At 48.1% G+C, this 110227-nt stretch overlaps 4 protein-coding genes and 1 long non-coding RNA gene across 17 annotated transcripts in view; 3 read left to right on the top strand and 2 right to left on the bottom strand.

Annotated features, from left to right (window-relative positions):
- The window catches only part of TCEANC (transcription elongation factor A N-terminal and central domain containing), a 9628-nt gene extending 5975 nt beyond the window's left edge, over positions 1 to 3653 (top strand). For all 4 annotated transcript variants that reach the window (XM_039233893.1, XM_039233891.1, XM_039233890.1 and 1 more), the window contains one exon: positions 2568 to 3653. In XM_039233893.1, coding sequence (XP_039089824.1) covers positions 2576 to 3625 — 1050 coding nt within the window. In that variant the 5' untranslated portion in view covers positions 2568 to 2575 and the 3' untranslated portion in view covers positions 3626 to 3653. The remainder of the gene's footprint in view (positions 1 to 2567) is intronic.
- Positions 3654 to 14992: 11339 nt separating this feature from the next.
- LOC120232901 lies at positions 14993 to 19026 on the bottom strand. The gene is made up of 3 exons (XR_005528673.1): positions 18970 to 19026; positions 16005 to 16207; positions 14993 to 15020 (listed from the first exon to the last, which is right to left on the bottom strand). It is a non-coding gene; the product is annotated as an uncharacterized LOC120232901 (long non-coding RNA).
- Positions 19027 to 19187: 161 nt separating this feature from the next.
- Positions 19188 to 45367, top strand: RAB9A (RAB9A, member RAS oncogene family). Of its 6 annotated transcripts, none has more exons than XM_039233896.1 (5): positions 19188 to 19269; positions 20129 to 20370; positions 39991 to 40085; positions 41089 to 41212; positions 44325 to 45367. In XM_039233896.1, exon 5 carries the CDS (start codon positions 44348 to 44350, stop codon positions 44951 to 44953), a length of 606 nt encoding a protein of 201 aa, XP_039089827.1. In that variant the 5' UTR covers positions 19188 to 19269; positions 20129 to 20370; positions 39991 to 40085; positions 41089 to 41212; positions 44325 to 44347; the 3' UTR covers positions 44954 to 45367. The 6 variants fall into 6 exon arrangements, with proteins under 6 accessions (XP_039089827.1, XP_039089830.1, XP_039089828.1 ...); XM_039233897.1 differs by having other exon boundaries at positions 19191 to 19269; positions 20132 to 20370; XM_039233895.1 differs by lacking the exons at positions 19188 to 19269; positions 20129 to 20370; positions 41089 to 41212 and adding exons at positions 24242 to 24390; positions 41018 to 41048.
- A 3686-nt stretch (positions 45368 to 49053) lies between these two features.
- TRAPPC2 (trafficking protein particle complex 2) lies at positions 49054 to 60687 on the bottom strand. The gene is made up of 5 exons (XM_039233963.1): positions 60585 to 60687; positions 54908 to 55019; positions 52346 to 52490; positions 51603 to 51688; positions 49054 to 50136 (listed from the first exon to the last, which is right to left on the bottom strand). Exons 2-5 carry the CDS (start codon positions 54998 to 55000, stop codon positions 50038 to 50040), a joined length of 423 nt encoding a protein of 140 aa, XP_039089894.1. The 5' UTR covers positions 55001 to 55019; positions 60585 to 60687; the 3' UTR covers positions 49054 to 50037.
- A 181-nt stretch (positions 60688 to 60868) lies between these two features.
- OFD1 (OFD1 centriole and centriolar satellite protein) lies at positions 60869 to 108414 on the top strand. Of its 5 annotated transcripts, none has more exons than XM_039233886.1 (23): positions 60869 to 60945; positions 61345 to 61443; positions 65365 to 65565; positions 67043 to 67111; positions 67194 to 67224; positions 76160 to 76267; positions 78949 to 79085; positions 79636 to 79809; positions 80751 to 80857; positions 82593 to 82712; positions 84329 to 84402; positions 85715 to 85806; positions 87039 to 87228; positions 88396 to 88526; positions 89904 to 90015; positions 91985 to 92584; positions 93080 to 93203; positions 97565 to 97665; positions 98555 to 98671; positions 101440 to 101606; positions 107229 to 107381; positions 107916 to 108063; positions 108270 to 108414. In XM_039233886.1, exons 2-23 carry the CDS (start codon positions 61351 to 61353, stop codon positions 108392 to 108394), a joined length of 3174 nt encoding a protein of 1057 aa, XP_039089817.1. In that variant the 5' UTR covers positions 60869 to 60945; positions 61345 to 61350; the 3' UTR covers positions 108395 to 108414. The 5 variants fall into 5 exon arrangements, with proteins under 5 accessions (XP_039089817.1, XP_039089815.1, XP_039089818.1 ...); XM_039233884.1 differs by lacking the exon at positions 60869 to 60945 and adding an exon at positions 60958 to 61157; XM_039233887.1 differs by lacking the exon at positions 60869 to 60945 and adding an exon at positions 60958 to 61157 and having other exon boundaries at positions 107916 to 107983; positions 108270 to 108403.
- Positions 108415 to 110227: the final 1813 nt, after the last annotated feature.

Consider the following 110227-nt stretch of genomic DNA (forward strand, 5'->3'; position numbering starts at 1 on the left):
ACAGAGCCCGACGCGGGGCTTGAACCCACGAACCGCGAGATCATGACCCAAGCGAAAGTCGGACCCTTAACCGACTAAGCCACCCAGGTGCCCCTCTATATGCTGTTTTTAAACAGCTTTATTCAGGGGGCGCCTGGGTGGCTCACCTGGTTAAGCGTCTGACTTCAGCTCAGGTCATGATCTCGCGGTTCGTGAGTACGAGGCCCGCATTGGGCTCTGTGCTGATAGCTCGGAGCCTGGAACCCGCTTCGGATTCTCTGTCTCCTTCTCTCTCTGCCCCTCTCTTCTCGTACTCTGTCACTCTCTCTCTCAAAAATAAACAGACATTAAAAAAATGTAAAACCCGGGGCACCTGGGTAGCTCAGTAGGTTAAGCATCCAACTTCGGCTCAGGTCATGATCTTGTAGTTCGTGAGTCCGAGCCATGTGTCAGGCTCTGTGCTGCTTCAGATTCTGGATCTCCCTCTCTCCCTGCCCCTCACCAGCTCACATGCTTTCTCGCTCGCTCTCTCGTTCTCTCTCTCTCAAAAATAAACATTAAAAATTTTTTTCAATGTAAAAACCATCTTTAAAAAATTAAAAAATAAACATTACTAAATTTTTAAATAACTTTATTCAGATATAATTGGTACACTGTACAGTTAGCCTACTTAAAGTGTCCACTTCAGTGGTTTTCATTGTATTTGCACTTGGGCAGTTTATTGTCACAATCCACTTTAGAGAAGACTTTCCACTTGTCCCAGGAAAACCTCTACACCCGTTGGGAGCCATCCCCTTTCATCCCACCTCACTGGGTGCCCCCCATCCCTCCACCCCAGCCCTAGTCAGCACTAATCCATTTTCTGTCTCTAGATTTGCCTCTTCTGGGCATTTCATGTAAATGGAATCATATAATACGTGATCTGTGTTTTTAGCTTAGCATAGTGCTTGCCAGGCTCGTCCACATTGTACATTTCAGAATTTCATATTTGTGTTGCCAGATACCATTGCGTTGTTTGGATATGCGGCGTTCTGCTTTTCCATCAGTTGACAGGCATGTGGGTTGTTTCCAACTAGGGGCTATTAAGAATAGGGCTGCTGTGAACATTTGTGTGCGAGCTTAACCATTTGGGACCTTCCAGTTTCTCTGCAGTTTGACAAAACTCTCACATATACAGCCTCCACATCTCTCATTTCCCTAATGTGAACTTGCAGAAGTGCAATCACTGACCACAAGGACGCTGCATTTTACAGACCTTGTCAGACGGTGTCTAAGAAGACGGCACTGCCTCTCTCTGCCCTCGCCTTAGTGTCAGCCTGTGTGCTTGGTGACGGGCGTTTAATACCATGTCCTGTAAAATGGAAGACTGTGAGTTTTTTAAGAGACAGGCCCCTACCATCAAGACGTACGCATCTATACAATGGGCATTGTGTTTAGACACAATGGGCGTACTTCTGCCCATCACAGATGGGCAGATTAGATCCAAGGGTATTAGGTAGCAAGGTTAGGTAGGTACCTTCCGGGAGAGAAAAATAGACTGGTTAGATAAAAGAAACATTTGCCTGCCGGGGATGGGATTCACACAGATACGATCATCAAGCAACTTTTTACACCTCACAGTTAAAAAATTAACAGAACCAGGGGCGCCTGGGTGGCTTAGTCGGTTAAGCGTCCGACTTTTGCTTAGGTCATGATCTTGCGGTTCGTGGGTTCGAGCCCCGCGTCGGGCTCTGTGCTGACTGCCAGCTCAGAGCCTGGAGCCTGTTTCAGAGTCTGTGTCTCCCTCTCTCTCTGACCCTCCCCTGCTCACGCTGTCTCTCTCTCTCCTAGAAATAAAGAAAAATATTAAAAAAAAAAAAAAAGTAACAGAACCCAACTGGCCTAGGGACGAGTTTGGTCCGAAGTCAGAAATTGTCCAGATTGCTTAGTCTGAGCCCTGTTGTTCGGAAGACTCAGATGTCAGCACAGTGCCTGTTGGCTCTTGGGGCCCACCAGCCCTGGCTGCGGCTGCCTGCCAACCTGTACTACCTCACAATTTTGTCCACTGTCCTTGGGACGTCTAAACAGCATCCCCTTATTGCTCTCTCGGTCTTTGATATTCAGAACAGCACCACTGAGAGATGCTAAAGTCAGCAAGTCATCCAGTTCTGTAGCTGAGTAGGCGGGGAGGTAGTTCAGCTCGGCCCAGACTTCCCCGTTGACGCTGACACTGGCAGGATTTCATGCCCAGCGGGACCCCCAGATCCCATCCACAGCAGTTGGCCAGTCTGGACCCGGAAAGACCGTGCGTTTGTACAATTGGAGATGGCAAAAGTTCTAGAGATCTTCCAGCAAGCTTCTTTTAAGCAACTGGGAATGCAGAAGCTGCTTGCAGTGCTGCCTTTTTTTCAACTACCGGGACTCAGACTTTTGAAACTGAACCATGTCACATAGCAGAGGCCATTTTCTAACGTGTCACACCTCTTGTTGTTGCATAACTCTTTCAGAAAACACAACGCAGGTAACTGGCAGAAAGCACTGCTGTTAGGAAGCTGCGATTGGCAAGCACGAGCCTAAAAAAAAAACGGAAACCTCTTTTCTCTTTGCAGCTGTCAAGATGTCTGACAAGAACCAGATCGCCGCCACAGCTTCCCTTATTGAGCAACTGATGTCTAGAAGGAATTTTGAGGATCTTGGCAACCACCTTACTGAGCTAGAAACTTTTCATGTGACTAAAGAGCATCTCCAGGAGACCGTTGTGGTCAGGGCCGTGTACAGAGTCCTCAAAACTTGCCCCATGGTGGCTTTGAAAAAGAAAGCCAAGCGTCTGTTGTCAGAATGGAAAGGGCTCTATAAGGATGTGCACTTCAGACCAACGGACAACCCAGAATCATTCGCCGCGGGTGGAAATGAAGAAAACCCAGGGCTTTCTCATGACCCAAGTCAGGGTGCAACATTGGGTGGCTCCATTTCTAATTCATCATCCCACGACATTGCAGAAGCCATTAAAATGACTGCGCCCGAAAATAGCACTCGGCCAGTGGAACCTGAGGAAAAGCATCTCAGGGGTGGTGACCCTAAATCCGCTGATGAGCGATCCAGTGAGTTGCTGGATCCTACAGTCCCTGTGAGAGCTAAATGCACGGAGCTTCTTTACGAAGCTTTAACGAGTTCTTCCGCAGACCAGCCCAAAGCTGATTTGTGTCGCAACCTGGCAAGAGACATTGAGGAGCACATTTTTACCCTTTATTCCAAGAACCTCAAAAAATACAAAACCTGTGTTAGAAGCAAAGTCGCCAATCTGAAGAACCCCAAAAGCTCTCACTTGCAACAAAGCCTGCTCTTGGGGACCATGTCTCCGAGAGAATTTGCCGCGATGACTGTCATGGAAATGGCACACAAGGGCCTGAAGCAGTTGAGAGCCTCGTACACGGAATCTTGCATACAGGAACACCGCCTTCCGCAAGTGCTGGACGGCACGCACACAAAGAAAATAAAATGCAGACGCTGTGAGAAGTTCAATTGCAAGGTCACCGTAATAGCCAGAGGAGCGCTTTTCCTTCCAAGTTGGGTGCGGCGCTCCAATCCAGACGAAGAAACGATGACCTATGTGATCTGTAACGAGTGCGGGGAGCAGTGGTACCACAGCGGGTGGGTGTGCCTGTAAGTGCAAATACAAGCTCTCTTCTCAAAGACCCGGAGTGATACCTTTTTTTTTTTTTTTTGTACTGCCCTTTTACGCTCCGTCTTAAAATTTTATACACACTATTCTTAAAACAAGCCTCAGAAGAAGGAAGGAAAGTCATTCGTTGAGACTCACACCACTGTCACTTTGAAAGATGACAGCTTGGGAAGAGAGCGGGTGAGTCAGAGTGTGGTTGAGAGCAGCTGTGCACACCCTAGAGCCTGTTAGAAATGCAGAGTCCCAGGCCTCGCACCGCTGAGTCTGACTCTGCATCTCGGAGGATACCCAGGGGCTCCTGTTCAAGAGAGCCTGAGAAGGGTGGCTTTCGCAGTTGGCCTGTCGTTCTCAGCAGCGGCTGCATACGAGAATCATCTGGTGCTCAGGGCCCTCCCTCAAACAATTAAGTCTGTATGGGATCCAGTCCCACCGTCAGCATTTCTTTTTAATTTTTTTCATTTATTTTTGAGAGACAGAGTGCAAGTGGGGGAGGGGAAGAGAGTGAGGGAGACACAGAATCCGAAGCAGGCTCCAGGCTTCGAGCTGTCAGCACAGAGCCCAATGCGGGGCTCAAACCCACAGACTGTGAGATCATGACCTAAGCTGAAGTCGGACGCTTAACCGACTGAGCCACCCAGGCGCCCTGACAGCGTTTCTTTTTTAATTCCTCAAGTTATTTTAAGATGCAGAGTCGAGAACTATTCACACATAGGCTCCCACTTGACTGTCTCACAGCTCTAAGAAAAGAATGTCACTGTATACTTTACAGATGAAGAATCAGGTCCATAGAGGTGCTGTGACTTGCGCACACAGCCTTAACTAGCCCAACTCAGACTGCTCCCACATTGGTCTTCTTCCCGATTCCCTGCCCAAGACCACTTCACCATTAACCTCTGAGAAATGTATTCCTGGAGATGTGTCTTTAGGCTCCAACATGCGATGGCCAGAGCTTTGTTCCTGTCCCCTCTCTTTTCTCACTCTACTGGTCTCTCCCTTGAACCATGGAAGTTATCCTGTAATTAATCCCACAGTTAGAATTTTGTTTCAAGACCTCTTACTTAGAGGAATTGGGTATTTTTTGTCATGTTTTTAAATTTTTTAAGTTCTCGAGAGTCTATAAACTGCTTATGAAATTTGGTTTCTGTTGTTAGGGAGTCTTCATGTTCTCAAGGGCACGTGAGTTTAGATCTGGCGGGGCTGGGGGCACCCGGGGGACTCAGTCTTAAGGTGAAGCATCCGACTCCTGATCTCAGCTCAGGTCTTGATCTCGGGTTTGTGAGTTGGGTTCCGCACTGGGCATGAAACCTACTGGAAAAGAAGAAAAGTAAAAAAAGATCTGTAGGGAGGAAAGAAAGCTCTCCTGGACTCTATAGGTGGAACTCTGCAAATGAACACAACAAAAGACAGATTAAAGAGAAAAACAGTTCGTTAACATGTGCCGCGCAATACCTACTGGAGAAACTCAGTGATGAAGAACTCAAAAGGGTGGTTAGAGCCTGGGCTTGTATAGTAGAATCTTAACAAAGAAGCATATATTTGTAGAGAAATGAGACAAAGGAAAGAGGCTTTAGGCTTTTAGGAGCAGCAAACGACAGGAAGGTAAATATGTGAGGGTGCTGACGGAAGCTAGGTTTATTTAGTAAGATTTGTTTGTGTGGACTCTTCTCCATGCCATCCTGTCTCCAACGATAAGATTGTTACCTGCTTCCTGTACAGAATCCACACGGGGGTTTATGTTCTACTTTCAGGCAGGTGCGTGGAAGGCAGAGAGCTCATTCCATCATTCCGTGTCTGCCTTTCCTCATTTGCTTTCAGCCCAGAACGATCCTTATGCCAGGGTGGCATATCTGGGGACCACACACTCTGAACCTGGTTAGGTCTGAAGGTCCAATTCTGCTTATGTAGAAACAGGCCTTCGTCTGTCACAGGTGGTCCGGTGCCTCAGCCTTTGACTTTACCAACATTTCTCCAATGAATGAATTCTTTTTTTTTGTTTTTTTTAACAAATAGTTTATTGTCGAGTTGGTTTCCATATACCCAGTGCTCATCCCCACAAGTGCCCTCCTCCACGCCCATCTCCCCCCTCCCCCCCACACCCATCAGTCCTCAGTTTGTTCTCAGCATTCAAGAGTCTCTCATGGCTTGCCTCCCTCCCCCTCCCCCACTATTTTCCCCCTTCTTCTCCCCCACAGTCCTCCGTTAAGTTCCTCCTAATCCTCCTATACGTGCAAACATATGATATCTGTCCTTCTCTGCCTGACTTATTTCGCTAAGCATAACACCCTCAAGGTCCATCCATGTTGCTACACATGGCCACATGTCATTCTTTCTCATTGCCATGTAGTCTTCCATGGTATAGATAAACCACATCTTCTTGATCCATTTGTCCGTTGATGGACACTTAGGCTCTTTCCATGTTTTAGCTATTGTTGAGAGTGCTGCTATGAACATTGGGGTACATGTGCTCCTATGCATCAGCATTCCTGTATCCCTTGGGTAAATTCCTAACAGTGCTTCCAATGAATGAATTCTGAAGGGGAAGTCAGTTCTTCAAGGCTTTTGTGCAGCGTTTAGCCAATCTGCAATTGTTTCAGCACAGCCTGCATTCCATATGATCACAGCTGGTTGTGTTCTCTTTTAAGAACTTAGAGGGTGTTCATGGTTAGTTTTGTTGTTGTTGTTCTTGAAAGAGAGAGAGAGAGAATCCCAAGCAGGTTCCATGGTATCAACAAGTGCAGAGCTCGATGCAGGGCTTGAACTCATGAACTGTGAGATCATGAATGACCTGAGACCAAACCAAGAGTCAGACGCTTAACCAACCGAACCACCCAGGTGCCCCAATGGTTACGGTTTTAATAAGTTCACTTGTAAGTTATCTCCAGGCCTACATATTTTCACCAGTTCTTTTCCCCTGCCGCTCCTAACTTCTGAGCCAGAGCTCTAGAGGCCTAACCACACATACAGCCACCTCCTGACAGAATTCCCCAAAAGGGGCATACGACTCAAATATGTTTGCGTATTCACATAGCTTGAGGCCATTGAGTGGCGATTCTATTTTGATATCTTTTCTCCCTGTGGCTTCCCAGGGCGGCTCCTTGTGATATAACACATTAGTCTTTTCAAGAGAAACTTGCAAAGTCACCCAAAATTTCAAGTTTCACAAACTGGCTTCATGTGGCCTGGAGTGATCTTAAAAGCTATTCAGTGGTTATAAAAGAGCACGTCACATGAAAACCAAGTGTTCATGTCAGGGTTTGTTTTTGTGTGTGGGGTTTTTTTTTTTTTTTTTTTACTGGAATTGTGCAAACTTAATTTGCAGACAGAAGCATTTGAAATGGCAATTCCTTTACTCTCCTAAAATGTAAAAACCTGGGCAGTCTTTCTCAGTGGCTTTTGGAACAAGAGATAAGCAAATAATAATGTGGGTTTTTTTCTTTTAGCCAATGAGACAGCATTACATTTTTAAGTATAATCATTCTTTCATATTCTCTGTCTTAGCTGCTAAAAAAAAAAAAGTCTTTTTCTTTAAAATTGCTTGTGGGAGAAAGGAGCTTTCATTTTTTTTTTAATATTTATTTTTGAGAGAGCGCGTGTGCATGGGGGAGGGGCAGAGAGAGAGGGAGATGAGACTCCCAAGCAGGCTCTGAGCTGTCAGCATAGAGCCCAATGCAGGGCTTGAACTCAGGAACCGTGAGATCATGACCTGAGCCGAAATCAAAAGTCGGACACTTAAGCGACTGAGCCACCCAGGCGCCCCAAGGAGCTTTCGTTTAATTTGAAATCACGTTTACAGGAGCAGCAAGTGCAATGGCCCCAAGGTGGGGGGTGGGGGGGGGTGGCTGGCACGGACCAGGTAGAACAGGAGCTGTGGCAAGAGGAAGAAGGATGAGAGGTGATGTCGTAAGAGCCATTGGGTTCATTAGGGCCCTTGTCAATCATGACAAGGACTTTGGGTTTTTTCCAAGCCGGATGGGAAGCCATTGAAGCCAGGGAGCTGGTAGTGACACCGTTGGAACGGCCTTTGGGAGGGGCCCCTCTGACTGCTTTGTCAAGTTGAATGGGGAGGGCGGCAAGGATGGGTGCAGACACCCAGTTAGGTGGCGTTAGCACTGATCCAAATGTCATGGATCCAAAATACGGCACCCTGGCGCATTGAGTAAGCTGAAGGAGTGTGAGTGACCAGCGTCAGAGGACCCTCTGTCCCCTCCCTTCTCCTCTGAGGCAAGTCCTAAGAGCCTCCAGGGAGGGGCCGGAAAGAGCAGAGGCAGGGACGCCGAGGGCAATCTGAACGAAGAGGCCTTTCCAGCTTCCCCCTTAGCTCGTACCCTTTTGTCCCGTGACCTCTCCGTGGCGGGGCACTCTTCGTCAAGCCTAGCGTAAAAGCACCCCCCAGAAAGCAACACCAAATCCCGGCGCCTTAACCGCCGTAACCGTGTCTTTGGGGCTCCATTTCCTTCCGAAGGCTCCTGCGTCCTGTGAAAGCTCTACGAGACACACGTGACTGCTTCCCTCCTGTGAATCTGCCTGTTGTTACAGAGCCCCAGCCGAGAACCGCGAGGGGGTGGAAGAAAAAAGACCTCTTTTCCTTCCTTCTGTTGGCAGTTTGGCAGAAGGACGTTTCGTCGAATCCCACCAACCCCACGCCCCCTGCCCCTAATACAGAGCAGCTAACCGCACAGAGACCCAGCCCCACACGCCGCCCAGAGCCTGCATCCCGGTTGCCGGGGCTCTGAGGGGTCCCTGCGTGGGCCTGAGCGCGGAAGGGCTCTCTGGGACCTGCCCCGCACTCTCCCTTTGTCCCCGTGACTTGTTTTAGTTTAAAAAGTTGGATACAATGGCAGCTGGGTGTCTCCTCCCCAGCACTTCCCGGGCCGAGAGGCCCCTTTCACTCCCGATTACCATTTCTAAACACCGGCCTGGAAGCCAAAGCCTCTTCATCTCTCAGGTCAGATCGCTTTCTTTATGACTTTGCAGTAAATGCAAAATAGTTCACAAAAATACTTTCATATCTCGCACGGCTCTTTGTTGTAAGGACCTAGATTACAGGAGGCGTCCGACGTCTTGCTTTCCGAACGGCCCACAAATCCAAAGGAGAGGAGAGGACAGCTTCATACAGTCCCATCTGCACGATCCTCCGCGGTGAGGTTACCAGAGATGTTGCCGAACGTTATCGGAAACGCCGTGCAGTAGTGATTGCACACCTCGCTTCATTGCCAGGTGCTGGGGGCAACGAGACGGTCAGGAGCCATCCCGGGCCTCGGGGACCCACAGCATGATGTAGCTGGCTATCATTTTACATTTTAAGAGCCATGAGAGAGGCATGGACTGACTGACGGACGAGGCAGGGCTGCAGGGTACCCAGAAGAATCAGGGAGAACTTCACGGAGGCTGTGACCCTTAGGGTAAATCTGGAGAAGTTGGACAGGCAGAGGAAGGGGGAAGGGTATCCTATCGCCATATTTGCTCGATTTCTGACCCTTAGATACAGCATCTCGTTTAATCTTCACGACTACCCCGCCGGCATTTTAGAGGTGAGGAAACTGAGGCAGAGAGAGATTAATTTACTTCCACGGAAGGTATACAGAGACAAAGCCAGGTGGGGTGTTGTCTGGGTGGGTTTTTGTTTTGTTTTCTTTTTGCATATCTGTTCACTTCCAGAAACATCCTGACTTCCTGTTAATTCCACCCAAGGTACAACTGTTTTTTTAAGTTGTGGTTTGTTTTTTCAGTGACAAGAGTGTGTGGTTTTTAGACTCCACCTTGCTCCAGTGCTGTGCGTCCCTCCTACTGATGGAGAGATGAGCCAGGGGCACCGGCAACCCACGCTGGCGCGCCTGACGCGGGACCCTTCCCAACCTTGTGGCATCCATGTGGTTTATCCGGTTTTCTGAAAAGCAAGTGATTTTTAAAATACATACATTTTAAAACAGAAAAACATGTAGCTTTTAGGGGCGCCTGGGTGGCTCAGTAGGTTAAGTGTCTGACTTGTGCTCAAGTCATGATCTCAAGGTTTGTGAGTTTGAGCCCCACACCGGGCTCTCTGCTGTCAGCTCAGAGCCTGCTTTGGATCCTCTGTCTCCCTCTCTTTCTGCCCCTCCCTCACTCGTGCACATGCATTTTCCCTCTCTCTCTCTCTCTCAAAAATAAATAAACATTAAAAAAAGGGGGGGGGCGCCTGGGTGGCTCAGTTGGTTAAGCATCCGACTTCGTCTCAGGTCATGATCTCAGTGCTCGTGGGTTCGAGCCCCGCGTCAGGCTCTGTGCTGACAGCTCAGAGCCTGGAGCCTGCTTCCGATTCTGTGTCTCCTTCTTTCTCTGCCCCTCCCCCACTCACACTTTATCTCTCTCAAAAATGAATAAATGTTAAAAAAAATTATAATGTAGAAAAACAGAAAAACATGTAGCTTTTAAAAGGACATTTATGTTTATATCTTTTTTTTTAATTTGAAGACTGTAAGTGTATAAATGCAGCTTCAAATATCATTTCCTCTAAAACATAGCAGCCTTTATATCTTCATTCTCTGTGTGACCTAGGGAAACTATATAACAAAGATAACAATCAATTATGACAAACTAACCAAGCTGTTTTGTATCCTTTGTTAAATTGTTGCAGGCATCCTGGGGCGCCTGGGTGGCTTAGTCGGTTGAGCGTCGACTTTCGCTTAGGTCATGATCTCGCGGTTCGTGGGTTCGAGCCCCGCGTCGGGCTCTGTGCTGACTGCCAGCTCAGAGCCTGGAGCCTGTTTCAGTCTGTGACTCCCTCTCTCTCTGACCCTCCCCTGCTCACGCTGTCTCTCTCTCTCTCCTAGAAATAAATAAAACATAAAAAAATAAAATAAAATAAATTGTTGCAGGCATCCTGCAGGACAATTTTAAAAAAATAAAATTTGTTGGACTTATTTGCTTTCTTTTAAAATACAAACAAGGTAAGGGGCACCCGGGTGACTTAGTCGGTTAAGCGTCCGACTTTCGCTCAGGTCATGATCTCGCAGTTCGTGGGTTCGAGCCCCGCGTCAGGCTCTGTGCTGACTGCCAGCTCAGAGCCTGGAGCCTGTTTCAGTCTGTGATTCCCTCACTCTCTGGCCCTCCACTGCTCACGCTGTCTCTCTCTCTCTCCTAAAAGTAAATAAAAATATTAAAAAAAAAATAAAATAAAATACAAACAAGGTACAAATAGGAGTCATTAATCTTTTTCAAGCGATGGCACATATGTTTTTAAAAAAATCTAAAACGGCCCTAGGAAAGTTACAGATCCGAGGAATAAACAAAATGTTGCGCATTCAAAATCTTCCCTATTTTTAGACTGTGTTCACTTTCAAAAGGTGTAATAAACATGGAGAGAGCGCCCCAGCAGCTGCTTTTAAATCGTCGGAATGGCAACGTAATTTGCTAAATTCACCTTTGTGGATGGAAACAAGTCGTTTCCAAGTTTGCCGCATGGGGGCCTCCGGCTGGGTCCCTCCTATCCAATCCCTAAAGGACTGAGGTCACGGGGCTGCAAACCCCTTTCCATTTTCCATCCCCAGCCGCAGCGTAGCCACAGCTTGCTTGCCCACGCCCTGCTCCCTTGGCTCTTGCCCATGGCAGGGGACCCAAGCGCACATCCGTCGGGCCAGCTGAAGGAGCCGGTCACCCACATCTGACCGGAATGAACCCCCTGGTTTGAGTGGCTTGTGTGTTGGCATCTGTTGAGTCCACCAGGGGATCTCGCCTGTCGTGTCTTCTCACGCCGAGGACCGCCGTCTCCACGGCTCTGTTGCCATGCAACAGATGTATTCCCCACCCCCGCTTTGTGAAATCTCACAAGTTGCTGAGCAGAAAGTTTCCAGGCATCATAGTGAATTTCAGTATCACTTCACATTGAGAAGGTGGCTCAAGGGCCTGGGGGTTACTTTTGAGGGTGATGAGGATGGTCAGAAGTCGATGGTGGGGATGCTGCTTGAGGCAAATGTGCTAAGTACCATCGAATCATACACTTGAAATGGGCGAACTGTGTGGTCTGGACTGAGATCTCAGTAAATAAAGTTGTTGGGGAAAAAAAATCAAACGAGCTGAGGGAGGGAATTCGAAATAGGACCTCTATTGGATATTTATCTCAGCAAGTCGTTGTGAACCTTCAGTACATTCATGCATGTAATGGAGAAATAATGGCAGTCTTCCTCAAAGGGGCCTTGCGGGAGGCGCCTCGGCCAGTTCGCACTGACAGAGAAAGAGAAAGAGAGAGGCCTCTGTCCAGGCAGTTGGCCGGGCCCCAGCTTTTGCATTTCTGCAGAGAAGGCCCCGCCCTCTTTCAGTCACAAAACAAACAGGGCTAAAGTTTCCACCCACCGTCATTGCTCCTCACGTTTCTTCCCTGCTTGTCAGGCCACAGACTTGAGCTACACTGTATCAATGACATCAGGCCCCTAGGACACAGAAAATCTTAGAGCAGTGCCATTTACGTGCCTGGTTAGATCTGCCCTTAGAAAAGAAACTGCGGATGAATTCAGTGCTCCACTCTGGCGACCGCACAGTGAGGCCCTGGGATCAGGGGCTGCAGCCAGGCCTGGGAGCGGATACAAAGCCGGGGGGCCCATCTTGGACCTGTTGAATCGGAACGTATGTTTTCACAAAGCCCTCAGTGACTCCTCGCAGTGCACAGTACAGTCTGCGAACGCTCTCCTGGCCGCAGCGACGGGGCCCGGGACTCTGCCTCCCCGCTTCTGCGTTGGGATGAAATGCCCCAGTTTCTAGCTAACCCTGGTCTCTCAACTCCCAACTCGTCTTGCTCACGACCCACCACCACCGTCCACACCGCTAAATGCAAGGGACAATTTTCAGCCCCATTCAACACGCTCGCTTCCTTCTTCACGCTTTTCACGTGCCTTGCCGTGGGTTGGCTCTCCCGGGTTTCCCCTCTTACTGGCCGCTCTGTCTCAGTATTGTTTGCTGCTTCCTCATTATTTTCCTAACCTCTTAACTTCGGAGCGTCCAGAGTTTAGTCGTCGGATACCTTCTGTATCTACACCCACTCCTTTGTTGATTTATCTAGTTCTGTGGTCTCTGTATCATCTATGTGCTAATGACTCCCCCTCTTTATCTTTGGGCTTGCATCTCCCCTCTGAATTCTAGGCCCCCAAATCTAACAGCCTCCTTGAGAACTCTACTTGGATGCCTAAAGCATCTCAAACTTGGTTTATTTTTTTAAGTTTATTTATTTTTGAGAGATACAGAGACAGCGTAAGTGGGGGAGGGCAGAGAGAGAGAGAGAGAGAGAGAGAGAGAATCCCAAGCAGGCTCCATGCTGTCAGCACAGAGCCCAGTGCGAGGCTTGAACTCATAAAACCATGAGATCATGACCTGAGCTGAAACCAAGAGTTGGATGCTCGACTGACTGAGCCACCCAGGCGCCCCAGACTTTGTCTGTTTAAGCTCAGGCTTCTGATCTTTTCTCCAATGCTACTTTTCCACTTAGTAGCAGCCCCATACTTGCAAAACTTAAGCTAGAAACTCTGGAAGTATGACCGACTCCTTTCTTTCTCTCGTTTCGAACTTCCAACCAATCAGCAAATCCTCTTGGCTCTATTCCAAAGAATAAGAAGCCCAACTTAAAAATGGGCAAAAGAGGGGTGCCTGGGTGGCTCAGTCGGTTGGGTGTCCAACTTAAGCTCAGGTCATGATCTCACGGCCTGTGAGTTTGAGCCCCACACCAGGCTCTGTGCTGACAGCTCAGAGCCTGGAGCCTGTTTCAGATTCTGTGTTTCCCTCTTTCTCTGCCCCTCCCCTGGTCATGCTCTGTCTCTGTCTCTCTCAAAAATAAATAAACATTTTAAACAATTGTTTTTAAAAATGGGCAAAAGATTTGGGGCATCTGGGTGGTTGAGCATCCAACTTTTGATTTTGGCTCAGATCATGATCCCAGGGTCGTGGGATCGAGTCCCACGTCAGGTTCACACCAACGGTGTGGAGCCTCCTTGGGATTCTCTACCCCTCTCTCTCTGCCTTTCCCCCATTTATGCACGTGCACGTTCTCTCTCTTTCTCTAAAAATAAATAAGTAAACCTAAAAAAAATTTTCTCTCTCTCTTTCCCCTCTCCTCTGCTTACAGTGTCTTAAATAAATAAATAAATAAATAAATAAAGTGAGCAAAAGATTCAAATAGACATTCCACCAAAGAAGATCAAAGAAATACAGGCATGTCCACTAAGCACATGAAAAGATGCTCAACAGCATTAGTCACGGGGAAAGGCAAATCAAGACCACCATGAGATACTACTTCATGCGCACTACGGTGGCTATCATCAAAACACCAGAAAATATCAAGTGTTGGCGAGGATGTAGAGAAATTGGAACCCTGTACTTTGATGCTGCGAATGTAAAATAGTGCAGCCACTTTGGAAGACAGTTTGGCAGTTTCTTAAGAAGTCAAATACAATTTTACTCTACAGCCCACTAGTCTCACCCCTTGGTACATACTCGAGTGAAAACATAAGCCCACGCAAAGACATGTATATGAATGTTCACAGCAACAGCATTCGCAATAGGCAAAAAGTATAACAACCCAGACGTTCATCAACTGGTGAATGGATAGACAAATCATGGTCTATCCATTAAAAGAAATACTATTCAGCGATATAAAGGAATGAAGTAGTGATATTATGCTCTAACGTGGACAAGTTTTGGAAACATTTGCTACGTGCAAGAAGCCAGTCATAAAAGACCAACATTCTCTGACTCCAGTTATATGAAATGCCCAGAAGAGGCAAATCCGTCATGACAGAGGTAGATGTGTAGTTGCCGGGGGTTGGGGGGTGGCCTGGGGAATGAGTGCTGATGGGCACGAGGGACCCTGCTGGGGTGATGGCTGTATAACTCTGGAAAACTCTGCACAGATTCTCTAATAATCATTGAATTGTGTACTTGAAATGAGCGAATGTTGGTGTATGTAAATTACACCTCAGTAAAGCTGTTATCAACATCTAGAATCTGACTGTATTATGTTCTCTGCTGCCGTATCTAGTGTATCCATAATTGTCCAGTTGGCTTTTACCTTTCCCTTTTTTGTACGTTGTTTTCTACTTTAGTGTTCAATAGCATTGTCATCAGAAATAAATAAGGAAAAGGAGATTAAAAAAAATTCTGTGTGTTCATTGTTTTACTTCCCAGAAGACCCCACCAGTCTTAGGCAAGGAACACTGTTGAAAGAGTTATGGGGCGCTTGGGTGGCTCAGTCGGTTGGGTGTCTGACTCTTGATATCGGCTCAGGTTGTGATCCCAGGGTGGTGGGATCAAGCCCCGCGTCGCGCTCCATGCTCAGCGTGGAGCCCGCTTAAGATTTTCTCTCTCTGCCTCTGCCCCTCTTGCTCTGCACCTCTCCACTGCTCACATGTACTCTCTCTCTCTAAAAGAAAAAAAGAAAAAGAGCCGCTTGGTGATTTTGTTGCTGTTGATTTTTTTTCTCTGTATTACAGAATGTGCCTGGTTATATGTCAATAATTCTCAAAGTGCCTCTTTGAAAATATCCCCAAATCACATATATGAACAGTATTTGCCACTTACGAGGTTTTCATTGTTTCTAGTATATTCACAAGATTGTACAACCATCACCATCATCTAATTCCAGAAATTTCTATCACTGCCCCCGAAAAACACCGTTTAGCAATCACTTCCCATTCTTCCCTCCCTCCAGCTCCTGGGAACCACTATCTCCGTTCTGTCTCTTACGGATTTGCCTACCCTGGACATTTCATACCAGTGGAATTGTGTAATATGGGGCCTTTGTGTCTGGCTTCTTTCACATGTGTGCTTTTTGTGGGGGGGGGGGTTTGTTTGTTGTTTTTTTTTTTTTTTTAAAGAATGAAGTTTTTTTTTTTTTAATGTTTTTTATTTATTTCTAAGAGAGAGAGAGAGAGAGAGACAGCGTGAGCAGGGGAGGGTCAGAGAGAGAGGGAGTCACAGAATGAAACAGGCTCCAGGCTCTGAGCTGGCAGTCAGCACAGAGCCCGACGCGGGGCCCGAACCCACGAACCGCGAGATCATGACCCAAGCGAAAGTCGGATGCTTAACCGACTAAGCCACCCAGGTGCCCCGGGGGGGGGGTTTGTTTTTTTAACCCAAGAAGTAAACCATATTTTACTAACCAAAGGAACTGTGCTGGCCTTTATTTCAGGTGCAGCTTTAACTGAATTTACATAAATAAATTCATATTTACATCTGTCATAATTGCACTTCTTCACATTTTTAAGTCAATAATTTTTGGTAATCACATGTTAACACTTGACATTTTGAAAGACAACCCCCCCCACTTATCTACAAGATAAAGGTCACAAGATTTTTTTTTTCTTTAAGAAAAGGGAAATAAGGATATTTTCCTGTAGTCACTTACTGTAGTTGGCCAAGTTGAGTTCAGTCCGATTTCACAACTGTAACCATTGTCTTTAATGAAGGCTTGCAGCCGTTGTGTAGTAAGGAGCAAGGTCAGGGGTTCTCAGCAATGTCTTGGATCAGTTTTTCCTCCCCTGCATGCCTTCTTCCAGACACGCATACCGTGTGGTATAAAATTATTGTGCATTTGCAATATATGGCTTCCTAAAAAAAAGAAAAAAAGAACTCTGTGGCTGGCTATAGAGTCATGTGTCTGTTCCTCACACAATTCCACTGTATCTCCAGGCTGAGAGATTTCACACTTCGCTCATCCCGTGAATTTTCTCCATCCTAGCTCTCCTCTGTTTTATCACTGTGTTGTGTTATCACTGGGCCTGTTTTCCCCCCTTTAACTGTCCATGAAATTCCTGTGCACATCTTAGTGATGTTTGTATCCCTCAAAGCCCCAAGATTAACTCTGGGTGTGGTCAGTGGCTTAATTCGATTTTGGAAGATAGGTTTTTACTCAGAGTGGGATCTCAGTGAGTTCATACGTATCTCTGTTCTACCTACCCCACCCTGTGCTTTGGAAGGCCGCATCTCAGCTTTAGAAACTGGATCAAATGTCATAAACTGGATCAAATGTTACTGTTGTTAGTGTTAGTTTCCAACCCAATCTCCAGCAAAAAAATGTATTCAAAATAAGTTTACTTCATTCACGTTATGGCATTTGAAACTGACCAAATTCATAAAACAGAGCCCTGAGTCACAAGAGCATGGTTTGTGAGTTGATGACCTTCCCAGGGAGACAATTCTAGAATGCCATACCACTGAGCTCAGATTTGCCACGTGACTTGCAGTGCCCCTCCCTTCAGCAGGATTGTATATCCTAATGAGTGGCTTGCTTTGGCCAAGGACATATGGATGGCAATGATGCGTGTCATTTCCAGATAGAAGCTTTAAGAGCCAGCAGCTCTAGTACTTTGGTCTCTTTTCTCTCAACCAGTGAGACCTACAGAATGTGTGACAGGGGCTTCTCCATTAGCTCAAGTTCATCAGCTTGGGTCCAGAGGGAGCATGGCCTAGAATAAGCCATAAGAGTTGGTGGGGGTGGGGGAGGTCATCTTTTCTACCACAGTGTGGCTGAGCCTAAGCTGATCGATACAAAAGTGGGAAGAGAGGTATATAGTTCCAATTACCTGAATTTATGTTATGAATCACAGTAAATTTGTACTGGATGATCTATAAGATACATCCGAACTTGGTACCACTCAGAATTTGTACAGTTGACCCTTGAACAACACAAATTTGAATGGCTCATGTCCATATATATGTGGACATTAAATATATATATATATATATATATATATATCCACACACATATACATACATCTATTGTATGACTTTATAGGACAGTGATACTATTGGTAAGGCCTCCAGTCAACAGTGGGCTATTAGTAGTTAAGTTTGGGGGGAGCCAAAATTTATGTACAGATTTTTGACTGCATGGGAGTTAGTGTTCCCAACCCCCACGTTGTTCAAGTATCAACTGTAGTTTTAAAGACATCGACTCCTTCTGACTTAGAAAAGGAATTTCTCAGGGAGGTATGGAGTAGTTCTTAGAGGCCAGGCTGGAAAATTGAGTTTGGACAGTGGACAGGAACAATGAGAAGCCACAACACAACACGAATGGCTTGATGAAGATGCTGTCCCTGCTAGGCAGGAGGCACTGCCACTGGCATCATCACCACTGGCGCCACCTGTGCTCACTGGATACCGGAGGCCACCACTACCTGTGCCGGAATGAACTTTGAGCTATTCCAGCATCTCTGTGTTCCTTGCCTAAGAGTCAGATCTTCAAAGAAAGTAAGTATCTGATGGGCCAGTAGAGGGTCTCATGCCTGTATTCTTCATTGCCAGGGTTCTGGAAGAGCAAGTATCGAAGTATCTGACCTTTAGAGCTTCTATAGTGAAAAGACTCACAAAATAGTTGGCTCCCTGGGGCGCCTGGGTGGCTCAGTCGCTTGAGCGTCCGACCTCCGCTCAGGTCATGATCTCATGGTTTGTGAGTTGGGGCCCCGCCTCGGGCTCTGTGCTGACACGCTCCATGCCTGGAGCCTGCTTCGGATTGTGTCTCCCTCTCTCTCTGCCCTCCCCTACTCGCGCTCTGTCTTCTCTCTCTCGACAATAAAATAAAACATTAAAAAAATTAAAAAAATAGTTGGCTCCCTAACAGTAGGGCCTTCAGGTGCTAAGAAAACCCTTCCCCCCGCAACCCCCCAAGACTCTGAGAAGATAAGAAAACTTTTACAACTCCTAATCTGTGTTGTTTTTTTTAGTAATTCGCGCTTCCCTTTATGTGGGTATAACATAAGCAGTGTAGTATAAATGACTATATTGTAACTGAATATTGAATGCTATGATTTTAATTGATTTATACGTCATCGTAAGTAACCCCATGTAGCTAGTGGCTACTGTATTAGGCGGCATGGTTCTGGTCCTATCAGACACCACACCTACTTTTCTCCACTAAGATCTTCACTTTTTCCGTTATATTTCTTTTTTTTTTTAAATATATTTTTAAATTTTATTTATTTGTTTTAAGAGAGAGAGACAGAGCGAGCAGGGAGCAGAGTGAGACGGAGAGAGAGAATCCCAGGCAGGCTCTGCATTCTCGGTGTACAACCTGATGCAGAGCTCAAACTCACAAACCGTGAGATCACAACCTGAGCCAAAACCAAGAGTCGGATCCTTAACCAGCGGAGCCCCCCAGGTGCCCCTGTTATATTTATTTCTAAATGTTTTATAATTTTGCTATTGAAAATGGTATCTGCTTTGATTTGTATTTCTGGGATTGGTTGGTTGTATAAACGGAATTTATTTTTGTTGAACATTTTTAATCTAGTCACTGTCTTGGTCCCTTTGGGCTGCTGTTACAAAATGCCATCAGATGGGTGGCTTATAAGCCACAGAAACCGATTTCTCACAGTTCTGGAGGCTGGAGGTCCAAGAGCTTCCAGCAGACTCGGTGTCTGTTGAGAGCCCACATTCAGGTTCATGGATGCCCTATTTTCACAGTGGCCTCAGATAGTGAAGGGATGAGGGAGCTTTATGAGGTCTTATAATGACACTGATTTCATCACAAAGGCTCCACCCTCACCCAGTCACCTCCCAAAGTCCCCACCTCCTGATACCATTATGTTGGAGATTAGGATTTCAACCTGTAGATTTTGAGGGGACACAAGCATCTAGTCTACAGCAGGCCGCCTGCCTTGTTAACCTCTTTGGTAAGTTTTTTATAGAGTCCTTTTGAATTTCCAAGCATATTGTCTGTGTTCAGTACAGTTTCTGTTTGGGTGTCATATAAAGTATTTCTAAAGGTTGCTTAAAGTTGCTTCATTAGAAAAATTTCTGGGGCGCCTGGGTAACTCAGTGGGTTAAGCCTCCAACTCTTGGTTTCCACTCAGGTCACCATCTCACGGTTGTGAGATCGAGCCCCTCCTCGTGCTGGGCATGGAGCCTGCTTAAGATTCTCTCTTCCTCTCCCTTTGTCCCTTACCCCCCCTCAAAAATTTTTTTAAAATTCTACTTATTGCTCATAAAAGTACTGTAACATGGAATTCAAAATTTAAATAAAAACTACGCGGAATCCTGCTGCCCCAGTGATCAACTGTTTTGATTGTTCTTGTTGTTTGCCATTTTTTTAAAATAAACACTCAAATGCAGAAACACCCACACCCACACCCACACACAAATATACTTTTTATATAAGGTAGCCATGGCGTGCCTGGAATTTCCCTTCAACTGCCTTTAAAGGCAAAGTTCATTTATGACTCACGTTCATCAGGCAATCAGCAAAGGGATCAGATTCCCCCCTACATTCCAGAATCATAATGCCTGTTCCATTCTGCCACCTGTAATTACCTGAGTTAAGCTATGTTTAGAATGTGGTAGGAGAAGGAAGATCCCTATTCAAAATGCGCTTAATATTTTTTTAAGAGAATACATTAGAGCTAGAGAAACAACTATAATTTCGGCTTTTCCATCAATTATGAGGATTTTTCTCATAGTTTTCGTCTTTTCTTTATTTAGTATTTTGTTGTGTGCTACCGTGTGCTAGGTTCTTAATGGACTGTGTTCTCTCAGCAGGTACCACCTGTTCACACCCTGCTCGCTGCCCTTTGCTTGTCTTTACGGCTCAGCACGCGTCACCTCGTTCATGCCTTCTCTGATACCACCCCCCTGCATTCCCACCGACTGCACCTTGTTTACTTCCTTCGAGGCCCTTCATCCAGTTTGCTGCACATTTGCTGAGTTGCTTATTGAATGTCTCTTTCACTCTTCTGAGCTCTCCGAAGGAAGGGACTGAATCTATTTCCTTCACCGAGGTAAGGCCGTATGATATAAACGCAGCTGGGAGACAGGAGCGAAAATGCAGGGGGTGCTTGGGGACACCCCCTGAATTCTTCCTACATCTTGGGGGCTCTTGATTCCCAGGTAGCCATTCAACAGGGACCACTGTACGGAGCTCACGGGACCCATGAGAGAATATCCGTTCTATCATGGTTGCGCCTCAGGCTTTCCATTTGATCGCGTCGATCTGAAGATCGCAAACTCTGAAAATTTCTCACTAATGATATACAGATTAAGGACGATGCTACCATCTGTCTTTTGATTTAGTACTCCTTTGTAAGCTAAGTAGTGAAGAAATCAGATTCTGGTATTTTCTCATATTGAAATTTTATCCAACTTGAGGATCAGGAGAAAAAGTTTGCATTCGTGTAAGAAACATGCTGAATTTAGTTTCTAGGCAAATTGGAAGGGTGTGACATTGGTTTGAAATATTGAAAATGTATATATTAGGTAAATATATACATATAAATACATAATTATTAGATAAATCTTTCAATATTTATTGAAGTTCTATAAGAAATGTTTCTTCCACCAAAGTGGGATTTTTCCTTCATATATTTTTTTAATGTTTTTTATTTCTGAGAGAGAGAGAGAGACATACAGCATGAGCAGGGAAGGGGCAGAGAGGGAGACACAGAATCCGAAGTAGGCTCCAGGCTCTGAGCTGCCAGCACAGAGCCCAACTTGGGGCTTGAACCCGTGAACTGTGAGATCATGACCTGAGCCGAAGTCGGACGCTTAACCGACTGAGCCACCCAGGCGCCCCCTTCCTATAATATTTGATAATATTCTTTTTTATTTATTGTTTGTTGTTGCTTATTTTCACTCTCACTTTACTTGAAAGCCAAATAAAATGGATTTCAACTTACTTTTTATGTCTTTCTCTCTTCTCAGTACAGCTATACAAGTATATCTATGTAATATTGAGAACAAATCTCTTACTTTGGTTATGGTTTAGGGAAAATAGAAAATTTCTAATTAGTTAGATATGTCATTTAATGGTCGGATCGCCTACCATCGAGTTCTGTGTTTTTCCTTGCATGTGAAAAGTACAGTCAGTTTAATTATATCAGTGTTTATGATACCCGAGTCTGGGGACCACTTATTTGTAGCTTTCCATCAGAGATACCAGAGATGATTTTTTTCAGACTCCAGCTGGAAATGGGGTGTTAACTCCCAGTGCTCACAGTAATAAGTAGGTGTCATTTAACGAAAGAAATCATTAACGCTCAGCAGCCTTGACCTCTTTTTCCTCGGGAGTGACACAATAGATGTTGAGAGAACAGAAAGACAAAACTCTTAATTAGATGAAGTGAGTCAAGTGAGGTCAACTTTTAAATGGTTTTCGTCAGTAAACACGGTCATGGAACAAGAGAAATAGAGACCATATATGTAACGTGTGTCGGCTTACCAGCCACACACACAAAAAACCAACAAAAATCCCCCAAACTTGCCCTTCAAGGAAAAATCTTTAGACCCACCCTACTCTTGCACTGTCGAATCAATTAGGTAAAGAAGTGAATGGTGGGAGAGATCAGAATATGAGTATTCTTTTTGTTTTAATGTTTATTTTTTGAGAGAGAGCCAGTGCACACACATGGGGGGCGCGGGCACACAGAGAGGGGGACAGAGCAGAGGCTCTGAAGTGTGAGCTCTGTGAAGCAGCAAGCCCGATGCGGGCTCAGACTCCTAAGTTCGGGGCCTGAGCCAAAGTCGGGTGCTCAACTGACTGAGCCACCCCGGTGCCCCAGAATATATGAATATTCCTAAGCGTCAGTGGTCCAGTGTCTAAGTAGTAGTTATTTCAGAAAAAGTGACTCATTCTTTCTTCAGGTGCTGACTGTAAGCTACACTCTGATGTCTGTATGCCTTGCTTACATTTACAGCCTAAGAATCACTTGTAGAACCTTCTTAGAACTCTTTTTTTTGAAAACTCTTGGATTTCACAAGGCTTACTTTATTTTTTAAAAAATGTTTATTGATTTATTGTTTTGAGAGAGAACCAGCTGGGCGGGGAGCGGGCAGAGAGGGAGAGAGAAATCCCAAGCAGGCTCTGTGCTGTCTGCGTCAAGCCGGACCTGGGGCTCGAACATCACGAATGGTGAGATCATGCACGACCTGATCCGAAACCAAGAGTCAGACGTTAAACTGACTGAGCCACCCTGGCGCCCCTCCCAAGGCTAACTTTAAATCGAGATATAATACTTCCCTTCCGTAGGAGCACTTGTTAACAGCCGGTGTGTATTAGCAGTTGCAGAGATAAAGTGCATCATCACCCCCTGTGATTACGGCAGACAGTTTTCAGACAGCATTTCCTTAGTGGTTCTGTAGATTGCTTGTTGCACTTTCGTTCAATATACATGACACTAGTACTTTTTCTTGGGGAAAACCAATTCTAAAGTTCTTACATGTTTTATTGTGTAGGTGGTTTTATTTTCTTAAAAAGGTCCTCAGGTTAAAGAAAATTTTTTAAATGTTTATCTATTTTTGAGAGAGACAGAGCATGAGTGGAGGAAGGAGAGAGAGGGAGACACAGAATCCGAAGCAGGCTCCAGGCTCTGAGCTGTCCGCACAGAGCCCGAGGCGGGGCCTGAACTCACAAACCATGAGATCACGCCCTGAGCCAAAGTCCAAAGCTCAACCAGCTGCGCTACCCAGGTGCCCCTATTTTGTAGCTTTAATTATTTTGTGTTTAAAATAAGATAATAAGTATCTCTTTCCCCTCCCTACTTTCAACAGATTTGTATTTTGTAAACCTTTAATTGAATTTCCTTGGGGAAATATTCTGCATGGATAAAAAATAGATTAAAAATTTTTTTTTATTTGAGAGAGAGCGAGCGAGCGAGCGCACACAGGCTAGCAGTGGAAAAGGGCAGAGGGAGAGAGAGGGAGTATCTTAAGTGGGCCCCATGCTAAGCATGGAGCTCAATCCCACACCCTAGGATTATGACCTGGGCTGAAATCAAGAGTTGGATGCTCAATCAAAGGGGCCACCCAGGCGCCCCAAATAGATTTTTTAATATAAGAAAAATTCAATTAAGCTCAAACTAGAACTCCGTCTTTATTGCATCTTCACGGGTATTCTAAAATTGTGTTTTATACTTGCGAGAAACTCTCCTAAACATACTTTTTCTAATGCTGAATATAAAGACTACATTAGATCCTTTACCTGAAAAGACTCCCTAAAAAGCCTGAGGTTATTTAATGACTGTGGGCCCAGCAAATCATAAAGTGAGATCCTTCTCTTGCGATACAAACAAACTAAATCTACGCCGCGAGAGAGGTCACCGAAAGTCCCTCTGGTCTCCAGGGACATGTATCTTAAGAGCGATGCACTTAACTCCATATATAAAGTGAGGAACTGAGAAGAGCTTTTCCAATGCAGCCTTTCCCCACCACTGCTCTATATTTAGAGCGAACAGAGGCAGGAGTTTAACAAGATTACGGAACAGTTTTAAATTTAATGTTAACAATGCCTGTAACGCTACAGTATCACCGCTGTTACCATTTTCCATCTACCCGTTTGCATACTAGTGTTCTTATGGTGATCACAAAAGCCCGGTTGTGCCGTTGCGATCTGTTTATTTCCACGTTAGTAAACTTCTAAAGATAACAGATTTCGTGCCCTCTCTCTCTCTCTCTCTCGCTGGAGCGCCGCCGAGGACACGAGGCGCGGCCGACCCCGGTGGTGGTGCTGGTGGGGTTAGTGGGGGGGGGGGACCACGATTTAGCCAGAGGGCCGGCGGGCGAGGAGCGGAGGGGACAGAAGGTGAGGGCGGGGCGTCCGGCGGCCCCGAGGCCCCGCCCCCCCGGGCCCCGCCGCCGGAGCTCTCGTCCCCGGGCCCCGCCCCGGCCGGCCGCCATGTTGTTCCCTCGGCGCTGGACGTGAGCTGCCCGAGTCGGACCCGGGCGCCGCCGCCTCCCGCGCGCCCGTCCCCGGCTTTCCCTGCACGCGCCGGCCGGGAGCTTCCGGGCGTCCTCTGCGCGGCCACGAGGTGAGCGGAGCGCGGACGCCCCTCGGGGCTGGGCGGGGGCCGGGGGCGCCGGCGACACAGTCCAAGTTTGGGGGGGGGGAGCGTGCGCCCCGGCCTTCGGGCGGCTGGGGCGCGCGCTGAGCGGAGCCGCGGGGCCGTCGTCGGTCCCGGGACGGGGACGGCTGGGCTTTTTTGTTTTTTGTATTTTGTTTTTTTTGCCTCCTGGCTCCTACCGACTGACGCAGGAGCAAAGAGGAGTTCCCACACCCACACAAACCCGGGGAGAGGGACCCACACCCAAGCCCGGGGACACACGGAGAGACGCCCAAACATCTGGAAGACACGGGGACACACGCACATACCCACACACCCGGGGAAAGGGCGATCCACAGACACCCGGGACACACACACACACACAAACAGCCAGGGAGAGAGACACGTACACACGTACCCGGGCGGGGGCCCGGGGGGGGCGACAGAGAGGCGCAGACACAACCCGCGGGGAAACGCAGACACTCGGGAGACACACAGACCCGGCCGGGGAGGGAGACACGTACCCACGTACCCGCGGGGGAGGGAGAAGCGCGCGCACACAACCCGCGGGGAAACGCGCGCGCGCGCGGAGAAAGACGCCCAGTCCCCCGGGGGCGCATACAGAACGCCAGCCTTTGCCCCGATCCTTCGGGGACACCCACCCACACACCGCAGACCACGCAAACCAAACGATTTATGGAGACGAAGCAAAGGCGCTCGCACGGTTTGATTTGGCGACCCCCGCCGTGCCGCCTCGGTGACCATTTGCCCGGGTGTTAGGACCCCAGGGCGAGGGGGTTGGAATGTTTCTAAGGCCAGTTCTGGGGGCTGGAGGCAGTGTGGGGCCTTATCTGATGGCGACTCTGAGCTAAGGTTTCACCGGCCTGTTCCTTTCTTCCAACTTCGTACTTAACGTTACGGGGCGAGACGAGGATGTGAAGCGCTGGCCTGGCCGTCGCGGAGGTGTTAGTCGTCCATTTGTTGTTGGCTTTCTTTTTTAAGTGACGGGACATCCCGTGACCGCGGTTCTTTTGAGGAAAGACTTTTCTGCCAGTTTCCAAACTGTCATGTGACCACGGGCCTTTTTTCATAATATTTCAGCGACCTGAGAAAAATCAGGAGAATTTGATTGCCTTTTTCTTTCTTTCTTTCTTTTTTTTTTTTTTAGAGGAAAGAAAATGTTTTTACAGGTTTGTCTTTCTGCGTCTGGCCCCTTTGGGATGGAAAATCCCGAAGTTGGATGTGATCTCAAAACCTGTTCGGTGGAGCCAGACTGTAGAAGATGAAGGAAACCGAGAACTGTTCAGTCAGGGACTTTTAAGAAGGGTGTGCGTAGTTTCTCTTTCAGAAGCTCATGTTGAAATGATCATCACTCCTCGTCTGTAAGTCGCGGTTTCTTCTGTCGATTTCCAAAGTGAAGACCATGGTGTGACGGTTGCCGCTTTCAGTATTTCTGTGCAGGCACTGTAGCAAATTCCTCTTTATCCTCAAAACTTTCTGGCTTGGTGACTTGTTGTGGAGAGTGTTCCGATTTGGGGCTATTTTGGGTTCGTCATTTGTGAGGAGAGAGAGAGTGGACCCAAGGAAACTAAGGAGAACATGATTGGCCTCGACTGTCTTGGAAGCTGGGGACGTACTTCACTGCTCTTCCTGTTCTTCCTCGCGTGGCTTTTCCGTCTCTTCCTTCCCATACTTGCCACTCCTTCCACGGGGGCCCCAGTGCAGTGGAGGCCCAGAGCCAAGTTCCTTTGGTTCTAGAAGCTGATTTTTAGCCTCCCCTCGTTTCTTGCCGTTTCTCGGGCAGTCACTCTGGCACTGGGTGTTACGTGCGTATGAATCGTGTTCACACTTCATTTCATGGGATTCTCCCAACATTTCTGCCGTGCTAGCTCCGTTTTACTGATGGGGAATTTGCTGGGGGCGTAGGAGGGTTCGGTCTGTTTCCCCGGCCATGGTCACATAGGTGGTGAGAGGGCAGGGCTAGGATTCAGAGCAAGCCTTCGGGTGAGTTCTAACCCTTGTGTGGGGGGGGAGACATTTGACGGTGCCTGCAGGCATTTGTGGTCCTCCGCCCCCCCCCCCCACCCCCAACGGAGAGCAGCTGGCATCCAGTGGGAAGAGGCCCGGAGGCTGCCCAGTGTCCTACAGCCCTCGGCGACACGACAGTCTGGCCCCAACTGTCACTAGTGCCAGGGGTGAGGACCCCTGCTTTCCAGCAGTGTCTGTAACTCCGGGCTCACGTGTCAGCGTTTCTGTTGTTCTTCTAGTGCACTGTCATCTTCCTGTTGAGACCTCCTCGTCATTGTAAGAAAGAGCAGTGGGGAAACTGAGAACTTGGAGAGATTTTTCCCTTGACCAAGAGGCATAGTCATTCATTTGAAAGATGATGGAGCGAGCAAATAATTTTTTTTTAATAATTTTTTTAGTGTTTATTTTGTGTGTGAGAGAGAGAGAGAGAGATGGAGAGAGAATGAGCAGGGCAGCTGCAGTGGGAGGGAGACACAGAATCCGAAGCAGGCTCTTAGGCCCGGAGCGGTCGGCACAGAGCCTGAAGTGGGGCTCGAACCCACGAACCGTGAGATCATGCCCTGAGCCGGTGTCAGACACTTAATCGACTGAGCCACATGGGTGCCCCCCTCCGTTTTTGTTTTTTTTTTTTTTTTTTATAAAAAGTTTTTTTTTTCTTAAGTTTATTTTTGCGAGAGAGACAGCGAGCAGGGGAGGGGCAGAGAGAGAGAGAGAGAGAGAGAGAGAGAGAGAGAGAATCTCAAGCAGGCTCCGCACTGTCATCACAGAACCCAATGTGGGGCTCAAACTCACAACCTTAGTCGAAACCAAGAGTTGGACACCTAACCGACTGAGGCACCCAGGCGCCCCAACCCTCCCCCGCACCCCCTTTTTTTTTAATGTTTACTTATTTATTTTGAAAGAGCTAGGGGCGCCTGGGTGGCTTAGTCGGTTAAGCGTCCGACTTTCGCTTAGGTCATGATCTCGCGGTTCGTGGGTTCGGGCCCCGCGTCGGGCTCTGTGCTGACTGCCAGCTCAGAGCCTGGAGCCTGTTTCAGTCTGTGACTCCCTCTCTCTCTGACCCTCCCCTGCTCACGCTGTCTCTCTCTCTCTCTCTTAGCAATAAATAAAACATTAAAAAAAAAAGAGAGAGAGAGAGAGCTCACCAATGCCACGGGGGCATGGCAGGAAGAGAGACAATCCGAGGCAGGTCCATGCTCTAGCTCACCCTGGGCTCTATCTAACCGCCAGATCATGACCTGAGCTGTTATCAAGAGTCAGACGCTTAACCAACTGAGCCACCCAGGCACCCCGTGAGCAAAGAATTTCTGATAACAGAATCTTTTTCTTTTTAAGGCAAAAGTGTCAAAAAGGACTTGCGACCCATTCCGAGCTGTTGAAATAGACCGAGGGGTTAGCTTCCGGTATTACTGCAATTGTTGGTGAACAGTCTGTTGGACACTGATAGAAGGTGCTGGAGACATGAAGAGCTGTAGGCAGCCCCCAACTCAGCGGAGCTTACAGGCCAATCACAGGCGTAAGAGCGGATGCTGCCTTTGTTCTAGAACATAGTTTATTGCCTGGGCTCCTTGTTATGCCGAGAGACACAGAGCATCCAACCGAGAGCACTGAAGTCAAATTCAGGGAGTCTTTATTACCGGCCGGGAGCGCACAGAGTTAACACAGAACTCTCCAAATGTGCGGCCCCGAGTCCAAGGACTCAGGGCTTTTTATGATGAGCAAGCAGGCAAGCGGGCAGCATGGAAGCAGAATTGAGCGGTTATTGTAAAAAGGCTACAAAGTGGTAAAGAGGGCGGCCCTTATGCTGGTGTGTAGGACAACATTTGTCATTCTGAAGGTGAGGTGTGGGGCCGTAGGGGGGGTCTCAAAGGATAGTTACTACCTCAAGGACAGAGTATGCCAGCCCTGTCATAAATAACCGTGAACAGGGACCATTAACCCTTATCCTTCAGTTGTTTGGTGGTTTTTTCCTTGCACCTGAGGCTAGTTATGTAACCCTCTAAGTGTAGACCCAGAAGGTAAAACTCTGGGTCAAGATGGAAGAACTGAGGCTGAATTCATGTGCAGCACTCCTCAGGGTCAGGGGCAAGGTGTCAGTAACACACCCACACGTTAGGTGCCTGTAGGGCATTTATCGTGGGTGCACTTATGTGAAACGGGGCAGAGTTGGTGTGTTTTTGATAGCTTTTTTTAGGTTGACCACGTGTGACTATTTACAAGCATCAAATCGAGAAGCCATTCTTGTTGAGCATAAAATTCCGCCTTAGCCTCAGTGGACAATAGTTATACGTGCCTTTTTATCATTGAAATCGAGAAATATATGATGAGGTTTTTAAAAACAGCTTTTGCATCGTTTTCTTTCTGGTGTCATCCAGCCATTTTCACCGTACGTGTCTAAGGCCGGGCCCTGCAGTGTAGGTGGATTTTGGAGGTGGATGTAGCTGTCAGGTGAACCTCGGGGGTAAGTGATCGAGAGGAGGAGTGGAATGGGTCGGGCTCTCTTTTTGGGAATTACCGCGAGAGTGTCACTCACGTGGTCCGGTCCGCACGGATCTCGGATCTCGTGCGCGTCGCTTTGCCTTGGACCCCTGCTGGCGAACCCTGCCTGCGAACCGGAGCTGTCTCCGGTGGGGTGGAGGGGTGCTGCGTCGTGCCCCTAAAAGTGGTTGCTGTCAACACGGGCTCTGTCTCTCCTCGTCGCGGGGGCCTTATTCTGGGAAGGATCCGGAGGAATCGGTGCAGGAGGAACGTCCGCTGGCTTCCGACGAGCCTTGCTCGCTCCGGAGTTGGCTTGCTGCTCTGCCCGAGCTAGGTCACCACGTGCCCTTCCCTGTAAAATGAGATGCTTGTGCTTTATAATCTCTGTGAGATTATAGGACACCGAGCGGAGACCTCACGTTATCGGCTTCCAGGTAGTTCGCTTCCGGCAGTTTGCTAGTTAAGCAGCAGGAGGAAGTAAGGCAAATGCAGGCGCGCGTGTGTGAGAGCTGCGTCTCGCTTGCAAGCCAGCGAGGTAATAAATTGGTTAGGCAAACCCGAGGCCCGGAAAACAGGGCTTGTGACTAAGTAGGTCATCAGGAGAGAACATTTATTTGGGATTTGGGGGGTGGGGTGTGAAGTCATAAGATGCCTCCGGGAGTTTGGAAAGCTGTGTTGCCAACGTAAGGTCAGGCTACCTGGGGGAGGGGGTCTGGGGGACGGGGCCCATGTGAGGAGGCAGAGGCCTGACTGCCTTTTGCTGGCAGGGGTGAGGCCCCGGGGTAGGCCCAGAGAAATCTCTGTTTCCCAGAGTGAATCTTGATAGTGTACGTGTTGTGAACGTTGGGCCCTGGGTGTGTCCACGTTCTGTATTCTTCCATTGCTGTTAGCTAATTTGTAGCCGTGGTGGACCCAGGGTTTAGGATGCTGTTGCTTTGGGGCGCCTGGGTGACTCGGTCGGTTAAGTGTCTGACTTCAGCTCAGGTCGTGGTCGCGCAGTCTGTGAGGTCAAGCCCCACATTGGGCTCTGCTGACAGCTCAGAGCCTGGAGCCTGCTTCGGATTCTGTGTCTGCCTCTCTCTCTCTGCCCCTCCCCCACTCATACTCTGTCTCTCTTGCTCTCAAACATAAATAAAAACACACAAAAAATTTTTAGAATGCTGTTGCTTGTCACGAACATAGAGAGGACAGCCAGAAGTAAAGGAACATAAGGATGGCGGCCACGCGACAAAGATGGCTTCGGGTTTTAAAAGAAACAGAACTGAAGCAGGCGTCCGAGGCTTCACATCCTGGCCTCGGCGAAGCCGGCTCATTTCAGGGTGGCGAGTCTGGGCACAGACTCCACTTTTCTCTACGGCCCAATGCCTGACAAGTCCATGCTATTGTTTGACCCCGCGGCCGGAGAACCGGTGTGTGGAACAACTTGACGTATGCGTTCCGTGGCCGCATTCATCATCCAAGTGTGGAGGCTGGCAGAGCGGTGCGAGCCAACAAGCTGAACCGGCGGCTCAGCGAAAACTCACCTCTTTCAGTCCCAAGTTCTTGTGAATTGGACCTGGTCTGTGGGTACAGAGTCCAAGGTAGTTTTCAGAACGTAGTTTTCCGAAGAGTGGTTGTATCATCTGTGCTACAGAAGCCTGAAAAGAGCGTTACAGAGTTCCCTTTCCAGAACTCGCTGGGTAGAACTCTTAGAGGAGCACCGACGACTTAACAGGTTGAGAAAAGTCCGACCTCGCTGGGCTGCCTTGTGCAGCCAGGCGACAGCTATGGCCTGTGCAGTTTCACACACGTGTATTTCTTTTTTTTTTTTTTTAATGTTTTTATTTCTGAGAGAGAGAGAGACCGAGAGAGACACGGCGTGAGCAGGGGAGGGTCAGAGAGAGAGGCAGACATAATCTGAAACAGGCTCCAGGCTCCGAGCTGTGAGCATAGAGCCTGACACTGGGCTTGAACCCACAAACCGCGAGATCATGACCTGAGGTGCCCAGGTGCCCCTGAGTTCTAGTATTCTTATAAAAAATTTCATAAATGATTGTTTTGGAGCAAACAGATGCCACCCTCATGTCCTGTTCCACATTAATATTTAAGCAGTACTTGAATTTTATCACACCAGCCCTGGAAAATCCCGCTTTGCAAAGATAGTGTCATCGACGGGAATGTGGTCTGATCTAACATGGAAACCGTGAACTCCCTTGGATGCCGGTTTGTGTGGTGCCGTATAGACGCCCAGCTCCTCTGTGGTTCCTTTAGAAATTGAAAAGAGCCTGCCCTGGGGTGCCTGGATGGCTCAGTCGGTTGAGCTCCGACTCCGGCTCAGGTCACAATCTCCACAGCTCGTGGGGTCGAGCCCCGCGTCGGGCTCTGTGCTGACAGCTCAGAGCCTGAAGCCTGTCTTCAGATTCTGTGTCTCCCTCTCTTTGCCCCTCTCATGTGCATGCTCGGTCTTTCTCTGTCTCTCAATAATAAAAACGTTAAAAAAAAAAAAAAAAAGCCTGCCCTGCCCGTCGCCTATGTGAAGTAGTGCCCCTTGGCCCTCCCTCTCTTGTTGTCCGTCCGCCTTCATCCCCATTTTCCGCTGGCCACGCTGCTCCAGTGGCGAAGGGAGCCGCCAGGTACGGCGCGGGTGGCCTTTCAGGAGAAAGCCTGTGGGCCAGCCCGGCCCGTCCGTCTGCGGAAGTGTCCGGAGCCGCCGGTGTGCTGCTCGCGGCCTGGTGCCTCTCAGAGTCTGCCCTGGAATGGGCTTTCTCCTTGCTGGATGCTTCTCCCGGAGTTGGGGTTCCTCGTCTCTTCAGTTTGTCATTGACTGGAACATTTTTCCATCTCAACTTCATCTACAGTTGTTCCCTCTTGTCCTTTTGGGGTTTGTATGTTTTCTAGATGTTTTCTGTCATTTGATGGGTGTGAAGGGAGCATGTTCAGGTAGACTGGGGGAGGTTATTTAATCTTTGTGAAGTTGTGTTTATTGATACATAAAACATTGATTTAAAAAAATCAACTTGTAGGTGATCTGAAGGCGCTGTACACCAGGTACCTAGTAGATATTCGGTAAATAGTGGTGGCTGACGATATTATGGTCGGAGCGTTTGTTATTTGAGCAAACAAGACAAGGGCAGGAGGGAGGGAAGTAGACACCTTCTTGTGTCCGTGAACGGATAAGACAGAAGAAGGAGGCAGTTTTCGAAATGGTGGAAATAATTAGCTTGCTTTTGTATATGTTGAATTGGAACTGCCATCAGAGTACCAGGTGAACACGTTATAAAAGGGGCTGCCGAGGAGAGGGGGAGGGTGGATGTGGACTTCAGGAATCACTGGGTGTTATATCCTGGGAAGAGGTAAGGGCTTAGCTACTTTAGAGCTACTTTAAGAGCTTGTTAGGAGAGGGAGCCATCTAAGCTGGAGAAAGCTAAGGGGAGTTTTATGGACCATTAAATAGGAAGTATTTTCAAGGTCACTGCCAGGCTGTTTAGACCTTCTAGAGGCAGTCACGGAGTCCTGGTGAGCACTACTTGCGGGTCCCCCCTGTGCCTCCAGCTAGAGCTGTGATACTTCCTAAGGCCCTTTCCCACTTGGGCCTCTGTTCCCTTGTTTGTTGAAAACAAATGTCATGAGGGCCCTTTGAGATTTTACGTCACGTACATCCGGACAAATGGCTACATCGAAGAGAATTCACTGTTTACTAGGGCTTCCCGTGGGAACGCTGGCCAACCTTGAAGGTGTTTTCTGGAAGCGTACACAGCCAGTTCCTAAGAGAAGCACTTTTCTCTTGGCTTTAGGGCTGTGTGTACCGTAGGGCGTTTAGAGGAGGACCGAGGAGAAGCCCTTGGAGTGGCATTTAGGTGGTGGCACTCACGGGGTAGAGGAGTTGGGAGCCAGTGTGGGGGGAGCGGAGTCGACGGGTGATCGGGCATGGGGGTGAATCAGGTAGCGACGGCAGAGTAAGTTTGGGCTCGGGAAGCTTTTCGTAAGCGAGGTCCGCCTCACCACCTTGGTCGGGGCAAGCTGAGGCCCCGTTGATGGAGAAGCGGGATGAAGTGAACTTTCCCGAAAGCCACCTGCAGTGCTCTTCCGTTTCTTCTTTTGACCTGGTAACAAGTTCCCCGCAGAATGGGAGCCTCCAGTCTAGCTGAGCCCTGCGTGCCAGACGCGTGTCTGTCCTCCCGAAACACATCTCGGGAGATCCCCACTCCTCTGACTTCATTTCTCAGCAGCCAGGAAGGTCTGCTTTGCTGTGGCTTCACGTCTCGTGGGCAGCGTTTGTGTACTGACTTCGCTGGGCGTCCGGGCAAGCTGGCCGGCCCTTGTCCTTTGCTGCTCCAGGGGAAAGGCCCCGGGGTTCTTCCCTGACTCAAGGAGGCAGGATCGGTGTTCTCTTAAGTCTCAGCAGATCATTGCGGGTCCTGTTTAATTTGTGTTTTGCCGCTTTAATGCATTTTCCTGACTTGCGTATTTAAGCTCATTTCTTTCACAGTGCAGTCCCCTTCCTGAAATACCTAGCCGGAGTTTCCAGTATTTCTATCTTGCGCCCTTTATCAATTTCTTTGTCTTTGAATTCTGTCCCTCACAGTGCAACCTTTAACTATCCCTACTTATTTCTTAATATGTTATTAAGCATTTTAAGTGCCTTTCACAGGTGAATGTCTTATTCCGGGTAGATTTATCCGTGTTCCTTTTAAGGACCTCATTAAACAGAACAGAGAACAAAAGAGTATCCTCACTTCCAGGATTAGCAGGTTCCCATGAGTAAATCTGTTCACTGAACTGTCACAGTTCATGGTCAGAGTGTAATATTAATAAAGTCTCACAGGTGAGGGGGGCATGGGGAAATAGCAGTGCCAAGTAAAGATGAAAGTCTGGAGGGTGTTATGAATTACACAAATGGATCACACGTGATATACAAATGATGTAGGGGTGTCTGGCCGGCTCAGTCAGTAGAGAGTGTGACTCTTGATCTCAGGGTTGTGAATTTATGCCCCACACTGAGGGTAGAGTTGACCTTAAAAAGAAATATGTGTGTGTGTCTGTCTGTCTGTCGATACACACACACACACACACACACACACAATGTATAGGCACACACAAATGATCTGGACCTGTATTGATCATTCCAGATCCCTTTAAGAATCCGATGGGACCTGGGGCGCCTGGGTGGCTCAGTCGGTTAAGCGTCCAGCTTCAGCTCAGGTCATGATCTCACGGTTCGTGGGTTCGAGCCCCGCCTTGGCATCCGTGCTGACAGCCAGCTCAGAGCCTGGAGCCTGTTTCGGATTCTGTATCTCCCTCTCTCTCTGACCCTCCCCTGTTCAGGCTGTCTCTCTCTCTCAGAAGTAAATAAAACATTTTAAAAAAATTACAAAAAAAAAAAAAAAAAAAGAATCAGATGGGACCCTTTGTACCCCTTCCGGACAAAAGCTGAAGCACAGGCTTCCCTCCATCACGTGTCATTCTAGGAGGTGCGTTTTCCCCCTGCAGCTCCTCCGTGGGCTCCCAGTTAAGCATTCTATACCCACACTGTCCAGTACTCATGTAGCAATTTCAGTTTAAACTAATTAAAAGTAAATAAAATGAAAAGTTCAGTTCCTCAGACCGGTCCCATTTCACGTGCCCAGGAGCCGTGTGTGCTTAATGATTACCCGAGTAGACCCGTCATTGTGGAAAGTTATGTCCCGTCGCGGTGCTCGGTGTTCTCAGGGTGGTTTAAGAGACTTAGTTCCTTAACCTCTCTTTCCCCTTCACTTTCTCCACCACTCTTTTTTTTTTTTTTTTTTAACAAATAGTTTATTGTCAAGTTAGTTTCCACATAACACCCAGTGCTCATCCCCACAAGTGCCCTCCTCCGTGCCCCTCCCCCCTCCCCCCCCATCCATCAGTCCTCAGTTTTTGTCAGCATTCAAGAGTCTCTCGTGGTTTGCCTCTCTCCCTTTCTCCCACCATTTCCCCCTTCTTCTCCCCCTTGTTCCTCCGTCAGGTTCCTCCTAATCCTCCTGTACGTGCAAACATATGATATTTGTCCTTCTCTGCCTGACTTATTTCGCTCAGCATAACACCCTCAAGGTCCATCCATGTTGCTACGCATGGCCAGATTTCATTGTTTCTCATTGCCATGTAGTATTCCATGGTATAGATAAACCACATCTTCTTGATCCATTCGTCCGTGGATGGACACTTAGGCTCTTTCCATGTTTTAGCTATTGTCTCCACCACTCTTAATGATTAGTTTGTATACCTACCTACAGGGGTGCCTTCTTTTAAACAAAATTTTGAGTATATATTTCTGAAAAGTTTGATTAGAGGACTTACCTTCCGAAAAGAGCACTTCTTGAAACGAGTTCATTAAACAGGGTGTGCTGCTCTGGCATCGCCATAGTGTCCTCTGCTATACAGTTTTTCCCTTCTCGCTTTCTCTGTGCTCAGTGGCCGACTGGATACTCTGTTGCATTTGGGCAAGTTACGCCTCCCAGTTGGTCTCTTCCCGCTGGCATTTTGCTTAATTCTCCTGTGTGTGTGTGTGTGTGTGTGTGTGTGTGTGTGTACACCTCTTGCTGTGGAGAGAGCGTCCCTAGACTGGTGACGTCCCTGGCTGGCTTCTTGCTCACGCGTTTCAGTAAGGCGACCCAAGAAGACTGGGAACGGAGTTGATTAGGCTGTTAGGGAGACACCCGACATTAAAGCCCGGGGGATGGTACAGCCCGCGGCGACCGGAGGAGTCCTTCAGAGAGTATCCATCCCTGCTTTTGTTTCCTGGGTCGGTTCCTTTGGCCTCAGAATAAGCGGTACGGGTCTAACTGGGACGTTCCGGGTTAGTGCACAAGGAGTGTGTGATTTTTGAGGGGAAAAAATGTTCCTAACTTTGAACCAAGAGTGATAAATTCAATTTAAGTGTTTGGAAGTGAGGACCAGTCAAGGGGTTACAGAGCACGTGTGCTGTGGTCCAAATGTGACATTCTGAGAAGAGCACAAGCCGGGCCTACTCTCCCTCTGGCCGCGCGCTGGCGGGACGCTGGCCTTACTGTCCAGCACCCTGTCGCAGTCAGAAGCACTCACTTTCTTTTTTTTTTTTTTTTAGTTTTTTTTTTTAATGTTTTATTTATTTCTAGGAGACAGAGAGAGAGAAAGATAGCGTGAGCAGGGGAGGGTCAGAGAGAGAGGGAGTCACAGGCTGAAACAGGCTACAGGCTCCGAGCTGGCAGTCAGCACAGAGCCCGACGCGGGGCTCGAACCCACGAACCGCAGGATCATGACCCAAGCGAAAGTCGGACGCTTAACCGACTAAGCCACCCAGGCGCCCCGAGAAGCACTCAATTTCAAGCGGCGGTTTTGTTACACTTGCGAGTAAGACTCAGTTCTTTGGTCCCTTTCCACACAGCGTAACAGACTCCAAAAATAGAATGGGGGAAGAACGGATTGAATAGAGAAACAAAGAGCTATAAGCGTGGAAAGTACAAATAGAAGAATAAGAATAGAGTGACGAGAATAGAGGAGGAAGTCATTTACTCTGTGTTCTCGGTTTTGCCTTTGTTTGCGGTCTCACCGTATGTGAGGTTCTGTACAAGGCGCTGCAGAAGCAAGAGAGGTGCTGGGTGTCCCTCCCAGGGAGCCGAGGTGGTGGTTAGGAAAGAGACAGGGACACACCTGACCGTGGTCAGGGCCTGAGTGAGCGACAGCTGTCGTCAGGTGGAGACGACCGCGAGCGCGGAGAAGAGAACCAGCGGGCTCCTTGTGTGAGGTGACCTGAAGGAAGCGTGCGGGACTAGGGTCTTCGGAGCCGTCCAGGGTCCCGGCGTAGGGAGGGGACTCCCAGGCCCGCCAGGGGCGGCCGCAGGGCCTGGACTCTGAATGCCTGCGAGGGGCGTGGGGACGGTGACTTGTAGGGGTGCAGCCGGGACGTGCTTGTAAGTGAGGTTGGATGGCGCTGTGAATGCCATGCTCAAAACCTTTATTTAATAAAAAATAATGAGGAAATAAATGGGGTTAGTTATCTGTTAAGAATGGAGGCAGATCTCTAAACAATAAAAAAAAAAAAAAAAGCCTGCCTTTACTCCGTACAAGCGTTCTCCCTGGAGATGCGTCCGCCCCCCGCGCTCGCACCCGGCCCCCCGCGCTGTCGTGTAGGCCGAGGCTTTGGAAACCAGAGTGGGGATGGGACGGGCCAGAGAAAACGGTACTGCCAGTAAATTGTCCGTAAACAACTGCTAGGGGAGATAAAGACACAGCCGAAAAATGGGAAAAACGGTGTTGGAAAAAGAAAAGGGCTGACATACAAAGCGCTCTTTTTATCTTTAGTGTTGAGGTCTCTTCTGAAAACACGGTTCATTTTCTTTCTTGCCAGTGACCTACTTCTCTTTCCCATTCAGACTGATGCGTGCTGTGTACACCGTGTGTTGGTGCCACTACATGGTAGTGTAGTCGTAAGGTACCTATTGTGTGTCTAACTGGTTTATTTAAAAGGACACTGCTGAAGTGACAAGGAGATCATTTGTGGCTTTGCATAAATCTAATTTTAGGGCCTTAGTGCTAACTCTTAGGCCATATACCTATTATAGTCTTTTTTTTCTTCCAAATTTTTATTTAAATTCTAGTAAGTTACCTAATTTAAAAAAATTTTTTTAATGGTTACTCATTTTTGAGAGAAAGACACAGAGCGCTAGCCGGGGAGAGGCAGAGAGAGAGGGAGACCCAGAATTGGAAGCAGGCTCCAGGCTCTGAGCTGTCAGCATAGGGCCTGATGCGGGCTTGAACTCACGAACCGTGAGATCATGACCTGAGCTAAACAAAGTCAGATGCTCAACTTACTGAGCCATCCAGGTGCCCCAGTTAACTCTTCTTTAGATATAACTCATGTAGCAGAAAACTCACCCTTTTAATGTACACAATTCAATGGTTTTTAGTGTATTCACAAAGTTGTGCAACTATAACCACTAATTCCAGAATATCCCCCCCCCCCCGAAAAAAAAAGAATCCCCGTACCGTTAGCAATGACTCCCCGTTTACCTCTCCACTCCCATTTCCTGGAACCACGTATCTGCTTTCTGTCCATGGATTTACCCGTTCTGAATATTACATATAAATGGAATTATGTAATGTGTGGCCTTTTGTGTCTGGCTTCTTTCACTTAAAATGTTTTTGAGGTTCATCCACGTTGTATGTATCAGTACTTCGTTTTTATGGCTGACGAATCTTCCATTGTATGAATATGCCACATTTTATTATCCATTCAGCTGATGGACGTGTGAGTAGTTTCCACTTTTTGGCTATTACGAATAATGCTACCGTAAACATTCCTGTACAGGTTTTTGTGTGGACTGTGTTTCCATTTTGCTGGCTCACATGGTAACTTTATGTTTGGCTTAAAAATTTTTTTTTAATGTTCATTTATTTTTGAGAAAGAGAGAGGCAGATTTCGAGCAGTGGAGGGGCAGAGAGAGAGGGAGACACAGCGTCCGAAGCAGGCTCCAGGCTCCGCGCTGTCAGCACAGAGCCTGACGCAGGGCTCGAACTCACGAACCAGGAGATCATGACCTGAGCCAAAGTTGGACGCTCAACTGATGGAGCCACCCAGGTGCCCTGCTTCATGTTTGGCTTTTGGAGGAACTGCCGGTCTGTCTCCCGTTATTGCACGTTTGACATCCCCCCAGCAGTGTGTGAGGGTTCCCGTTCCTCCACATCCTCACCAGCACTTGCTCTTGTCTGTCTGTCTGTCTGTCTGTCTGGGGTAGCTGTCCGGGTGGTGTGAAGCACTGTCTCACTGTAGTTTTGATTTGCATTTCCCTGCTGACTGATGAGGTGGACCATTTGCTCATTAAAAAAAAAAAAAAAAATTTTTTTTCGATGAGTTTTAAGAGTTCTTTATATATTCTGGATTCAAGTCCCTTATAAGGTACATGGTTTGCAAATATTTCCTCCCGTTCTGTGGGTTGTCTTCACTTTCTGGATAATGTCCTTTAAAGCACAAAAATGTTTAATTTTGAGGGGCACCTGGGTGGCTCAGTCAGTTAAGCGTCCGACTCTCCATCTCAGTTCAGGTCTTGATCTCAAGCTTGTGAGTTCGAGCCCTGTTTTGGGCTCCACGCTGGTCATAAAGCCTACTTTAAAAAATAAAAATAAAAAGCTTTAATTTTTATGAAGTTCAGTTTATCTTTTTTCCTTTTGTTTCTTGTGTTCTTTGTGTCATCGAGTTAATTTAAAAAAATTTTTTTAATGTTTTATTTACTTCTGAGAGAGAGACAGCGTGAGCAGGGGAGGGGCAGAGAGAGAGGGAGACACAGCATCTGAAGCAGGCACCAGACTCCAAGCTGTCAGCACAGAGCCTGATGCGGGGCCTGATCCCACAAACCGTGAGATGGTGACCTGAGCCACCCGGGCACCCAGGTTCACTTGGTTTTGTGCCGCTCTTGAAATAAAGCAGGCAGTGGAAAGACCCTTAGCATTGCACCTGCTTATTTTCCTTCCTTCTGCACCCGCTGACCGGGACACCCTCGGAAGTAAATGCACGGGCAGCGGAACCTAATGGGTGAGGTGACGGGCTTTGGAATAAGTCGGCTGCGTTGAGGTCTCCCGCCTCACCCTCTCCTAGCTGTGTGCCGTCAAGCAAGGTGGCCGACCTCTCTGAGTCAGGGTCCTCATCTGCGGCATAGGGGTAGGGAGACACTTGGGGAGAGTGGATGCAGTGAAGCAGAGCGAGTGGCTGACGGGGCTCGGTCTGTGGTAGCTGTCGTACTTGTTGTCGTTATTGTATCTTTAACCCCAGATGTCAACGTTTATTCGTCAATTGCATTCATAAGTTAGGAGCTGGTGTATGTAGGTTCCACAGAGATGCCCTGTGCTTAAAAGGGGGGGGGGGGCGCATAAAACTTGCGGTTTAGATCAAGAGAGGCCGCTAGGCTAGCCCAGCCTTGCATAATCCGCCGCCGCGATCCCTTCACGGGGAGTTTGGTGTCTGGGGCTCGCACCGTTGGGCTTCTGCGTCACCCTCTTGCCGGGCCTGCCCGCGTCACCTGCTGAGATTTGACTTGACAGGTGGTCCTGAAAGAAACAGCCATTCCTCAAAACCGCCTGTGAAGACTTCTCCGTGTGTTCGTTCCACAGAAACTTCCTGCGCTTCTGTCGCGAGCCTGACGCTGTGGTGAAACGCCTTTCCCTGTTGTCCACGTCCCAGTGACTCTTGCCAGCGGCCCTAGGAGGTAGGTGCTGTCGTGACCGTTGTCGTGGCCAATGTCCGGCGAGCTGCAGGAGGACACGGCTTGGCCCGGGCTCTGCGCTCCTGGCCTCTGTCCCAGGAACCGTTCTCCGTTCCGACGCTGGGCTAGGATTCTGTCGCGGGAAAGTTTGCCCCTCTGCCTTGGCCGCCCGGAAGCTTCTGGACACAGCGCTGCCTTAGCCGTAGCCCAGCACTGCCCGTGTCCCATCGGTGCGCCTCCCTCTCGACACCGTTCTTTTTTCCTTCTTTGCATTAGCTTTATTTAATCCTTTGGAACGGCAGGGTTGTTCTAAGCCCCTCAGAATTTGGGCAAGTTTTGAAGAATGAGTGAAATATTTTACATTTTTATCCTAATAAAATTTTACAGTTGTCTGAGTGTGAAACTTTGAAAAGAAGGGTGGGCAGGCGAAACACTTGGTGAAAAAATGATGATTGAAGTGTAGTATTTCATTCTAGGATATTTTTTAGGCCGAGAAAGGTCATGGACAGCTTTTAGGTGTGGTTTTCTTTTCCTTTTACTTCATTTATTTTAGGATGTAGGCTCCTTTAAAAGAAATTTTTTTTTTTTTACGTTTGTTTATTTTGTAGAGAGAGAGAGAGAGACAGAGTGCGAGCAGGGAGGGGTAAAGAGAGAGGGAGACACAGAATCCGAAGCAGGCTCTGAGCTGTCAGCCCGGAGCCCAACGCGGGGCTCAGACACACAGACTATGAGATCATGACCTGAGCCAAAGTCAGACACCTAAGCAGCTGACCCACCCAGGCGCCCTGCACTGGTTTTCCTTTTAAATGAAAACTCTGGGTGCTAATACAAGCCAGATATTTATTCACATTTTAGTTTTTGTTTTCACTTTTAAAACTATGAAAGCAAATTGAAAGTGCATTGCTAAGGTGAGCTTTCTAATTTTTTCTTTGCAGATAATGATGCTGCTTGAACTGAACAATTAAGGTAATATTTATGACCGATGTAATATGCTTTTTTTATTCAGGTTTCTTTATCCAATTTAGCTGAATTGTTAAAGTCATGTTTTAACCTTGGTGAGGATTATTACTACTGCCCTGGGGCAGTCATCCCAAGCTGGGGAGTACAAACGACTTCACGTTCGTTAGAAGGTGAGTTCTGGAATAGCATAACCGTATGCCTTTATGCATTCGGCTTATACTGAAGTTTCAAAGCATTTTACTGTTTTTGGAAAAGCAAAAGGGAACCTTGTTACTGTCTGTGGGCCGGTGCTGGTTATGTTCGTGTGCGGATTGCCCGACGCCAGCTTTTGTTGGATCCAGTGGGAAAGAAGATAGTTAGTGGTTACCTGTATCACCATGTGTGCTTGTACACAGCTCTGCAGGGAAAATCAGAGAGACGGTTGTATACGTCTTAGCAGCCTCACAAATAGGATGCCCAGCAGGCCCCAGATTACATGTGGGAAATGAACAGAACTGTACCCTACTTCCTGGTGCACGGGTCTAGCATACCCCAGATTTGTTTAATCGGAAAAATGGCACAAACTAGGAGATCCTACGTCATTACGAAAAAAGAAAAGAACCATGTCAGAGTATCCTGATAACACTGTAAACAGCAAATCTCAAGGAATTCCTAAGTCTTCATTTGGTAGATCCGGGCAGCCAGTCGCCGGGGTGGAGGTTGTCACATTGCACGCTCTGGTTTATAATTGGACGTGGGGACCCTAACCGCTCCATGCCGGGCAGTGCAGCTTTGTGTCCGGTACTCAGACGCCGGGACGAATGGTCTGTTGGGATCACGCACACCTCTTACACCCTCATAGCCCAGCGTGGGACTTTGGTGTTCGCGGATCTTGAAAATCGTGCGAAAGGAACAGCCTCAGGATGGGGGCCGCCAGGGGAAGGCCCCTGGTGTCGGTGTCGGTGTCGGTGAGCGCGGTGAGGGGGTGACGTGGGGCAGGACGGCCGCGGAGGCAGCGGTGCGGGGCCAGGCCCAGAGCAGGGGTGGACCCGGCAGCCGGGCACGTGGCATCGGGGCTCCGTCCCACCTGACCACGCGCTTCCAAGGGACCCGAGCCGAGGAAGGCGAGCCGGGCCGCCAGGCCGGGGTCCGGAGAACCGCTGACCGACGTTAAGCGTGGGGCGTCAGGCCGGCGCTTTCCCCGGGTCGGAGTAGCCGGGGTGCCTTTTTGGTTTTGTTAGTCTTTTTCCGATAAATGGGAATCGTCGGGGCAGGACTGCAAAGAATTAGACCGGGGGGCGCGTCCCACACGGTTCCCTGCGTGAGGCGAGGGAGGGCCTGTTTCGGTTCCTCTCTGGCCCGCGCCTCGCCGGGCCGTTGCGCGGAGCGACCCCCGGAAGCGAGAAACGTCCCCACGAGGCACGTACTTCGATTGCCTCACGGTTTCGTTGGCCGGTTTAAATTGTGCCAGCTGCGGTGGTGGCTAGTAGCAACATCAGTGGGCCGGCCGGAGGGGCCGGTTGCCACAGGTTTTACCAGACTAGTGCAACATGCAGTTGGAAACGCAGAATTCTTACACGTTACAGGAAGTGTTGAATTTCATAATACTGGCTCATGTTTGCATGTAACCAGGAGAGCGCCAGATGGTGTTTACTGCAGTGATTTTGCAAATTCATCCTGGTCAAGTTAACCATTCCTGTTCATGTCTTCGTTACCTTCCCAAAGAGGGATTCACAGTATCCGCTTTCATGTTAAAGTTCAGGACCATTTTTGCTCCAGAACTGCGCTGGCCACTACAGTCATTGCCTCTTTAAATGTGGCTATTCAATTCAGTTACAACTTAAAAATAATTAAAAATCGGGGCGCCTGGGTGGCTCAGTCGGTTAGGCGTCCAACTTTGGCTCAGGTCATGATCTCATGGTTCGTGGGTTCAAGCCCCGCGTCGGGCTCTGTGCTGACAGCTCAGAGCCTGGAGCCTGCTTCAGACTGACTGACTCTCACTCTCTCTCTCTCCTTCCTCACCCCTCTCTCCCCTTCCCTCACTCCCCCCCTTGAAAAATAAACAAACATTAAAAAAAATTTTTTTAATAAAAACATTAACATCGAGTTCTCATTCCCTTCGGCCACATGTCACGTGCTCAGTGGCCACATGTGGCTGGTGGCTGCCATAATACTGGATGGTGCAGATGGAAGAAGATTTTGGTAGTGCTGCTTCAAAGCTCGTCTTCTTTTACAAATTTTAATATACTTAAAAGCCATGGGGCTCCTGGGAGTGGCTCAGTTGGTTGAGAGTCGGACTTTGGCTCAGGTCACAATCCCGCGGTTTGTGGGTTCGAGCCCCACATTGGGTGAGCTCGAGCCCCGTTTCTCTCCCTGTCTCTCTCTGCCTTCGTGGGATTCTCTCTTTCTCCCGCCTTCCCTCCCTCTTTCTCTGCCTCTCCCTCACTTGCTCCCTCTCTTTCTCTCTCCAAAGAAAAATTCTATTGCTGCAGGGGCGCCTGGGTGGCTCGGTCAATTAAGCATCCAAGTCTTCGTTTCTAAGTTCATGATCTTACAGTTTTGTGAGCTCGGGCCCTACGTCAGGCTCTTGGCTGGCAGTGAGGAGCCTGCTAGGGATTCCCTCTTTGTCCCTCTCTCTGCCCTTCTCCTACTTGCATTCTCTCTCTCAAAGTAAAAAACTTTTAAAAAAGTCCCACTGACGTAAATTTCAGCCAACTCCGGACAGCGTCCCTGATGAAGAGAATGGGGTCCGTTTACTCCGTCGTTGGCCTGGTTTTGTCCACGGCCGGATCAGCCGGCTCCTGTCTCTGCTTTCCTGGTCACGCACGGGCTCCTGCGGTGATAGAGCGGGGAGAGAGAAGTGGGGGTCAGCGAGCGAAGCCCTGGCACGGGACGAGAGCCGGTGGCAGAGCTGTCGCCATGCCAGCCAAGGGCTGTTTGAAGTTGTTACAGGCACCTGCCTGCTCCGGTCGCCTCCTGCCTCTGACGGATAGGGGCAGGGCTTGTCGTGAGGACGCGGGGCGGGGGGCGGGGGGGAGCCAGGCCTTGGGCGGAGGGCTGGCGCTGAGTGCCCGCCGCGCTCCGCTGTGCCCTGAGGGGGAGGGCACGAGTGCGCCCGCCCCGCTGCCTCCGGGAACAGCGGTGGGGAGGTGCCTGGCACGCGCTCACCTGCCCAGTACGGCCGCCCTGGCCCCGGGCCGCTCTCCGCGCCGAAGGAGCGGGGCCGCCGCGTGCCGGTCCCGGGGCCCGCGGGGGGCAGCCGGGCGGTGTGAAGGGACATAACGGTGCCTTCTTCTTTTCCAGGGTTCTGAGGTCTGAGAGTGACAATGGCGGGAAAGTCGTCGCTTTTTAAAGTGATTCTCCTCGGAGATGGCGGAGTGGGGAAGAGCTCGCTGATGAACAGATACGTGACCAACAAATTTGACACCCAGCTTTTCCATACCATAGGTGTGGAATTTTTAAATAAAGATCTGGAGGTGGATGGACATTTTGTTACCATGCAGATTTGGGACACGGCCGGCCAGGAGCGGTTCAGAAGCCTGAGGACGCCCTTTTACAGGGGTTCTGACTGTTGCCTGCTCACTTTCAGTGTCGACGATTCTCAGAGCTTCCAGAACTTGAGTAACTGGAAGAAAGAATTCATCTATTACGCAGACGTGAAAGAGCCCGAAAGCTTTCCCTTTGTGATCTTGGGTAACAAGATTGATGTCAGCGAACGGCAGGTGTCCGCGGAGGAAGCCCAGGCCTGGTGCAAGGACAACGGCGACTATCCTTACTTTGAAACGAGTGCAAAAGATGCCACCAACGTCGCGGCGGCCTTCGAGGAGGCAGTTCGAAGAGTGCTCGCCAGCGAGGATCGGTCGGATCACCTGATCCAGACGGACACCGTCAGCCTGCACCGGAAGCCCAAGGCCAGCCCGGCCTGCTGCTGACCGCTCGAGAGGCCGTCCCCCGCGCCTGCGCACAGCAGCAACGGAGAGTCCACTTCTACAATTAACCGTGTTGCTGCTTCGTTAGTGGGTGGGAGGAGGGGTGCATCCGCTCTGGAAGAATCCGTGTCCCCGGTAGTGGCACCTTACATCTGTAATCGGTAATGGTTGTCTAATAACGTTTAATTTAAACATGTAAGTTACAGAGCTAATAAATGAGATGATCAAGACTTTAATAATGATTAAAACAAAACACTTGAATATTCTAGAAGTTACTGGTTTTTTGTTCCCCTGGGAAAATGGAGAACTACTTTTTATATGTGCATATTTTTATGTCATTAGCCGTCAATTCCTGGTTGAGGGAAAACTATTCCCTGAAGCGATAATGTTAAATATTAAAGATTAAAATTGAATGCATTTTCCGTCGCAGTTATTTGATCACTTCTTCTCTTTAAAATCGCTGAGGTGTTCCTATGCTTTTTAAAAATTTTAAGTCCAAGTCAGTTCACATCTAGCATGGCAGCGGTCCACTGTTCACGTTCGCCTTCTCCATGTCGGAACTGAAGTTGGCGGGCCACACGTGTGACCCCCACCCCCACCCCCCGGCCCAGAAGCCCACTTTAGGACTCTTGGAGGAAATCCTAAGGATTGTGCTTTGTGTGAGGGTACGCGCAGCTGGCTGTGTTGGGTCACGCGTTCGGTGCCCTCTCTAGCAGCGAACGTTGCTCTGGGATTGGCTTTCCGGGAGGTTTTGCATCCTCGGACTTCCTGAGCGAGCAGCTCGAGGTCTTCCTGGGTAAAGTTCACGTGCTGTGCCATGTGTGTCCCTGCCGTCCCCCAGAGGCCCACTAATCCGCTGGGGGGCATCGAAGGGCCTGCCGGGGCGGGGTCATCATGCCCTACTCCTCGGGAGCCACTGAAAGAGGGTATCCTCATCATTCAGTAAGCTGAAGTTTTGAAAGTCTATTTCCTAACAGTTTGGTTATTGGCAAAACAGTTTAACATTTTGAATTTGGGCAGATAGTTTTCTCAGGTTAGAGAGAGTTGCAGTTTCTTTATTTACAAAAAAGATGCCCCCCCCCGCCCCGGGGTGCCCAGGTGGCCCAATCGGTTAAGCGCCTCGACTTGGGCTCAGGTCATGGGCTGAAGAACTCAGGGTTCATGAGTTAAAACCCCGCATCGGGCTCTGTGCTGACAGCTCGGCGCCTGGAGCCTGCTCTGGATCCTGTGTCCCCTCTCTCTGCCCCTCCCCTGCTCACGCTCTGGCTCTCTCAAAAATAAACATTAAAAAGAAATAGGAATCCACCATTAATAAATTGGTGTATATATTCTCTTCCCCTTTTTTTCCTCTAGGGGAATTGGGTTTTTTTTTTCAGTTAAAAGTGTACCCGTTGTTTTGTGATTTGCTGTTTTCTCTCCATATATGTGGACATATTTCCATTATAGTGTATCTACCTCATTTATCAGCTGTACAGATGTTTAAGTTCATTCAAACCATTCTCTATTGATAGATACCTAGTATCTGTCACTATCACTTGTTCAGCAGGGGGTGTTAGGAGTAAGTTTTTTCGTTCATTTTGTTAAAGATTTTATTTTTCAGTAGTCTCTACACCCAATGTGGGGCTTGAACTTATAACCCCAAGATCAAGAGTCGCATGCTCTACCGACTGAGCCCGCCAGGCACCCCTTGTTCGTTTTCTGAATAGATGAGTCACATGTTTCAAAATCATAAGGCACAAGGGTTTCAAGATCACAAGGCCTAAGGGGCCGAGATCTCTACCCTTTTGCCACCGGTTCCCGTCCTTGGAGGCAGCACCGTCAGTGTCTGGGGTGTCAAGCTGGGTGTTTAGTACTGCGGGAGAGCATATTGTATTCGTTCGGTGGCGCTGCGTGAACAAAGTGCATCCTGGGGGCCTAAACGCTGGGAATTTTTCTCACAGTTCTGCGGGCTGCAAGTCCAAGATCAAGGTGTTGATAGGTTTAGTTTCTCCTCGTGTGTCGGTGGCTTGCAGATAACCTTGCTCTGTGTGCAGTGCCGCTCTCCCCACCCCCCCCCCATGTCTCTCTGTCCAAGTTTCCTCCTCTTACAGGGACACCAGTCAAATTGGATGTAGGGCCCACCCTGATGGGCTCATTTTCACTTAATCGCCTCTTTAAAGGCCCCGTCTCCAAATTCGGTCACATTCTGAGGAACTGGGGCTGCACATAGTTTTGAGCCCAGAGCACGTGTGTGTGTGTGTGTGTGTGTGTGTTGGTAGTTAGTGTACAGTTTTGATACTCATATTGAACACTTTGCTGGTTTTTTAAAACCTCAGCAGCTTTTCAGTAACCGTTTTTCAGCTGAACATTCGGGGATTCGTCGGTCAAGAGGCCTAGAGCAGGGAAGCAAACAATGGGCAAGGGAACACATCTCCCCGTGGGTAAAGACAGGCGCGTGGGAAGGGAGAGTAACTCAGTTTAACACCGTGACTTAAAGGGATCCGGGGGCCAGCTGACCGAGCAGGTGCTGACTGACCTGTGACAATTAAGAGCAGGAACGAAACCTGACCGAATGGCTTCGGTCTTCAAACAGAAATCGAAGGAGCTGATGGAAAAGCTCTTCAATGAGCAGCAAAAGGTAGCTGCGGATCGGATCGGATCGGATCCTTTCGCGTTTGAGGAAAGGAGAAGGTCCTTTGATTGGCTGGCGTTGCCTACACGGAGACAGCAAATGCTGCAGCGGGGCTGTGCGGGAACCCGGCGCCGGCACGGCGAGCCCCGGGCCGGCGGGAGCGGGGGGCGGGGGGGGGGGGCCGCGCGGGCCTGGGGAGGGGCCCGGGCGCTGCAGTCCCGCCGCTCGCCACACGGCGGCGGGCGCCATCCCGCGCTTCTGAGCCCACGCCTGGAAACGGGCACAGGTACATCTGAAACCGGTGTAGCAAATAACACTGTGCGCTGTGGAAGCTGGAAAAGCGCCCTTCCATCGATGGGGTACCGTGTTTGCCGCCTTGTGAAAAATTCCCTAGTTGAAGTTAAAACATGCTAGATGTTCATTTTTTAAAAAGTTGATTTGGTAGAGGGAACGGGGAAGGGGCAGAGGGAGAGACTCCCGAGCAGGTTCTGCACTGTCAGCACCGCCCGGTGCGGGGCTGGAACCCATGAACCCGTGAGATGATGACCTGAGCGGAAATCGAGTCGGACGCTTGACAGACTGAGCCCCCCAGGCGCCCCTAGATGGTCCTGGTCTTAAGCGAAAACCTTGAGCGTGACATTTCCGTGAACGGTGTGTAAGCTTTCCCGGTAGTAGCGTGACGCCGTGACACCAGTTCTGTCACAGTCCCAGTGGCCCGTGGGGCGGTGCCGTGAGGTGGGAAAGCGGCCCTGAGAAGCCCCCGCCCGTGGAGCGGCCGCCGGAAGGGTGGGAGGGTGGAACAGGGCCGCGCGGCGGCGCAGGGACAGCCCGCGGGCGGAGCCCAGACGAGCCCCTCGATCGTGCGTGGGAACGCGGGCTCCGGGGAAGGGGCCCAGGGCACGACAGGCCATCGGGCTCGCGGGGTGTCTTCGGGGCGCCCCGGGGGCGCTAACGTACACGACAGGCCTGGTGCCCAACCGGCTTCTGCTCGCTGGAGCCTGACGCCCGGGGGGCCATTCGTGTCACCCCACTGCTCTTGTGTCCCTGAACACTCAGGGACGTCCCCCACCGCCAATCTGAGCTTTGCTGGCGCCGCGGCTTCCCTGGCCGGGCCCACCCGCCGCCGCTCTGTGGCCCCCTGCGCTCGCGCCCCACGTCCCAGCCGCTCGCGCCCTCGAAGCGGGCTCCTTCAGGGACAAGTCGCGGGCACAGCCTGACACCGGACTGCGGCCGCGCCCCCACGCGGGGCCCCGCTCCTCCGTGCTCCTCACAGCCTGGTGCTCCGCCCCCCCGCCCCCCCCCCACGCGGCCCCCGCTGCCTAAGGTCCCGACCAGGGTGTCCCGGGTGAGCACGGCAGAGAGGCCCCCGCAGCGCCGGCACCTCGTTCGAGGCCGTCTGAGTTCTGTAAAATGGGTGCGCAGCCTTTGAAGGGGGGGGCAGGAGGCGCAGGACAGGAGCAGTGGCCGGAGCAGCACTTACGAGACCCCACACTCTTGGACAAACAGCTTTATTTGAGAAGCCAAGTAGACAGACGGGGTAAAAATTACGGCACCGGCTTCCCACAAGGGCAGGAGCCCAAAGGCAAGCACCGGCCCAGGTTACTCAGGATGGGACAAAGTGCCGGAAGTGCTCCCACGCTGCGCGGGACAGACGTGGTCACAGTGCTCGTATTTAAATGGGCACTGACCCGTTTACAGTAGGCGCCCACTTAGGGCAGCAGGGCGCTCCCACCCCCGGGGTGGACAGCCTAAAAAGCACAGAATGCAAACGTCCGTGTGATACAAACTCTTCTTTCTTAACAATTTGACAATTACAACGTTTCGCTCGTCTATCAACTGGCTCACTTAACTCTTCAGTTTACTGTCTGAGGGAAAGGCGAGGTAAGAACGTTCCTGCCACTCTGGTCGCGGCCTCCCGGCTTGGACACGGCCGCAGGACTCGGGGCGCACAGCACAACCGCCCAGCCCAGGCCCCGACGGCGGCGCGCACGGGGCACCTGGCGCCGGAGAGCTGCTGGCGCGGCTTCCCGGGAAGTGCCACGGTCGCCGCCTCTACGTTTCGTCACAACATCTCTACAGCCCACGGACAGGCTGGCCACTTCATTCCCTACTGCAGAAACTTCGTTTTAAACCTACCGAATCTTGACAGTGACATTTGGTTCTGGACTGTGACATCAAGGTGAAGCTATCTGAATAAGTAAAGTCACAAGCCCCTTCTTACTTTTTAGAACAAAGATATTTTCAAGGTTATAAAGAGTTTATAAATAACACTGTTCACAAGCAAATACCGATCTATTGCTAATCCTGAGAAACCGAATGTACTGTCTTGAAATATATAAGGATTTCCATTAGGTTTAGATAAATGCAGACTACAGGTAAGACTTTTCTAGGCTCTTTACTGAACTCACTTACAATGTACACATTCCTGAGAATACCCCATTGTAGTGACATTGTTTATTTCCAAATTTTTCTGCATTCAACTCAAAAGGTGTTTCTTCCCAAGGAACTGAACTTTTCTGTCAAAGGCGCTCGATCGGATAGGAGAATTGGGTTCATAAAATGGATTCATCGCGAACTAGGAGAGAAGAAGGTTATTAGTGAGCTTGTCAAAGTAAAAAGGCTGACAAATCATGGATCTCTAGAAGGAAATTACTGTAACATTTTAAGTTAAATCATCAAAGACATCCAAAACAAAAGTCTGAAGATCACGTTAAATTGCAACGAAAATGTTCCGCTGGTAAACAGTAACACCCTCTTGAAGAAATTTTTGTTGTGGAGTTTTAGTTTTGAGAAGTACTTATGGCAGAACTAACGGTGGTATGATAAGTGCTGCCTATATAAGCCAAACACGGTTTCAGGATTCGCCCTGTGTGTGAAATACTAATCCTCTCACGTTAATTATAAATATGTGGCTTAATCTGTAAGGCCCTTTGGCTACATAAAACTAAAAATCTACCATATGCTCATAGTGAAAAAAAAAAAAAAAAGTTATACCACATTGCTATTAGGTTACTCTTACGTAGTAATTTTTTTTTAATGTTTGTTTATTTTTGAGAGATAGAGACTGAGCACGAGTGGGGGAAGAACAGAGAGAGGAGAGGGAGACACAGGAGAGGGAGACACAGAATGCGAAGCAGGCTCCAGGCTCCAAGCTGTCAGCACAGAGCCCGACGTGGGACTCGAACTCACATACCGGGAGATCATGCCCTGAGCCGAAGTCGGACGCTTAACTGACTGAGCCACCCAGGTGCCCCTATGGAGTAATTTTTTTAACCAGCTGGTTTTTAATACTCTCCTTTAACTCACGGCTAAGTGATCAGATTCTCGACCAATGTAATGAATATACCACAATATATGTGAGAAAAGTGTTAAATGAAATCACTAATAAGGAAAAGGAGTTAACCAGTTTTTGCTTAATTCACTTGATGTGGTCCTTCTTAAGAGGACTAAATATTCTTATTTGCTACTTCTGACTAGGAGTATTAACTCTGCTGATATGCAAAAAATCCTGTCCAAGTACAGAACATTTAAATTACTAAGAACATACTGTTAGCGCTGCAGTTTGCTAACATCCTATTAGTATTTTATTTTTTCTAAGTAAGCCTCAAGAAATGCGAGTGGCCTCATTCTTGAGTGACTGTTTGGTAAACTTCCCGACAGTTTATCACGTATAGTCACTGCATTGTAACTTACTTGTAAGGTAGATGGAAAAGATTTTAGATTAAAATTATGAGGCAATTTCCCTTCCGTAGCCGGCTTCCTTCTCTTTTTAGGGTCCCCGAATAAAGTCAACACTATGTGCCAAAAGGGGGAAACAAACCAATTTAAAAATAACTGGCACGAGTTCTGTGCTAGGTACATGTCGCCCTGGCGGGGAAGAGCCGCCCGCCGGGGGAGGGACCAGGGCCACTTCGGATGGGGACAGAGCTGGTGTGGCAGAAGAACGCAGTACGGACGGGGTTACCGCCACAGGCCCGCTTCCGGTCACGGCTGCGATCCCTTTCTACGATCAGGTGTGCAGACAAATAGAACATAGCGTACCTTTATGTATAAATCATAGACATCAGTAAAGAAGTTCTTTATCCCATCTTCTTGCCTTATGTCATGCAGCATGATGAATCTCATATGTAAGATAATTAAGGTAGAAACTTAGAAATGAAAATGAAAAGAATTCAGGTGATAGGATACCTTTCCAGTTCGTCACATGCACTGTATTTTGTGATGGAGAAGCAAAACACATAACCTGGGTTTGACATTAGGTTAGTTTTATCCTAAAAGAACACATAATTTTTAAAGTTCGAAAATAACTACAAAATAAAGTAAAATCAACCTTATAGTTCAGGTTAACCTTCATGTTATAGGAGACTTGGTTTTAAAATTATCTGTTAAACAAAATGTTTTTTTTTTCTGTTAAAACAAATAAAAGTAGCCCCCTAAATGGCAATTTCTCCCTGACACTGTGCAGTCCCCAGGCTCGCAGTCTGCCATCTATGTCCCATGTTTTGTTTCATTTAAATTTTTTTTTATGTCTTTATTTTGAGAGACAGAGAGCGAGCAGGGGAGGGGCAGAGAGAGAGGGAGACACAGAATCTGAAGCAGGCTCCAGGCTCCGCGCTGTCAGCTCAGCACAGAGCCCGACGCGGGGCTCGAACCCACCAACCGTGAGATCATGACCTGAGCCGAAGCTGGACGCTTCACCGACTGAGCCCCCCAGGCGCCCTGTCCCATGTTGTTCTAGTTTGTCACCTGAACTTGAGCGATCTTCCATAAAAAGGTAAGGATATGACCTGCAGTAACAAATGCTGAAACAAACCACTCGTTGAACTTGTCCACGGTTTTCAAGTACATGTTGTTCGACAGCCACATGTTCTCATCTACAAGGTCGAGAGCAGCATGAGCGATGAACTGGTTCAGGTGACGATGATCGTCCTAGACGACAGCGTAAGCCACACATTAGCATCTGCAGACAGCATCGAGAACGCCACCGTTGCGTTCCACAAATTCAACGCACGGTTTTCAGTTTCAGGCCGGGTGGGGGCGGGGGGGGGGAAGGGTGGCATTTCCTGCTTTTACTGCATCTCGTGCTGTCTGGGGACTTAACAAAAGAGCTTACGTGTTTCTACATCATAGTCTGCCTCTTAACTTGGTATCTAAAAGTCGACAAATAGAAATGGCTGACTAATAAATGAAATGTGCTCAACAAATTATACAGATTATTTCTTTAATTTCCCAAGAAGTTAACAAATTCAGTAACCACTGAACCATGAAAAATGAATTGGTTAAGAAAAGAGAGATCTTACTTTAAAGACCTTTACGTCTTTTTAGAGGAAGCTGTGAAAAAATGCATGCGGTTATGGATAAAGGACAGCAACTGAGGTAGGCTGGAGCTGAGGAGGTGAAGGAGAGCTACAGGGAGGCGACCTTGGCGTGGGTCTCGGTCAGAGGGAGGCAGGGGACACAGGGCGAGCCAGGGACACGAGACAGCTGAGGAGGGGGCACTCCTGAAGGCCTGGCACAGGCCTCTCAGGGAAGGGAGCTCACGCACCAGGGGGCCTGGGAGTGGCAGGAGGCCACGCTCAGCCCCGGCTGCGATCGGTCACCTGTGTCCGCGGCAGGACACAGCCCTGTCATAGCGGTGTCCCTCTCACGGGCTTCACCGGAGGCGGCGGGGCTGTCCCACCACGGTGCGGAGCGGGAACTCCCCACCTGGAATGGTCTTACTCCTGTGGAATTCTCTATTTCCAAAGAGATTTTTCAAAGAACAGTTCTGTCCTGGGAGGAACTGGACTCTTGGGCTGAAGTCCGAGCCCCGCACCCCCAGGTCCCCAGAATGGGGCCTCGTCTGGAACGAGGGTCACTGCAGATGCGGTCAGCAGGCTAGAGCACGACAGCCCCGAAGCGGGACCCCCGGCGTATTTCTAAAGGCGGGTGAGCAGACAGACACGCACACAGGGAGCGGGCCGCGTGAAGACCGGACTCGTGCGGCCACAAGCCGAGGAAGCTGGGACAGAGGCCTGGAGTGGGGCTTCCCTAGCACGTTCGGAGGGGCCGGCCCCGCCCCCGCCTCGTTCCCGGACTTCTGGGCTCGGACCTGTGGGGCCCCCCCGGGTCGGGGTGCTGTGGACGGCGGCCCTGGGAGAGGCAACCTCCGCTGCCGCCGCTGGGCTGGAGGCCGCCGACGGCCTCGGAACGCCCCGCGCCGCTCGGGCCCGTCTACACCGCGCACGTCACCACGACCACGCGCATTTACTCCTGACAGAAAGAGACTATGTTGTGTCTGGCTTACAGCCGTGTTTCCTGTCACTTCACTCGGATGGTCAATCAGAAGATTAGAAGAAAAATGCAGAACTGCTTTAAGGTGAGTGCTAACAGAAGAGCCAAGGGCAAGTCAGACAACAAAGCGCTTAGAGGGCCACTGCTCTGCCTGGCGCAAGGCCGGGAGCAGGGCTACAGACGCCCCAGCGCAAAGCTGCAGTGCGCGCTGTGCTCGTGCGGCCATCACGGGCCGACAAGCCAGCCGGCAGAGGACACAACCGTCTACGTGTTTCAGTGGCAAGACTTAAGTGGTAGAAAGCACTATACGCTGGACATTACGCGCTACAACTCGTTTCAAAACTCAATCCTTGTCTGAAAGGACACGACAGCTTATTCTGGAAGCTGGGAGAAGCTCAGCGTGGCGTGCCAGCAGTTTACTAGCGACATGGGCGAGTGCGGAGATGAGCGGGGCCCGGGGTTCCCAAGGCCCCACGTTTACTCCACCCGGCAGCACGGCCCCCAAGCGGGCTTGCTCCTCTGGGGCCATGCGTGGCGTCACCCGGTCAGTAGGTGGTGCGGAAGGTCCCTGAAAAGCGCTCCAGTCTCAGGGCCAGCAGGCCACGGAGGCAAGGGTCCTTCAACGCCCCGGGTGCAAATGGATCTACCCCGTAAGTCCCGGTGGGAATGTCACGTGGACAGAGGGGGCTGCCGCGGGATTTCCAATCAGTAGCGGCTGATCTTCCGGCCCCAGAGAAGCTGAAGTGTGTCTGTGACCTCGAGGAGCAGCGTGTCAGAACGTGGGGACACAGGGAAGGACGTATCAGAGAAAAGGCCCGGGGCATCCTGCTAGTCCGTGCCAGGCATGTGCTGAATTTAAGGGGGGGCATAAACTACCCGGAGGACGGTCCCCGGCTGGCTTCCATCATCAGCCTCTGGGACTGGAGAGCAAGCCCCAGTTAACCGTGGCGGACTCCACCCACCTCATGCGGCCAGGTCTCCCCCCCAGCTGCCAAACCACACCACACCCTCACCCTTACTGCAGGGCAGCAAGGTAGCCATGCTTACGCAATTGTTTACGTTTCCGTACGCACTTTGGACTCCGCTTTTCCAGCCGGCAGAAACTCCATTTCAAAAACAGGATTATCATGGTGGCCAACAATTACAAAGTAGAAGCTTCCGGACATGGTCTTCAATATACAGCTCCTAATTAAATGAAAATAGCACACATTTTTAGTACTACATACTGAAAACCAAAACTGTTTAACAGAAAGTCTAGAATTCAAGTTTTTACTTAAACCCGACAGTGTAGAAGAGGAGAGACCACTAAGCTCGTCATGTTTTCCTGTACGCTGCCATAGACATTTGGCTTCGGGCCTATAGAAATCACATGTCGGTGGCATGTCCTGTAGAATCCAGTACTTTAATTTTTATACAGAAACTTGAAGACCTCGAATACAAAATCATAATGATATCCTCATGACCTGAAAGTTTGGAATATTCAGAAGCAGCTGGGCCAAACCTGGACTGGACCGGCTAGTACTGTTAGCACTAACAACGGGAAACATTCATAACGGATGCTGCAGTATGTACGCTACAAATGTAAGTGCTGCAAACGCAGGGGCCTATGCTATACCTCCGCAAGCGATAGTAATAAGAAAGGAAGACATGGGGCCCCTGGCTGGCTCAGCCCGTGGAGCTTGCGACTCCTGATGTCGGGGTCGTGAGTTCAAGCCCCATGTTGGGTGTAGAGATTACTTAAAAATAACATCTTTAAAAAAAAATAAGGAAGATATAATTTTGTATTCTAGAAAAGATGGAAGAAATCATAATCCAAAGAGAAAGACATCGGAGGCATTAATAAGTCTTAGAACTATGGCTAACAGGTTTGCTAAAGAAATAAAATGAAGAAAAAGTTGGGGGCAGCAGTCTCAGGGGAGGATCCGTGCTTCTGTGGCTTTTAGCACAATCAAAATCCGCGTGGATGGACAGGTGGGCGGAAGGATTTCTGTTTGTATTTTTAGCACAGGGTCTCTGGAATCGGACAACGCGACGTTCAGGTCTTACTCTGCCACAAACTAATAATGTGACCACAGGCACGGTCCTTAACCTCCCAAAGTCTGTTTCCTCCTGGTGGAAGGGAGAGAACGATGATAGACCCCTTTACAGCACCTCAAGGATCACACAACCCAACCCGTGAGAAGCACCGGGCGTGTCTGGCTCACGGAGGCGCTCACACATGTGATCTCGAACATGCAGGAGCAGATGCACACGGAGGTGTGCTGACTCCTGCGGCCTCCACACGCAGCAGGGATCTGCTTACCCGAGTAATACTGCCTCACGGAGTGCACAGTGACACGGGTCAGAGCCCAGGGCTCATCGAGCCACGCTGGGACTTCTGCTCATTCACACAGAACATCAGAAAATCTGAAACGTATTTCCTAATGAGTACAACCTTTTGTTAAGGAAATCAAGGCACAGCTGGCACTTTTAACCCTGGACTTGGAAGGCCCATGACGGAAGACAAGGCAGATGGGACATTCTTTTGGCACGATGAGCTCAATAGGATGTCAGACGTCATTTGGGGCAGCTGCTGGCACAGTACAGCCCGCAAACCAAATCTGGCCTTGTCCATCCTTTCGTCAATGTCTAAGGCTGCCTGTGCCCGACAGCGGAATGGCAGAGTGGGGCAGCTGCGACAGACCATCTGACCCTTTACAGAAAAAGTCTTAGGGGGAAGATGAGAAAGAGGCCCAAACAGTAAAACCGAGTAACAAACCCAAGCAGGAATGGCAGGAAAGCTCTGCAGAGCCACGAGAATCAGCAGTGATTCTCAAAAGAAAGAAATTCTCAAGGGGAAGGGGGCTGGGTGCTGGAAATGTCAACAACGCGACAATGATCTCATTAATTGCAACAGGGGTCACAGCTAGTGGGTGCCAGGGGCTTGATTTCTTCCCTGCAAACGTTGAAGCAGCAGCAGCAAACTACACACACAGAAGGAAGCTACCCCTCGCTCCTGCAGCTGCAGAGTCAGTACAGGGTGGGGAGAAACGGAAAGGGGACCGAAGAACCATAACCACATCAAGGTTATGTCACAAACTCTCCCGCTGGGCAGGACTTGAACTGCCAAGAACTTGATTTCACAGCAGCTGGAGGAACGACGGGATTCTACAGGAAAAACTGGACAGTGACTCATTTAATATTTGAGGCAAAGGGGAGAGAGACGCACTTCAGAATTCTGTGCTGTCGGATACACTCAAGTTTTGGGGGGAGGGGATGCTCTGCGTCTGCACTGCCCACTGGTGGCTGCTGTGTCTGCAAGCCGGAATCTGCAACTTCATTTAATTATAACGGCAACAGCCCCGTGCGGTTAGGGCTACCGTATTGGGCGGTGCGGCTCTCGAACAGCGATTTGAAACTTTTTTTAAGCTTTGCAACCTCTTCCCCCTTCCCTCCGTCCACAAAGCAAGTCGTACTTAGAACCACAGTATATAATACAAATAAAGCAACTGCTGTGTGTGTGTGTGTGTGTGTGTGTGTGTGTGTGTGTGCGCGCGCTCACTTTTCCCATCACCCACAACAGGGGCCCTTCAGCATCTCCAAGGACGGCTGGGTCTCCAGGTGTGGAGGCCGTGGCTACACGGAACTTGGCAATGGAGTAAACTGGGGACGGAGGAAGCGGCGAGAATCAAGGATGTTCCTGAATGCCTGACTGAGGTGACCAAGCAGAATGTCAAGGTGAGTCTATTCGCCAGGAAAGGAAATAAGGGAAGAGAGGGGGTGAAACACGTCAATTGTGAACACGTGGGGGAGGTCAGAACAGCACCCCCCCCCGACTCCCCCCCACCGCGGCCGCACCCAAACCTGGAACACCTGCGCGCTAACGTGCAGGCAGGGGGGAATTGCAGCTGCAGATACAACCGAGGGTGCTCGGTGCGCAAGACAGGGAGGGGATCCTGCACTAGCCAGGTGGGCCCAATGTCATTACCGTGATCTTTAAAAGTGGGAGGGAGGGGGCCCAAGAGAAAGGCCAGAAGGAAACACAGCTGCGGAGGGAAGGTCACGAAGATGCCACTCTGCCGGCGCGGAAGCTGCGAGAAAGGGCCAGGAGCCAGGACCGGGAGCGGCCTGCACAAATTGGAGAACACAGAGAAAGCCACTGGGCCTGGCGGCCTCCAGAAGGGGCCCGGCCCTGCGGATACCTGGATTCCCACCCCGGGAGGCCTGTGCTGGACGCTGGTGCTGCGGAGCCGTTAAGGCAATAAATGCACACCCCTCAGCTGCTGAGGATTTGCTACAGTCGCAGGAAACACGTCAAAGCTGACAAGCCCGCAGGAATGAGAAAAAAGGCAATACCCGACTGCTAGCCAAAGGTAGGTGCATCCTGGAGGGAGACTGCCGACAGGGAGCCCCTTTACACGGGACGAAGCTTGCACCGTGGAAAAGGCCCAAGGGAAGGGAGTGGGGGACCGGGTGCGGCATGGGGAGCTGCCTGGGGCAACTCGGGGATAAGAATGTAGAGAAGAACAGGGGCACCTGGGTGGCTCAGTCGGTTGAGCGTCCGACTTTGGCTCAGGTCATGATCTCACGGTTCGTGGGTTCGAGCCCCGCGTCGGGCTCTGTGCTGACAGCTCAGAGCCTGGAGCCTGTTTGAGATTCTGTGTCTCCCTCTCTCTCTCTGACCCTCCCCTCTTCACGCTGTCTCTCTCTCAGAAATAAATAAAAACATTAAAAAAAAAAAAAAAGAATGTAGAAAAGAACAGAGGCTGTGTTCTGCCCGCCCAGCATCCACCCCTAACGCGCTCACTACGGAGCGGGGCACATAGTAAGCGCTCCAGGCTTGCGGGGCGGGTGAAGCTGAAACACAGGAATGAGAGGCATGCTGCGGCTAACTAGCCTCAACGCAGATAAGAACCTTCTGAGTGTTCGAGTGCTGAGGCCCCCCTGGTCCCAGAGGCCTGACTGGAGTCTCTGGTCAGGTGATGAACCGCACCTTAGGGAGAAGCCGCAGCTGAGGCACTCGTGAAGAAACCCTCCGTGACAGGAGACTGGACTCTCACCTGGGGTAGAAACAGCAGCTGGCCCTGAGCAGCTGTTGGGACAGACCACTAAAGAAATCCACGTAGTGCTAACAAGGAGCTCTGGGCAACCTAGAACTGAAAGAGGGCGTGTATGCGATGTAAGAACTAGGGCACTAACGGGGCGCCCGGCTGGCTCAGTCGGAGGAGCGAGCGACTCTTGATATCAGGTCGTGAGTTCAAGTGCCGCACTGGGTGTAGCGATGACTTAAACCTTACTAGTTAGTGCCCCCCCAACCCCTTTTATTAGGCACATAAAAATGAGACTACAAATCTGTGAGGCTGGCATCAGAAGAGCAAAAGGGCAAAATGAATGGAAATGTGTCAAATAAGAAAAACAAAAGCCGCCTTACACTGCAATCAGGAAAAGGCAGGGGAGAAAGGTCACCGGGTACATGAGTAACAGAAGATGCAGATCTGAACTTCAATTTTCTTCGCATGATTTTCAACATTTTTTTTTTTTTGAGTGTGCCTGCACACAGGGGAGAGGCACAAGGAGAATCTTAAGCTCCCCGCCCCGTGCAGAGCCCGACCTCCAGCGTGGGGCTCGATCTCACGACCCTGGGATGATGACCTGCACCTAAAATCAAAGTCGGTCGCTGAATTGACTGAGTCACCCGGGCGTCCCCAAGAGCATGAATTTTTTTTTTTTTTTAAATAAACATTGTTTTTAGAGGTTGCCGGGTGGCTCAGTGGGTTAAGCCTCTAACTCTTGATTTGTGGCTCAGGTCACGATCTCCTGTTTTCACAGGTTCAAGCCCTGCTTCGGGCTCTGTGCTGACGGTGCAGAGCATGCTTGGGATTTTGTCTCCCTCTCTCTGCCCCTCTCCACTTGCGCTGTCTCCCTCTAAAATTAAGAACTGTGAACTGGGTTGGAAGGAATGCTCTGGAAAAAGCTGGTGGAGGAACTGAGGATCTGTAAGCTGAGGAGGGAGGGGAAGACCTTTCTGGAGGTGGGGAGTGAGAAACAGGAGCTTCCCATCAAATATAAAATAATGCACGCTGAAAAAAAAAAATGTATGCTAACAGAAAAGGGATTTGACCGGGGTGGCAAATGGCTAACCGCTGGTGAGCCGTTCTAAGTAACCGGTAGTGAGTGCCAGGATCTGGTGCTGATGTAACATGCACACAAGAAAGCTCTAGCAGGAGAGACGGCTGTGATCGATCAATCATCGAAGATCTGCGGGTTTGGGAAAGAGCAGGATACTACGTGAGTGCCACGTACTTCACTCGGGACTAGACAGACCTTCCAAATGGCTCCAGAGGCCAAACCCAGGGCTGCTCCTCTGAGGTTACATGGAAACTCCTTTGGATCAATGTTACTGAGCACTGTCTAATAGTTAAGACCGAGCTACCAGGCTGCCTGGGAGAGGACTAAACGCTTCCTAGCACAGGACGGCGCCCACGATGAATTTGCCAGCTGCAAGTGACAATAGTACTGTCGTTAACCAAACAAAACCAAACCCGGTTAGGAGAATGACCTAGTGAACGGCAAGACGAAGCACAGCCCCTGAGCTGGCCGACGCCTGCAGGCTGAAACGCGGTGTGCCCTGGCCCGGTGGCCTGTGATAAACTCAGCCGACCCGGGATTGACCAGGTCCGGCCCGGCTGCCCCTGGGGCCGGGTGGAGAGACTGGGCCGGGACCCGAAACGTCCTCTGGGGCTCCCGCCCCCTCCTCACTCTGTCTCCTACCTGCTGGGAGAAGCCCCAACGTAAACAGCTACTCAGTTCCCACCGCAGACCCGCGCTCGGCAGCCTCTATGGGAACTCCCTGGGCAATCCTCGCGAGACTCCGCGGTTGAGATCTCACGAGAAGTGGGAGGAACTTCCGGCCAGAGGACTGGGCAGCAGTGCGCGTGCGCCGTAGCTCTCCAGGCAACGGCGGTTTGGGTTGGCGGCGTCGTTGAGGGGCGGGATCAGCGCGGAGCCTGGCGAACTCTGGTCGTTCTGTTTTCTCTTGTTACCTCACTACCGGTCCCCGCCCTCCAGCTGCGTGGGAAAGTCGCGCGTGGACCGCGACCCCGCCCACCCGTGAGAACCGCAGAGGGAGGAAGTGCGTCTCTGCTAAAGTTCCTGGTTCAGAGTGAGAGGCAACGGAAAGCGTTCAGCTGTCTTGTTCTTCCCGACTGCCGCCCAGGCAGAATGGGCTCTGAAGGCAGGGATTCCCCTCTTCCTGAGCCTGCAGCTCGGGCCGACTGTGAACTCGGGCCGAGGCAGCACGGGCTGAGGGGGGCTTCGGGGAAAAGCCGGCACCCGGTGTCTCAGGTACACACACTAGCTTCCCCTCGGGGCCCGGCGGAAACTTGGCCTCTTGTTTGTTTTCGTTACAGCTCCTTCTCTCCCCCTCCTCCCTGCTTGGCCTCGTAAAGTTTCCCCGGAGGCCACTGGTCTCATTTCAGAAACTCCTGGTTCATTTGCCCACCAGGTAACCTGTAACCATTCTTTGTTCCAGTCCGCCATGCCCCCCACATTTGACGTGATGAGTCAGGATGAACTGCGAAAAAAGCTATACCAGACGTTTAAGGATCGAGGTATACTGGACACGCTCAAGGTACCCATTTTAGGCATGTCTGTTAAGTAACTTTATCTGTAACGGGAAGTCCCCTTTTAAATACATCCACGTCTTAGGTTTTAAAAATACTAGGACATAGATTGTATTGGTGAATTACATTTTTATGTTCCTGTAAAACTCTTTGTTCTGGAGCCAGGAGTCTTGAAAAACGGTTGAGTTGGAGTCCTCTTGAAAGAGCATACTCAAATAATAGGTTTACTAGGCTGACATTAAGGTAGTAGCCGGTAACTTTATAAAATGAACACATTTTAGTAAAGTTGGACTTGGTTCATAAATCTAATTTGCAAGTCCTGAATTAAGACGTGGTTTTGTAATAGTACTCACTTTTGAATGAGAGATATTGACACCATACGGGAAACATCTAAGTGTACTGAGTACCAAAGAATAATTTGGGGAATGAGAAACTTCTTCCTTGAAATGGATTGAAATGTATCAATATTTGGGCAGCAAATATTATTACACACTCTATAAACAGGGAGGAGTAAGGTTAGCTCAAATGTTTTCATTGTGTGCGTTTCAAAAGTATATTTTTTATTTAAAATGTCAAATTACGGAAAGATGAGCTTTCTGAAACATTTTCCTCCCTCGTTGTTGTGGTAACTTCAACCTTCAGATTCATCTGAAAATTAAAGAAAAACAGAGAAACGTCATCTGTGATGCAACCACTAATTAGCATAATTGTGTATCTTTTTTTTTTTCCTTAGGATTTTATTTTTAAGTAATCTCCATACCCGATGCAGGGCTCGAAACCACAAACCAGAGACCCAGAGTCCCACGCTCCAACTGAGCCAGCCAGGCACCCCTCCTTTCTAATATTACATAGTGAACATTTTCCTGTGTCCTTTAAAGTTCCTTGAAATCCTCATTGTCAGTGACCCCAGGCTTGTTTTGAACGTGTGGGTAATTTATGTAGTAGGCCCTTGTTGAAGATTTATGTTCTACCCAGGTGTGGAACATTCCTTCAATTTGTAGCTCTCATTGTTTGGCCTAGGATAGGTTAAGTGGCATTACTGACCCAAAAGCATGAGCATTTTTAAAGCTCTTGGTATATGGGTCTCTTTCTGGAATAGAAAGATTGTAATAGTGTATGTTCTACCAGCAGTTTGATACTGCTTATTTCTTCATTGTTATGATGATACTTTTTTAAACCTTGGAAAACCTTTATTTTTAAAATTTCTTTAAACATTTATTTTTGAGAGAGCAAGAGACCGTGTGAGTGGGGTGGGGGGAGAGACAGACACGGAATCCGAAACAGGCTCCAGGCTGATTTGGGGCTCAAACCCGGAAACAGCGAGATCGTGACCTGAACCGAAGTTTGACGCCCAACCACGTGAGCCACTCAGGTGCCCCAGAAAACCCTTATTTTAATATTCCTTTGATTATTAATGAGGTTGCACATATTTTCTGGATATTCCTATATTTTCTGTGGATTGGCAACTCCTGTTCCTTGCCCATTTTTCCCCCCCAGGGGTGTTTTCTTAACATATAAGAGGTCTTTTAATAGAAACTCAACCTCTGTTCCATTTTTTTTTTTTTTGCAGCAATACTTTATTTCTGTGTTCAATTTTAATTTGGTTCTAAAAATCTTGATGTTAAAATTTTAATATGGCCACATCTATTGGTAATTTCTTTTGTTGCTGATTCTCGGTTCTCCGTTCTTATTCATTAAAAGAACGAATATACACTTTTTATTTTTAAAAAGGCTTTTTTTTTTTTTTTTTTTTTACAGTTAATTCTTTGACCTACTTGGTATTAACTATAGTATATAGTGCATTAGGGTACTTTCTAATGTGGAATGGTCCTTAGAGTCTTGGCCATGACCTATTTTCTTTAATTGTACTTCTGGATTCAATTTGAGGGTGTTTTATTTTATATCTATGGTCACCATTCACTGATCTTTCCTTACCCCTAAGCACTCCTTGTTTGGGTTTTATATCAGCATTATGCTAGCCTTGTTCACTTTACAAACGTAGTATAGAAATACGGTTTCCTTTTTTGCAGCTGGCTGTTAGGTTCTGTTATTCTGTTAGTCTTACCAGTGGGAAGACAGATTTTTACTTGCTCAGTTCAGTGACTGGGGCCTGAGTGAGTTTTAATTCTTAAAATCCATTGAAATTTTTTAGTGGCCTCATTTACATACCGCTTGGGTGTTTGAAAAGAATCTGTATTTGTGGTGAAGTAGAAAGTCAATCCATTGAAATTTTTTAGTGGCCTCATTTACATACCGCTTGGGTGTTTGAAAAGAATCTGTATTTGTGGTGAAGTAGAAAGTCCGATCTCTTAAATGGAGTTTTTCAAATCTTTTTCCTTACTTTGAGCCTGCTGTGTTAACTTCTGAGGGAGTGGTACTGAGGATCCGCAAGTCTCTTCTTTCTTCCCCATCCACAGTAATTGTACTTCTATTGTAGGAACATTAACTGTGAATGGATTACCCTCTTCGCATGGGGTGCTGAAAAGCCCCCAGCCAGTTTGGGGATTCCTTCAAGCAAGTGCTGGATGGCCTGCTTTTGTGTTGGTTGAGCTGGGGATTCATCTGTAGTGCCTTTTTTTTTTTCCCCCCATCCTAATTTTACTTTCTGCTTCCATCTCTCCTCCAGATTTGATCCTATTTCAGTACTTGTGTGCAAGACACCCTAAGCCATTGTATTAATCAAGCTGGATCTAAATCTGTTAGTCAGTAGGTTACAAATCTAATGAAATCACCTCTAGATTTTACTGGTGGAGGATGCGACAGTTTCTCTCGTCCTGTCTCCATTCGTGAGTGGTGCCAGGTGGGGTGGGCATGTGTATCCTGTTCAGGATAAATGTCTGGTCTGACTGTGGGACCTGGGATGTATACTAAGTCCTGTTCTATAACGGGTAATGACATACTATTCTACCCTCAAGCTCAAGAATAGAAGTAGTACAAGAACTCCATTTGTTTCTTGTATTCTAGTCTATGAATTCATTAGGTAATATGTACTGCTGAACCTCAGGAGTCTAGATGGCACATACTTTTTTTTTTTCTTACTGTCTGTTTTGTTTTGAGAGGGATAGTACACGACTAGGGGACAGGCAGAGAGAGAGAGAGAGAGGGAGACACCGAATCTGAAGCAGGCTCCAGGCTCTGAGCTGTCAGCACAGAGCCCGACTGGGGCTCGAATCCACGAACCATGAGATCATTACCTGAGCGGAAGTCCATTGCCTAACCCACTGAGGCACCCAGGCGCCCCAAGGCGGCTTACTCTTAAGCTCAGCCCAATTGTATGTTTCCAGATGCTCTGCAAAATATAGGAGAACAAACACCCAGTAGCCTGAGTAATTTAGGGAATTTTGTTTAAACCCAAATAAATGTTAGTGTTAAAACCTTGAGAAAATGACCTACTTGAACCCTGATTTTCTCACTTAAAAAATGTGAGAAAATTCCTGTACTTTAGTGTCTTGATGTATTTACATCTGTATGCAGAAGGACATCTTAATAAGTTTTGGGGTTTACTCATTTGTCTCTTGCATATGTGATTCCCTTTGGGGAACTTTAGCCAATTTATCCAATATGTTCATATTCTCCAACAGTCCACAGAGAGGTGAGAAAGGGGCAGAATGGTCTCCTCTACTTGATAGCCTGGTAACAAACTGCTGACCTGGGCTCTGGGGGAAGTGAGGTTAGAATCTGCATGCGTTCAGGCTATCAACCAGTTTAGCTTGGAAGCTGGTGAAAAAACAAGCTTGTTTATCCAGAACCCCGTGGGCTACTTGAGTCACAGGGTAAGACCACGTATAGGGGAAGGTTTCTAACCTTGGGTCCTGGATCTAGAACTGTTCTGGAAATGAGGATTCTAATTCACGTGTCAAACCTGTATACCTGCAGCGCAGCGATTCTGCTGAAAATGTTTTTTCTCGTTTCATTTTTGTTTGAGCTAGACGCAACTCCGAAAGCAGCTGATTCAGGAATTGATGCACCCTGTCTTGAAAGGAGAGCTGCAGCCCCGGTCCGTTTCCATGGAAGGGAGCTCCCTCTTAATAGGCGCCTCTAACTCTCTAGTGGCAGATCACTTGAAGAGATGTGGCTATGAGTATTCACTTTCTGTTTTCTTCCCGGAAACTGGGTTAGCCACAGAAAAGGTAAAGTGTTAACTCTTCTGTTTTTGATTTTTCTGTTACCAGCTGCTTTCTGAGCTAATACTAAGTGCCGCATAATAGTTGAGTATTCTTTGGCTAGCTAGGTCCATTTCTTCTCCATCTTGGAGTTCACATCCTACATTCGTTCTGTAACGAAACAAAGTACTAAATTTGATGGTTTATCGTTAACCCACTCCACGGAAGCTCCATTAGTCTTGGGTAAAGTGGTGATGTGCGGAATCACTAAGTGTTTTGGAGCTGGAGTTGGTCTTCTGATCCACGAAGTCCGCTAACCCTTTTTATTTATTTATTCTTGAGAGAGAGAGAGACAGAGTGTGAGCTGGGGAGGGGCAGAGCGAGAAGGAGACACAGAATCTGAAGCAGGCCCCAGGCTCTGAGCTGGCTGTCCGCACAGAGCCCGACGCGGAGCTCCAACCCATGAACCGTGAGATCATGACCTGAGCTGAAGTCGGACGCTTAACCGACTGAGCCACCCAGGCGCCCCTGTTCTTTTTTACTTAAAGTTTATTTTTGAGAGGGAGAGAGGGTGCACATATGCACACATAGGGGAGGGACAGACCGAGAGGAAGACCGAGAATCCCAAGCAGGCTCTGTGCTGTCAGCACAAAGCCAGACATGGGGCTCAAACCCAGGAATCAAATCGTGAAATCATGACAGGAGCTGAAGTCGGATGTTAAACCAACTGAGCCACTCAGGTGCCTCTGTTTTTTTGTTTTTTTGTTTTTGTTTTTGTTTAAGCTCTGTGCCTAACATGAGGCTTGATGTCCCCACCCCAAGAACAGGAGTCACATGTTCTACAGACTGAGCCAGCTTGGTGCCCTTAGGTTTCTAATTACATTTCACCATTTTGCTGATTGCATGAGTAATGGTCAGTTACGTAGTTGTTGCAGCAATAGTTAACCCAGCTCGTATACTTAAAGATTTTTACTACAAAAATGCTGTGCAGGATATTTTCTTTTAAGGAAAACGAATTGAAAACCAATCCTACTAGTGTGCTGAAGGAAGTCCTACTAAATGTAGTAAATTGTAGTAGAAGTACAGATTAAGAATAGCTGCCCAAAATGTTTGTTTAAAACTATTTTAGGTATGCTTTTGTTAGTCATTGATGTAAAGACAGTAAAACTTGACATTTTGAAGCAGTAGTATTTTAAAAACTTGACTGCAATTGAAAGACCCTGGAATTCACGCATGTATTCGTTGCTTTATCAGATACGAGTGCTTGTAATCTGTAAGGCCTTAACCATTTCTGTTAGACCCATTATCTTTTGATGTGAAGTATTTGGAGGTTATATGTGATTGAGAAAAATATTTTATCCTTGGGACTTGAATAGGTTATCAACAGTATAAGAAAGTCCTTCAATTTTACATTGTTAGCATGATTCTTACACTACAGGAATGTCCTAATTTATCATTTAAACATCAGTGTAAAAACATGTCTACTAAATTTTTTTTCCCTAAGGTATTTACTATACAAGATCTATTACAACTCCTCAAAATCAACCCTGAATCCAGTCTCTACAAATCACTGGTAGGATTGTTTAGTTTTTATAACCTGCTTTGTCGATTATAACTGAACAGTTGAATTAAAGTAAAATATTTTGTTTTAACAGATTTCAGGATTTGATAACGAAAACAAAAAAGGTAGGAGCCTTCATATATGTAGAAAACAGGAACATTTTTGTCATGTACTTTCTCCTGTAAAACTCTGAAAGTAATCCTCTTGAGGGTTAAGAGTAAGGAATTTAATTTGAATTTGATTTTATGTGCTGTGACAATACCTCTTATTTTTTAAGATTTTCTTTCTTTCTTTTTTTTTCCCCCCTAAGTAATCTCTACACCTGACATGGGGCTTGAGCTTAAAACCCAGATATCAGGAGTGGCACCCTCCCACCAACTGAGCCAGCCTGGTGCCACCATATCTTAGCTTTTTTTTTTAAATATATTTTTAATGTTTATTTTTGAGACAGAGTGTGCACAAGCAGGGGAGGGGCAGAGAGAGGAGGAGACCCAGAATCTGAAGCAGGCTCCAGTCTCTGAGCTGTCAGCACAGAGCCCGACATGGAGCTTGAACTCCCGAACTGTGAGATCATGACCTGAGCTGAAGTCTGGTGCTTAACCAACTGAGCCACCCAGGCACCCCTCTCAGCTTTTATTATTTTTTTTTTTAATGTTTTTTTTTTTATTTATTTCTAGGAGAGAGAGAGAGAGACAGCGTGAGCAGGGGAGGGTCAGAGAGAGAGGGAGTCATAGACTGAAACAGGCTCCAGGCTCCGAGCTGGCAGTCAGCACAGAGCCCGACGCGGGGCTCGAACCCACGAACCGCGAGATCATGACCTAAGCGAAAGTCGGACGCTTAACCGACTAAGCCACCCAGGCGCCCCTCAGCTTTTAAATAAATAAAATGATGTGTCTATTTTGACCAATGTGGATCACTTCTCCACATTTCAGTCATCTTAATTGCTCTTAGATACTCAAAAAAAACCCAAACCAAAACAAACACTACAGACAGTAGCTGATAAAACCCTACAGATGATCTGAAAGCCGCTTTCTGTAGAGATCCCCACTGTTGGGAACATTTCCACACACCCAAACTAACAATGTTAAGGCTAGGTATCTTTTGTATCCTGTATCTCCCCCTGTATAAAGTACAAATCTATGAAGTACAATTTACAGATCATTAACATTTGCTTAGAAAGTGAAATACCTGGTTGGAAATAAGTATTACATAAATATTTTTAAGTGTGTATATGGGCCTGGTAAATCGCTCTAATTTTGACCCTGATAATAAGTGTCATAGAGGCCATTCCGTAACTGCATCGGGTACAGACCCTGGGCTAGACTTGACTACGGACTTTGTAACATGAAGTTGAGCTGGCAGATTGCCTGTAATATGTGTTATTCAGGTCTCCCGAATACCCTGTAATGGGACGTAACGGCCCTTTTGTGTTGGTGTGCCTCTGGAGTTTGTCTCTTGGCAGCATTGCTACCATCCCCAGCCGGGCATCCATTTAGAACTTGGCATTCAGCAAACATTTGAGTGTTTTCTCTGCCAACCATCAGACTATGACTGAATTGCCCAGTCTCTTGAGGGTCCTGTTAGCAGAGGAGGCCTAGATCGGGTCACAAGGCACTCGAGTGCCTGCGCAGTGGGCCGTCCGTACTGAAGGGCAGTGTGGTGAGTGACCCTGTATGACGTATGCCGAGGCAGTACTGTTGAATGTAAATCTCCCATAGCGACGGGAATGTCTATACTTGTGCTGTCTGATAAGGTAGCCACTAGCCATGTGTGGTATCGGACATAGGAAATGTGGCTAGTGGGACTAAAGAACTGAATTTTAAACTCCCATGGCCACACATGAAGAGTGGTCGTATCGGACAGCACACGCCTCCAGTATATGGCGGGTATCTGTAGCTTAACTTTTTTGGAAGGAAACTTGGGGCCTGCAGGGATGTTAAGAAATGGCATAACCACTTTGAGAGATGGGTGGTTGCTCCCAAAGCTAAGCAGAGTCTTACCATCCAACAGGATGCTCCTAGGTTTTTACCCAACTGATTTGAAAACTTCGGTCCCCACAGATACCCAGATAGGAATGTTTGTAGCAGCTTTATTGTGACTGCCAGAAATTGGGAGCAATCAAAATGTCCTTGAGTAAGAGAATAGGTAACCAAGCTGTAGTACATCCAGAGAGGGGAACAGTAATGAGTATTTTGATGACGGTATTCTGCACTGTCCATGCAAAAATACAAATTACCTTTAAATGTATATTCTTAGTGAAGGGGCTGGTCTGTATCATATACTAGATTTCCTGTATACAATGTTCTGAAGAAGGCAGAACTGTAGAGCCGCTGAGTGTATCAGTGGTTGCCAGGGATTGGGAGGGATGGGGGTGTGTAAGGTTGAATAGGTGAAGCACGGGGAATGTTTCAGGTGAATGTGTTTTGTGTGATAGTGGTAGGATCTATAGCACTAGATACTGGTCAGAGCCTGTAGAACCTCCTGGCACAAAGGGTGAAGCTTACCGATGCAAATTTGGGAGGTCAGGTGGCCCGGGATGGACTGCAGACAGTGACAAAACAGCCTGTTCTAAGCTCCCTGGAGGGGACGGGGAAGAAAAAACGCTGAGCTCACCGACCTCGAAAATGAAGACGGTAAGACTGAAGGCAGAAGAAACTGCACGTAGGCACTGTATTCGCAGTGATAGCTATTTCTCCTGGGGGTACTGGTTAGCAGCTCTGAAACCATTCTACATGGATGCTGGAATTGGACCATTAACAAATGGATAGGAGAGGGGAGAGCCAAGTTTCTCCCTGTTTGAGTGCGATTTTACAGATGAATGAGGTGGGGAGGCTTGAATGATCCATGTGGTAATGGTTGTTGGAGCCCTCAGTATGAGCTCAGGTTTAGCTTAATATAGTTGCAGAGGATACAGAGAGAGCTCGATAGAGCTGTGTGTCTGCACAGGTTAGTAGAACACCCACATTTCCTGGGCCTAGAGGGCCCAGAAGCCAGGACCCCCCAGTCACAGTGTGCACACCTAGTGCCCACTTTGGAACACTAAGACTTGGTTTCCAAGGCCATTCCACAGTAAGAGGAACCAGGGCTCCCTGGAGCAATGGCTGATTTTAGGACTGGGCAGGGAGTACGCAAGAGGAGCCTGGAGCGCCATCTAATGCCAGACGTGAGGAAATGCTTAATAAAGGGAAAAAAGGCGCTGTGAAGGAGCTCCCAAGGGCCAAAGCTCGAACAGTTGAACAAAGGAGACCGAAGCAGTCCTTTCCAGAGGGATATGTGCGTGAGGAGGGGACGGGAGAAGTCCTGCAGACCTGGGAACCGGTGCCCTCGTGACCCCTAGGGGGGAGGGCACCTCGCAAAAGATGATCTGCAGCGTCTCCGAGAACATTCCTGTGGCCTCTACCTTGTCCGTAGAGGCAGAGCAGATGTGCTTGAGCAGAACAGTATCGGAACGTGTGCAGAGAGAAGATGCTGGCTAGGAGAAAGGTCAGGAGACGATCAGCGGCTAAGCCAGAGAGGATGGCAAGCAAGGAATGAAAGAGCAGAGTGTACGTCTAATTAGAGGAAATAAAAACCAGATCTTAAAATCTTCAGAAAAACCGGTGGGGGGAGGGGGAGACCTTTAACTTGGTTCATGCAGAAGCTGAGTCCTTTCAACTGTGGGAAGACCCTAAAGCTTCTGACTTCTTAAAGTGTATTTATTTTTGAGAGAGAGAGACTGACACACTGAGCCTGAGCAGGAGAGGGGCAGGGAGGGAGGGAGACCCAGAATCCAAAGCAGGCTCCAGGCTCTGAGTTGTCGGTGCAGAGCCCGACGCGGGGCTGGAACTCGAGAACCTTCGAGCTACTGGAGCTGAAGTCGGTCGCCTAACCGACTGAGTTACTCATGCCCCAAACACTAAAAACTTCTAAAATAATTTATATTCCTGGTTAAAAAGAGTTTTGAGCTATTCGGAAAGATAGGGTGGAAGGAAGGAGAAGATTGCTGCCCATGTTCTCTGATCTCCATTTCCACTGATAACTACGATAAATACTTTGTTTGCCCTACCTGAATTTAGTTTGTGAATGTGCAGGTCTGTGTATAGGAGTAAAGCATGTCTACTCCTAAAATGGCATCCTGTTGTAGATCCTATTTTGCAGTGTACTTTATTCATCAACGTATCTTTTATAACTGTGGCCTCAATCTAATTATTTTAAAGACAGTGTTTAACCCCCATTGGTGGAGATTTCCTTGTTTGACTGTGTTTTGCTGGTGGACGCCGTTGGTGGGCGGAGTCCGCTGCGTGTGCCTGTGCAAGTCTAGCTGTGCACACTTACGGAGGTGGAATGACTAGGCCGGGGGTGGGCAGGTGTGTTGGGACATTAGCAAACCCCGGCGAGCCCTGCCCGGTGAAGGGGCGTGCATTTCCCCCCACTCCCCTGGCAGCACTGACCGTGCAGATGGGCCTCATTTTCTCCCGCTTCACTTGCTTGCACTTGGCAGCTACTGCGGGTTTTACAAATGGAAGGTTTGTGGCAACCCTGGGTCCAGCAAGTCCATCGGTGCCACTTTTCCAACTGTGTCACGTTTTGGTAATTCTTGCAACATTTCAAACTTGTTCATTTTATCTTTACGCGTGGGGGTCTGTGGTAGGAATCTTTGACGTCAGTAGGGTAATGGTTTTAGGGCACCGTGAACCACACCCGTATTAGATGAAGAACTTCATTGGAAATTGCTGTGTGTGCTCTCTGCTGTACCAGGTGGCTGTTGCACCCACCCACCCCCTTCCCTAGCCTCTGATGGTGTGGAATGTCGATATTTTTCAGTACATTTGTAATTGAGATAGAATAATACACAATGCAGAAATCAGAAATGCATAGCTTGATAAACTGTCAAAAAAAAAAAATACACCCAGGAAATCCCTCCCACCACCAGAACTAGAACCATACAGCGTCCCAGAAACTCCCCTTGTCTCCCGCCCGATCACCACACCTTCCCTATTACCTAGTCACAATCCCTGTTCTCCTGTCTGGCCCCGTAGATTGTTGTCTGTTTTTTACACTTTATGTACAGTGGAGTCCTACAGTGTAATTCTGAGTATGGCTTCTTTCAACATTGAGATTGATTCACACTATATTAGCATCGGTTTGTTCATATTAACTGCTATGTATTCCATTAAATGAGTGTTTGGTTACTTTTTATTCAAGCGTGATTAATGTGGTGTTCTGTTAGTTTCTCATCCATCTCCTGCCACCTCCTCTCTGGCAGCCACCAGGTCTCTGTATTTGAGTCTGTGCCTTTTTTCTGTTTCTCCATTTGTTTCTTAAATCCCACATGTCAGTTAAGTCCTGTGATAATTGTCTTTCTCTGACACAGTGCTTCGTGTTATGCCCTGCAGTTCCATCTGTGTTATTGCAAATGGCAAGATTTCATTCTTTTTTTATTTTTATTTTTAATTTTTTAAAAGTTTATTTTTGAAGGAGAGAGTGTGAGCAGGGGAGGGGCAGAGAGAGAGGCAGACACAGCATCTGAAGCAGGCTTTAGGCTCTGAGCTGTCAGCACAGAGCCTGATGCGGGGCTTGAACTCACAAACTCTGAGATCATGAGCTGAAGTCACTTAGCCACCCAGGTTTCCCGTTTTCATTCTTTTATGGCCGAGTGATCATTCCATTGTGTGTGTGTCCATGCGTGCACACACAAATACCACATATCCTTTATCCTGTCATCTTTTGACGGACACTTCCATTACTGCCATACCTTGCCCGTTGTAAATAATGCTGCTGTAAAATATAGGGGTTCATATGTCTTTTCAAATTAGTGTTTTTGTTTTCTTTGCATAAATACCCAGTAGTGGAATTCCTGGATCATATGGTAATTCCAAATCTTTTTTGAGAGTGAGCATGCGAGTACATGTGAGCAGGGGAGGGACAGAGGGAGAGAGAGAATCCCAAGCAGGCTCCCTCCACACCGAGTGTGGAGCCCAGTGGGAGGCTCGATCTCACAACTGTGAGATCATGGCCTGAGCCAAAATCAACTGAGCTACACAGGCGCTCCTAGTTTAATTTTTTGAGGAACCTCCATACTGTTTTCCACAGTGGCTGCACCAGTTTGCATTCCCACCAGCAGTGCCTGTTTCTCCACATCCTCGCCAGCATTAGTTTCTGATGTTTTTGATTTTAGCCATTCTGACAGGTGTGAGGGGATGCCTCCTTGTGGTTTTGATATGCATTTCCTTAATGAGGAGTGATGTTCAGCCTCTTTCGTGGGCTTGTTGACATTTGAATGTCTTTGGAAAAAATGTGTATTCGGGTTCTTAGCTCATTTATCAGGTTGGTTTTTTGTGTTGTATATGTCCTTTTGCTTTTGTTGACGATTTTTTTTTTTTCCTGTGCAACAGCTCTTTATTTTGTAGTTCTGATAGTTTTTGTTTTGGTTTCCTTCGGAGGTCTCCTGAGGAGACCAATCTAGAAAAATGTATTGATAGTTATGTCAGCGATATTACTGTCTATGTTTTCTTCTAGGATTTTTATGGTTTCAGTGCTCAGATTTAGGACTTTATTTCATGTTGAGCGTTTTTTTTTTTTTTTTTTTTTTTTTTTTTTTTTTTTTTTTTTTTTTTTTTTTTTTTTTTTTTTTTTTTTTTTTTTTTTTTTTTTTTTTGTATAGGGTAAGAAAAGTGGTCAGTTTTATTGTTTTGCATGTAACGGTCCAGTTTGCCCAACCCCATTTGCTGAAGAGACTGCTTTATCCCCCTGATGTGTATTCTTGCCTCCTTTGTTGTAGATTAATTGACCCCATACGCGTGGGTGTGTTTCTGGGCTAGCTCTCCTCTTCCACTCATCTGTGTGTCTGGTGTCATGTCAGCACCTTACTGTTTTGATTACGACAGCTTTGTAGCGCATCTTGCAGTCAGGAGTTGGGGTTCCTCCAGCTTTGTTCTTCCTCAAGGTGGTTTTGGCTCCTTGGGGGTCTTTTGTGGTTCCGGATGAATTTTAGTAGAGTCTTAGTTCCGTGGGAAGTGCTGTTGGTATTTTGATGGAGATTGCATTGAGGCTGTAGGGTACTTAGGGTAGTAGGGACATGTTACCCCTACTGGTTCTCTCTGTCCACGAGCACAGAATATTCTCTGCTTGTGTCGTCTTCAGTTTCTTTCATCAGTGTTGTAGAGTTTTCACAGTATAGGTCTTTCAGCTCCTTGGATGAGTTTATTTCTAGGTGTGTTGTTTTTGGTGCAGTGGTAAATGGCTTTCTTTGGCTACTTCATTATTGCTGTATTGACATGCAGCAGATTTTTGTAGGTTAATTTTGTATCTTGTGACTTTACTGAACTCATTTATCAGTGCTAGTGGGTTTTTGGTTTTTTTTTGTTTTGTTTTTTTTGGTGGCGTCTTTGGAGTTTTCTGTACATACTGTCATGTTACCTGCAAACAGTGATGGTTTTACTTCTTCGTTCCCAATTGGGATGGGTTTTTTGTCCGCTGGCTGTGGCAAGGACTGCCAGTGCCATGTCGAGTAAAAGTGGTGAGAGGGGACACCTTGTCTGTCCTCATCTTGAGGAGAAGCTCTCAGGTTTTTACCGTTGAGTAAGATCTTACTGTTTTTTTAATATGGCCTTTATTTTTAAAACTTTATTTATTTAAATTGAAGTTAGTTAACATAGTTTGTAGTATTGATTTCAGGAGTAGAACCCAGTGATTCATCGCTTGCATATGACACCTAGTGCTCATCCCAACAAGTGCCCTCCTTAATGCCCATCCCCCATTTAGCCCATCCCGCCACTCCTCTCCCCTCCAGCAACCTTCAATTCTCCGTCTTTAAGAGTCTCTTATGGTGGGGCACTTGGTGGCTCAGTCGGTTAAGCGTCCCACGCTGGATTTTGGCTAAGGTCAGGACCTTCCTGTTGTGAGATCAAGCCCCACGTTGGGCTCTGTGCTGAAGGTATGGAGCCCGCTTGGAATTCTGTCTCCCTCTCTCTGCCCCTTGCCCTGCTTGAGCCATGTCTCTCTCAAAAATAAACATTAAAAAAAAGTCTTGGGGTGCCTGGGTGGCTCGGTCAGTCGGTTGGTTAAGCATCTGACTCTTGGTTTCAGCTCCGGTCATCATCTCACAGTTTGTGAATTCGAGCCCTACATCTGGCTCTGCACTGACAGTGTGCAGCCCGCTGGGGATATTCTCTCTCTGCCCCGCTCACACTTTCTCTCTCAACATAAACTTTTAAAAAAAAGTCTCTTAAGGTTCGTCTCCCTCTGTTTTTATCTTCTTTTTCCTTCCCTTCTCCAATGTTCATTTGTTGTGTTTCTTAAATTCCACGAGTGAAATCATATGATATTTGACTCTGACTCCTTGTGCTTAGTATAATACACTCTAGTTCCATCCATGTTGTTGCACATGGCAAGATTTCATTCTTTTTGATCTCCAAGTAATATTCCATCTTAATCCATTTTATCAGTTGATGGATATATGGGCTCTTTGCATAATTTGGCTGTCGTTGAAAGCACTGCTATAAACATTGGGGTGCATGTCCCTCTATGCATCAGCATTTTTGTATCCTTTGAATAAATACCTAGTAGTGCAATTACTGGGCCATAGGGTAGTTTAATTTTTAGTTTTTTTGAGGAACCTCCCCACTGTTTTCCAGAGTGGCTGCACCAGTTTGCATTCCCACCAACATGTTTATATCCTGTTTATTTGACAGACAATTTTTTTGTGTAAACTTTGTCCATGTGTTGTCTGATTTTTCCATTTCTTTCTGACATGTAAGAGCTCTCTGATATTAGGAAAATTACTCCTCTGTCTCCATATCCTCGCAAGTATTTTTGTCTCAGTGTATCACTTGTGTTTTGACTTCATTTCATGCCATATAGGTTTCTAATTCTTAGGTTGTTAGATTGATTAATCTCCTTATGGCTTCTAGGTTTTGTGCCATGTTAGCAAAGGCCGTTCCTTAGAAATTATTCTTAAAAGATGTAGAATGTAAAAAAGGGTAATATTTGAAGACCAAGATCCTAGTAACAGGGTTGATGCAATGGTTTAAGGAAAAAAGTTACGTGGCAAAACTATATTACACGCTTTGTGTCTCGTAGGTTTTCTCCTGCAGTTTTTAAGGGAAGTGGCCGAATATCACCAGTCCCGAGCCAGCTGTGATGTGGAAACGCAGACAAGTTCAGCGTTTCCTGGCAAAGACTCACTTGGTACGTGTAGCTTTCTTTCAGAATTTTAATTGTTTCGTCTTCTCCCAAAATGAAGGAAATGAACTGACTGGCTGTGTGTGCTCCCTGCCTGGGAGGGGTGGGACCTGCGGGTGGCACAGGTGCCCGCCGCCTCCGGAAGCCTTGCAGGATGCGACCTGAGCCGCTCACTGCGCTGCGCGCTCCCCTCTCCGCAGGCCTGCGCTCTGCTCTGTGTGTGGGGTTCAACCTCTCGTACCTGGGAGGTTCTTCCCTGTGTCTCCTCTCACTTGAGTTCACAGCCACTGAGTGAGGAGATCCTTGACCACTTGCACGGCAGAGAACTAGAGAAGTCAGCGGCGTAGCGGTTGTTTAGAGTGGGGCAGACGAGGGTGCCCAGAGGCAGCACAACTTGGAAACAGTCTGGGTCAGAAGTGGTGGTGGACTCCACGTTTTGTTTTTTTAATTAAAAAAAAAAATGTTTTTGTCTGAGAGCCAGAGCATGAGCAGGGGAGAGGCAGAGAGACAGAGGGAGACACAGTCCAAAGCAGGCTCCAGGCTCCCAGCTGTCCACACAGAACCCGACACGGGGCTTAAACTCACAAACCGGTAGATCACGACCTAAGCTGAAGTCAGATGTCTAACCGCCTGAGCCACCCAGGCGCCCCTAGAGTCCAGATTTTCTAAAATTATGTGATGAATCCATTTCTTTGGCCCCTCCGGAGTCTTTTTTTTTTTTTTTTTTTTTTTTTTCTTTTGGGGATTTTTTTTTTTTTTTTTTTTTTTTGCCTTTTGGAAATTTTTTTTTTTTTTTTTTTACAAATAGTTTATTGTCAAATTAGTTTCCACATAACACCCAGTGCTCATCCCCACAAGTGCCCTCCTCCATGCCCATCCTCCCTCCCCCCCACATCCATCAGTCCTCAGTTTTTGTCAGCATTCAAGAGTCTCTCATGGTTTGCCTCTCTCCCTCTCCCCCACCATTTCCCCCTTCTTCTCCCCCTTGTTCCTCCGTCAAGTTCCTCCTAATCCTCCTGTACGTGCAAACATATGATATTTGTCCTTCTCTGCCTGACTTATTTTGCTCAGCATAACACCCTCAAGGTCCATCCATGTTGCTACACGTGGCCAGATTTCATTGTTTCTCATTGCCATGGAGTATTCCATGGTATAGATAAACCACATCCTCTTGATCCATTCGTCCGTGGATGGACACTTAGGCTCTTTCCATGTTTTAGCTATTGTTGAGAGTGCTGCTATGAACTGGCCCCTCCTGAGTCTTAAGGAGTAATAGTACTTCTAACCTGTAAGAAGAGAAGTCTATAATTTTTAGCCCTTTCTTTTGGCCTAGGTTTTATTCCATTGGGAACACGGTATATGTTTGCTCTAGAGAGGTGCTGTCTGGTACTAGGAGCCACGTGTGTAATTGTTAAGTTTCTAGTAGCCATGGGATGGGGGAGGGAAGGTGAATTTAATATATTTAACCCACTAGGTCCAAAATATGCCAACATGTAATCAATATAAAAAACATTAATGAGGTTGTTTTACGTAAAATTTCTATACTCGGTCCTTGAAACCTGGTGTGTCTTTTACACTTAGAGCACCTCTCTGTTCAAACTGATCCCATTTCATCTCCTCAGTGGCCACCTGTGGCCAGAGAGTCCTGTAGTGGACAGCATTTAGAAAATCCAGAAAAGTACATGGAAAACCTGTTGAAAGTGCTCCGAAGAGATGGACACAGCCGCTGTTTCCAGGGCATCCTTCCTGGTGGCGTTGGTGCTCCCGGTGACGGTGCTCCCGGTGACTGAGCTGCTCCTGAAGGTCCAGCTGTGCAGGGGGCCTCACGGGTCACATTGCTGCGCGGCTATTAGGGGACTGGGGGCCTGCTGGAGAGAGCCCTGGAGAGAGATGCCGTCAGCACACCTGCCTGCAATTCCAGCCGGGCCCTTACACGCTTGCTCAGCCCTCTGGGACTCCCTTGAACTGTATGGGCTTCTGCTTCCTTCTCTGTAAAGCAGAGGAGTTGAAATACGTGATCTGTGATTTATTTTCAGGTCTGTGTTTTGAACGTATGAGTGGACTTGAACCAAAGTCCGATAAAAAGCACTCTCTGCCTTGGCACTTCGGGACTGGCAAGAGAGGCCAGTGTTTTCTGACTTAAATTGCGCTCTTTGCTTTCTTTTCCCCTGACGCTGGATGATGAAAATCTCCAACGTAAGGAAGGGTTGAAACCATTGTACAGTGAACACTCGTATCCCCAGACTTTCCCGGGAAATTTGTATTCTACTTGCCTGATCGCTTATCGGTCCTATCCATGAATCCATCATCATTTTATGGTGTTTCAGAGTAAATTGCAGATGTCCCTACTGTGTCCCCTAAATATACTCTTGGCTTTTGAACAGAACTCCGGCCTCTTGCTCACCTGACTGCAGTTCCCTATCCTAATTCCCTGTGTTTTTTTTGTTTTTTGTTTTACAAATAGTTTGTCAAATTAGTTTCCACATAACACCCAGTGCTCATCCCCACAAGTGCCCTCCTCCATGCCCATCCCCCCACCCCCCCACATCCATCAGTCCTCAGTTTTTGTCAGCATTCAAGAGTCTCTCATGGTTTGCCTCTCTCCCTTTCCCCCACCATTTCCCCCCTTCTTCTCCCGATTGGTCCTCTGTTAAGTTCCTCTCCCTGTGTTTTTTTTTTTTTAACAGCAGAGAAGCTTCAGCTTATTGACGATCAATTTGCAGGTGCTTATCCTCAGCGTCCAAAATTAGAATCCTTAGAAATAAAGTTAAGTGAATATAAGAGAGAAATCGAACAGCAGTTAAGGGCAGAAATGTGTCAAAAGGTAAGCTGTATCTTGTTGCTGTGCTTGTCTTGAATGTCTTTTTTTATTTTGAGAGTGACTATAAGCAGGGGAGGGGCAGAGAGAGGGTGAGAGAGAATCCGAAGCAGGCTCCAGGCTGTCAGCACAGAGCCTGACTCGGGGCTTGAGCTCACGAACCCTGAGATCATGAACTGGGCCAAAATCAAGAGGCAGATGTTTAACCAATTGAGCCACCCACACATCCCAGGATGTCCTACTCTTCGGTATAAGGGGGAAATCTATAGAATCTTTACTAATGAATGTGATAATCCTACTCTTCGGTATAAGGGGGAAATCTATAGAATCTTTACTAATGAATGTGATAAACTGTTGCACGTGTGATTTTTTTCTTTGTAACCAATGTCATTTTTTATGCCTTTCAAGTGAATCCTGAGGTACAGGAATGAGACGAAACTAAAGAGGAGTTAAACTAAATCTGTTTCGAGCATTAGTGTTAAACCTAACCATGAAGAGAAAAGTTATTTTTTTAATATAGTTTTGGTATTTACAAGAATTGCTGTTCAATTGGCAGCTCAAGTATTTTAAAGATACTGAAATAGCAAAAATTAAAATGGAAGAGAAAACAAAGTTGGAGAGGGAATTCGCTGCATTCCGGAACGAATTGGAGAGAGCCTGTCAAGCAAAATCTGAATCCCTCATTTCTCGGGAAAAGTTGGCTCTTGAGAGAATTCAGAAGCACCAAGAGGTAAGATTTTAAAACTACTTATTGGGTGTCTGTTTCCTTTGGCTGTTGGTAGATGGGCTCCAGGCCCTAGAGTGGGTTGGGACAGTCAGGAAGCCAAGACCAAGCCCTACGTTAACTAGCATATTCATTTAGTTCACTGGTCCTCAGAAGGCTCTGGAGAAGGTGGCCGTCCTCATGCCAAGCATCATGTCGTTATTCCACCACCTGCAGTGCCCTCCTTGGACCCCTGATGAAACCCTCTTGGCCTTAAAAATCCAGCTTGTGGGTTCCTGCCCTGTGATGGCTTCCCTGACTGTCACTTACTCAGGTGCTGTTCCTGCTACAGAGCCTTGATGTATTTTGGTTATAAAATCATCATGTCGTAGGGTGGTCATTTCTTTCTCCCTGACTAAACTGCGGTTTGTAAAGATGGAAACCATAGCTGATTCTCTTTCTCGCGCCCCGAGTGTGCTCTGGCATAGGCCAGGTACTCCCTGAATCCTTGCCCAGCGACCACTCGGATCGAGGTGTGGCCCGTTCATTCAGCTTGCTCATGCTGAGTCAGAATGACTGGTGAACTGAGACTTTCAGACAGGCACAGAACCAGGGGAATTGTATTCTTTTGAAGTTCTGTTGCTACATGCGCATTTTGTGTCCTTTTCTTCTTGCTGAAGCACCTGTCCAAGTGTTAAGTCTCTGAGAGATGTCCATTAGGTAGAATAAATAGACCTGGGATGCTAGGAATATAGGGTAATGGAGTTGAGCAATTATTGAAGGAGGGAATGTGTGTTTGGGTAACTAAATAGGCAAAAAGAGTACCTTGAATCAGAAGTTCTTGAAAGTGATGTTGTAACCCTAAATGTCTGTAGTTTGCTCTCTGGAGGTGAGGAAACAGTATGCTAGTTCAGATCTGTTGTGTCGTCTTGAGCTTGCTTGCTGAAAACCAATGCTTTCGTACACAGATGGAAACCAAAGAGATTTATGCGCAGAGACAGCTTCTACTAAAAGATATAGATGTGCTAAGAGGCAGAGAAGCAGAGCTGAAGCAAAGAATCGAAGCTTTTGAATTGTGAGTAACGGGTATTCATTTTGGATATTTAGAATGAAGAAGATGCAAAAGAACTAAATAGGGGTCTTAATAGTCTGATGTCAGTTGCCAAGCCGAGTTTTCGGTTGTAAAGGTGATAACACCTAGTTTTAAAAGGCACAAGTCAAGAGAAAGACCAGGGTTTCACTTATGAAATATTAGGCATTAGGATGAGAAGCAGAACGAGATTGCCATCATCAGGCTCCAGTAAGACCAGACACCTGATTTGAAGAAGATGCTAATGCTTGGACAAGTCCCATGTTTCTCATTTACTTCCAGTCGTTCAGATCTAGTAGCTGCACGTGCGTATCATTCACTGAATTCCAGATACCCAGAACTGCTGCCCTCACCTGCTTTGCTGTCAGAAGAGAGGAAGGAGGGTGGCTCCAACTTGACTCATACTGGGTGAAACTTTGAGAGAGCACGAGTTGGGGAGGGGCAGAGAGAGAAGGAGACCCAGAATCTGAAGCAGGCTCCAGGCTCCGAGCTGTCAGCCCAGAGCCCGACGTGGGGCTGGAACTCGTGAACTGCACGATGATGACTTGAGCTGAAGTCAGACGCTTAACCGACTGAACCCCCCAGGCGCCCCTGGGTGAAACTGCTTCTCCTGGGGGTGGGGGTGGGGTGTGTGTATGTGTGTGTGTGTGTGTGTGTGTGTGTGTGTTCCTTTCACCAAGTGCTCACAGGTGTATCGTCCTTCAAATCTTGCCTGGGATTAAGAGCAAGCTCACCAGTCTATAGTTGGTGGAATTCAGCTTTCTTTCCCATTTGGGATCTTGACACTCGTAGATGCTCCAGGAATTCTATTTAAGAGTTTGTCTCTGTATTAATGTGGTTTTTTGTTTTTTTTTTTTCATTTATGTAGGTTCTGTTCATTTGATTTCTTCTGCCTACCTTTGATAATGTGAGAGAAAAGGGACAAAATTTGGGCAGATTCTGGATTATGTAATCACTTCTTTACCTCCACTTGCCCTGCTTCTCCCTTCTAAGTGTATTAAACGAAGGAAATGTACATACTCCTCCTTGGCTTTACAGATGAGACAGCAGAGGGAGCTCTGAACAAAGCCTCTATCGTTGGCTGGAACCCTCACATCCCTGTGCTTTGGTCTAAGTTGCCTGTGAACCTGATTCCTGGCTCTGGAATTGGTTTTGTAGGTGATTGAAGGTATCCCCATGAAAAGCATGCCATTCTTGGGATTTGGAAGTTCTGATGGACCCATCTTTTGTTGTAGGCATCTTTAGTTGATGGATTATTAAATGCCGAAAATGAATCTTCTAATTCTTAGGGGCTGATCAGTTAGGTCTCACAGTTAGAAATAGTGTTCTAGAAGAAACAAACACTTAAGTTACACTAACGTTGGCTTTGTAGCTTTGTAACTAAAACCATTCTTTCACCCCTCAATTGATTATGGCTGTTTCTCCCCTGTACCCCTTGCTTGGTTGTGGGTTCTCTTCCGTAAATGTAGAAAAGTCAGAAACCGCTTTGGTCTTGATACAGTCACACTCCCCTGAGCCAGGTACCGCCATAGAAGGCTAGTCGATGAACTGAGTTGGTTCATAAAGTCGATGGGCTTCTGGCTCCTTCGGTTCACTTCTCAGCAGTGAAGCCCTGTTACTCTGTGGAGCTAAAACACATGGTGTTTTTTCCCTCTAAATTTGTTACTTCCATGTTATGATTTTCTTATGTGCTTTCTTTCCCTTTTTTCGCCAATTTCAGGGCTCAGAGGCTACAAGAAGAAAAAAATAAAAGCACAACTGACGCACTTAGGAAACGGGAGCTGAATGTCAAGAGTATTGAGGAGACCTATGACCAAAGGCTCAAGAATGAGCTTCTCAAGTAATTGATTGCTTGTCATTGTTAATTAATCGTGTGTTTGAATTAAGTTGCTAGAAACATGGCAACACTGAGGAAGTAGATAGGGCTAACAGTTGAAGGCAAAATTGGGTGTTGAAAAAAATCTGTTTTCATTGGTTGTCCAGCCTTTCCCGTGCGTATTTAAGATGGGTTTAAAAAGGCACATACAGAGAATAGCATCCTGTGCTCATTTAAAAAAAAAATTTTTTTTAATTTATTTTTGAGAGAGGGAGACCGAGCACAAGCAGGAGGAGGAGCAGAGAGAGAGGGAGACACAGAATCCGAAGCAGCTCCAGGGTCCGAGCTGTCAGCACAGGGCTCGAGCGCACGAACAGTGAGATCATGACCTGAGTCGAAGTCGGACGCTTAACCGACTGAGCCACCCAGGCGCTCTCATTCTTTCTTGTAGCTTTTCTGACACTTCCTGAAGGCCTGTGGTTTGCTTTAATTTGTAGGGCACTTTATAACTTGTCAGTTTGCACATTTGAGAAGTTATAACATTGAAATTAAAATCACTTTCATTTTTTAAAAATACTACTTTTCAGAGAGAGAGACAGTGTGAGCAGGGGAGGGGCACAGGGAGAGGGAGACACAGAATCCGAAGCAGGCTCCAGGCTCTGTCAGCAGAGCCAGACACAGGGCTCAAACTCGTGAACCACGAGACCATGACGTGGGCTAAAGTCAGACGCTCAACCACCTGAGCCACCCAGGCACCCCTGGAGGTTATTGTTTAAACAAAATCTGTTAAAAAAAGAAAAGTAGCACCGTTGTCATTGTATCAGTTTTGAAATGATGGATTTTGTGTACATATCTTACGTCCACTCCTCTGTCTATTGGCCATACTAGTGAACACTGAAGGAGCTCTAGTTAAACGGTGAGGAATAAATGAAAAATGTGTATGTGAACTTGGCACAGCCATGGATACAGCGAACTGTTGGGTATCTTTGGTCTGGCTTTGGGCGTCCTCACGTGGCTTCAAGTGTTGAAGGTGGGAGGACCTCCCGGGAGTGCCTCTCTCTGCTTTCTCTGCCCTCTGAACCGGAAGGTCAGCTGGTAGCGGCCGACGGGGGTGCCTGAAGCCCCACGAGATGTGCCTTCGGGCGTCCCTCGTCGAGACCGGATGCTATGGGCAGTTGGCTCTCAGGACGGTTCCTAGCCCCTAAGGGCCAAAGTTCTCCCCTTAGGGAGGGGAGGAGGGACAGGTGAATTGCAAGTGACCGGCTTGATCATCAAGTTTAGAGTTTAGGTTTAGAGTTTGTCGTGCACACTGGAAGTTTCTCTTCATTTCCTTCCTTGTGTCGGTCGAGACCAACGGAGAAATAGTTAACTCTCGGTGACCTCACAACATCAGGACCCTTCGTTTTGTGTGATTGAGTCTGGGGCCCGAATTCGCAGGATCGCAGCAAAATTTTACGGACCTTTCACGTTCAGAATTCAGATCGCTGGCTTTTGTCTTGAGGGAGCCTGAGGTTTCCGCGTGGTCACGTTCGGTGCCGTTCGATGCCCCGGCAGCACAGCGGCATAGATAAGCTCTTGTACTGACAGCAGTCCGTCCGGGAGAGTGACAGGAGCTCAGGTTTCGTTTTTCTGACTTGCAGGTATCAACTGGAGCTCAAGGACGACTATATCGCTAGAGCTAACAAGCTGATAGAAGATGAGAGGAAGAATAAAGGTGACTCTGGGGGCAAGCCTTATTCCACACTGACGTAGCCCGTTAGCTTCCTAGTTCCTGTTCCATATTCTAAAAAAGCCATCACTTAATCTTCGTGTTACTGCAGAAAGTAGACGTTTTTTGTTAATTTTACAAAATAAAAAAATACTGTTTTTTACTACATTTTTGTGAACCTTCACGTTTAACCTTTTGTATATTCGCGAAGGTTAATGATTTATCAGCAGGATTTTATCCAACTTGATTTCAGCGTATTTTGATAGATGTGATTGTCAAGAAGGTTGCAGCCACTTTCTGTCATCCGGTAAATACTACTCTTAATCATGAGACACTTCATTTTTTACTTCAGGAAAATTTTAACTTCTCTGTCCCTATGATTTAGTTTACTTCTTTTACTTCTAATGTATTTTCATGCTTCGTGATAATTTCACTTGACACAGAATCTTTTTTTTTTTTTTTTTTTAAGTTTTTTATTTTGAGAGAGAGAGAGGAGAGGGAGAGAGAATCCCAAGTAGGGTCCACACCATCAGTGTAGAGACCGCTGTGGGAATCAAACTCCTGGAACTGTGAGATCATGATCTGACCGGAAACCACGAGTCAGAGGCTTAACCACCTGAGTGACCCAGGCGCCCCTCCTTGACATATCATCTCTTAAACTCTTATGTACATTAGCCTGAGAGTAGGAAAGTTGGATAATTTTTTTAGTCTTTGAGATATTTGACACTTTAATATAGTTCTAGGAAGTTGTTGATGAGATGAAGTTAAACTTGTGTTGGCATTTTCACACGGTCTCTCAGGAGGGAACCAGGGCTAGGGACTGGATGCTGACTGGCCAGGTCACCCAGGGTATGTCTGCTCCTCGGTAGCTAGCTCGTGGAGGCTGATAACTTCTTATGTGTCCGTACTGTCACGTATCCAGCAGGTTAGGGTTTCGATGATCCGTCTCCATAGACCATGGTGGATGTAGTGAAAATGACAAAAGAGTAAGTACAGAATTGCAACAGACAAATCTCTGTCTTTAAGGACATTCCGACCTGTCAGTGTGCAGGCCCTGTGCTCAGAGTCGATGTGTAAGTGGTGACTGGTGGGCAGCAGGATGAGGCTTGCCACCTATTTGACCATTACAGTGACTTCCCATCACGTGATGAGTGACGGGGCTAATTTCCTACTTGCCTGCCGGTCTGTTTTGACCTTGACATCTGCTGTTTAGATAATGAAATAATGGTCATAAGGCTGACATACTGGCCATAAATTATTAAATGACTTGTGTATTCACTAGGAAGACTCCATGATGCTAATTGGTTGACTCTTTCAGAAAAAACTATCCATTTGCAAGAGGAGCTCAGAGCTATTAATTCAAAAAAAGAAGAACTCAGTCAGTCTGTAAATCGCATCAAAGAGCTTGAGGTAAGTCTGAAGTCTTGTGTTTTGAAATTGACCTTAGACCGTATCTGCGACTTGCGCTCTGGTCTGACTCGATTTACCCTGCATTACCTTCTGGATGTGTTGGGACTTGTTACCGTGTGACTAACGGGGACAGCTGCGCTTGCGTTCGCTTGGTAGTTCTTCCTTTCCATCTCGGTCTCCTGGGGAAGCACAGGAAGAGGAGGTGTGTTGGGGCCCAGATTCCTGCCTGAGTCATGTGTCTCTCCCTTCCTGCCTGTGTGCCTCTGGGCAAGCTCTGTGACCCCACACTCATCCGTAGACCCTGGGACGTTGCCGCTGTGCCATGGCTGTGGAGGGAGTTTGGTGAGCTGAGGCCTGTGCGTAGCACGCGGCTTGTACACACTAGCTTCTCCCTCAGCCTCTTCCTTCCCATCGAGGGCAGGTAAAAATTCCTCTCATGGTGTCAGGATCTCACAGCCTAAAACAAGATGAGACGCACTTTGCACATGCCACTGTCACTTGACTTGTATTAATTTGTTCGCGGGGCGCCTGGGTGGCTCAGTCGGTTGAGCGTCCAACTTTGTGTCAGGTCATGATCTCATGGTTCATGTGTTCGAGCCCCACATCGGGCTCTGTGCGGACAGCTTGGAACCTGGAGCCTCCTTCCGATTCTGTGTGTCCTTTTCTCTCTCAAAATAAAATAAACGTTAAAAAAAGAAACTTGCGTGCTATCTGAAGGATAGAGCTGGAACGTTAGGTACTAAAATTTTATGCACAGAACATATTTTTGTAGCATATTTTTGTAGCATTTTATGCACGGAACATGTTTTGTAAGGACTGACTTAGAGAACTCTGTAGGCTTCTGTAACCACACTTGAGCTATATTTGTACTAAGAAGAGGAAAGCGCCCCACAGCGCGTTAGTGAGATCTCCCCCTTTTATATTTAAGAAATGCTGCAATCTGGGGTCGCTTTTTTGGGCCTTTAGTTGCGTCTGGAAAATGGGGCTCCTCAGAAGCACCAGCTCGGTAGGGGCGGCCTGTGCACAGGTGCAGCCGGATGCGCTCCCTCCTGCCCCAGCACTCGGGCCAAGGGTGACTTCTGTTGTTGTGGTTCAGGTCTCCTTGCAGAGAAACAGACTTGGGTCAGAGGACCGTCATTAAATCGTGGCGCCCAGCCTCAGGCCACCTGGCGGCCTTTACCTAGGGCTGTAAAGTCCCCGCGCGCACACCGGTGTTTCTGTTCCATTTCCAGCTTGAGTTAGAGTCGGTCAGAGCCCAGTCTTTGGCAATAACCAAGCAAAACCGCCTGCTGAACGAAAAGGTGAAAGAGATGAGTGACTATTCACTACTGAAAGAAGGGAAACTGGAGCTTCAGGCGCAAAATAAGTTACTTAAGCAACACCTGGACGAGATCAGAAACCAGAACTTGCGTCTCCTAAGCCGTAAGTCTTTTTGTTTTATTTCCTGATTGGCCTGGCTTTGTGATGGATGCTGGCTCAGTATTCAGGAACTGCTTGTTCTGTAAGGGAGGCTTCAATTGGGAAGATTTGATAAAATTATGATTCTTGGGTTGAAGGTACTTTCTTTTCACTTGCTACCGTGAAATCGTGTCACCGAGAAGAGGAAGTTTTAAACTGTATAAATGTGCCTCTCTGGCCAGTCCTTGGCTCCCCTTCCCTCACTGCGGGGCGGGTTTGGCCAGTGGGGACACACTTCAGGGAGTGTGTGGAGGGAGGGAAGAGTGAGGTCCGGGAGGCTGTGATCCTTCCCCAGCTCCTCTCAACGCGGTAGCCGGGCCCGGGCCTCTCAGCACTCTGCGTGCTGACGCTCCCCACGTGTGGGAGTCGCTCCCTGCCTGTGCCTCCAGGCCCGGGCCCGAGGAACGGTGACAGCAGGGCGCCGGTGCTAGCCTGGGGAACTGCACCATCCGTTGTGGCTACCCGATGTGAGTTTCTTTATAAAGGGTCTTCTGATGACCCAAATTGGGGACACCATCTGCTTTCTACTTGGACACCCTGAGTGCTGCCAACACATGCACAGGTCGAATTGCACCTCAGGACGGTTGTTGGCAGGGTCAGACACGGGTTTGTCCTGTGCCTTCTGTGCAGGGCGGTGGCCTTTCACGTTAATTTCCGGATTTGAAAGAATTTTTACTGGGAGTAGAAGCCTGGAGAGTCATAAACCGTACGATCACGTCTATTAGATTTTTTTGTTCTGAAGCGCCTGGGTGGCTCAGTCGGTTAAGCGACTCTTGATTTCAGCTCAGGTCACGATCTTGTAGTTCGTGAGTTCGAGCCCCACATCAGGCTCTGTGGTGACAGTGCGGAGCCTGTTTGGCATTCTCAGTTTCTCCCTCCCATGCATGTGCATGCGTGCTCTCGCTGTCTCGTGCTCTCAAAATAAGTAAAATAAACTTTAAAAATTTTTTAAAAAGTAATCCTTCGGTTCTGAAGTTAGTCAAGATTGCCCTTAGTCCACTTAATACATTTAATATTAATTGTGTAAAAGAAAGGGGAAAACAACGTAAAGCGTCTTGAGCCACTCTCATTAGGTGAACTGAGAAAATGTAACGTTGATGACGAGCAGGCTCCCCCCCCCCACTGTCACAGACCTGTCTCAGCCATCTCCAGAGCTGGCGGCTTTTCAGAAAGAACTAAAGAAAGCAGAAAACGTTATCGCGTTCGAGCACAAGGAGTTCGAGGCGCACAAGCAGGCCCTGCAGAAGCAGCTGCAAAGCGAGGTGAGTGTTGCCCTGCACTGCCCGCACCCCCTGGGCGGCAGGGCAGGTGGCTCCGTGGGCCTGGAGAGACTGGGTGTTCGCCACGGCGGCATCAATCCAACAGGACGGCGTCAGAAACGGGCCCCCGGTGTGCTCATTCCTCCCCCGTGTTCCTTCTCCTCTGAGAAGGCTCTCGAGCGATCGTGTGGCCTTAGATCCTGATAGTAATAAAACCGAGAGGAAAGTCACCTCCCCTGAACACAAAAGGTCCGAGTCCTGGCCGTGCCCACCGGTCACAGTAGCTCTTGATTCTCCCCCCTGTGACTCAACAATGACGACTCTCTCTTTCTGATGCCTGCCTCCTGCCAGTTGTGCGAGACCAGAGACAGAGGAGCTGGAGAACGTGTTAGTGGGTTCTGTCGTTGTTGCGTGGGCGCCCCGGGGGTGGTGGGTGTCAGGCTGCTGGGAGTTGGCAGAACCGACCAAGAAAATGAGCCGGTGAGAGAATTGTTGCTTTTGAAGTAAGCCGTGTGATTTTTCTTTTTTTTTGGACATAAATTTTTAATACCTTTGGGTAGTAAATACCAAAGAGTGCAATGACTGGGTCATATGGTGACAGGATGTTAGGCTTTGTAAGGAAGTGCCAAAGTGTTTTCCAATGTGGCTGCACTGCTTTACACCCACACCAGCAAGGAAGGAGAGGGTTCCTGTTGCTCCACAAGCTCAACATTTGGTGGTGTGTTATGAATGTTAGTTGTTCTAATAGGTGCGCACTGGTATCTCGTTTTAATTTGCAATTCTCTAAGGATAAATTAGGAGCATCTTTTCCTGTATGCACCTGCTTTCTGAATTGTGCATTTGATGAGGTATCTTTCCAGATCTTCTCCCTTTCCTCCCCAGTTTTTATTTATTTTATTTATTTTACAAATAGTTTATTGTCAAATTAGTTTCCACATAACACTCAGTGCTCATCCCCACAAGTGCCCTCCTCCATGCCCATCCCCCCCCCCCCACATCCATCAGTCCTCAGTTTTTGTCAGCATTCAAGAGACTCTCATGGTTTGCCTCTCTCCCTTTCCCCCACCATTTCTGCCCTTCTTCTCCCCCTTGTTCTTCCGTCAAGTTCCTCCTAATCCTCCTGTACGTGCAAACATATGATATTTGTCCTTCTCTGCCTGACTTATTTCGCTCAGCATAACACCCTCAAGGTCCATCCATGTTGCTACGCATGGCCAGATTTCATTGTTTCTCATTGCCATGTAGTATTCCATGGTATAGATAAACCACATCTTCTTGATCCATTCATCTGTTGATGGACACTTATGCTCTTTCCATGTTTTAGCTATTCCGTGTGATTTGTTTTTCATTGATTTATTTTCTTCCTCTGAATCTTTGCAGATTGAACATTCTGCACAGCTGAAGGCCCAGATACTTGACTACGACGACTCAGTAAAGAGGTTAACTATACAGGTTGCTGACTTGAAATTGCAGCTGAAACAAACCCAGACAGGTTAGACACATTCTGAACCTGTGTGTGTGTGTGTGTGTGTGTGAGAGAGAGAGAGAGAGAGAGAGAGAGAGACTGCAAGAGAGCAGTTTCTGATGGTTATGAAAACGTCATGATGACTATTGAGTGAAGTTGAAGTTCTCATAGTAGGAAAAGCTATAGAAATAGGTGTCCCCTTAGAAAGGAAAACTCCTGTCTTGGGCATCTGGGGGGCTCAGTTGGTTTAGTGTTTGACTTCAGCTCGGCTCATGGTCTTGCGGTTCTTGGGTTTGAGCCTCACATCGGGCTCTGTGCTGACAGCTAGCTCAGAGCCTGGACCCTGCTTCAGCTTCTGTGTCTCCCTCTCTCTCTGCCCCTCCCCAACTTGTGCTCGCTCGCTCTCTCAAAAATCGATAAACTTTAAAAAATTTTTTAAAAAAGTAAAACTGTTTTAGGAATACCAACGAGGCCATCAGCTCAGGTGACCTGCTCTCATGGATGCCCCACAGCTTGGGGACAGCCTCCTGCCCCGAGTAGGAAAGGAGTGGTAGTGACACAGGAGTCCCCACATTCACCCTGAACCGAGGCTGTCCTTTTTGTTCCCCTGATACTAAGACCAGCTGATGCTTCAGTGGGTTGACATGTTCCCTGGCAGTGAGCGTGTGCGACAAGCAGGGGGCCAAGCAAACAGCACTGCTGCTAGCGGGATCGGAAAACGGTCTCGGTTTTCGGCTCCCAGTTTTGAACTTGTCCTTTGACCTTGGGCACAGTCCTTCAAACTTCCCTGGGCCTCAGTTGCCGCCTCCATAACAGGGCCTATAATACCTGCCGTATCTCGTGACTGGAGGGGACAGTGCCTGGGACACCGCACGCTGCAGGAATGGTGACTGCCTTCGTCGTGTTCCTCGGTGTCACTGCCACACTGCTGTGTGCCCCTTCCTACCTCCTGATGCCTCCTAACAAGGGCACCGCAGCTTACCTTCCTTCTTGAGCTACTTTGCAGCACCAAGCCGGTTTCTCCGTGTTGGCGGCTGACGTGGGTTCTCGGTTCCTGGTTCTGAACCTTCCTCAGTTCTGCCTGCGCTCTGTCCTTTCTGGCCCTTGTCCCTTCTCCGCACCCTGGTTCCCTGTGGGCGCACTTCTGCCCTCCTCGGTCCTCAGCTTCTCTCGGGAGTTCTGTCAGCCGAACACCCCAGCGGGACTTCCTGTGACTTCCTATCCCGGAAAATAGTTGAAGAAGGCGGAACCTTTTGAACATGGGCACCGCCCGTGGCCAGCCCCTGCCATACAGGGGGCAGCGTCCCCGGCTGGCAGCATGGTGCTGGGAAATATGGGTGGCGCCAGGCCATGCTCCCCGCGTGCGCCAGACTGTAAGTGTACGCCCCCCCCCCCCCCGCCGTCCCCTCCTATCATCACCCCCGCCACCACCATAGTAGGACGGGAGCAGTGCATGAGCGCCGCCTGCAGCCCTGTACTGACTGTGGCTCCTCGTTCCCTGATGGGAAACTCGGGCTGTGCGCCAGGGCTTCTGGGTTTCGCCGCTACCCTGGAGGTTCTGGGTGGCGTCCCGCAGCGACGCTCCTTCGCGATTTTGTGATCGGATGTCAGAATTTCCACGCCAGGTGGAATAAAGATTGTAGATGGGTCGATGTCCGCGCACGCCAAGTTCCACAACCAGATGAATGGAGGCCTGGTTGGGCTTTGCCGGCCTATAAATGAAGAGTGCGCTTTCTGTTTTCAGAGCTTTTTAGATTTCAGGGTTGTGCATCACGGACTGTGAGACAACCCGGGTTAGGAAAGAAAGCCCGTGAAGCCGCAGCGGTACAGGCAGGCTCTCCCTAAACGTTAGCTGGGACTGCACCTTCAGAAACCGTTGAACGTGCACGTTTGCCCTTCGGGTTTTCATCTGTGCGAAGTACTGCTCTCGGTCTCCTCTAACTCTTTCGTCCACCTTTTCCCGCCCTTTCTCACACGGTCGTTTTGTAATCCGCAGCTCTCGAGAACGAGGTGTACCGCAACCCAAAGCATTCTCTGCTCGATCGTTCCATCAGCGGATTAATGGGTGGCAACGTGGCGGTGCCTCGCGATGGTGACTGCAGCGGGGATTCTTTGAAAACCGCTTTTGGACAGGAAAGGCTGACGGTGGGCACGGTGGTGTCAAGGATCGCAAGTTACCTAAACCCGAGCGCCGAGAGTAGTTCCCCCGATTCTGACCTTGAGTTTGTAGCCAACACCAAGGCCAGGGTGAACGAGCTAGAGCAAGAGGCCAAACGTTTGGAGAAAGCTTTCCAAAGCTACCATCTAAGAGTTACTCCACACCTCCCGGGAAGCCGTTCAGCAGCCAAGAGCCCGCCGCCCCTGCCCCCCCTGCACTCGACAGGAACGCTCCAGAACGCCTCTTCCAGTTGCCCCGGAAGACGTGCTTCTGCGGAGGACGTGGCTGTCGCTGAGCAGCCCGCGGCGGGCGCGCCCGAGGAGGACGGGAGCAGCGGTGCGCGCGCGCGGCCACGCAGGGGCGCTCCCTCCCGGCGCCTCTCCTCCACTCCCCTGCCCAAGGCGAAGAAGAGCCTCCTTCGTAAAATGTGTCTGGAAGGTGAGCTGCTGCCAAGAGGGTTGCAGGATGCTCCACGAGCGGAAGCTTCTGGTCCTCAGAGGGCCTCCGAACGGAGCTGGAGCGCGGCCCGGGATGGCAGGGAGGGCAGGACCGCGCCTGGCGGATCCCGCGCTCCGGCAGCCTGTCCTCTCGCTCACGCTGCCTTTCCTGGCCAACGGTGGCGTCTCCCTCACGTGGCGGGGGTGCCCAGGGAGGGTGTGGGGTAGTGTCCCATTCTAGCATTGTCCTCGGCACGCCGACCCGAGCAGAGAGCGACAGTGGCTTTCCCTTTACCTTTGGGGAGTCACCTACGTTTTGTTATCGCTACTGCAGTTACGTGCAAGCACCGTTAGGTGTGTGCATCGTTTACGTGTCCTGCCTAACTGTTCACAGGGATAATGGAGTTCGTTTTCAAGGTGATGGAACGTTTTAGAAACCGTGTTGCTGGCTTCTCCTTGCAGTTTGTCACAGTCAAGCCTTCTGCCCCTTACTCAGGTGTGGACATACCCCATGCTGCGGGCTGCAGCCCCGGTCCTGACAGAACGTCCCGGCCATCACCGCCCGGGTCCAGGCACGGCCCTTCCGTCCACACGCCACCCAGCCCTCCAGAGCAGGCCAGGTAACCCCCGCCTTCGCTCGCCCGCGCCGCGTCCAGGAAGCCGCACGCGGTCTCAGCTGGACTTGTTGGGGGCTTGGGGATAGAAAGACCACGTGGCGGTATAGAATTTGTAGTCTGGTTGGAAGGTGATGTATGATCTTTGAGAATCCTCTAAATTACCTGCATGGAGAAAATCTTCCCTTTTCGCAAATAAGTAATTACTACTGGTTTGCTAAGCTTGGTATATAGAGAAAACACTACAGTATCAATAAACATCTTCATAGTTCCAAGAGTAGACTGGGTTTATAAAAAGAAAACAAATGTACAAAATCTGCAAAAACAAATTCAGTTTAAATTTAAAACAATTTGGGGACTCCTTGGTGGCTCAGTCGGTTAAGCGTCCCACTTTGGCTCAGGTCATGATCTTGAAGTTCGTGAGTTCAAGCCCCACATTGGGCTCCATGTGGACAGCTTGAAGCCTGGAGCCTGCTTTGGATTCCGTGTCTCCCTCTAACTCCGCCCCTCCCCCACTCATGCTCTGTGTCTCTCTCTCTCTCTAAACTAAATATTAAAATAAAAAATTTTCACACATCGTTACAAAGTCATTTGAAAATATGTTGGCATTTAAAATATAAACAACGTTGATTTTTTTTTTTTGGGCCTGAGTATAGTTGACACGCGATGTTTGACTAGTTTCAGGTGTACAGCATAGTGATTTGACTGTACGTGATGCTGTGCTCCCCACAAGTGTCACTGCCATCTGTCACCATGCAGCACCACGACACTCCCACTGCCCCTATTCCTTGTGCCACACCTCTCATTCCCGTGGCTTACTCGTTTCCTAAGTGGAAACCTGTACCTCCCACCCACTTTCACTGATTTTGCCCACCCCTCCTCTCCCTCTCAAGACCGTCAGCTGGTGGTCTGTATTTACAGGTCTCATTCCGTTTCTTTATTCATTTGTTTTTTAGATTCCACATATAAGTGAAATCATAGGGTATTTGTCCTTCTCAGTCTGACTTCTTTCACTTAGCATAGTACTCTCTAGGTTCATGCAAGTTGTTGGCAGCAGCAAAAATCTCATCGATTATTAGGGCTGAATACTATCCCGTTACGTATATGCGTGTGTATACACACCTAGGCACCACGTTTTCTTTATCCCTGTGTCAGTCACTAGATATTTGGGTTGCTTCTGTATCTTGGCTATTGTAAATAATGCCGGTATAAATACAGGGGCGCGTATGTCTTTTCAAAATAGTATTTTCGTCTTCTTTGTGTAAATACCCAACGGTGGAATTGCTGGAGGATATGCTGATTTGATTTTTAGTTTTTTGAGGAAGCTGCATACTGCTTTCCACGGTGGCTGCACCAGTTTGCTTTCCTGCCAACGGCGCTGGAGGGTTCCTTTCTCCACGTCCTCACCCACACTTGCTACTTCTTGTCTATGTGATTCTAGCCACTGACGTGTGGCACATGATATCTCCTTGTAGTTTTGATTTGCGTTTTGCTGATGATGAGTGATGTTGGTCGTCTTTTCATGGGCCTGTTGGCCATCTGGATGCCGCCTTTGGGAGCTGTCTCTTCAGGTACTCTGGCCATTTCAGTCAGATTATTTGGATTACTGGTGTTGAGTTGTCTAAGGTCTTGACATATTTTGGTTTTTTCTTTTTTGCAAGAGCAGGGGAGGGGCAGAGGAAGAGGGAGAGGGACTCTTAAGCAGGGTCCATGCCCAGTGCAGAGCCTTCAAAGGACTTTGTCTCATGACTGTGAGATCATGACCTGAGCCAAAAGCAACAGTCTGACCCTTAACGGACTGAGCCATGCAGGCTCCCCTACGTATTTTGGATATTGTTATCGGATACATCATTTCCAGATCTTGTCTCCTGTTCAGTAGGTTGCCTTTTTGTTTGCCGATGGTTTCTTTTAGCTGTGCAGAAGCTTTTTATTTTGGTGTAGTCCTAATAGTTTATTTTTTATTTTGTTTCTTTTGCCTCAGGAGACCTATCTAGAAAAATATTGCTAAGGCTGATGTCATAGAAATTACCATCTGTGCTCTCTTCTAGGATTTCTGTGGGTTCAGCTCTCCTGTTTAGGTTTTTAACCCCTTTTGAGTGTATTTCTGTGTTTGGTGTAAGAAAATGGTCCAGTTTCATTGTCGGACACGTAGCTATCCCGTTTGCCCCGCACCATTTTTTGAAGAGACTGTCTTTTCTGCATTGTACTCTAGCCACCTATGTCGTAGATTATTCTGCCATATTAGTGTTTCTTTCTAGACTCTCTGTTGTGTTTCGTGGATGTATGTGTCTATTTTTGATGTATGGTTTTGATTACTACAGCTTTCTAGCATATCTTGAAATCTGATATTAGGATACCTCCATCTTTGCTTTTTTTTTCAAAATTGCTTTGGCTCTTTGGGGTCTTTTGGGGCTCCATACAAATTTTAGTATTATTTTAGTTCTGTTAAAAATACTGTTGGAGGGCACCTGGGTGGCTCAGAGGGTTGAGCATCCAACTTTGGCTCAGGTCATGATCTCAGAGTTTATGGGTTGGAGCCCTATGTCGGGCTCTGCACACAGCTCAGAGCCTGGAGCCTGCTTTGGAGTGTGTGTGTGAGCGCGCACCTCTCTCTCTCAAAAGTAAATATTAAAAAATTAAAATTTTGATAGGGATTGCATTCAATCTGTAGACTCCTTTGCGTAGCTGGGGCATTTCAACAATATTACTTCTAACAATCCATGAGCATGGACTGGCTTTCTACTTGTGTCCTCTTAGATTTCTTTTACCAGTGCTTTGTAGTTTGCTGAGTACAGGTCTTTCAGCTCCTTGGTTAAACTTATTTCTTTTTTTTTTTTTTTTTAATTTTTTTTTAATGTTTTTATTTATTTCTAGGAGAGAGAGAGAGAGAGAGAGAGACAGCATGAGCAGGGGAGGGTCAGAGAGAGAGGGAGTCACAGACTGAAACAGGCTCCAGGCTCTGAGCTGGCAGTCAGCACAGAGCCCGACGCGGGGCCCGAACCCACGAACCGCGAGATCATGACCTAAGCGAAAGTCGGACGCTTAACCGACTAAGCCACCCAGGCGCCCCTGGTTAAACTTATTTCTAAGCATTTTATTATTTTTGGTGCCATTGTAAGTGGAATTATTAATCTTTTCTGCTACTTCATTAATAGTATGAATAAATGCAACTGATTTCTGGATATTTTTCTATCCTGCAAGTTCACTGAATCAATTTATTCTAACAGTTTTTTGGTGGAGTCTTCAGTGTTTTCTATGTACAGGATCATATAATCTGCGGAGAGTGACCATTGACTTCTTCTTTTCTAATGTGGATGCCTTTGTTTTTGAGAGAGCGAGCGAGCACAAGTGGGGGAGAGACAGAGACAGGGAGACAGAGAAGCCAAAGCAGGCTCCAGGCTCTGAGCTGTTGGCACAGAGCCTGACACGGGGCTCCAACTCACAAACCATGAGCTCATGACCTGAGCCAAAGTCGGACACTTAACTGACTGAGCCACCCAGGTGCCCCATGGGTGCCTTTTTTTCTTACCTGATTGCTGTTCTAGGACTTCCAGTACTGTGTTGAATCATGGTGGGAAGAGTGGACAACCTTGTCTTGTTCCTGATCTTAGGAAGTTCCTATTTGTATATAATCAAAACAAAATCTACGTTGGTAGTGGGTCCTGGGATACACTGGCTAAAGCAGGAGTGGGTGGGTGTGTTTAGGGTACAGTGGTAGGTGCTCAGTCTGGGATTCGGGTCTCATGTGGGACCCCTGTTGGTGCCTGGTCCCCGTGACAGGAGATTCTGACTCCTGAGTTCTGGGCTCCAGCCTGGGCCTCTGAGTGTGGATCCCATTTTACTGTACAGCACCGAAAACTGCTGTACGATTGTGAAAACACAGGTTTTGCATGCCCCCCGCATGTGCCTATTATGATCCTAAAGCATGTAGTAGTTTTTTATATACCTCTTCATTGTAATAAAAGGCAAGAAGAAAGACAAGACAGGTGTGCTGAGTGAGGGCCCGTCAGTGCACGGGAGGGTAGCATCTTCAGCCGGCACGTGCGGGGGGGCGTGCACAATTTGTGTTTTTCAAAAACGCTTTCTGGTTCTTGAAATAAACTCTGCCCAGGAACAGCATGGTAATGGTGGTAGCACCTGCTTCACAGCGTGAGGGGGGTTCTGAAGAGTGACCGTTAATGGCTCCGAGGGACGCCTGGTGCACGGAGGGTGCCCGCTGCAGCGTGTAGCCCTTGTTCTCCGTGAGCCCAAGAAAAACGGCTTTTCTGCAATAGTTTCTTGAGTCCCAAAGAGTTTTTGTCCTGCTGTGCTCTTGGGTTTTACGTTCCTTCAACGTTACATCCTTGAATTTTATTCTTCCAATCCAGTCTTCATCAAAGTCAGATGGAACTTGAGGACAAAAGAGAATTTTCAGATCCGGACAAGCTACCTTTTAAGGACAATGAGGAATTTGGACCATCTTTTGAATGTAAGTTCAAATAAGAGTCCTGGTTTTTAGTTCGGAATGTAGAAGGCTTAGTTTTGGTGAAACCTGTCCATTATCATGAAAAGTGAAGCACTTACAGATTAAGACATTTTGATTTTGTGATAAAACCACAAATACAGATGTGTTGTCTCATTTTTAAATCGCGAAGATTTTCAAGGGGGTGTTCAGAGTTACATTCATTAAATATTTATGGATAGCTCACAATTTTACAGTTGGAGCTAAGCCTCTGCCTGAATCCTTAATTCAGTTTACCATGCTTGGGATTGCCTCAGATTTAAAGTAAATGATTTTTTAAAATTTAATTCCCCTTTTATGAAACATGAACACGCTAAGTTACTTTTGGTTTGACTTCCACTGATTCCAGACTGCCTCAGATCTGGAAAGCCCATTTTTTAATTAAAGAATGGAGGTAAATACTACAAGCTTCAGAGTCTAGTAATGGTGTCCCGGCCATGGCCCCGCTCAGAGAGTCTTTGTATTTGTGTATAAGCCGTCATCCTGTTTCATGAACTTCACCACTACGTGCGGAAGTAGGTTTGGAACGTTTAAATGGGAAGCTTGGCAAAGTTAGCAGCATCCCCGTGATTCCCTTTGTTAGGCTTGTTAAGTCCTTGACTTCAAGTAGAATTCAGACGATTATCAGCAAGCCAGGTGAGTTCTTGGACTCGGTCCATTTTCCTGTTGGGCGACACATTGATTTTCTGAGGGATGTAATTCTCGAAACCCTAAGAACCCTTGGAGATGGGAACACACGGCAGGCGGCCGTGGTGCAGACCGTAGAGCCGCCCGGCTTCTCCCCCGCCGCGCTGCACCCCCTCCCGTCGCCGTGGTGCCCGAGGACCCGGGGGACGCTTGTTCGCTCCTCTTGTAGATGCAGGGAGCACGCCGAGGCAGCGCGAAGTGGACAGCCTCCACCCCGCTGGCGACATGCCTCACACGGGTGCCGCCGCCGCCGCGTCTGCCAGACCTGTCTCCTGTCGCCACCCGAGTAAGTTTTGCTCTCTTTGAATTAACAAAATACATTAACGAATGACTAAGGGTTAATGTTATTTCATTTTCTATTCATTTGCTGCTGCTTCTGTATAAAGTAGGACGAGAAAACCCTTTCTAGGGCGCCTGGGGGTCTCCATCAGTTGAGCGTCGTTTTCTCCTCGGGCCGCAGGTTTCAGCCTCCGAGTTGGAGGGAAGCGCCCCACGCAGAGCCACCTGTAGGTCCGCTCCAGCCTGGGGGGGCCGCGTCCCTGACCCTTGCGCCGCCTCTTGAAAGCGGTCTGTTGGTTTGAGGCGCAGTTGGCAATGCGAGGAATCACTGAAAGGAGCCAGAGGCCGGGGAGAGGGCGGTTTTTGCTGATTGCAGAGGAAGTCCTTTCTGGAAAGCGCTCATTCAGTGAGACTCGGTCAAGAGCCTCTTTCTGTGCCGGGCGCTCCTGGCAGCCGGGCACCCGCAGTGAACCGACGCGGGGCCCCCGCTTCACGCGGCTTCCAGCGGCAGACTGGGACCGTCGGCCCGCCAGCGCTCACGGCCTCCGACGGGCGAGATGTGACCAGGACGGTGGCGCCCTGGAGCGGCCCTGGTGGGCAGAGACCTCCGCCACCTAGGGGATAAAAATCCTGCAGTAGGGTAGGATAAGGGACACCAACTGAGTGCTCTACGTTACAGTAGCTTCTTAAATACTATAAATGGTGGGGTTACGTTTTGATCGTTGAGAAACTCTCACATTTGTTTCACCTCTTCATCTGGGTGCGGAGGGAAGTGAAAAAGCCCAGAACTTGCTACCTTTCTGCCAGTGGAAACACTGCTGTTCTTTGCTCTTCCGTCCGAAGAGGTTCCACAGTGCCACTCAGCAGCCACCGCGTACACCTCGCGGCGAACGGGGGGCCCTTCCCCTGTCGTCTGTTGAAACCCGCACCCAAACAGCGTCCTTTCCCGCAGGCCGCTGCGCCGCGTGAGCGCGTGACCCATGTCCGGGTGACCTGCTTCCGGCGCAGGCAGGAGTGCAGCGTCCTGGCACGTGGCCGGCGGCCGCCTCTGGCGTTGGACTTGGTGGCCACGGTTGAGCGGAGGCCGTGCCACTGCTCTCCTGTGGGCGAAGCTGACTCCGTGCTAGTGACGGGCCGGAAGAGCCGCGGTCGGCCTGTGCTTGCGTCTGTGTGGCAGCATTGCGGCCACAGCCGAGGCTCCGGGCCAGAGCTGGGGGACAGAGGTCAGCATAGTCCTCCGTGGAACCGAGATCGAGTTAAACGTGTGAGGCGTGGGGACCTGGGTTGCCAGCTTAGGGAACAAATGATTGAAACGCGGTCCTTGGCCAGAAGGGACTGAATTAGGGAGACAGATGTGAATGGCCTTAGACAAGGCAGGTACGAGGTACTGTGTGAAGTGGCCGGTTGTCACTGTAGGAATAAGGAGCTCACGCAGGAGGTGGCATTTAAGTGAGGGCTGGCATAGTGGGGGGAAGGGAGCACGTCGGGTAGAGGAGCGCCGGCAAGCACGGCGTGGAGCAGGGAGGACGGTGCTGTCCTCGGGTACCCGCGTGTGTGATGGCTTCAACCGTGAACACTCTGCTGATGCAGGAAGTTGGGCAGGAAGGAGAAAGGCAGATTGCCGCCTAGCCCACCACGGGTTTGGATTCCACCAGGGTGTACACACGCCTCCCGGAGGTGACTGGTGCTCCCGCAGGTGCGGGTGGGCAGCCTGAAGGCAGAGACACACGGTCGTGGAGACCCTTGGCCAGGCGATTCGGGCCGCCCAGGGGAACGGTGATGAGGAAGGCGCGGGAGGAAGAGGAGCAAAGTGTAAGCCCCGGTGGGGCGGCCGAGTGGCCATGGTGTGGAGGGAGCATGAGGCGAGGGGCCAGAGTGAGGAGTTGAGCTGTGAAGCCACGGCTGGGGGATCTCCTGTGCTGATGGCAGGGAGCCCGGGGGAAAGATGGGCGTGAGCAAACACGGGGAGAGGCCAGGACCGGAGAAGGGGGGTGGGAAAGCTCGGGGATCAGCCTGGAGGAGGGGAGCAGCGGCAGCTACCTGGCTAGACCCGGGGAGGGGGGAGTCCCAGGGGGTGCTGCCGGGGGCAGGAGAGACCGCAGCACCTTCCCGGGAGCAAGGGGAGGACTTGGGAAAGGGCTGGGTCAGGGCGCCTGGGTGGCTCAGGTAAGTATTACTCTTGGTTTCTGCTCAGGTTGTGATCATATTTGAGGGTTTGAGCCCACATGGGGCTCTGCACTAACAGCGTGGAGCCTGCCTGGGATTCTCTCTGTCCCCCTCTCTCTCTGCCCCTTCCCCTCTCATGCACACGTGCATGTTCGCTCTCTCGCTCTCTTGCTCTCTCGCAAGTATGCTTTAAAAAAAAAAAAAACTTCAGTGTGTAAAAAGAAAAAGGGGAGGGTGGCTGTGTAATAAATAGGGACTAACGGTTAAGTGTGAATCCTAAAGATGGGGGGAGGCTCCACACCAAAGGCAGAGGTGGAAATGTAGGGCTTGACTGGGGAAGCAGGGAGGAGGTGGGCAGAGAGGGGGAGAGGTTGTGATTGGGGGGGTTGCGTGGGAGGCAGCTACAGTCATTGTGGTAAGGGTGACTTACCTGCATCTCAGCAAAGTAAGATGGGGGCGCAGTGCCGGGAGTGGGTTTGGGGGCTCAAAGATGGAGCAGGCCGAGAGTCGTAGGACCCCGCAAGCTCTTCCTGGTGGTGGGAGCCGGTCCCGCACTCCGTGGAGAAAGCGGACGCTGCAGACTACTCGCTCTTTTTTTTTTTTTCCTGGTCCCATTAGGTGTAGATCAGAAACAAATGGGAGAACAGACGGAAGAAGAAAAAATGTGGGAACAGCACATGACAGAACAAAAGCAGAGAGAAGAAATAAGGCAGAACGAACTGCAAGAAGCTTTAGAAAGGGAACGAAGGGAACTAGAGAAACTGGATCAAGAGCGGGTAATGATCAGTACAACCGAGTTCTCTACACCGGTGTTTGCACGGAGCGCTTCGGGACTACCTTGCTCTCCGGGAGGGGGTCCTTGGTGTGTCCCGGGCCTGGGGGTGGCAGGTGACTTTGTTTGGTTTTGGTTTTCTACCGTACAGCCTCATTAGAGTGTTACTGGCTGTGTTGTCCACTCCGTGCTTTTCGTCTCTGGAACCTACTTCTAACTGGAAGTTTGTACCTCTTAGTCCCCCCCACCCCCCCCCCCCCCCCCCCCCCCCCCCCCCCCCCCCCCCCCCCCCCCCCCCCCCCCCCCCCCCCCCCCGCTTCACCCATCCCCCACCCGCCTCTGGCAGCCACCAGTTTGTTTTCTGTATTTCTGGGTGTTCTCGGTTTTCCGATTCCACATAAAAGTGAAATCGTGGTATTTGTCTTTCTCGGATTTATTTCACTTAGCATCATACCCTCTAGGTCCATCCGTGTTGTCACAAATGGCAAGATCTCGGCCTTTCTGTGACTGATACTCGTCGTATGTATGTACTGCGTCTCCTTTATCCACTCAGCCCCGGATGGACAGTGGGGTTGCGTCCGTATCTTGGCCAATGTAAATAAAGTTGCTGTAAATGTAGGGGTGCACGTATCTTAAGAAATTAATGTTTTTGTCTTTTTTTTTTTTTGTTTTTTGTTTTGGTATAAATACCCAGTAATGGAATTACTGGATCATGTGGTAATGCTGTTTTTAATTTTCTGAGGAGCCTTCATTCTGTTCTCCCGAGTAGCTGCACCAGTGACTCCTTTTTCTCCACATCCTCGCCCAGTGGGTTGTTGCTTTCCTTTTTGATTTTGGCCATTCTGATGAATGTGATGTCCTGTGTCGTTGCTTTGATTTGCATTTTCTTGATGATGAGTGATGATGACTATCTTTTCACGTGCCTGCTGGCCATCTGGATGTATTTGGAAAAATGTTTATTCAGGTCCTCTGCCCATTTTCAATAGGATTGTTTGTTTCTTTTGGTGTTGTGTAAGTTCTTTATATATTTTAGATATTAACCTTTCATTGGATATATCACTTAAAAATACGTTCTCTCATTCAGTAGGGTTTTTTCATTTTGTCGATGGTTTGCTGTGCAGAAGCTTTTGTGTTGATGTAGTCCCAATAGTTTATTTTGGCTTTTGTTTCCCTTGCCTCAGGAGACCTATCTAGAAAAATGTTGCTAAGGCCAATGTCAGAGAGTACACCTGTGCTCTCTTGAGGGAGTTGTGTGCTTTCAGCTCTCATATTTCTATCTTGAATCCATTTTGAGCTTATTCCTAAGAAAGGGGTCTGGTTTCCCCAGCACCGTTTATTGAAGAGACTGTCTTCTCCCTTCAGTCTACTCTTGTCTCCTCTGTCGTAGATGACTTGACCGTATTAGTGTGGGTTTATTTCTGGGATTTCTGTTCTGTTCCATTCGTCCGTGTGTGTCTGTCTGTGCCAGTGCCTTACCGTTCTGATTACTACAGCTTCATAGTGTATCTTGAAATCTGGGATTGTGATACCTCCAGCTTCGTTCTTTTTCAGGATTGCTTTGGTTATTTGGGGTCTTGCATGATTCCGTACAAAGGTTGGTATTAGTAAGTTTAGTCTTACTGAAAGCCTGCTGTAGGCATCCCAATCTCCTTTTTCTTGAAAAGACTGAGGAAGGTTGTATATGACACAGACCCTCAGGAGTTACACAGCAAAGGGGAGCTTTTGCAAGCTCATGTGCATACATTCTCATCTGGTCCTGGAAACCAGCTGTCAAGGAGGTGGGCTTTACTTTGCTATAGATATTCCTTTTTTGTTCACTTTCTAACGTATATTTATGAGAGGGAGGGAAGGAGAGGGGATGTGCCCATGAGCATCTAGGCACCCTTAGATCTTCCCTTTTTAAGTGGGGTTTATTTATTTATTTTTTTCTCCAGAGAAGACTGAGTCTCTCCCCCCCACCACAGAACATAGTTTGCTTGCTTATTTATTTTTGTTTGTTTTTAATATAATTTATTATCAAATTGGCTAACACACTGTGTAAAGTGTGCTCTTGGTTTTTGGGGTAGATTCCTATGGTTCATTGCTTCCATATGACACCCAGTGCTCATCCCAACAAGTGCCCTCCTCAGTGTGCATCACCCATTTTCCCCTCTCTCGCCTATGCCCCATCAGCCCCCAGTTTGTTTGCTGTATTTAAGAGTCTTCCATAGTTTGCCTCCCTCTTTGTGTTTGTAACTAATTTTTTTCCCCTTCCCTTCCCCGATGGTCTTCTATTAAGTTCTCAGGATCCACATATAAGTGAAAACACATGGTATCCGTCTCTGACAGACTTACTTCACTTAGCATAATACCTTCCAGTTCAATCCACATTGCTGCAAATGGCCAGATTTCATCGTATCTCATTGCCAAGGAGTATTCCATTGTATATATAAACCACATTTTCTCGATCCATTTATCAGTTGATGGACATTTGGGATCTTACCATAATTTGGCTATTATTAAAAGCGCTGCTGTGAACATTGGGGTCCATGTGCCCCTATGCATCAGCACTCCTGTGTCCCTTGGGTAAATTCCTAGCGGTGCTATTGCTGGGTCATAGGGGAGTTCTATTGTTAATTTGTTGAGGAAACTCCACACTTTTCCAGAGGGCCTGCACCAGTTTGCATTCCCACCAACAGTGCAAGAGGGTGCCTGTTTTCTCCACATCCTCGCCAGCATCTGTAGTTTCTTGAAGTGTTCATTTCAGCTACTCTGACCGGCGTGAGGTGTTATCTCAGTGTGGTTTTGATTTGTATTTCCTTGATAGTGACGTTGAGCATCATTTCGTGTGTCTGTTAGCCATCTGAATGTCTTCTTTAGAAAAGTGTCTATTCATGTCTTCTGCCCATTTCTTCACTGGATTATTTGTTTTTCAGGTGTTGAGATTGGTAAGTTCTTGATAGGTTGTGGATACTAACCCTTTATCTGATACGTCATTTGCAAATAAGTTTTCCCTTTCTGTCAGTTGCCTTTTGGTTTTGTTGATTGTTTCCCTTTGCCGTGCAGAACCTTTTTATCTTGATGAGGTCCCAGTAGTTCATTTTTGCTTTTAATTCCCTTGTCTTTGGAGACCTGTCAAGCAAGAAGTTGCTACAGCTAAGGTCAAAGAGGTTGTTGCCTGCTTTCTCATCTAGAGTTTTGATGGTGTCCTGTCTCACATTTAGGTCTTTGATCCATTTTGAGTTTAATTTTGTGCATGGTTTAAGAAAGTGGTCCGTTTCATTCTTCTGCATGTTGCTGTCCAGTTCTCCCAGCACCATTTGCTAAAGAGACTGGATATTCTTTCCTGCTTTGTCAGAGATTAGTTGGCTGTGCATTTGTGGGTCCAATTCTGGGTTCTCTGTTCCATTGGTTTGTGTGTCTGTTTTTGTGCCAATACCATACTGTCTTGATGATTACAGTTTTGTGGTAGAGGCTAAAATCTGGGATTGTGATGCCTCCCGCTTTGGTTTTCCTCTTCAATATTACTTGGCTATTCAGGGTCTTTTGTAGTTCCATACAAGTTTTAGGATTGTTCTAGCTTTGAGAAGAATGCTGGTGCAATTTTGATTGGATTGCCTTGAATGTGTAGATTGCTTTGGGTAGTATTGATGTTTTAACAATATTTATTCCAGTCCATGAGCATGGAATGTTTTTCCATTTCTTGTGTTTTCTTCAATTTCCTTCATAAGTTTTTTATAGGTTTTAGCATACAGACCTTGTACATCTTTGGTTAGGTTTATTCCCAGGTATTTTATGGTTCTTGGTGCAATTGTAAGTGGAATCGATTTCTTGATTTCTCTTTGTTTCATTAGTGGTGTATAGATATGAAACTGATTTCTGTACATTGATTTTGTGCCCTGGGACTTTGCTGAAATCAAATATCAGCTCTAGCAGTCTTTTGGTGGAGTCTTCCAAGTTGTCCCTGTAGAGTATCAGGTCATCTGTGAAAAGTGAAAGTTTGGCTTCTTCTTTGCCAATTCTGATGCCTTTGATTTCCTTTTGTTGTCTGATGGCTGATGCTAGGACTTCCAGCACTATGTTACACAACAGTGGTGAGAGTGGACATCCCTGTCTTGTTCCTGATCTCAGGGGGAAAGCTCTCAGCTTTTCCTCATTGAGGATGATGTTAGCTGAGGGCTTCTTATAAATGGCTTTTATGATGGTTAAGTAAGTTCCTTCTATCCCGACTTTCTCCGGGGTCTTTGCTAAGAAGGGATGTTGTATTCTGTCAAATGCTTTTTTTTGCATCTATTGACAGGATCTTATGGTTTTTCTCCTTTCTTTTGTTGATGTGATGTATCACATTGATTGATTTATGAATATTGAACCAGTCTCGCCGCCCAGGAATGAATCCCATGATCATGATGAATAATTCTTTTATATACTGTTGAAGTCGATTTGCTAGTATCTTGTTGAGAATTTTTGCATCCATGTTGATCAGGGATATTGGCATGTAATTCTTTTTTGTAGGATCTCTGGTTTGGGAGTAAAAGTACTGCTGGCTTCATAGAATGAGTTTGGAAGCTTTCCTTCCATTTCTATTTTTGTAACACCTTGTGAAGGATAAGGTATTAATTCTGCTTCAAATGGGAAACCATCTAGCCAGGACTCTTTGTTTGTTGGCAGATTTTTAATAACTGATTCAATTTCTTCACTAGTTAGGGGTCTGTTCAAATTTTCTGTTTCTTCTCATTTAAGTTTTGGTAGTGTGTGGGTGTTTAGGAATTTGTCCATTTCTTCCAGGTTGTCCAGTTTGTTGGCATACGTTTTTTCATAGTATTTTCTGATAATTGCTTGTATTTCTGAGGGATTGGTTGTGATAACACCCATTTTCATTCATGATTATGTCTATTTGGGTCCTCTCTCTTCTTTTTGAAAAGTCTGGATGGTTTTCTGTCCCTTATGTGTTTTTAAAAGCTTGTTACGTGCCCTGCACCTGTGAGGACTACTATATTAAAGAGGGGTCATACACTGCCCAGGGCTTGAGCCCCTCTGTTCAAACCGTCCTCACTGCCCCACCCTCGTCCTTCCTCTGGGTCTCTTCTGCCCTTCTTTGTCCTGATTTTGGTCCCAGGTGCATGGATTCATACACCTGCTGAGTCCTACCAAAATTAATCTTCCGTAGGGATGTTCCTGGACTCCTGGTTAATTTGGCCTAAAGCATAGAAGACTTGAGGCGAAGTACTCGCTTGCTTCATTGAGATGGCTTGCTTGTCCCCCTCTGATAGCAGTGACTTCAATTTTTCTTTTTTTTTAATGTTTTATTTATTTCTGAGAGAGAGAGAGAGAGAGAGAGAGAGACAGTGTGAGCAGGGGAGGGTCAGAGAGAGGGAGGCACAGAATCTGAAACAGGCTCCAGGCTCTGAGCTGGCTGTCAGCACAGAGCTTGATGCGGGGCTCGAACCCACGAACTGTGAGATCATGACCTGAGCTGAAGTCAGACGCTTAAACCGACTGAGCCACCCAGGTGCCCCAACTTCAATTTTTCTTTGGCATGCAGGTTGTTCTTAAAGTATCAGGATTATATTAGTATGCATTTTTAAGCACTTCAAAGTTGTTTGATGTATTTGTGTGTTTCCTGTGTTGGTGCCTGTGGATTCCCCAGAGGATGATTGAAGAATCTTTGAAGAATGAAATGGAAAAAGAATTAGAAATGAGTGTTGAAGAAGTAAAAGACCAGTATGCTTGTGGTGAAAACCCTTTAGAGAAGTACATGAAAATTCTTCAGCAAAATCAAGACCAGGAGTCTGCAGATAAGGTGCCAATGCTGTGGGCCAGCTGTCTGGGGGGCGCGGGGGTGGGGGGGGAGGCTTGCCGGGGGATGGTTGGGTTTGTTTGAAGGCCTTAGGACGAGAATCTGCCTTCTCATTGGAGACAAAAAGGTAGAAGCATAGAAAATGCAAAGGTCAAATAGAGCCTTGAATCTCTTGGCCAAATTTCATCACTTTGGGTAGAGATGGAAGAGATTTCAGTGTGTCAAATTTGATTAAAGTTGGCATGTCTCTCGTTACTTTAAGGACAAGAAAGAGAAAGTGGAAGGTCTGTCCACGAACAGTGACTGCATTAGTGCTCTCTGAGGCATTAATACTTAAGTCTCACACACTGTGGCTGTTGAGAATGGGTACCACACGGTTCATTTCGTGTACCTACTAAACTTCATGCTTAGAAGTCCCCTCTTTTTTAGATTCTTGAATTCCATCTATATCTCAGAGATAGTTCTTAGAGAAATCCATGTATTGAATAAAATTGATGTATCTGTAATTCCAGAATTCTTTTTCCCCTTTTGTATCAGAGCTCAAGGAAGGTTGGCGGAGAAAGCTCACAAGCGGACACACTACCACCTAGTGACAAAGACGAAAGGTACGGCCTCCCACAGCGTGGTGTGTCCTGCGCAGCCCGTTGTGTGGCGGGTTGTGTCAGCCGAGGGAATGTTCACACATGTGAGTCTGCCTGTAAGAAATCAGTGAAACAAAAATAGGGACTTGAAAAAAAAATCTATTGCATTTTTTAATTTGCATAATTGCTTCTGATACAAATTCTAAGCAAGGGCATGTAGCCCACGGGGAAAGAATGAGAACGTTAGGAAGATCCCTGAATACATTTGACAAGGATTTAATAAAAAATGTTGTCTTTTTCCTTAATTTAGTTTCACGGGCTTTTCTCACGAAGAACCGGATGACTTCTGGTGACCATGTTTGCCGCTCAGCGCCTTACCATGTAATGGAATTCGAGGCCTGTGTATTCGCTGTAATAAGACCAACTTCTCAATAAAAATTTTATGTGCAGCCTCATGTGATCATGTTTTTCGTAATTTTACTTGGGTTATAAACCAAGGATTGTGTAAGCCAGCAACACCTCTTTAGGCTTTGTAGGACCCTGGAATGAGCGGGGGTGGGGGGGAGGGTTGGTTGGTTTTCACCTCCCCATTTTTGTCTTCGGTTATATTTATGGGACAACTTATTGATCAAGTTCCAGATCTACGGTTTGGAAGTCTCCTCTGGTCCTTTCCTCTCCGGAGCTGGGCCACCCCCTGCCAAACGGGAGGCCTTCCCCAACACTCTTCTTCTGACCCGGCGCTGAAAATAAAGACACTGGTCTTTCCATCCCAGGCTCTAGAAAGAGTTACAGTATCCCCTCTGGTCTTTGCTTTTCACATCTTCTTCTTGAGAACAAACACGACCCCTTCTTAGATGGTGCTAAAAAGAGGAGGTGACCGTTGCCGAGCACTTTCTGTGGACCAGGTACAATTTTAAACCTTGGTGTGTATACACTCACTCAATTCTTCTATCACCCATATGAAAGGTGTACTAGGACTCTCCACGTTTTAGAGATGACGAAACACGAGGCACAGAGTTTGTGACTTGACCAGGGTCTCCCAGCCATCACATTGCAGAGCGGTGGCGTGGGCCCCGGTGGGAGACCAGCACTGCCTCTACGCGAGGCTGTTGGGGAGCTGTTCCCATGGAGGACACCCCATGGCTTAGAGCGGCTCACCCAGTAGGTACCCCGCTCCACAGTGACTGTTAGGCACTGCACGTTGAACAAATAAGATAGCTGCACGCCGATGCAGCACCCCGGAAACTCCCACAAGGGGAGGAGGAAAGTCCTGTGCTGCTGTTCCCCTTTCTTCATCTTTGCACACCCGCACCTCACAGTCGAGCGTCATGTCCACGCGAGTGTCTTGGGAAAGTTCTTGAATGACCCTGCCAGTATAGTCACCAAAAGTGTACACAGAATGGCTCTAAGGGTGACCAAGCACCCAGTTTTCCGGGACCGGAGGGGTGCCCTGGGACGTGAGGCTTAATGTGCTAACGGATGGTCACCTGCTTCCTGACGGGATGGGTTTGTCCGGTCTGTTTGTTCAGTGAGGCCCCAGAGACCATTTACAAACACAGCCTGGGCTGAACCAGTTTTGCCTGTGATACTGGTCACTGTGTTCCACAGCAAAGTGGGAAAGAGGGTTTTTGGTGTTTGTTATTGCTTAGGCTTCTAAGGAATTTTTCACTGAAGTATCCCTCTGGGAGGAATTGAAGAAAAAAGTCCAGGCGTCCATCATCACACTTAGCATATCAAGCACTGAGTCAGTGCCACCAAGAACATGACATCTTCTCTTGCAACATCCCCTCATCATGCCTTTTTTTCTTCCAGCTTTCAGACAATGGACGTATAACATCTTGTGAATTGAAGGTATAGGAGGTCTTGAGCAGCACTGTCTGAGAGGGGCACATGCACGCCAATGTTTATAGCAGTGCTATCGACAACAGCCAAAGTTGGAAAGAGCTCAAATGTCCATCGACAAGTGGATAAAGATGTGGTAGATAGACATACACAATGGAATCTTAGCGATCCAAAAGCATGAAGTATTGCATTTGCAACAATATGGATGGAACTAGAGTGTATTATCCTAAGCGAAAGAAGTCAGAGAAGGACAAATAGATGATTTCACTCATCTGGAATCTAAGCTACAAAACAGATGAACATAAGGGAAGGAGAGCAAAAACAATATAAAAATGGACACCAACCATAAGCGACTCTTAAATACAGAGAACAAACTGAGGGGTGTTGGAGGGCTGTTGGGTCGGGGGATGGGCTAAATGGACAAGG

Source organism: Hyaena hyaena, unplaced genomic scaffold (genome assembly GCF_003009895.1).
Source record: "Hyaena hyaena isolate Hyena2069 unplaced genomic scaffold, ASM300989v1 scaffold_80, whole genome shotgun sequence".
NCBI lineage: Eukaryota > Metazoa > Chordata > Mammalia > Carnivora > Hyaenidae > Hyaena > Hyaena hyaena.

What these genes read in the sequence shown, in the direction of transcription:
- OFD1 (XM_039233884.1), top strand. Translation starts at nt 61,035, where the DNA reads ATGGGCTCTGAAGGCAGGGATTCCCCTCTTCCTGAGCCTGCAGCTCGG. An exon ending in GAACTTGCGTCTCCTAAGCC is followed by an intron (nt 87,229 to 88,395) that starts GTAAGTCTTTTT and finishes CCACTGTCACAG; the next exon opens with ACCTGTCTCAGCCATCTCCA. An exon ending in GCTGAAACAAACCCAGACAG is followed by an intron (nt 90,016 to 91,984) that starts GTTAGACACATT and finishes TGTAATCCGCAG; the next exon opens with CTCTCGAGAACGAGGTGTAC.
- TRAPPC2 (XM_039233963.1), bottom strand. Translation starts at nt 55,000, where the DNA reads ATGTCCGGAAGCTTCTACTTTGTAATTGTTGGCCACCATGATAATCCT. An exon ending in AGCATTTGTTACTGCAGGTC is followed by an intron (nt 51,689 to 52,345) that starts ATATCCTTACCT and finishes TAATTATCTTAC; the next exon opens with ATATGAGATTCATCATGCTG. An exon ending in TCTATGATTTATACATAAAG is followed by an intron (nt 50,137 to 51,602) that starts GTACGCTATGTT and finishes CTTCTCTCCTAG; the next exon opens with TTCGCGATGAATCCATTTTA.
- RAB9A (XM_039233896.1), top strand. Translation starts at nt 44,348, where the DNA reads ATGGCGGGAAAGTCGTCGCTTTTTAAAGTGATTCTCCTCGGAGATGGC.